The sequence below is a fragment of the Ranitomeya imitator genome, chromosome 1 (assembly GCF_032444005.1).
Source record: "Ranitomeya imitator isolate aRanImi1 chromosome 1, aRanImi1.pri, whole genome shotgun sequence".
NCBI classification, from domain to species: Eukaryota; Metazoa; Chordata; class Amphibia; order Anura; family Dendrobatidae; genus Ranitomeya; species Ranitomeya imitator.
In genome coordinates, this window is record NC_091282.1 from 556,819,351 (window position 1) to 556,963,529 (window position 144,179).

The following is a 144,179-nucleotide window of genomic DNA, read 5'->3' on the forward strand; positions in this document are numbered from 1 at the left end:
TAGCGAAACGTTGAGCCTTTTCCTGGGACAAGGTCAAATTGTCCACTACATGAGTCCAAATCCGCTGCAACCTGTCCACCACAGTATCCACACCAGGACAGTCCGAAGACTCAACCTGCCCTGAAGAGAAACGAGGATGGAACCCAGAATTGCAGAAAAACGGTGAAACCAAGGTAGCCGAGCTGGCCCGATTATTAAGAGCGAACTCAGCCAACGGCAAAAAGGACACCCAATCATCCTGATCAGCAGAAACAAAACATCTCAGATATGTTTCCAAGGTCTGATTGGTTCGTTCAGTCTGGCCATTTGTCTGAGGATGGAAAGCCGAGGAAAAAGACAAATCAATGCCCATCCTAGCACAAAAGGCTCGCCAAAACCTCGAAACAAACTGGGAACCTCTGTCAGAAACGATGTTCTCTGGAATGCCATGTAAACAAACCACATGCTGGAAGAACAATGGCACCAAATCAGAGGAGGAAGGCAATTTAGACAAGGGTACCAAATGGATCATCTTAGAGAAGCGATCACAAACTACCCAAATGACCGACATTTTTTGAGAGACGGGGAGATCCGAAATAAAATCCATAGAGATATGTGTCCAAGGCCTCTTCGGGATCGGCAAGGGCAAAAGCAACCCACTGGCACGAGAACAGCAGGGCTTAGCCCGAGCACAAATCCCACAGGACTGCACAAAAGAATGCACATCCCGCGACAGAGACGGCCACCAAAAGGATCTAGCCACCAAATCTCTGGTACCAAAGATTCCAGGATGACCAGCCAACACCGAACAATGAACCTCAGAGATAACTTTATTCGTCCACCTATCAGGGACAAACAGTTTCTCTGCTGGGCAACGATCAGGTTTATTAGCCTGAAATTTTTGCAGCACCCGCCGCAAATCAGGGGAGATGGCAGACACAATTACTCCCTCTTTGAGAATACCCGCCGGCTCAGACAAACCCGGAGAGTCGGGCACAAAACTCCTAGACAGGGCATCCGCCTTCACATTTTTAGAGCCCGGAAGATACGAAACCACAAAGTCAAAACTGGAGAAAAACAGCGACCAACGAGCCTGTCTAGGATTCAACCGTTTGGCAGACTCGAGATAAGTCAAGTTCTTGTGATCAGTCAAGACCACCACGCGATGCTTAGCTCCTTCAAGCCAATGACGCCTGTTATGAAAGGCAATTCAGTATCACAATGGACATGGAGGTCAGAGCACATACAGTGATCTGACAATAACCCAAAATAATAGAACGAGCTCTGAGACATGGGAACTCTGCAGACCGCAATCCCTGATCCTCTCAAACACAACTAGAGGCAGCCGTGGATTGCGCCTAACGCTACCTATGCAACTCGGCACAGCCTGAGAAACTAACTAGCCTGAAGATAGAAAAAATAAGCCTACCTTGCCTCAGAGAAATACCCCAAAGGAAAAGGCAGCCCCCCACATATAATGACTGTGAGTAAGATGAAAAGACAAATGTAGGAATGAAATAGATTCAGCAAAGTGAGGCCCGATATTCTAGACAGAACGAGGATAGGAAAGATAACTTTACGGTCTACACAAAACCCTAAAGAAAACCACGCAAAGGGGCAAAAAGACCCTCCGTACCGAACCAACGGCACGGAGGTACACCCTTTGCATCCCAGAGCTTCCAGCAAAACAAATAGACAAGCTGGACAGAAAAAATAGCAACAAATAGCAAAGAAGCACTTAGCTATGCAGAGCAGCAGGCCACAGGAATGATCCAGAGAAACACAAGTCCAACACTGGAACATTGACAGGAAGCATGAATCAAAGCATTAGATGGGGTTAAGTAGAGAAGCACCTAACGACCTCACCAGATCACCTGAGGGAGGAAACTCAGAAGCAGCAGTACCAGTTTCCTCCACAAACGGAAGCTCCCAGAGAGAATCAGCCGAAGTACCACTTGTGACCACAGGAGGGAGCTCTGCCACAGAATTCACAACAGTACCCCCCCCTTGAGGAGGGGTCACCGAACCCTCACCAGAGCCCCCAGGCCGACCAGGATGAGCCACATGAAAGGCACGAACAAGATCGGGAGCATGGACATCAGAGGCAAAAACCCAGGAATTATCCTCCTGAGCATAACCCTTCCATTTAACCAGATACTGGAGTTTCCGTCTTGAAACACGAGAATCCAAAATCTTCTTCACAATATACTCCAATTCCCCCTCCACCAAAATCGGGGCAGGAGGGTCAACAGATGGAACCATAGGTGCCACGTATCTCCGCAACAATGACCTATGGAAGACGTTATGTATGAAAAAAGAATCTGGGAGGGTCAGACGAAAAGACACAGGATTAATAACCTCAGAAATCCTATACGGACCAATGAAACGAGGTTTAAACTTCGGAGAGGAAACCTTCATAGGAATATGACGAGAAGATAACCAAACCAGATCCCCAACACGAAGTCGGGGACCCACACGGCGTCTGCGATTAGCGAAACGTTGAGCCTTCTCCTGGGACAAGGTCAAATTGTCCACTACATGAGTCCAAATCTGCTGCAACCTGTCCACCACAGTATCCACACCAGGACAGTCCGAAGACTCAACCTGTCCTGAAGAGAAACGAGGATGGAACCCAGAATTGCAGAAAAACGGCGAAACCAAGGTAGCCGAGCTGGCCCGATTATTAAGGGCGAACTCAGCCAAAGGCAAAAAGGACACCCAGTCATCCTGATCGGCAGAAACATAGCATCTCAGATAGGTTTCCAAGGTCTGATTGGTTCGTTCGGTCTGGCCATTAGTCTGAGGATGAAAAGCCGAGGAAAAAGACAAGTCAATGCCCATCCTACCACAAAAGGCTCGCCAAAACCTCGAAACAAACTGGGAACCTCTGTCAGAAACGATATTCTCTGGAATGCCATGCAAACGAACCACATGCTGGAAGAACAATGGCACCAAATCAGAGGAGGAAGGCAACTTGGACAAGGGTACCAGATGGACCATCTTAGAAAAGCGATCACAGACCACCCAAATGACTGACATCTTTTGAGAGACGGGAAGATCTGAAATAAAATCCATAGAGATATGTGTCCAAGGTCTCTTCGGGACCGGCAAGGGCAAAAGCAACCCACTGGCACGATAACAGCAGGGCTTAGCCCGAGCACAAATCCCACAGGACTGCACAAAACAACGCACATCCCGCGACAGAGACGGCCACCAAAAGGATCTAGCCACTAACTCTCTGGTACCAAAGATTCCAGGATGACCAGCCAACACCGAACAATGAACCTCAGAGATCACTTTATTTGTCCACCTATCCGGGACAAATAGTTTCTCCGCTGGACAACGATCAGGTTTATTAGCCTGAAATTTTTGCAGCACCCGCCGCAAATCAGGGGAGACACAATTACTCCTTCCTTGAGGATACCCGCCGGCTCAGATAAACCCGGAGAGTCGGGCACAAAACTCGTAGACAGAGCATCCGCCTTCACATTTTTAGAGCCCGGAAGGTACGAAATCACAAAGTCAAAACGGGCGAAAAACAGCGACCAACGAGCCTGTCTAGGATTCAAACGCTTAGCAGACTCGAGATAAGTCAGGTTCTTATGATCAGTCAATACCACCACGCGATGCTTAGCTCCTTCAAGCCAATGACGCCACTCCTCGAATGCCCACTTCATGGCCAGCAACTCTCGTTTGCCCACATCATAATTCCGCTCAGCAGGCGAAAACTTCCTGGAAGAAAAAGCGCATGGTTTCATCACAGAACAATCAGAACCTCTCTGCGACAAAACAGCCCCTGCTCCAATCTCAGAAGCATCAACCTCGACCTGGAACGGAAGAGAAACATCAGGTTGACACAACACAGGGGCAGAAGAAAAACGACGCTTCAACTCTTGAAAAGCTTCCACAGCAGCAGAAGACCAATTGACCAAATCAGCACCCTTCTTGGTCAAATCGGTCAATGGTTTGGCAATACTAGAAAAATTGCAGATGAAGCGACGATAAAAATTAGCAAAGCCCAGGAATTTTTGCAGACTTTTCAGAGATGTCGGCTGAGTCCAATCATGGATGGCTTGGACCTTAACATGATCCATCTCGATAGTAGAAGGGGAAAAGATGAACCCCAAAAATGAAACCTTCTGCACACCAAAGAGACACTTTGATCCCTTCACAAACAAAGAGTTAGCACGCAGGACCTGAAAAAGCGTTCTGACCTGCTTCACATGAGACTCCCAATCATCCGAGAAGATCAAAATGTCATCCAAGTACACAATCAGGAATTTATCCAGGTACTCTCGGAAGATGTCATGCATAAAGGACTGAAACACTGATGGAGCATTGGCAAGTCCGAATGGCATCACTAGATACTCAAAATGACCCTCGGGCGTATTAAATGCAGTTTTCCATTCATCGCCTCACCTGATTCGCACCAGATTATACGCACCACGAAGATCAATCTTGGTGAACCAACTAGCCCCCTTAATCCGAGCAAACAAATCAGATAACAAAGGCAAGGGGTACTGAAATTTAACAGTGATCTTAGTAAGAAGGCGATAATCTATGCAAGGTCTCAGTGAACCATCCTTTTTGGCTACAAAAAAGAACCCTGCTCCTAATGGCGACGATGACGGGCGAATATGCCCCTTCTCCAGGGATTCCTTCACATAACTGCGCAGAGCGGTGTGCTCAGGCACGGATAAATTAAACAGTCGACCTTTTGGGAATTTACCACCAGGAATCAAATTGATAGCACAATCACAATCCCTATGCGGAGGTAGGGCATCGGACTTGGGCTCATCAAATACATCCCGGTAATCAGACAAGAACTCTGGAACCTCATAAGGGGTGGATGACGAAATTGACAAAAATGGAACATCACCATGTACCCCCTGACAACCCCAGCTGGACACCGACATGGATTTCCAATCCAATACTGGATTATGGGCTTGTAGCCATGGCAACCCCAACACGACCACATCATGCAGATTATGCAACACCAGAAAGCGAATATCCTCCTGATGTGCAGGAGCCATGCACATGGTCAGCTGGGTCCAGTATTGAGGCTTTTTCTTGGCCAAAGGCGTAGCATCAATACCTCTCAATGGAATAGGACACTGCAAGGGCTCCAAGAAAAACCCACAACGCTTAGCATATTCCAAGTCCATCAAATTCAGAGCAGCGCCTGAATCCACAAACGCCATGACAGAATATGATGACAAAGAGCAGATCAAGGTAACGGACAGAAGAAATTTTGACTGTACCGTACCAATGGTGGCAGACCTAGCGAACCGCTTAGTGCGCTTAGGACAATCAGAGATGGCATGAGTGGAATCACCACAGTAGAAACACAGCCCCTTCAAACGTCTGTGTTCTTGCCGTTCAACTGTGGTCAAAGTCCTATCGCACTGCATAGGCGCAGGTTTAAGCTCAGGTAATACCGCCAAATGGTGCACAGATTTACGCTCACGCAAGCGTCGACCGATCTGAATAGCCAAAGACATAGACTCATTCAAACCAGCAGGCACAGGAAATCCCACCATGACATCCTTAAGGGCTTCAGAGAGACCATTTCTGAACATAGCTGCCATCGCAGATTCATTCCATTGAGTGAGCACTGACCATTTTCTAAATTTCTGGCAATATACCTCTATCTCATCCTGACCCTGACAAAGAGCCAGCAAATTCTTTTCTGCCTGATCCAAAAAAAAGAAATAATAATCAAAACCTGTTGAACTGGATCACCAGAGGAACGAGGTTTCAAGGCCAGAAATAACTTACAATTATTTTTGAAACTCAGAAACTTAGTTCTATCTCCAAAAAACAAATCAGGAATAGGAATTCTTGGTTCTAACATAGATTTCTGATCAATAGTGTCTTGAATCTTTTGTACTCTTGCCGAGAGCTGATCCACAAATGAAGACAGACTTCTAATGTCCATCGCTACACCTGTGTACTGAACCACCCAAATGTCTAGGGGAAAAAAAAAAGACAAAACACAAAGCCAAGAAAAAAAAATGGTCTCAGAACTTCTTTTTTCCCTCTATTGAGAATCATTAGTACTTGAGGCTTCCTGTACTGTTATGAAAGGCAATTCAGTATCACAATGGACATGGAGGTCAGAGCACATACAGTGATCTGACAATAACCCAAAATAATAGAACGAGCTCTGAGACGTGGGAACTCTGCAGACCGCAATCCCTGATCCTCTCCAAACACAACTAGAGGCAGCCGTGGATTGCGCCTAACGCTACCTATGCAACTCGGCATAGCCTGAGAAACTAACTAGCCTGAAGATAGAAAAAATAAGCCTACCTTGCCTCAGAGAAATACCCCAAAGGAAAAGGCAGCCCCCCACATATAATGACTGTGAGTAAGATGAAAAGACAAACGTAGGAATGAAATAGATTCAGCAAAGTGAGGCCCGATATTCTAGACAGAACGAGGATAGGAAAGATAACTTTGCGGTCTACACAAAACCCTAAAGAAAACCACGCAAAGGGGCAAAAAGACCCTCCGTACCGAACTAACGGCACGGAGGTACACCCTTTGCGTCCCAGAGCTTCCAGCAAAACAAATAGACAAGCTGGACAGAAAAAATAGCAACAAATAGCAAAGAAGCACTTAGCTATGCAGAGCAGCAGGCCACAGGAATGATCCAGAGAAACACAAGTCCAACACTGGAACATTGACAGGAAGCATGAATCAAAGCATTAGGTGGGGTTAAGTAGAGAAGCACCTAACGACCTCACCAGATCACCTGAGGGAGGAAACTCAGAAGCAGCAGTACCAGTTTCCTCCACAAACGGAAGCTCCCAGAGAGAATCAGCCGAAGTACCACTTGTGACCACAGGAGGGAGCTCTGCCACAGAATTCACAACAGACGCCACTCCTCGAATGCCCACTCCATGGCCAGCAACTCTTGATTGCCAACATCATAATTTCGCTCAGCAGGCGAAAACTTCCTGGAAAAGAAGGCGCATGGCTTCATCACCGAGCAATCAGCACCTCTTTGCGACAAAACAGCCCCCGCTCCAATTTCAGAAGCATCAACCTCAACCTGGAACATAAGCGAAACATCTGGTTGACACAACACAGGGGCAGAAGAAAAACGACGCTTTAACTCTTGAAAAGCTTCCACAGCAGCAGAAGACCAATTGACCACATCAGCACCCTTCTTGGTCAAATCGGTCAATGGTTTAGCAATACTAGAAAAATTACAGATGAAGCGACGATAAAAATTAGCAAAGCCAAGGAACTTTTGCAGACTCTTCAGAGATGTCGGCTGAGTCCAATCATAAATGGCCTGGACCTTAACAGGGTCCATCTCGATGGTAGAAGGGGAAAAAATGAACCCCAAAAATGAAACCTTCTGAACACCAAAGAGACACTTTGATCCCTTCACAAACAAAGAATTAGCACGCAGGACCTGGAACACCATTCTGACCTGCTTCACATGAGACTCCCAATCATCCGAGAAGACCAAAATATCATCCAAGTATACAATCAGGAATTTATCCAGGTACTCTCGGAAGATGTCATGCATAAAGGACTGAAATACTGATGGAGCATTGGCAAGTCCGAATGGCATAACTAGGTACTCAAAATGGCCCTCGGGCGTATTAAATGCAGTTTTCCATTCATCGCCCCGTTTAATACGCACAAGATTATATGCACCACGAAGATCTATCTTGGTGAACCAACTAGCCCCCTTAATCCGAGCAAACAAATCAGATAGCAGCGGCAAGGGGTACTGAAATTTGATCGTGATTTTATTTAGAAGGCGGTAATCAATACAAGGTCTCAGCGAACCATCCTTCTTGGCCACAAAAAAAAACCCTGCTCCCAATGGCGATGACGACGGCTGAATATGACCCTTCTCCAAGGATTCTTTTACGTAACTCCGCATAGCGGCGTGCTCAGGTACAGATAAATTAAACAGTCGACCCTTAGGAAACTTACTACCAGGAATCAACTCGATAGCACAATCACAATCCCTATGCGGAGGTAGAGCATTGGACTTGGGCTCATCGAACACATCCCGGTAATCAGACAAGAACTCTGGGACCTCAGAAGGGGTGGATGATGAGATAGACAGAAATGGAACATCACCATGTACCCCCTGACAACCCCAGCTGGACACAGACATTGATTTCCAATCTAATACTGGGTTATGGACTTGTAGCCATGGCAACCCCAACACGACCACATCATGCAGATTTTGCAACACCAGAAAGCGAATATCCTCCTGGTGCGCAGGAGCCATGCACATGGTCAGCTGGGTCCAATACTGAGGCTTATTCTTGGCCAAAGGCGTAGCATCAATTCCTCTCAATGGAATAAGACACTGCAAGGGCTCCAAGAAAAACCCACAGCGCCTAGCAAACTCCAAGTCCATCAAATTCAGGGCAGCGCCTGAATCCACAAATGCCATGACAGAATAGGAAGACAAAGAGCAGATCAAAGTAATGGACAAAAGAAATTTCGACTGTACCGTACCAATGGTGGCAAACTTAGCGAACCGCTTAGTGCGCTTAGGACAATCGGAGATAGCATGAGTGGAATCACCACAGTAGAAACACCGCCCATTCTGACGTCTGTGTTCTTGCCTTTCAGCTCTGGTCAAAGTCCTATCGCACTGCATAGGCTCAGGTTTATGCTCAGATAATACCGCCAAATGGTGCACAGATTTACGCTCACGCAAGCGTCGAATGGCCAAAGACATAGACTCATTCAGACCAGCAGGCATAGGAAATCCCACCATGACATCCTTAAGGGCTTCAGAGAGACCCTTTCTGAAGATTGCTGCCAAAGCACATTCATTCCATTGAGTGAGCACAGACCACTTTCTAAACTTCTGACAATAAATCTCTATCTCATCCTGACCCTGACACAGAGCCAGCAAATTTTTCTCTGCCTGATCCACTGAATTAGGTTCATCGTACAGTAATCCGAGCACCAGAAAAAACGCATCAATATTACATAATGCAGGATCTCCTGGCGCAAGGGAAAATGCCCAGTCTTTAGGGTCGCCACGTAATAAAGAAATAATGATCTTAACTTGTTGAACTGGGTCACCAGAGGAGCGAGGTTTCAACGCCAGAAACAGTTTGCAATTATTTTTGAAACTCAGAAATTTAGCTCTATCTCCAGAAAACAAATCAGGAATAGGAATTCTTGGTTCTAACATAGAATTCTGAGCCACAAAGTCTTGAATATTTTGTACTCTTGCAGTGAGAAGATCCACACATGAAGACAGACCTTTAATGTCCATCACCACACCTGTGTCCTGAACCACCCAAATGTCTAGGGGGAAAAAAAGGCAAAACACAGTGCAAAAAAAAAAAAAATGGTCTCAGAACTTCTTTTTTCCCTCTATTGAGAAGCATAGTACTTTGGGCCTCAAGTACTGTTATGAATAGGTCATTCAGAACCACAATGGACCTTGAAGTTCAGAGCACACAAGTGACCTGACAAAAACCACAAAACATAGGACGAGCTCTGAGACGTGGGAACTCTGCTGACCGCAATCCCTAAACCTATCAAACCACACTAGAGGTAGCCGTGGATTGCGCCTAACGCTCCCTATGCAACTCACACAGCCTGAGAAACTAGCTAGACCTGAAGATAGAAAAATAAGCCTACCTTGCCTCAGAGAAATTCCCCAAAGGAAAAGGCAGCCCCCCACATATAATGACTGTGAGTTAAGATGAAAATACAAACACAGAGAGGAAATAGATTTAGCAAAGTGAGGCCCGACTTACTGAATAGACCGAGGATAGGAAAGATAGCTTTGCGGTCAACACAAAAACCTACAAACAACCACGCAGAGGGGCAAAAAGACCCTCCGCACCGACTAACGGTACGGAGGTGCTCCCTCTGCGTGTCAGAGCTTCCAGCAAGCAAGCAAAGCCAAAAAAGCAAGCTGGACAGAAAATATAGCAAAAAGTAACACAAGCAGAACTTAGCTTATGCTGAGCAGACAGGCCACAGGAACTATCCAGGAGGAAGCAAGACCAATACTAGAACATTGACTGGAGGCCAGGATCAAAGCACTAGGTGGACTTAAATAGAGCAGCACCTAACGACTTAACCTCATCACCTGAGGAAGGAAACTCAGAAGCCGCAGTACCACTCGTGACCACAGGAGGGAGCTTGATCACAGAATTCACAACAGACACCAAAATTATATTTTCACATGATCTGCTGCCCTCTGGTTTTTATTAGTGTTTGTCTGATATTTATATCACATACAGAAATATAATTGCAATCATATTATGAGTACCAATAGGTTATATTGACAGTTAGAATGAGTTAATGCAGCAAGTCAATATTTGCAGTGTTGACCCTTCGTCTTCAAGACCTCTGCAATTCTCCCTAGCATGCTCTCAATCAACTTCTGGACCAAATCCTGACTGATAGCAGTCCATTCTTGCATAATCAATGCTTGCATTTTGCCAGAATTTGTTGGTTTTTGTTTGTCCACCCGTCTCTTGATGATTGACCACAAGTTCTCAATGGGATTAAGATCTGGGGAGTTTCCATGCTATGGACCCAAAATCTCTATGTTTTGTTCCATAAGCCATTTAGTTATCACCTTTTCTTTATGGCAAGGTGCTCCATCATGCTGGAAAAGGCATTGTTGGGCGCCAAACTGCTCTTGGACGGTTGGGAGAAGTTGCTCTTGGAGGACATTCTGGTACCATTCTTTATTCATGGCTGTGTTTTTAGGCAAGACTGTGAATGAGCCGATTCCCTTGGCTGAGAAGCAACCCCACACATAAATGGTTTCAGGATGCTTTACAGTTGGCATGAGACAAGATTGGTGGGAGCGCTCACCTCTTCTTCTCCAAATAAGCTGTTTTCCAGATGTCCCAAACAATCGAAAAGGGGATTCATCAGAGAAAATGACTTTGCCCCAGTCCTCAGCAGTTCACTCCCTGTACCTTTTGCAGAATATCAGTCGGTCCCTGATGTTTTTTCTGGAGAGAAGTGGCTTCTTTGCTGCCCTCCTTGAAACCAGGCCTTGCTCAAAGAGTCTCCGCCTCACAGTGCGTGCAGGAGCACTCACATCAGCCTGCTGCCATTCCTGAGCAAGCTCGGCACTGCTGGTAGTCCGATCCTGCAGCTGAAACAGTTTTAAGATACGGTCCTGGCGCTTGCTGGTCTTTCTTGGGCGCCCTGGAGCCTTTTCGACAACAATGGAAGCTCTCTCTTTGAAGTTCTTGATGATGTGATAGATTGTTGACTGAGGTGCAATCTTTGTAGCTGCACTACTCTTCCCTGTTAGGCCATTTTTGTGCAGTGCAATGATGGCTGCACGTGTTTCTTTAGAGATAACCATGGTTAACTGAAGAGAAACAATGATACCAAGCACCAGCCTCCTTTTAAAGTGTCCAGTGATGTCATTCTTACTTAATCATGACTGATTGATCGCCAGCCCTGTCCTCATCAACACCCACACCTGTGTTCATGGATCAATCACTAAAACGATGTTAGCTGCTCCTTTTAAGGCAGGACTGCAATCATGTTGAAATGTGTTTTGGGGGTTAAAGTTCATTTTCTGGGCAAATATTGACTTTGCAAGTACAGTAATTGCTGTTAAGCTGATCACTCTGACATTCAGGAGTATATGCAAATTGCCATTAGAAAAAATGAAGCAGTAGACTTTGGAAAAATTAATATTTGTCTCATTCTCAAAATTTTTGTCCATGACTGTACATATAATCACTATATTTATTTAATTCTTATGCAGTATGTACTTATTAACCGGTGTATGTTAACATATACAAAAGTGTATGCACTCACACTATTCAATCATACTATTCCTTGAATTTTGTTGGTAGCAATAAAATCGCGTTGTATTGCAAGTATTAGCCTTTTTAAAGCCGTATCTGAACCTTAGTGTTAACAACATGGCAAATAAAATTGCCAAATTCTTCTGTAAATTATTGTGCAAAGACTGAACAACATACCATTACAAAATACCAATGGATTTTCATGGGCCCATCCAGTATGTGGGTTCCAAGGCTTATTGGGGTACATATGAATTTGCAGCAGGGCTGGCCTTGAATTCAATACAACACTTTTTCAGGAGTACCCCCTGGACATCTTATGAAAGGGGTATTGTGGTACATGGTAATTCTTGGCAGCCCATCCACTCACAGCATAGGCATAAACAGCTTAGGGGACCCACTGTTTCATATTGGCACTTTAAGAAGATTAATGCCTCCTGATGCACCAGTAAAAATAGGCTCTGTGACTTTAATAGTCCCTCCTTCGCACAAGATGGGTCTGCTTATGTGTCACACACCACATGGCCAGCTAGGGTTGTTAAATGTTACAATGACATTTCCCAGTAAATGCATTTGTAGTGGTGGAAATCAATGTTAAAGTTGAAAAGCGCTTCAAAAACACTGCGTCTGAACTAAGCCTAAGTGGGGGAGGAAATTGTTGGTCTGGGGTTAAATATTTGGCCTTACAGGCAAGTCATTAAAGGGAACCTGTCACCTGAATTTGGCGGGATCGGTTTTCGGTCATATTGGTGGAGTTTTCGGGTGTTTGATTCACCCTTTTCTTACCCGCTGGCTGCATGCTGGCCGCAATATTGGATTGAAGTTCATTATATATAGTTAAGTAAATAAGGCAGCACACTCAAGTTCATTATATGTCCTCCGTAGTACACGCCTGCTCATTTGAGCAGTGTTTCCATCATTTTCAGACGTTTTTAGACCTTAAAAGGACCCCTGGGGGGATTGCGGTAAAAATAATCTGGTCTCCCATAGACTTACATTGGGCTCGTTGTTCTGGCCGAGTACCCGAGTATTCCAATTTGCTCGACCCGAGCAACGAGCACCCGAGCATTTTAGTGCTCACCCATTACTAATATTTTTGAATCACAAATTATACACATAGTTATTACCTAACCATCCAATTATCCCTATTTTCCATGGTCTCCCCAAAACACATAATGGAGATTTTTCCCCCACTCCTCCATCCTATCATTTCTGGCATTGGATCATTAAACTAAATTTTCGCGTATGATGAATCCCGCTTCCTCAGGGGGCACCCCCTGAGGAAGCGGGATTCATCATACGCGAAATGCGCGTTGGGGTAGCTGACCGGGATCTGGACGGGACCTGCCACATCTATGGGTAAATGATTTCTATCTCATGTGTGTGTGTCCCCTTGGCACGCCTTTTTGTAGATAGGTGTATTGCGATATTACCGGCCCTTATGAGGCAGTGTATATTATTTAACTGAATCACTATACATTACCAACAGTTCAATGTATTTAATGGCAGTATACTGGTTACATATCCTATAATATGTATTGACATTTGGTATACCCAGTAGTGTCCTGGTCCTTGATCTCGGGTCTTTTTGGTGTACCTATGGATTTTTTCACACGTTTTTAATATATGGTAATGTTTGTAATTTTAATGAAGAATTTTCAATAAAAATTAATATATGAATGATTATTCTCTGGCCATTTTTGGACTCACAGTTCTCCTGAGTTATATGATTGTTAATTGAGTCGCCATTTAAATCATTTTTGATACCCATAACTGACGTTTGTTCTATATATATTACAACCCCCGTTGTCTGGGGTTTCCTTCCAGGAGATCCGCTCCTCACGCTGACTCCTTGTCAGTCCTGGCTTCACCAACACAGAAGCCTTCCCAGGCTCTGTAGGTACATCTCCTCTCCGTTTGCTCTTCAGGATGTCCTTCCTCGGCTGGGACCGTCCAACACATAGGCCACTCAGTGCCAAAGCCCCACCATGTGCTATTCAGGGAGATAGCACTCCCAACACACAGGCTTTTCCAGGACCTTGCATACGGACCATACAGATCCAAACACTCTCCACCATGTGACCAAACCCTGGTCACATTATGTAGCTGTTGCCACCCCCATAGATGGGAAGTGTATATGTGGTTAGCCAGTCCCACCCAGCAAAACCATATAATTTTGGGCTTACAGCGCAGAGAACCTCTGCGAAACATACCGGCCATTTACAATCATGCCAGTCTCTAGTACACCATCATAATTATGCCTCAAAGCGCATCCTGAACACATACACAGCACCCCCTGGCTGTAACATGGTTTACTGCATCACACATCTTAAACATTTTAAGGATGGAGGCAACATGATGCTCACTGTGTCCCTCTGCTAGTAAATCCAGAATTGAGCCCTTCTTTTCCTCACTCAAGACTTTTCTTTTCAACTCCTTTGGCATAGTTAGAAGTTATTTTTTCATTCCTATTACTTTTGGGATATTACTAGTACTTGTTTTGCCATCCAGCTTGTCCTATTGCAAGAGGATTGTGAACACCACAACAGTGTTTTTTATACTTTCCTTTGTTAAATAAGATGTGGCTCAGATGATCACCTAATCAGAAGCACATTAAGTAGAATGAGGTGTACTCTGGTTGGAATTCAAATGACACTGGAATGGAATGGCTGTCAGACATGTAGAGTAGCTGATTTTTTTTTAAACTGTGCAGTGTTCTTTTAATTTTTGCCAGAGCTGTAGTTTTAGAAATATCATATCCAATGGTTGTAGATGTGTAGCGAAAAGGGGCCTCACTTTGGGCAACTCAATCTCCCCGAGCCTGCTAAAAGATCCTTCTAAGTCTAACAATTGGTTATCTGTCAAAATTTTCCACAAGTGCGTTAATGCTGGATGCAATGCATGCACATTTGCACTGGATAAGACCAAATCCTTCCACATATCCCCCAATATTGATCATACAATACATCTTTTATAAGTTGCATCAAATGTCTTTCAAGTGAGGTGCTCTATATTGGTTGCACGATTCGCAATTTGATAAACGCGTAGCAGAACACGTGTCTAACATAAATTAAAAAAAATGGCTCCTATTCTGGAGCATCCAAACACTTAGCAAATGTTCACAAGGGGGACTTGACACATTTTGCGTTTTTCAGTTTAGATAAAGTTTCTTGCCCTGAGCGAGGTGGTAACCGGCAGAAACTCCTCACTATTAGGCCGGCATGCAGAGAGAGCAGCCCCCTCTCTTAGCTGTTTGGATTCCCTGATCGCTGTATGGAATCGGTGGACGCATTGGTGGGGCGCCTGAGGGACGTCGCCAGGTTCGGAAGGGGAGGGTGGCTGGAAGAGCAGCTTGCGGCGCTGCTCGGATCCACAGGAGCACAGGAGGCCAGCAGCAGGCGCACGAAGCCCCCGCAGAGACTCTCACTTGAGGTGAGCATGTGTGGCAGGCGCAGGCCTAGGAGCCCCTCCGGGGATTCTGCGGAGGCCAGGTGCAGCGGTGCGGCGTCCCCCCGCTGTGCCTCCTCCGGCAGGAATCCTCCTCGCCGGCCGGCTGGCACAGGTCCTAGAAGCGGTGTGCAGCAAGAAGGAGCCGCACCGGAGGAGAGGCCTGCAGCACCACGGCAGGCCGCATCGAGGACCCGGAGCACAGCTGGAAGGATACCGGACCCCAGCGAGGGCCAGCAGGAGCACAAACGCGGACACCAGCAGCGTGGGTGGCAGCGCGGCAGACACGAGCAGCAGGGCCGCAGGAGTGGGCCCTGTCAACAGGAGCGCGGGCAGAAGGATCCCGGTGGGCTCATCTTTACAGGAGACGTCCGGGCGGCAGGAGGCAGAAGAGATGCAGCGGACGGGAGTTGCGGTGGGCAGTGGGGCCCCACTGCCCCGCAGGCATGGAGGACGTGAGCCAGACGCGGAGCCACGGCATACGGAACAAGCAAGGTCCAGATCCAGGATGAGGTCAGTCGGGCGAGGTTCGGAGACGCTCCGGTCCCCCCTGACGTGAAGGCCAGGGGCGTGGGCCACGAGCAGCGCAGTGGTGCTGAAGACTCGTTTTCTGACAACGAGCCAGAGGTCGATGGGGAGCGTCGGGATTCGGGACTTATGGCTGGCAGGGACACAGCACCTGCGCAGCTTGTTAAGTACCAATCCATGTCTAGATTGTTGCCCAGGGGGGTTTTAACAACGGAGTGTAGGGGTAATCAGGCGCCGAGTGGGAGGGCGGCGGATTTTGGTGGCAGCGGTGGGGCGTTCGAGCCTGGGCTGCGAGATGTATTGGTGAGCATGTCACAACTGTTGAGCAGCGCGTGAGGTGGTGGCTCCGCCGGTCAGGGCATGGCTTCCGGGGGCGGGGGTTACTGCGCAGGTGATACCCGAACCAGGTAGATCGGTAGTGATTGAGTAGTCGCCGTCGGTGTCCGGTGTGTCCGTATCCGTGCAAACGGAAAAGGATAAAGGGGACACGGTGAGGTTGGATGATAGGGCTAAGGGCGAGGTGTACGTCTGTTTTGAGGGGCCCATTTGAAGAAGGAGATTAAGGAAAAGATTTGACGCGATGACTATGTGGAGATTTTTTCACTACTCCCGTTAGAGAAGTTTAATCTCGATAAGGGGAAACAGGATGACAGCAAGAAGGAGGACGAGGAAAAGAGGAGGTGGTGGCTTATACCGCAGATGTTTGCTAATTGGTTGCAAGCGTTTGCAATCCTAGCGAGCGTAATAGGTGAGAAGTCTCCGGAGAATTGTTCTATCTTGATGCGATTGGGGAAGCTCACCGGCGGGGGGTGGGGTTCTTGGAGTTGATGCGGATTCAGCGGTGAAGGAATTTGAAGGAAATTCCGGACAGTTAAACGGGTTTGTTGTTCTGGCATTTTGGTTACAGGCTCTGGACGGGGTTTTTACCCTGGGGGCTGGTGGTGGTTAATTTTCCCGAAATGGGAATTTTGGTGCCCTCAAGCTGGTGGTACGGCTGAGGGTAAGTTGAGGTGTTTAAGTTCTGTTTTTGGTTTTGCCAAAATATTTTAACTCAGAATTTTCCCGGTGGGCTCCAAGGACCCTCCCCTCGAATTTTTTGCATACATTATGCTAATGCTTAAAGAAAATGTTTGTTTTGTATTGTTAATAAACTGGCCGCTGTGGCCAAAATTATCCAAAGAAGCTATTGTGTTACGTTTTTATTTATAGTATGTTTTTTTGTTTACATGGGATGTGGGTGAAGGTTTTTATGGGTAAGAAGGAGTCATATTGGCCATACACGGTCAAGGGGTTACGTACAGCGTTTTATAGATGTCGTTTACATTAAATAAATTAACAATGACATACTGCTACAGAGGCAAGAGGGGACCCTGTCCTTATGGCCTGAAATTCTATGTATTTTCCATTATGTTATAATGTGCTGTTTGTGTTTACAATCTTTATGTTGATGATATTTTTTAAGAAATGCAGGTTACTAGGCCACATTAAAATCTGTTATATCACTGACACATTGTGGTACCACTGTGCACAATGGCCTTATACATTACTTTTTTGTCTATCGTTGCAGTGGAAGATGTTATGAGACGATGGCGCAGCATACGTGACCAATATAGGCGAGAAAAGCAGCAGTGGGCCAGGAGTGGGGCAGCGGCGCCTGCAAAAAAAGGAAATATATTTATTATGGCCAACTCTCCTTTTTAGATCCCAGTATGGATCTGAGACCGTAAGTAACATAAATCAAAATTACACATATGTTTTATAAAGGTAAAATTTTAATGTATCATTAATTATACTCATACTTTTCAAACAGAACACAGTCAAACCTCACTGAGAGGGAGACCGACTCAGACTCGGAGGCCCTGATAGATCCGGTTGGGGAAGGAGAAGAGGTGGCTGGCCCATCTTATCATCCTTCCAGTGACATCCCTCCTGCAACATCTTCAGTTGCACCACAAGATCCGGCAACAACTGGCCAAGAAGCTGCACCACCACCCGCAGCAGCACCACATCCAGGAAGTCAGGATGATCCAGGAAACAGTAGCAGACCAACTGTTTCACTGGAGACATCCCCACAGCCTGCTGCCATTTCCCATCGTGGCGGCAGAAGGAGAGAGCTGCAAGAAACTCACAGGAATGTGGACATTGGGGTCCTTAATTATTTGGCCAGGGCTGCACAGGATGATGGTGAGGAGGCCTATTCGAGGAGCCTGGCCCGGTACCTCCGTCCCATACCCCGTGAGGTGAGGCTACATGTGAGAGAGTGTTTTCAAATACTTATTGATGCATGTACCCCACCAAATGAACCCTATGAATTATTTGAGTTCATTGAGAGGCGGCAGCTGTCAGCACGTAATGTCCTGCGCCTTCCATCATCTCAACAGGTGCATGCTCAACAAGTATTTGAAGCACCCCCTCCACGTGTGCCTACACCTCTACCCGTTCCCACCCAAAACCCACCAAGGGCAGCACATTACCATATGCCATCATACCATCAACCTTCCCAATATGGCCAGTTGTCCAGACCCAGTGCTAGAGGCTGGTCCCAACCTGGGTTTGGACGACATGGCCATCTTGGGGGGTGGGGGGGGAGTTATGATGCAAGGCCTTATTTTCAACCTCATGAGGGCCATACTCAAAACCCTTATTATTGCCAATACACAACTGGCCAATATGAGCAAGGGTATCCTTTTGAGCAGGGACAGACATCATACACACAGGATGATGGACAATTGGCACAACAAAGGCCACCTGACCAGGACCCTGAGCTTCCGCCATCACCTCCACCAACTTACAGAAATCTGTAATGAGAATTGTTTTATGATAATTATTTTTTATTTTAGCTTCTAAACATGTTTTTCTTTGACTCTGCTGTGATAGCACTTTGTTATATTTTTCTAACAAAATGGGTTTTGTCCTGGTTTCTGAAAAAAAAACCCATAAGATATTAATACGGTGTTTAAAAACCAAAAAAGGCTTTTGCTATAATAAAAAAATATACCGTAGTCAAAAGTCAATTTCAGTTTGTTGGACAAATCATTACAACATCATACTCAGTTACTTGATAGATAAACATCTGTTACATAAGTCAATGAAACACACATAGTTAAGTAATTTAAGTAATGTATGCATTTTTTCAAAAAATATAAATATATATGAAAAAATTATAGCAAAGAAACAACATTATCTTGCCAGGGAGTAGCTGCCTGAGAAGAAACAAAATAATTTGTAAAAATATCCCTAACTTTTATGCCAGAAAGGAGATGCCGCGAAGGAAAGACATATTGTGGGCCTACCCACATTAGCCAACATGCCTTCAGCACTGTCGGCTAAGGAGCACTCATGAATTCTTGTGAAGTTGTGTAGAACAACACAAGCTTTTATGACTTCATCTACATTTGACTCACTCAGGTGAATGGCAGACTGGGGAACACGCCATTTGGATGCCATAATGCCAAAGGCGCACTCCACCAGTCGCCGTGCCCGTGAAAGTCTGACATTATTATTATTATTTATTTATATAGTACCATTAATTCCATGGTGCTGTACATGAGAAAGGGGTTATATACAGGGTTATAAATATAATTTACAGTAAACAGGTTTACAGTGACAGGCTGGTACAGAGGGGAGAGGACCCTGTCCTTGCGGACTTACATTCTATGGAATAGTGGGGAAGAGACAGAAGGTAGGGGTGAGGCGGCGGCTCTGGCGGTGGTGAGGCGGCGGTTCTGGCAGCGGTGAGGGGTGGCTCAGGCGGTGGCTCTGGCGGCGGTGAGGCGGCGGCTCTGGCGGTGGTGAGACGGCAGCTCTGACGGCGGTGAGGCAGTGGCTCTGGTGGCGGTGAGGCGGCGGCTCTGGTGGTAGTGGAGCGGTGGCTCTGGTGGTAGTGGAGCGGTGGCTCTGGCGGCGGTGAGGTGGCGGCTCTGGCGGCGGTGAGGCAGTGGCTCTAGCGGCGGTGAGGAGGTGGCTTGGTTATTGTAGGCTGTATGCTTTCCTGAAGAGATGGGTTTTCAGGTTCCGTCTGAAGGATCCGAGGGTGGTGGATAATCGGACGTGATGAGGCATAGAATTCCAGAGGATGGGGGATATTCGGGAGAAATCTTGGAGGCGGTTGTGTGAGGAACGAATAAGTGTGGAGGAGAGTAGGAGGTCTTGGGAGGATCGAAGAATACGTGAGAGAAGATATTGGGAGATTAGTTCAGAGATATAGTGAGGGGACAGGTTGTGAATGGCTTTGTAGATAAGTGTTAGTAGTTTGAACTGGATTCGTTGGGGAATTAGGAGCCAGTGGAGAGATTTGCAGAGGGGAGAAGCAGGGGAGTAGCGAGGAGAGAGGTGGATTAGCCGGGCAGCAGAGTTGAGGACAGACTGGAGTGGTGCAAGAGAGTTAGCTGGGAGGCCATAGAGCAGGGTGTTGCAGTAATCGAGGCGGGAGATGATGAGAGCATGCACAAGAGTTTTGGTAGATTGTGGGCTGAGGAGGGAACGGATTCTGGCAATATTTTTGAGTTGGAGGTGACAGGAGGTGGCAAAAGCTTGGACGTGAGGTTTGAAGGACAGGGCATAGTCGAGAGTTACCCCGAGGCAACGGATTTCAGGTGCGGGATAGAGCGTGATGCCGTTAACCATAATAGATAGATCAGGTAGGGGGGATACGTGAGGTGGGGGAAAGATGATGAATTGAGTTTAAGGAAGCGAGAGGTGAAGAAGGAAGATATGGCTGACAGACACTTCAGGATTCTGGACAGCAGGGAGGTGACATCTGGGCCAGAGAGGTAGATCTGAGTGTCTTCTGCATACAGGTGGTACTGGAAGCCATGGGACTTTATGAGTTGTCCTAGGCCAAGGGTATAGATGGAAAAATGTAGGGGCCCTAGGACAGAGCCTTGAGAGAATACAACAGAGAGAGGGCGGGATGAGGAGGTAGTGTGGGAGTGGGAAACGCTAAATGTGCGGTTGGATAGGTATGAGGCAATCGAGGACAGGGCAAGGTCTTTGATGCCAAGGGAAGTGAGAATCTGTAGCAGTAGGCAGTGATCGACTGTGTCGAAAGCAGAGGACAGGTCAAGAAGGAGGAGGATGGGGAACTCTCTGTTAGCTTTGGCTGTGACTAAGTCATTGATAATTTTTGTCATGGCAGTTTCGGTGGAGTGGTGGGGGCGGAAGCCAGATTGGAGGTTGTCAAGAAGAGAGTTAGATGAGAGGTGGGAGGAAAGTTGAGCATGGACATGCTGCTCAAGGAGTTTTGAAGCAAACAGGAGCAGTGATATGGGGCGATAGCTGGGCATAGCAGTTGGGTTAAGGTTAGTTTTTTTGAGGATGCTTGTGATGGTGGCATGTTTGAAGGCAGAGGGGAAGGTACCGGAAGAGAGCGATAGGTTGAAGAGATGGGTTAGAGCTGGAATGAGCGTGTTAGTGAGGTTGGGGAGCAGGTGGGAAGAGATGGGGTCAAGTGCACAGGTGGTGAGGTGTGATTTGGAAAAGAGGCGAGTAAGCTCTCCTTCAGTGATGTTGGAGAGGGAGGTTATTAGGGAAGGGCAGAGGTCTGGTATATGGAGTGGTTGGGGTGATGGACAAGTAAAGGTTTGCCTTGTTTGGTCGATCTTGTTTTTGAAGTAGGTGGCAAAGTCCTCGGAAGAGATGAAGGGAGTTGGAGGTGGCAGTGATGGGTGGAGGAGAGAGTTAAATGTGCTGAACAGTTGTTTTGGGTTGTAGGATAGTGAAGATACAAGGTTAGTGAAATAGGTCTGCTTAGCAGAGGTGAGGTCTGATTTGAAGTCAAGTGCAGCTTGTTTGAAAGCAGTGAAGTCGTCTGGCAGGCGTGTTTTCTTCCAACGCCGCTCCGTGACCCTGGATGCTTGTCGAAGTTTTTTTGTGAGATTGTTATGCCAGGGTTGCCTATTGGTTCGTCGCACTCTGCCATGCATGAGAGGGGCGACTGAGTCTATTGCTGATGTGAGGGTGGAGTTATTGAAAGTGGTGGCGCTGTCCATGTTGTGGAGTGAAGATATGGAGGACAGGGGTAGGAGAGAGTCTGATAGTCTGTGAATGTCTAGGTTTGCGAGGATTCTGCGAGGATGTGGTAATGACTGGACCTGGGCGGCAGGTGAGGAGGACAAGGATGAGAAGGTGAGTAGATGGTGGTCAGATAGGGGGAAGGGAGAGGTTGTGAGATTAGATAAGGAACAGAGGCGGGTAAAGATGAGGTCTAGTGTATGTCCATCTGTGTCGGTAGCTGTGGAGGACCACTGGGTGAGTCCAAAGGATGAAGTAAGGGCCAGTAGTTTGGAGGCTGCTGGCTGGTGGGTATCAGTAGGGATATTAAAGTCGCCCATGATGATGGTGGGGATGTCGGCAGAGAGAAAGTGAAGGAGCCAGGTGGAGAATTGGTCGATGTAGGCAGTGGCTGAGCCAGGTGGTCGGTATATGACAGCCATTTGGAGATTGGAGGGAGTGTAAATACGGACAGAGTGAACCTCGAAAGAAGGGAGGATAAGGTAGGGTGGGGGTTGGATAGGGTTGAAGGAGCAGTTTTTAGAAAGAAGGATACCCACTCCTCCACCATGTCTGTTGCCAGAGCGAGGAGTGTGGGTAAATTGGAGGCCATAGTAACTCAGTGCTGCAGACGAGGCCGTGTCAGGGGGCATCAGCCAGGTCTCAGTGAGGGCCAGGAAGGAAAGGTTGCGGGAAGTGAAGAGATCATGGACCATGTGGAGCTTGTTGCAGACAGAGCAGGCATTCCAAAGTGCCCCAGAGAGAGGAAGCAGGGTGGTGGGGGTCAGTGGCACAGGTTTTAAGTGTGAGGGGTTGCAAAAGTTTCTCATAGTGTGAGAAGGATAGGGTGAGGGTTAGTAATGCATGAGGTGGGGGGGGGCAGGATTGGGGGATGTGTCACCAGCAGAGAGAATAAGCAGAGGAAGGGAAACAGGTGGGTGAAGGAAAGTGATAATTAGTGGAGCAAAAATGGTGGGGGAAATGTGAGCATTGTTAAAGAGCAGGGGAGTTAAAGAAAGGCAAGTAAATTTAGAAGATAGTGATTTGTCTTACCATCTGGCTGATTTCTGGACTATTTCTGGTATATTTCTGATGACACTTAAAAGATGCCACTTCAAATGATGTCACATCTGACCGAGGCCATATCTGACCGGCACCATGCAACTTATACCATTTATAGAGTCCATGAAATGAAGCAAGGTGAGAGAGGAAGGGGAAGGAGTTCACAGCAGGGAGCAATTCACAGGTTGCAGTTAATAGTTCATTTGATTAGTATCAAGGTTGATGAAGGATACGATAAGATGGGAGGATAGAGCTAGGTGTGAGGAAAATGTGCATATCAATATGCATTCAGCAAGCTTGAAGTATGATACATGGAATTAAAGTCAGGGAAAAAGTGGATCGCCCCCAGAGTAGGGCAATAGGGTACTCGGATCTGGGCCCTTCGGTTCTCAGCGGGATGTCACGGTGGCTAGACCCAGTCCACGGCCCTTTGAGGGGTGTCCAATAAAAGGACAACAGTTTATAGAATAAGGTTCGTGACGCCACCTGTGGTATTCGGTCAGGGTGACCAACGCAGCTTAGGGGTCCGCCGGGGTGATGTTATGGCAGCTAGATGGTATACCTTCCCACAGGTGCAGTGTGTCCCCAGGGCTTCCCAGAGTGTAGTTGGTAGATGATGGATAATGTAAGGAGCAGTGAATAATGAGGACACCAGGTTGCAGTCTCTTTACTTTACTGAAGGCTTCAACATCCACAGTCCAAGGCACCGGACCACAGGGTGGGCAGAGTCCGGCTGGCCTGAAGGCACATCCAGAGTCCCCTTATCCAGGTGGAATTCAGTAGCCTTCCTACTAGCGCCTGTGTGTTGTAGTACCTCCCTGCTGAGCAACTCGGTAAGGTCCTCACAACTGTTGTAGATGTTCTAGATGTTATTTCTTCCTCTCTGTCCCCCAGATGATGTGGATAGGACAACCCGTATGACTGATGGTTTGAGGCTTGTTTATAGGGACCCTAGAGACGCCCCGACCCCCACAATTTGCCACCATGTTTTCCTAGGTATTTAAGTCGGGCAGCCAACTTGGAATTGACTGTCCTGCCGGTCTCTGAAGTAAAGCGTAGAGTCTATTACTCCCTCGGCTTTCCGGCCACCGGCTACGCGCCTCAGAAGGAGGCAGCCTCTCTCAGGGCAGAATTCCTTCTGGTGTTCTCCTTGTGCTATGACTTCGTGTCTCACTTTCTACAATACAATTCCTTTCTTGTCCTTCCTTAGGATGCTGCCGCATGGGATTGGAGGCGCAGCTCCGTGTCTTTCTGTCTCGTCGTAGGCCTCCGACAGGATCCCACCCCTGTCTGGGGCCATCTGTCTGCAGCTTTGTGGTGTTCCTCCTTTCCCACTGTCTGCCTGACAGGTGTTGCCTGGGCAAAGCCCAGTTAGCTTCTCCCTAACTTTCTATCCAACTCACCAGTTTTACCCTAATGTGAGGTGTGGCCTAGTAGATAGAACCTTTGCTCCCCCTGGTGGACTGGAGTGTGAAGTGTGGTGTATGGTTTGTGATACCTGGCAGGGTGAACTCCTTTAGTGCCATCAGACGTAATATCACTCCCCCTTGTGAAAGAACAACATTACTGCAATGACCAGGACTCTGGGGCGCTGCAAAAGCAGCAACATACCAGCAGTGAGAAGAGGGATAGACGTACATGGGATTCAGAGGGTGCAGTGGCTAGTTCAGATTAGGAGACAGTTCGCACATACCAGCAGTTAGAAGAGGGTAGAAGTACATGGGATTCAGAGGGTGCAGTGGCTAGTTCAGATTAGGAGACAGTTCGCACATACCTGTGAATGAAAGGAGATGGATCAGGGCGTGACAGCATGAAGGAGAATATAACATGGGTTATCTTTCTGGTATATTTCTGATGACACTTAAAAGATGTCACTTCAAATGATGTCACATCTGACCGAGGCCATATCTGACCGGCACCATGCAACTTATACCATTAAAGACACGCCGCCAGTGGTCAAGGTTGCGCCGAGGATAAGGCCTCATGACATGCCTGGTCAATTGGAAGGCCTCATCTGCCACAAGTACATATAGGACTGCTTCAGCATTGGAGCCTGAGAGTTGTCGTGGTGGTGGGAGGTCTAACAGGTTTTTACATAGCCGCCGACCCATAATGGACGCATTGAAGACTCTAGAGTCTCCAGTTCACCCATAGGCCCCAATATCTACAATTATATACCTGTAGTTACTGTCAACTACAGATAACAGAACTACTGAGAAAAACTGCTTATAATTATAGAATTTGGTTCCCCCAGTTTGGCGGCTTACGCACCCTAATATGTTTCCCATTCAGTGCTCCAATACAGTGCGGAAATTGACAACAGTCAGAAAAGCCATGGGCTATTTCCAGCCAATCCTCCATTTGGAGCTCCGGCATCACAAGTTCATGTAGTTTGTCCCATATTTGAACACATGTATTACGCACAATGCCTGAAATAGTGGACCACCCTATGAGAAATTCAAGATGTAGTCCCGCATAAGATAATCCAGTTGACAGGGATCTGAAAGCAAAATAAAATTTTAAAAATTAGCTATGTTACAATGCTTTGCAAAACCCCTAGTAAACCAAAGTAATATGAGGATCAAAAAAGGCAGGAGACCAGTGTACCTTCCTAAATTTACACTGGATACTAACATTTAACATTTAATACATATTTGTATATGATTTATACAAAATGTATTAATATAATTTAAATAAGATGCTATGAAAATCAAAATAGTACAAAAAACATCATCAACATACAGTATGTGAGGATGGTGAATACATACCGTAAGGTAAGGAGAAGACGCTCCTCTGCGGATATGCATTTCCGTATCCTGGTATCCTGATAAGTAATTCCTGGACATACTGTCTCCAAAAAGATATCAAAAGTGGGTATTGTCATGAGACAGTACTGAAAGAATTTGTCCGGATGTGTTCGCAGAGATGAATATAGCCGGTGAAAATGCCCTTTAATGAGGCATTGCCGCAAAAGTGGATGCATCCACATTCATCTTCTCCTCCTTTGCGGATCAACTATCACGGGGTATGGCTGGCCAAAGTGGCGTGACAAGACCCAATTAAATAACACCTACTGAGCTGGTGTGAATTGCAGGAGGTCACCCATGTTGCCCAAGTACCACCAAAACACCTACACAAGCACAGCAAAAAAATGGCCATATGGGAGTGTTTCACCTGTTGTAGAGGCCTTACATAGGGTTTATGCTGATGATTTAAATTATTTTCAGGCCTCAAAACCGTTAAATGTCCATTTTGTAAGGTTGCATGAAACAAATGCAGTATGGATGCCATACGGATTACATACGGAGGTTAACATGCGTAAAATACGCAGACACACCATGCCAGATAACATACGGAACACCGTTTTGGGATTATTTCTGCGTATTACGCCTGTAAAATACGGACCGTATTTCCCTACGCTGAGTGTGACGCCTGCCTTAGAGAAACTTTTTGGATACTGAAATTAGACACAAAATACCCCAAAGAAATGAACTTTGGAAATGATTTATTTTACATTTATTAATTGAATTTGAAATTTTCATTTATTTTTCATTTCTCTATGACTATTTTTATATGTAATTTTGGTTGTTCATTTTCCCTTTTCTCTTCCCCCTCTCCCACTTTTTCCTGTGTCTTTCATTGTATATTTAATTTGACTTGTCAGTGTATTTCACACATTGTGCGTTTCTAATTTCATTATCTCATGTCCTTCTGATTGGATAGCATTTGCTATATATACATACCTATTAGGTTCACATGATATACCTGTGACCAAGGGTGCAATACCGCTCCAGAAACGCGTCAGCTGTATTTAATCCACTTCCCTGTTTTTATGTAGCTTCACATGCCTGAATAAAGAGTATTTTCACTTACCTTATTGGAGTGCCAGAGAGATCCCTTTTCCTTCTTCTATCATCTACGGCTTTGTTCACCAGGAGGGCCGGCACCAACCTGGTTTTATCATTTTCTGCCTTGGTCTACAGCATTCAATGCTGCAGTGACGCTCCCTGACCCCCTCCCCTGCAACTCTCAGTTTTCATCATCAATTACATCTGTGTGGCAAGGGGTTCTTCTGTCCTCTGTACCATCACCGCTACCACCATCTCTGGTCATTGTGGGTGGAAATTTGGAATTTCAAATAGCTGAGATCGTCGATTCTTGCTTTATTCGTCGATTGCTGCAGTATCTGGTACACTGGAAAGTATACGGTCCTGAAGAGAGGTTGTAGGTACCAACATCTGACATCCATGTGGCCAGGTTGATCTGGTCTTTTCATGTGGTACTCCCGCATCAACCCGGTTCTGAGGTTCCGGAGGTTCCTTATAGAAGGGTGAAAACTGTCATGGGTTTACCGCGACAGAAGAGCCAGATGTCCGCAGCGTCTGATTTTCTCCTACTCCTGCACTGTTTAGAAGCGATTCACCTTCAATTTAAATGGTCCAGGTTTCTTTTAGCAGTGCAGGGGTTAATCTGCTCAGTTGAGATCTCTTGGAAGCTTTCCTACATAGGCTATGTGCACATGTCAGGATTTCTGGAAGAAATTTTCCTGACAAAAACCTGACATTTGTGCCAGAAATCCGCATGCGTTTTTTTCGCGTTTTTTGCACGTTTTTGATGCGTTTTTTGCGTGTTTGTGATGTGTTTTTGATGCGTTTTTTCTTGCGTTTTTTCCAAATGCATAGAATAGCGGGAAAAACGTGAAAAAACCGCAAAATTAATGAGCATGCTGCTTTTTTACCACAATGCGTTTTTTTTTGCGAAAAAAAACGCATCATGTGCACAAAATTTGCAGAATGCATTCTAAATGATAGGATGCATATGTGTGCAGTTTCTAATGCGGTTTTATCGCGTTTTTATCGCGAGAAAAACCAAAAAACACGCAAAAAAAACTGAACATGTGCACATACCCTAAAGCTCCCAGCTGTTCACAGTTAGACACTCTTATCTCCTATATAATCTGGGCCCTAGCTAGCACTCATTGCCAGAGCATACTTATGCTACATGGTTAGGAGATGGTGATTTATGGTTGTTGTTTAATAAGGCATTTGATGGATTTATTTGAGACTGTTGCTAGGTTTTGGGTGTGTACTAATCCCCCTCCTCCTATTTTGGTTTTACTCCATTCTCCACTCCCTGGTGTGTACCTATGTTGTTTGTTTGAGTATATTTGTATGATTGGTATTTTCCTTTATTCCTGTTTGTCTTAACTTGTTTGTCTGGTTGGTGTTTTATGGTACAGTACTTCTCCCCTTCTTCCCTGGGTGGGGGAAGTGTACAGACTAAGAACAGATTCAGGACCTAAGGCAAGATACGTAGCTCTGGTGACTTCACCATTAGAACAAGTCCGGGGAACAGGACAACTGAGAGAGAGAGGGATGGAGTGCTTCATCAGATTAGATGACCTCCACAATTGCCCAACCACTTTTCAATTGAATTGGTTTGGGATTAGTTGGACTGCATGAAGGAGAAGGAACCAAGTGCCCAGCATCTTTGGGAACACCTTCAACACCTGTTGGAAATCCATTCCAAGTGACACCTGATAAAGCTGCTTGAAAGGGCACTGTTTCAAGTTGTCATTTGAATGAAAGGCCTCTATTATAAGGTGTAGTGCAGCAGTGTTCATCAGATTAGATGACCTCCACAATTGCCCAACCACTTTTCAATTGAATTGGTTTGGGATTAGTTGGACTGCATGAAGGAGAAGGAACCAAGTGCCCAGCATCTTTGGGAACACCTTCAACACCTGTTGGAAATCCATTCCAAGTGACACCTGATAAAGCTGCTTGAAAGGGCACTGTTTCAAGTTGTCATTTGAATGAAAGGCCTCTATTATAAGGTGTAGTGCAGCAGTGTTCACACTGTGCGGCAATGAGGCAGTGACCCAGTAATGTTCAAAGCAAAATGTTTTTAATGTATAAAAACTTACAAATAAAAAGCAAACGGTATCTTCTGGATTGCAGCCAGGGCATCAAAAACAGTCCATATCCAAGACTGGTTGCCGTGAGCAACTGCACCATTGTGTCAAACTGAGGGTGGCCAGGTGTTTGCTTTCCTTGGCTCTGTGTTGACTGCACACTTAATCCGGATGTTGCAGAGCCACCTGCTCTGCAGTTTGCAAACAACACTGACACACTGAAACCTTTGCTGCAGGGATTTTAAATGGAATATGTGGGCATGAGCCAATTGTAAGACCTGGCTGGAGGGAGTGATCTGCCCCACTACCATCCTGTAGTTCACTCAAAAAATTAAAGCCCTTAATGTGTTTTCCTACAAATCTGACTCACTGCTTGGACCAAAATCCATTCTTTCTTTTATTTTGCCTTGTGATTCACAGGCATCCTGCTGTGAAGACAAAGCAATCCAGCGGGTTTAATAGGACTGCGTCCGCATCCTGGGGGACACATATCGACCCTCGCATATGATCCCCCTTACTGCCTTACAAAGGCTTAACATAGTCTGGTTTGTTTTGCATATTTTTCTTTGTTCCTTGTTTCCATATTTGTTTTCTTGGTTTGCTGCCTTCAGTCTCAATCTACAATATGCACATTCCAATAAAAATAAAGAAGACCATTGCATAAACAGGTGTGCTTACAAAAACAGACACCCTATTTATAGACAGGGTTTTTTTTGTTTGTTTTTATAACTGCTGCCTGTCCTGTTCTTTCAAGGGAAAAACATCTAATTGATGCTGCTGCCAAAAGTAACAACTTGAAATATTACAGTTTAAATGACACATTTTTCAAATCGCTGTTCACCACCCTCTTGCTCTGCTCTTAAAAACGCTTGTCAATTAAATGATTACTAACATTACAATCTGATTATATTTTAGAAGTTACTTCTTTCAGCAATCTAGATTATGCATGTGTGAGACACAAGTTTAGGCATAACCCTTCTTTGGTCCAGTGACTCACACTCTTGAAAAAATATAGAACCGATTGTATAATATGAGCTGCCCTTGATAACAATGATTGCATAACAAACTTCCACAACCTTGAAAATGTTTTTTTTGAGCAAGTGCTAGCCTGAACAAATGTTACTGTGCTTAATCAGCACAGTGATTATGATTTGTTTATCTTTTTCTCATTGCAAAAGTGATGTTTGCCAAATGGCAGTTCTAGGATAATTTCTAATGCAATGGCTTACTGCAGCTAATGATTTATTTCTATTGCCACAGGGATTAAAGATAATGTAATTGTATTGCATCAAGCAGGATATAGTAGTATAGAAGGAAGGTTTGATAAGGTAACATCACTTAAGTTTGTCTCTTCCTTATAATATCTGCTCAAGGTGCCGGGAGAGTGGCGACAGTGGCGTAGGAAGGGGGGTGCGGGGGGGCGGTCCGCCCCGGGCGGCACAATGCGGGGGGCGGCCGGCGCTGCAGGAGAAGAAAAAAAAAAAAAAAAGACGCCCCTTTAAATCTTCGGGCGGCGTCGTCCGCCGCCACGACCAGGGCAAGCTCCCCCCACCCCCGGACCCCGCCCCCCGCTCTATACTCACCTCTCCTGGTTCCTGCGGCGCCGGCAGCTGCAGCGTCCTCTGACTCTGCGACGTCTCAGAGCAGAGGGCGCGATGACGTCACTACTGTGCGCGCTGCTCTGCCTCTCTGTCCTGAGCGTCGCAGAGCCGGAGAGACGCTGACTGGCTGCACCGGACCTACGCTAGGAACGGGAGAGGTGAGGATTTTACTTTTTTTTTTTTTTCTTTATGTCTGACTGTCTGGGGCTGGGGCAATGCTGGACACACTGGGGCAATACTGGAGACCATGGGGCAGATTGCTGGACACACTGGGGCAGTACTGGAGACCATGGGGCAGATTGCTGGACACACTGGGGCAATACATGAGACCATGGGGCAGATTGCTGGACACACTGGGGCAATACATGAGACCATGGGGCAGATTGCTGGACACACTGGGGCAATACAGGAGACTATGGGGCAGATTGCTGGACACACTGGGGCAATACTGGAGACCATGGGGCAGATTGCTGGACACACTGGGGCAATACAGGAGACCATGTGGCAGAATGCTGGACACACTGGGGCAATACAGGAGACCATGGGGCAGATTGCTGGACACACTGGGGCAATACAGGAGACCATGGGGCAGATTGCTGGACACACTGGGGCAATACTGGAGACCATGGGGCAGAATGCTGGACACACTGGGGCAATACAGGAGACCATGTGGGAGAATGCTGGACACACTGGGGCAATACAGGAGACCATGGGGCAGATTGCTGGACACACTGGGGCAATACAGGAGACCATGTGGCAGAATGCTGGACACACTGGGGCAATACAGGAGACCATGGGGCAGATTGCTGGACACACTGGGGCAATACAGGAGACCATGGGGCAGATTGCTGGACACACTGGGGCAATACTGGAGACCATGGGGCAGAATGCTGGACACACTGGGGCAATACAGGAGACCATGTGGCAGAATGCTGGACACACTGGGGCAATACAGGAGACCATGGGGCAGATTGCTGGACACACTGGGGCAATACTGGAGACCATGGGGCAGAATGCTGGACACACTGGGGAAATACTGGAGACCATGGGGCAGAATGCTGGACACACTGGGGCAATACAGGAGACTATGGGGCAGATTGCTGGACACACTGAATACTGGAGACCATGGGGCAGATTTCAGGACACATTGAGGCAATGCTGGAGACCCTGGGCAGACTTCTGGACATACTGGGGCAATACTGGAGACCATGGGGCAGATTGCTGGACACACCGGGGCAATACTGGAGACCATGGGGCAGAATGCTGGACACACTGGGGCAATACAGGAGACCATGGGGCAGATTGCTGGATACACCGGGGCAATACTGGAGACCATGGGGCAGAATGCTGGACACACTGGGGCAATACAGGAGACCATGGGGCAGATTGCTGGACACACTGGGGCAATACTGGAGACCCTGGGGCAGATTTCTGGACACATTGAGGCAATGCTGGAGACCCTGGGGCAGACTTCTGGACACACTGGGGCAATGCTGGACACTGGGGCAGATTGCTGGACACACTGGGGGTAATATGCTGGACACACTGGGGCAATGCTGGACACTGGGGGTAATATGCTGGACACACTGGGGAAAGGCTGGACACGGGGCAGATTGCTGGACACACTGGGGGCAGTGCTGGACATACTGGGGCAGATTGCTGGACACACTGGGGGTAATATGCTGGACACACTGGGGCAGATTGCTGGACAACATGGGGGTAATATGCTGGACACACTGGGGCAGATTGCTGGACAACATGGGGGTAATATGCTGGACACACTGGGGGCAGGACTTGAGGCATGGGCAGAATGTAGATACGGGGCATGATTGGAGACACGGGGCAGGATTGGATCATGGGGCAGGACGGATACGATGGAGGCTGGTGGGGCAGGATGTGGAGATCATATGGGGTAGAATGGATACTCATGAGGGCAGGATGCGAGAACATATGGCTGGAGCCAGGAATGAGAAACGGGGCCAGGGTGGGGAATATTATTACCATAGGGGCTAATTAAGGGATATTATTACTGCAGTGATGTATTTATTTTATTTTTTGAGTATACTGTTTTAAATGGGGGGGCGGTCCTGTTACTGTGCAGAGTGACACTATATCACCTTTTTTTCTTCATGTGATGTAATGTAGAAGTTGTGAAAAATTAAGTAATGTGTTCTGCAAGCGGAACTCGAGATAACTGTGTTATTTCCTGCAGAAACGAGTCCTGGCTGGAAGGAATGATGGCGGTCTGTGCTGGATGAAAGATGAAGGACTTCACCTAGAGACGTCACTGGTGAGTCAGTGTTACCTATACACTGACACTATACACTGTATACTATATAGAGGTCCTGTGTATAATGTCACCAGTGATCTCTGTATTACCTCTACACAGACACTGCATACTAAGTACAGATCTCCTGTGAATACTGGCACTTATGGTGATAGTATTGTGGTTTTTTTTTTATTACTGATCAGTATTGTAGTATTCAGTCACTATGTGGTGGTAATATGTGGTCTGGAAATGGTGTTGTGGTATTTGTCCCTTGTATGTAGTATTATTCGGTCACTATGTGGCCTGGTCATGGTGTGGTGGTATTAAGTCACAGGTGTGGCATGTGGGGGTGACACCATTAGGCCCAGTTTAAGTTCTACAAAACAGGAAAACCGTTTTTGGTAACCTTTGTGTGTATTGAGCCGGGGGGGGCGCCAAACTCGGGAACAGCCCCGGGCGGCAAAAGCTCTAGCTACGCCTCTGAGTGGCGACTCACAGCCACACCACCTCCACAGTTAGTATAAGTGCTATGGCGTGCCTCACAACTTTTGAAGAACAGAAAAAAGTCAGACCATGCTGCAAAGTTTGGCCACAACCATGGCCACACTTCAATCCACGCCCATTTACCACTTTTTCCTACCCTGGCAGGAGGAGTTGTCATAGGGGCACTGGCAGTGATGGAAATTCAGCAGACACCTAAGACTGAAGGGAGCAGACCAAAATCCAGGACTGTATGCTATATCCGGGACAGTTGGCACTAGAGATGATCAGATGGATTCATGGGTCTCTAGTAGAGATGAGTGAATACGTTCAAAAAACCATCACCAAACATAAATTCGGCACAAATATGGCACATTCCGATTTGTGATCAGAAACACAAACTTGGTGAAAATCGGTAACATGGAAAACATTTGTGTTGCGTTGAGCACTTTGCCTAGGATAGTGGTGGTGTATGATGAGTGTGGGCACGTCTTTAATGAGGGTAGGGGGGACAGCTCAGAGGGATGGCATACTTGTAAAAAAAATTCTATCTTCATGTATGCATATTGTGGCTAGTCAATGAGGGCGCAGGAAACATCCACAATGTCCAGACACAACAGCTTTTGTCATTGGCTGCTGAAATCACATATCCCTCTCAATATAAAGAATGGACATCTTGTTTTAGTGCCATTTCGTCAGTATAACAGTGCAGAGAGGCTGCTCCTGATGCTGGTCCTGTGTGCTGAAAGATTTTAGCTAGTTAGCTAGGCAGTTGTTTCTAAGTCAGATAGTTTAGACAGCTAGTTTAATGTGTGGCTGTGAAACTGACCTTCCAGAAGACTTTTTTTTCTTGTGTCATTAGTGAGGTTCAGAGACAAACACAGCAGAGCACATTTCATATAAGTGTGTAGTGCACTGCTTCTATTGTGCTCCATGCACGAGTAGACCCTTCAAAATCTTATGTTTTCAGTTGCTATACGTGATACAGCACGCCATATCCCATCTTGTCATATACTGGCTGTGTAATTGTTCAGTGTGTAGAGCTGTTGCAAAATGACAGTGCGTAGATATGCCACTTCCAGGCTAAGGTGCTGCAGTTGCTCCGTCGTAGTGATAAGATCCATAAACAATAAAAGAAAAGGTTTTGGTCAGAGCTAATCTCACAACTCCATTGTCGGGTGTCCCAGGACCAGGGGCTCCTTCCCTGTCCCTAACACTATGGGCGCCCTAACTCGCCCTGTTCCCCGGAATACTTCTGATGGTGAAGATGCAGGGGTCACGTACCTTGCCTTAGCTCCTAAATCCACCGTTAGTCTGTACCCTTTTCCCACCCAGGGAAGAGGGGAGTAGTAGTGAACAGTTATACATCAACCAGACAAGGTAATACGTAGAATGTAAGTCTGCAAAGACAGGGTCCTCTCCCCTCTGTACCAGTCTGTCATTGTAAATTTGTTTACTGTAAATGATATCTATAACTCTGTACGTAACCCCTTTTCTCATGTACAGCACCACAGAATTAATGGTGCTATATAAATAAATAATAATAATATGAAAATGAGTTACGGAGAATACCAAACATAAAAATATACACACATGCACAACAGGTATGCAGCGGGGAGTGGAGGATGAGGTTAAGCCAATGTAGGAGGAGAGCGCGGCTAACGGTCCCTCTTTCATGTCTGGGTTGGAACTATCGGGGCTTTCACCATTATTCTGGGGGGTAGAGTTTTCTGACTGGAGCAGTTCGGGACCCCTGACTGATGGGGGCGGGTCCGACTTAAATAGCAGTGTGTGCGGGAAGATTGGACACTTGGCGGGGAACGAGCTGGTAAGCAGAGACACGGTTGACTCCCTCTCAATGGACCCACGCCAGCTAGCTGTGCCTTCACACTCTGCTAGCAAAACTGCTAAGACGTGCTGCCCACAGCCCGGAGAGATATCTGCACCATGTAGTGACCAGTATATATACAAGAAAAACAGCCGCACTCAAGTCTTGATTATAATGTGGAGAATTTTTTGTTTTTATTCAAGTGTACAGGCACCACCAAATAATATTTAAAGCAAATTGGCAAGTAATAGCGGACAACGAGGTTGACGTTTCGACCAGACACGGTCTTTCTCAAAACCTCACTGCAAAGACAAATGCAATATATGAGTGTGCTGTACAAATATGTAGTGACCAGTGCAGAGTGCATACCTTTGCACCGCTCACCACCACGGAGTCACCGCTTAGTTATATCCCTGCGGTGCCCGTTGAGAACCGGACCAGGCCTGTTGCTGTGTCCGCTCGACTGTGTGCTTCTACTGCGGCCTTGTCTACTGAACTTTTTGCTTCATCCGCTGTGCCACGGACCTCCATCTCTACTCCACTGCATGCCCAGACTGGGAGACCACAAGCCAAAGGACCAAGAGGATTCATCACCGCAAGAAGACAGTGCATCGCCTTTCTGCGGGACTGGATAGAAGACATCTCGCGCCACCTATGGCGCCACCGAGGGATTTTCCAGCCACCTTCCTCCAGTGCACAGAGACTGATAAGTTAACCTTTTGTTACCTGCTGTATTTGTCTTTCCCCCATTCGCAAATTCATATCCTTTCCCCCTGCTTATTCCAACACTGTTTTATATAAAGAACCTGTTAAACCTTGCTCTGTCTCTTGTGTGTCACTGCATCCTACGCACATGCTGGAATCTAACATTTGGCGTAGTCGGCAGGATGCAGTCCAATAGCATGCATGCGGCAGACCAAGCAGTTAGGAGTGGTCCAAGGTCCAGCCTTTCCCTGGGGGATATGCTGAGTAATTTGCCCAAATTTACGGGGAGCAACATTATGCTGTGGAACTGGACTGAATGCCTTAGAGGCATGATGAGAATGCACCCCATGACCCCTGCGCTGGAGGCTGAGGTGGCTATTATGGCACTGGAAAGAGAAGCCAGGGATTCAGTGATGTTACGGACCCCCCGAGACTGAGATAACTTTAATAAGGTGTTGCAGATCTTGGAGGAAACTCACAGAGACCCCATTGAGGTAGGGGAACTAAGAGCATGTCTTTTTAGTAGAATGCAGAGAGAGGGGAAGACTGTAACCCAAGATATGAATCCATTGCAAGAGCTACACTCTGCAATTATTAGAAAACATGGCATGGGAGTAGGACCCACAGACATAATGTTATGGGACCTCCTAGTAACAGGTTTGAGAGACGTGCTGACAAAATAAACCTTGCGAGAACGTGTACGTGTAAACTCCCAAATGACTTTCCCTGAAGTAGGGAGTGAGGAGGGGAAGGGGTGACAATCCTGGTGGGGAAGGGCCAGAGCGTGGGGGTGTTTGTAAACGCCATTGCTGAACCCCAATGGGTGAAAGAAATGAGGAGAGAAATTGTCAGTGTGAAAGTAGAACTGGCTGATATGATAAAGAAAACAGAGGCTATAAGTAATTCTTCAGAGATTAGGGATGGCCCAGAGCCCCGCCGTGACTCCAGAATCTTTCGCCAGCCGAGGCGCATCACCTGTTACAACTGCGGAGAGAGCGGACACCTGCAGAGGAAGAGGGACACCTCGCCGCCCATTAAACCAGAGGGCTCCGAGCCGGGGGACGCTGCCCGGAGCCAGAACAGGTGAGGTAGAGAAGTGGAAGTCCTGCAAGTTTAGTGTCAACATGCTCCCTGATATGGGCATAAATGGACGGACATGCAGTGCGCTGCCTGGTGGACATGGGCTCGCAGATGACAACGATGCCAGAAGCTTACTTACGGCAACATTTTGCCAGAGCAAAATGGCCAGAATGGCGCCCGGTGATAAAGTTAATGGTGGCCAATCAATTGCCCATCTCATTCGTAGGGATGGTATGGATGCAAGTGTCTATCAGTGGGAAAGACCTGGGACGGAAAGGCATGGTACTGACACAGGGAGAAGTGAGTAATGGACCCGCTGTCACCTTGGGGATGAATGTGTTGAAGGAGTTTGGAAGCCTTTTCATCAGGGAGCCCTCTAACAAGACACTAAAGCAATGGGGCCCACATACACCACAGAAAATAATTTTTCAAGAACTAGCACGAGTGACATAAATACAGGTGTCTAGCTGTGAGGGAGGAGTGTAAGGAAAGGTAATTGTCGCAGCCTCCACCAGGTCAAACAGTACTGTCCCTGCTTGTTCGTGCCTGTGTCCCCCTGGAGGGGGCTGAGGTCACACCACGCCAGAGGTCCAGCTGTGCCGACTCCCGTAACCACCGCGTCCCCATGTGTACGGGTGTTGTGAATTCTGTTATCGAACTCCCTCCTGTGGTCATGAATGGTACTTCGGCGAGTTCTGTCCATGGACTCCCTCTGGTGGCTGTGAGTGGAGCTGCTGCTTCTGAGGTTCCTTCCACAGGTGACGTAGTTTATTCTTTGGCTGGCTGTTCTATTTAACTCCACTCAGATCGTTACTCCATGCCAGCTGTCAATGTTCTTGTACTGGTTCAGTTCGCTCTTGGATCTTTCTGGTGACCTGTCTACTCCAGCAGAAGCTAAGTTCCTGCTAGTTATTTATTTGTTCATTGTTTCCTTGTCCAGCTGGCTATCATGATCTTGCCCTGCTAGCTGGAAGCTCTGGGATGCAGAGTGGCACCTCCGCACCGTGAGTCGGTGTGGAGGTCTTTTTGCACACTCTGCGTGGTCTTTTTATAGGGTTTTGTGCTGACCGCAAAGATACCTTTCCTATCCTCAGTCTGTTTAGTAAGTCTGGCCTCCCTTTGCTAAAACCTGTTTCATTTATATGTTTGTGACTTTCATCTTATCTCACAGTCAATATATGTGAGGGCTGCCTTTTCCTTTGGGGAATTTCTCTGAGGCAAGGTAGGCTTTATTTTCTATCTTTAGGGCTAGTTAGCTCTTAGGCTGTGAAGAGGCGTCTAGGTCATGTTAGGTACGCTCCACGGCTATTTCTAGTTGTGTGATAGGATTAGGGGTTGCGGTCGGCAGAGCTCCCACTTCCCAGAGCTTGTCCTGTGTGAGTTTAACCATCAGGTTGTTCCAGGTGCTCCTAACCACCAGGTCATAACATACGGGCCACTGCAACCACCACTACCACCACTGTTACTCCGGCATGTACCATCATTAAGACCACCACATGCACCGTCACAACTACTGCCACTGTTGTGGCTACAGAGTTAACACCCGTGGTGGCCTGTGCTTTGGTTACTACCGAACGGAACACTCTGGGTACTCAGAACCCCATCTGGAGTGAGGGAGCCACTTATGTAGCACCTGGTAGCCGCCAGTATTCAGCCGGGGTACCTCCATCCGTGCTACCTCCAGAACTACAATAAACTTCGAAACCCTGAAGAAAGAATGTAAATAGTTCTTAAAACATTTTCCTTGCTGCTTTTTCAAGTTGAACCCGTCTAGGGTTATGCCTTAAAGGGGTCCTCAGTTATAGGAGGATTCCAAGTTTGGCACCTGTTTTTGCACAAGTTGTTTTATACCAAAGAACAGCAAAATCATGAACTGTGCATGATCACAAACTGCCTGTACATAGTTTGCACATTCTTAAATGTGCTTCCTACTGGTTTTACAAAGGAGGCTCATACAGAGACTGCCTTCATTGGAGACTGCTACTAATCTTGTAAGATTTGCTTGTTTTACAGACCTGAAGAAAAACCCATTGGTGCGGCAGAATTCCGGGTCAGGATTACATGTCTTGTAGCCCACCCAAGACCAACGTTCGGGGGTTCGTCAAGGGTCCCTCGCATCATGTCACCTTTGTTGCTAAAACTGACTTGAATATTGATGATGTGATTGTTTGCACTACCTCAGAAGAGACTTGACTTTGCCCTTAAAGGGAAGATTTATTTGTTGCACTTTACCAAAAGAGTGCTAATATTTGAAAGTGTTGAGTAGTTAGATAGTAATAAAGTTTACATAGTTGATAGAATGTAGTCAAAAAGTTAAAAATGGTAAAATGTTTGATAATGCACTGTTGAATAAATTAAAGGGAGCTTGTCATGGAACATCAGCTAGGCGGAGCTGGTACATAAGGAGAATAGCTGAACAGGTGTGAGAATCTGTAGCTCCTAGTTGAAAGAAAGAACTGAGAATTTATTTGAATTAGATGTTTGATGTACTTGTGAATAAATTGAAGAAAAATGCAGTGAGCCCGTGGGGGTAGATAAATAGTCCTGCATGTGTACAAAAATAAAGAAAATGTTGATTTGCACTTTGAGGTTTAATGATAGTATACTCTTAGAGAGTACCTGCACTTAGTAGATAGTATACCTGTATGGGTAATTGTGTTTTATAGATAGATAGTAATTGCTTTCGACTTGCCTTAAAAGTCGCGCGCACAATGTAAATATGTTATTGTTTGCAACATTCAAGTGTCCTCACCATAAAGGGAAGCACAGTCAAATTAACTTGTTTTATAGCATTTCAAAAATGTGCATGTCTTTTGCTAATGTATTGTTGTTTTCTATTCCCAGTCCGGGAATACTGGATTTAATGGGGAAGGAAGGGTGGGGGGAGGTGGGGGGGGTGCAGCGCCCCAAAGTCCTGGTCGTTGCAGTAATGTCATTCTTCCACCACGGGGAGTGATGTTACGTCTGAAGGCAATAAAGGAGGTCACCGTACCAGGTATCACGAACCACACAACCCACTTCACACTCCAGTCCACCAGGGGGAGCTATGCTCCTATCTATTAGGGCACTCCTCACAATTAGGTAAAATTGGTGGCTTGAATAGGAAGTTAGGCAAAAGCTGACTGGGGATTGACCGAGTCGGAAGTGGACTGGGCTTCACCCAGGCAGCACCTGTCAGGCAGACAGGGGAAAGGAGGAACATCAAACCGTTGCAGACAGAGAGGTCCCTGACAAGGGTAGGATCCTGTCAGAGGCCTAGATAGAAGGCCACGGAGCTGCGCCTGCCCCATGTGCGGCAGCATCCTGACAAAGGACACGAAGGGAAATGCGTTGCTGAGAGTGAGAAACGAAGTCATAGCACAAGGAGAGGAATCCAGAGGGAGTTCTGCACGGCAATAGGCTGCCTCCCTCTGAGGCACAGAAGCCGGTAGCCAGAACACCGAGGGAGTAAGGATCTCTATGCTTTACTTCAGAGACTGGCAGGACAGTTAATTCCACGTTGGCTGCCCGACCTTATACCCAGGAAGCACAGTGGTAACTTGTGGGGGCTGGGGCGTCATAGGGTCCTTGTAAAAAGCCTCAGGCCATCAGTCATACGGGTTTGTCCTATCCATACCATTTGGGGGACAGAGAGAAAGAGACATAAAATCTAGAACACCAACATCAGTTGTGAGGACCTCATTGAGAAGCTCAGCAGGGAGGAACTACAACACTCAGGCGTTAGAGGAAGGCTACTGATTTCCACCTGGATAAGGGGACTCTGGATTTGCCTTCAGACCGGCTGGACTCTGCCTACCCTGTGATCTGGTGCTCTGGACTGTGGACGCTGAAGCCTTCAGTAAAGGTAAAGAGAGTGCAACCTTGTGTCCTCGTTCTTCACTGCGCCTCACACCATCCACCATCTACACTCTGAGAAGCCCTGGGGACATATTTCACCTGTGGGAAGGTATACCATCTAGCTGCCATAACATCACCCCAGTGGACTCCTAAGCAGTGTCAGTCACCCTGATCGAATAGCACAGGTGGCATCATGAACATTATCCCTTTAAAGACCTTTCCCCCATTTACAACGGACGTCCCCTAGGGCCACAGACCAGGTCAGCCACCGTGACATCCCTGACGAGAACGAAGGGCTCGGCTCCGAGTACCCCATTGCCCTACACGGTGGGGAGATCCAACTAGACTACAGGGGTCTTAACGCCATCACCGTTAAGAATAAGTACCCACTACCCCTGTTATCTAAGCTCTTTGATAGGCTACGGGGAGCAAGGGCATTTACTAAATTAAATCTGCGGGGTGCTTACAACCTGATTCGCATCCGTGAGGGGGACGAATGGAAGACGGCTTTAAACACCAGAGATGGGCACTATGAATATCTGGTGAGGCCCTTGGGGTTCTGTAATGCCCCAGCCATTTTCCAAGACTTTGTAAACGACATCTTCTGGGAGATGCTCACCACCTCGTCGTAGTTTATCTGGATGATATTCTCATCTACTCTCCAGATATTGACTCCCATCGGAGAGATGTTAGCAGAGTCTTCGACCTCCTACGGACAAACTCCCTTTACACCAAGTTGGAGAAGTGTGTGCTTGAGCAGAAGTCCTTGCCTTTCCTTGGCTATATCATCTCTGCCCAGGGATTGGCTATGGATCCTGCCAAGCTACAGGCTGTGATGGACAGGCAGGAACCCCATTCTCTCAAAGCAGTGCAGCGCTTTATGGGGTTCATTAATTACTATCGCCAGTTCATTCCCCACTTCTGAACTTTGGTAGCTCCCTTGGTTGCCCTCACCAAGAAGGGAGCAAATCCCAAGTTGTGGTCAGAGGAGGTCTCCAAGGCCTTTCTCTCGATTAAGTCATACTTCACTAGCGCTCCCATCCTACATCGCCCCGATGTAGATAAGCCATTTATTATGGAGGTGGATTCCTCATCCGTTAGTGCTGGAGCAGTCCTCTTCCAAAAGGATGCTCAAGGTTGGAAGCATCCTTGCTTCTTCTTCTCCAAGACCTTTTCACCAGCGGAGCGGAATTATTCCATCGGGACAGGGAGTTGCGAGCTATGAAGTTGGCTTTCTCAGAGTGGAGACACCTCCTGGAAGGGGCTCGCTTTCATTTCCAGGTGTTTTCTCAGACCACAAGAACTTGGTGTATTTACAGACAGCCCAGCGGCTAAATTCACGCCAGGCTAGATAGTCCCTGTTCTTCTCCCGATTCCATTTCACCCTCCATTTTCTTTCCGGGGGGAAGAATGTTCGTGCTGACGCTCTCTCTCGCTCTGTAATGTCATCAGAGGAGGAGGAGGAGGAGCCTCGGCTTATTGTCCCTTCAGAGAGCCTGGGAACTGTGGCTCTCGTTTTGCTACAGTCTGTGCCCCCAGGCAAGACTTTCGTTCCATCTAATTTGCGACCGGAGGTTCTCTCTTGGGCTCACTCGTCCAGGCTGGGTGGACATTTTGGGACCAAGAGGATATCTGAGCTCTTGGCGAGGACGTGCTGGTGGCCGCATATGGTGGTGACGTCGAGACTATATTCGGGTGTGTGTCTCCTGCGCCAAGAATCGGTCTCCTCTGCAACGGCCTGCTGGGCAACTTTACCCCCTACCGGTGGCAGACAGGCCCTGGGAGATGGTCGGGATGGATTTCGTGGTACCCAAGTCTCGTAGCTGTACAGTTATCTGTGTAGTTACCGATCATTTTTCTAAGATGGTGCACTTGGTTTCGCTTCCATGGTTACCTTCTGCATGGGATTTAGCGGTGTTGTTTCTCAAACATGTTTTCCATTTACATGGCATGCCTGACAAAATTGTCAGTGACCGGGGTCCTCAGTTTGCGTCTCGGTTCTAGAGAGAACTCTGTCTTTTACTCAGCATTGAGCTGAATCTCTCTTCTGCATACCATCCCGAGACGAATGGTTTGGTAGAGAGGGCCAACCAGACTCTGGTCACATACTTACGACATTTTGTCTCCGCCAGGCAGGATGACTGTGCATCTTTGCTACCTTGGGTGGAATCTGCTTTGAACAACGCCGTAGCCGACTCTACCGGGCAGACTCAATTTCTCCTTAATAGCGGCCAACATCCGCGTGTTTCTGTGCCCATGCCCATGTCATCCACCGTTTCTAGGGTGGCAGACTGTGCGGTGGAGGCACATAACATTTGGGACCGCACACAGGATGCCATCCAGGCATCCAAGGAGAGAATGAGGGTTTCTGCTGATGCACACCGGCGCTTTGACCAACCTTTGCTCCTGGCGACTTAGTGTGGCTTTCGGCCCGTAACATCAGGCTGCAGTCCACTAAGTTTGTGCCTCGCTACATAGGCCCTTTCAAGGTTCTGGAACAGGTCAACCCTGTGGTCTATCGTTTGGCTATTCCTCCGTGCCTTGGTATCACCGACACCTTTCACTATTCCCTTTTAAAGCCCGTCTATTTGTCCCGGTTTTTCGAGTCATCTGCTGGGACATCGGGTTCATCCACGGATGAGTTTGAGGTGAATGCTATCATTGGGTGCAAGGTGGTACGTGGCAAGAAATATTATCTGGTGGACTGGAAGGGTCAGGGCCCAGAGCACAGAACCTGGGAACCTGTGGAGCACATTCGGGCTCCGCTGCTCATTGCAGCCTTTGAGATTAACGAAGCCCAAGGAGGGGAGCCATGTTAGGAGTCGAGTTTCTGCCGCAGCACAGGGGGAATCTCAAGCCATGTCTACTGCAGTCTCCCATTCTGCTTCAGCCGCAGTGTAGCCTGCTCAGCGGTCCCAGCGTCTCGCTCAGCCTGATACTGTGCAAAGGGTTACTGCTGATTTTCCAGGTTCTGCTTTTGTAGCCAGCACTGGTCAGTGGTGTGCAGGCTTTTCTGGGACTAATTCCTTCTTTGCACACACTGAGCATGCCCATGGGAGGACCTCTCATTGGAGGTCGGGGGTCACAAGCTCAGGCCCTGTAGCAGCTCCTATTGGACCACTTGGAAGGTCCTTGTCTGCTACAGCTATAAAAGGTTTGCATGGCCGCACGGCCATACGCTAGTATCAAACCAAAGTCTATGAGCTCAGCGCCAGTGTGGTCATGTCTGGATGTGGTTATGGTTTGGCTGAAATAAGCCCTTAGAATACCGACACCTCTGGTGAGGAGTTTGTATGTATGTATTCAGGGCCTTGGCTGAAATAAGCCATTAGATTAATACAGTTTTGCTCTGTTTGGGAGCTGTGTGCCTCTGTGAGGTTAACAGGGCATAGCATCTTGTTTCTAGCGAATCTGTTGAGTTAATAGAGTTCGCTTATACCACCATATAGTGCTGCCATTTGCCAGCAGAAGGTTCCTCTCCTGCACGGTGGACCCTGGGTTGCGAACGCACCTATTAAAACATATATATACTCGGTGTGTTCCGGCAACCCTAACAATCATTACTTTAAGAAATGAAGGTCAGTCAGTCCAAAAAATTGGGAAAACTTTGAAAGTGTCCCCAAGTGCAGTGGCAAAAACCATCAAGCTCTACAAATAAACTGGCTCACATGAGGACCGCCCCAGGAAAGGAAAACCAAGAGTCACCTCTGCTTCTGAGAATAAGTTTATCCGAGTCACCAGCCTCAGAAATCGCAGGTTAACAGCAGCTCACATTAGAGACCAGGTTAATGCCACACAGAGTTCTAGCAGCAGACACATCTCTACAACAACTGTTAAGAGGAGACTCTGTGCAGCAGGCCTTCATGGTAAAATAGCTGCCAGAAAACCACTGCTAAGGACAGGCAACAAGCAGAAGAGACTTGTTTGGGCCTGAAGAACACAAGGAATGGACATTAGACCAGTGGAAATCTGTGCTTTGATCTGATGAGTCCAAATTTGAGATCTTTGGTTCCAACCACCGTGTCTTTGTGCGACGCAGAAAAGGTGAACGGATGGACTCTACATGCATGGTTCCCACCGTGAAGCATGGGGGACTAGGTGTGATGGTGTGGGGGTGCTTTGCTGGTGACACTGTTGGGGATTTATTCAAAATTGAAGGCATATTGAACCAGCATGGCTACCACAGCATCTTGCAGCGGCATGCTATTCCATCCGGTTTGCGTTTAGTTGGACCATAATTTAGTTTTCAACAGGACAATGACCCCAAACACACCTCCAGGCTGTGTAAGGGCTATTTGACCAAGAAGGAGAGTGATGGAGTGCTACACCTGATGACCTGGCCTCCACAGTCACCAGACCTGAAGCCAATCGATATGGTTTGCAGTGAGCTGGACAGCAGAGTGAATGCAAAAGGGCCTACAAGTGCTAAGCATCTCTGGGAACTTCTTCAAGATTGTTGAAAGACCATTCCCGGTGACTAGCTCTTGAATCTCATCAAGAGAATGCCAAGAGTGTGCAAAGCAGTCATCAAAGCAAAAGGTGGCTACTTTGAAGACCCTAGAATATAAGACATAATTTCAGTTGTTTCACACTTTTTTGTTAAGTATATAATTTCACATCTGTTAATTCATAGTTTTGATGCCTTCAGTGTGAATGTACAATTTTCATAGTCATGAAAATACAGAAAAATCTTTAAAGGGAAACTGTCACCCCCAAAATTGATGGTGAGGTAAGCTCACCATCACCAGGGGCTTATCTACAGCATTCTGTAATGCTGTAGATAAGCTGCCGATGTAACCTGAAAGAGGAGAAAAAGAGGTTAGATTATACTCACCCAGGGGCGGTCCCGCTGTGGTCTGGTCAAATGGGTGTCTCAGGTCCGCTCCGGCACCTCCCATCTTCATTCCATGATGTCCTCTTCTGGTCTTCACGCTGCGGCTCCGGCGCAGGCGTACTTTGTCTGCGCTGTTGAGGGCAGAGCAAAGTACTGCAGTGCGCAGGCGCCGGGCCTCTCTTTCCTTTTCGGCGCCTGCGCACTGCAGTACTTTCCTCTGCCCTCAACAGGGCAGACAAAGTACGCCTGCGCCGTAGCCGCGGTGTGAAGACCAGAAGAGGACATCATAGAATGAAGATGGGAGGCGCCGGAGCGGACTTGAGACACTCATTTGACCAGACCGCAGCAGGGCCGCCCCTGGGTGAGTATAATCTAACCTCTTTTTCTCCTCTTTCAGGTAACATCGGTGGCTTATCTACAGCATTACAGAATGCTGTAGATAAGCCCCTGATGACGGTGAGCTTACCTCACCATTGATTTTGGGGGTGACAGGTTCCCTTTAAATGAGAAGGTGAGTCCAAATTTTTGGTCTGTACTGTACGTCTATGGGAGACCCGAGTATTTTTACCGCGATCCCCCCAGGGGTCTTTTTAAGGTCTAAAAACGTCTGAAATGATGGAAACAATGCTCAAATTACACAGGGACACCATGGGGATCACCCCTGGAAGCATTCTTGACTCCTAGTTTCACAGCTGTAAACTTTTTTTTCCGAGATTCATGCCATTTTTTCCAGTGCAACAAAAAACACACTAAATCGAAATCAAAACGGATTTAGCTTGGAAATATGTCAAGGTACATCCTTTGCAGGTTAAGGACTTGCCTGTAAGGCAAAATATTTAACCCCAGACCGTAAATTTCCTCTCCCACTTAGGCCGGCCTCACACTCAGCGTTGAAAAATACGGTCCGTATTTTACAGCCGTAATACGCCTCAAAATTAGAAATACGGTGATCCGTAAGAACTCCGTAGGCAAGGTGTGGTCGCGTATTTTGCGTATGTAATGTTGCGTATGTAATCCGTATGCCCACCGTAATGCGTATTTTTCACGCAACCTGACAAAATGGACATTTAACGGTTTTGGAGGCTGAAATTGATTTAAATTACCCTCATCAACCCTATTTAAGGCCTCTACAACAGGTGGCTCACTCCCATATGGTCATTTTGTGGTTTGTCAACTGTTGTAGTGTTGTGGTAACATTTGTACCATGTCTGACCACCTGCAGTTCACCCAAACGCAGCGGGTTTTGTTTAACTGGCTATTGTCTCGTCGGTTTGGGCACCCATACCCTGTGATTGTGGATCCGGGAAGGAGGAGCAGAAGAATGTGGGTGCATCCTCTTCTGACTAAACGCCTCACTAAAGGCCATTTTCATCGGCTATATACAGCTCTGCGGGAACATCCTGAAAAGTTTTATCTCTACTGTCGCATGACAATCCAAACATTTGACAGATGGTTGGAGATATTACGCCCAGGAATAACATTTCAGGACACAAGGCTGCGCGAAGCTATCTCCGCTGAGGAGCGTCTTCTCCTCACTTTACGGTATGTATTCTACATCCTCACATACTGTATGTTGATGATCTTTTTTGTTTTCGTTTTTTTGGTTTTAATATGTTTTTTGCCGGAATATGTGTACATTATGTCCCAAGCAGATGTGACAAAGTGACGTAACTGTTATAGTTAAGCCCCTTAAGGACATTTTTCCCTTTCCAGCGTTAATCTAGTATCAGACAAATGCAAATATGATTGTGCTTATTCATGTTTTGTGTTCACTCTTGAAACATACCTTATGTTTTTTTTTTTTTTCACTTACAGATTCCTGTCCACTGGTTTGTCCTTTGCGGGTCTCCACCTTGAATTTTTGATTGGCCGCTCCACCATTTCTGGCATTGTGCGGTTAACCTGTCGCCAAATATGGGATAGACTTAAGGACCTTGTGATGCCTGAGCCAAAACAGTCTGATTGGCTCAAAATAGCCCGTGGGTTCCAGGTCAATTGTGACTTCCCAAACTGCATTGGAGCGGTGGATGGGAAACATATTAGGGTACATAAGCCGCCGAACTCTGGCTCCCAATTCTACAACTATAAGCAGTTTTTCTCTGTAGTTCTGTTAGCTGTAGTTAGTTAGACAGTTAGACAGTAACTACAGGTTTATAATTGTAGACATTGGGGCCTATGGCCGAACTGGAGACTCTAGGGTCTTCAATTCGTCTATAATGGGTCGGCGGCTACGTGACAACCAGTTAGACCTCCCACCACCACAACAACTCCCAGGCTCCACTGCAGAAGCACTGCCTTTTTTTTTGGCTGGAGATGAGGCCTTTCAACTCACCAGACACGTCATGAGGCCTTATCCCCGGCGCAACCTGGACCACCGTCGGAGGATATTTAATTTGCGCCTTTCTAGGGTGCGCAGACTGGTGGAGTGCGCCTTTGGTATTCTGGTGGCCAAATGGCGTGTCCTACAGACTGCCATACAGCTCAGTGAGGCTACAGTAAATGAAGTAATCAAAGCATCAGTAATTTTGCACAACTATACCCGCATACATGATTGCTTCTCAGATGGTAATGATGAACACATGTTGCTTAGTGTAATTAGGCCAACACCACATGGCCCTCCTCCGCGCCGTCCCCTTTCTGGCATAAAAGTTAGGGATGTATTGACCAATTTTTTTGTTACTCCTTAGGGTTCTACTCCCTGGCAAGATTATGCTGTTTCTCAGTTGTGATTTCATTATTTTAAAGATATGTTTGGGAAATATACTATTTTCATCCACTGAAACAGTGTTTTGTGTGTTTTGTTTCCTTACTGACCATATGTTTATGTTTTCTGAATATGTGTGTGATGCAAAAATGATTAATCCACAAACATCAATTGGCTTTGGTGATAACTTTTTACTAACATAGCAACCCTTTTTTTATCTTTAAACCATATTTTAGGCATATGGTTTGTATAACCCTTTTCTATGGGTTGCTTTCTAACAAGGATCGACGACAAAGTGGAAATGGTGGCCAAACACAAAATTAACATGGTAGCCAGCTACCAAAATAAAAACAAAAAAAAAAACAGCAAAAATACAAAACAATTACAGAGTTTTGTAAGTTGGTGGGGGAGATGTTGACAGCTCTGGGTCCTGGTCAGGGGGCCTTTGTTGGGCCAATGGGAGTTCATCCTGTGAGGATGCAGTGGCTTGTGGCCCAGAATACTGGCCTTGTCCATATTGTCCAGATGTGTGGTAACCATAAGCCAATTGGCTCTGTGCATCATGCTGACGTACAGATTGCCTTGCATCATACCCCAACCCAAAATGGCCATGTTGTCCAAACCCAGGTTGGGACCAGCCAACATCACTGGGTCTGGAAAAGTGGCCATATTGGGATTGGGGGTTGTAGCCTGCCATTTGGTAGTCTGATGACCTTTGTAGATTTTGGGGTGGAAGGGGTTGAAGTGGAGGCATACGTGGAGTAGGTGCTGCAAATCCTGATTGATTGTGCTCCTGTTGAGGGAATTGAAGGCTGGTTGGTTTGGCCAAGCTGCCTTCGCTCCAGATATTCAAAAACCTCATAGGGGTTATTTGGAGGGGTGCTTAAATCAATCAGGATTTGCATACACCCTCTCACACGTAGCCTCATCTCACGGGGAAGGGGTCTAAGGTAACGGGCAAGGCTGCGGGCAAAGGCCTCCTCGCCATCATTCGTGGCTGCCCTGGCCAAATAATTGAGGACCCCAGCATCAACATCACTTCTTCTGGCTTCCAGCTCTCTCCTTCGGCAGAATCTCCATAAAGGCCCAGCTGCCTGTGGGGATGACACCAGTGGGCCTGTAGGGCTGCTGCTCGGCCATGTTCCTCAAGCCTTTCCGCATCATGTGCTTCTGAGGGTGGTGGTGCTGCATCTTCCTCACTTGCTGCTGCCTGCAGTGATGATGATGCTGATGGGTCCTCAAGGATGGATGCTGATGAAGCCAAAGATGGTCCTGCAACCTCTTCCTCCACACTTACAGGATCTATGAGAGCCTCAGATTCTGATCCGGTTTCCCTCTCTGTGAGGTTAGACTGTGTTCTGTTAATAAAACAATAAAAGGTAATTATTTTGTGGATATTGTTTAATTACACATCTGTGAGCAATATTACCACAAAAAAACACAACCTCAGATCAGCACAACATCTCCTTCTCTACTCCCCTATTATCTCATATTCACACAAGAATATACAAGATTTGTCTTGTGGATCCCCACAAATGTACCAAACACTATCACAACACATCATAATGTGGCATACCATTTCAAGCTAGACCAAAACCATGAAAACCCACCTCTTCAAACAATCAGATAACATGCAGTAACAACCCATCCCACAAAACACTGCATGAACATCTCTAAACTCGCATACTACATTCTCACCCATCCCTTGTTGAAGCTTGGGATGCTTTGCGGCTTTCCTCTCTCCTCCAGGACCCATTTGGAATTTATGCTTGTTTACATTATTGTTTGCACTATATTGACACATCCTTACATGGAATTTGCAATGTAATAACCCTAATCCACAAAACAGACTAAGATTTAGTTTAATTACAAATTTGTTGAGTGGTTTTTACTTACTGCCTAAGATCCATACTGACATCCAAAAAGGAAATACGGTCATAATATATGTATTTGCGCTTCTTCAGTGGGGCTGCTGACCCACTTGTAGCCCGCTGCTGTCTTTCCCGCCGGTATTGGTCCCGGATGCTGCGCCATCGTGTCATAACATCATCCACTGCAATTACATGGTCAGAAATATTGTTCAATATCATTCTGAACATAGCTTATACCAGTTGTCAGTCATATTTTGTATTTTTGTGTAAAAATTTGTTATAGCACCATAATTTCCATGGTGATGCAGATGATAAAGGGGTTACATGCAGAGGTCTACAAAGTTAATAACTTGACAGTAACATACTGGTAGAGAGGGGAGAGAACCCGGTTCTTGCAAACATACATTAGGTAAGATAGGATAGGATTGGAAAGGAAAATGCCTTGTGCAATAATGAGCCTAATGTGCGAAATTATGTCAAAATAAGACAAGGGACAACACCCCTCTGGACGGGGTATGAGGCCAAGTAAATATTTAGCAGGGCAAGATCAAGATTAACTATGTCCAGAAACACTTTGGCATGTTACTCAGCTTTAGAAAATGCCAAAAATGGCCATAAATGACATATAAAGATAAAAATGGTTGCTCAAGTAATCATGTAGGGAAAGCATCTTGTAAAGTTCAATCTTGTGAATACATGAGTGTACTTACATAGACTTGTCTGCTCCGCACGTGGCCGTTGGGCATAATTGGGGAATAGGAGCCCACAGATGGCCCTCCAAGCTGCCTCTTTCCTGGCCCGATTGGAGTAGTTGGGATCCCGCTGGTCCCATATTTCTGGCCTTTCTTGGACCAGGATGAGGAGCATATCCACGTTAATGATGGATGCCATGCTGCTTGGAACTCTGTGGAGGCGAGCACCAGACTTCCGGGATGTCTGTGTGGCTTTTTGAGCTAATTAGCATGTCTGAGATTCATGATTGGGGGCTTGTCTCAATTCCTTGCAAAAAACGAAAAGATGATCCAGCTTCCAAATAAAATATAAAAGTTTTATCCAACATATTAAAATAAGGAGACAACTCCTGGGACGGCATCATACACATAGTAAGGCGAGCGACGCGTTTCGACCAAGCGGTCTTTATCGCAGCTGATCTGCTAAATGACATATCCGGTATATATACAATATAGCACCAATCAAATGCTAGAAAAATGTCATGTGATACATAGATTAAAAAAAAAAAAAAAAAAAAATTCACAAATGTACCCAATAAATTCAAAACAATAATGTGCAGAAGGATATATACAATAGATAATGAACAATAAACAATGCACAATGAATAAGAATAAAGACATAAAGAAAATGAAAAAATACAGAGGGAGGGACATTGCTAGTAATGAAACATTAGTTCATTTCGTTTGTTCAAACCACCTGGAAACCTTGTACCTAGATTAAAGTTCCAGAACGCTTCTCTGGTAAGTAACGCTCTGTGAATATCCCCACCGCGCGGAGGTTTTTTAATTTTCTCAATACCTATTACCGTATATACTCGAGTATAAGCCGAGATTTTCAGCCCAAATTTTAGGGCTGAAAGTGCCCCCCTCGGCTTATACTCGAGTCACGGTAGCGGTGGGGTCGGCAGGTGAGGGGGTGAGGGCGCTGAGGCATACTTACCTAGTCCCAGCGATCCTCGCGCTGTCCCTGCCGTCCCACGGGCTTCGGCGCTGCAGCTTCTTCCTCTCTTCAGCGGTCACGTGGGACCGCTCATTACAGAAATGAATAAGCGGCTCCACCTCCCATAGGGGCGGAGCCGCTTATTCATTTCTCTAATCAGCGGTGCCGGTGACCGCTGATAGAGAAAGAAGCTGCAGCGCCGAAGACAGGAGGGGACAGCGCGAGGATCGCCAGGACTAGGTAAGTATAGCATATTCACCTGTCCTCGTTCCAGCCGCCGAGCGTCGCTCCATCTTCCCGGCCGGCGCCTCCATCTTCCCGGCGTCTGCGCTCTCTGACTGATCAGGCAGAGGGCGCGATGACGCATATAGTGTGCGCGGCGCCCTCTGCCTGATCAGTCAGAGCAGAGACGCCGGGAAGATGGAGGCGCCGGAACGAGACGCCGGGAGCTGCAATCAAGGGAGGTGAGTATGTGTTTTTTTTTTTTTATTGCAGCAGTATCAGCGGCAGCACAGATTAATGTGGAGCATCTATGGGGCACAATGAACGGTGCAGAGCACCGTATAAGGCACAGCTAGGGGGCACAATGAACGGTGCAGAGCACCGTATAAGGCACAGCTAGGGGGCACAATGAACGGTGCAGAGCACCGTATAAGGCACAGCTAGGGGGCACAATGAACGGTGCAGAGCACCGTATAAGGCACAGCTAGGGGGCACAATGAACGGTGCAGAGCACCGTATAAGGCACAGCTAGGGGGCACAATGAACGGTGCAGAGCACCGTATAAGGCACAGCTAGGGGGCACAATGAACGGTGCAGAGCACCGTATATGGCACATCTATGGGGCACAGTGAACGGTGCAGAGCACCGTATATGGCACATCTATGGGGCACAGTGAACGGTGCAGAGCACCGTATAAGGCACAGCTAGGGGGCACAATGAACGGTGCAGAGCACCGTATAAGGCACAGCTAGGGGGCACAATGAACGGTGCAGAGCACTGTATAAGGCACAGCTAGGGGGCACAATGAACGGTGCAGAGCACCGTATATGGCACAGCTAGGGGCCACAATGAACGGTGCAGAGCACCGTATATGGCACAGCAATGGGGCACAGTGAACGGTGCAGAGCACTGTATATGGCACAGCTATGGGGCACAGTGAATGGTGCAGAGCACTGTATATGGCACAGCTAGGGGGCACAGTGAACGGTGCAGAGCACTATATGGGGCACAGCTATGGGGAAATATGAATGGTGTAGAGCACTATATGGCACAGCTATGGGGAAATAATGATCTATTTTTATTTTTGAAATTCACCGGTAGTTGCTGCATTTCCACCCTAGGCTTATACTCGAGTCAATAAGTTTTCCCAGTTTTTTGTGGCAAAATTAGGGGGGTCGGCTTATACTCGGGTCGGCTTATACTCGAGTATATACGGTACTTTTAAAGAAGCTGTATTGCGGGAATGAAAATCAATAAAATGTCTCGCCACCGAGGAAATGGTGCGACTATTATTTGTAGTGCATTTGATGTCATACAAGTGTTCCGATATGCGTTTTTTTAATTTCCGAGTAGTACACCCGATATATGATTTGTCACAAACCGTACATTCAATTTTGTAGACTACAAATCATGTATTACAGTTTATAAATGTTTGAATTTTGTATTGATTTTTATTTCCTCCGGTACCAAAAAATTTAACGGTGGTAAGATGCCTGCACGTAGTGCAATTAGTTACATTACATTTGTAACAACCTATACAATGCAACCAAGTATTAGTTGAATGTTCAGAAGAAAAGTGATTAGGAGATATTATGTTGCCTAAGGTAGGCGCTTTTCTGGCTACTATAGTGCATCCCTTAGACAGAATCTGAGCAAGAGTGGGATCTTCAAGTAAAATGGGCAAAGCTTTATTAATAATAGTTTTGATTTTATTAAACTGTGGACTAAATTGTAGACACACATATGGTTTATTGCCTATATTAGTTCTATTTATAATTTTCTTTTTTTTATTTTTATTATTATCGCTTGTTCCACTGTCTATCTCTGAGGGGATAAGACTTGATTGCTCTTTCTGATTTACTATATGTGCTGCTCTGTCTAGCATCCAATGCGGATATCCACGTTTTAAAAATTTGTTTCGTGATTGGATTAGATCTTTAAATAAATCATTATTATTGTTACAGTTTCGCTTCAATCTCGTGAATTCACCTACAGGAATTGCCTTAATTGTGTGCCTGGGATGACTACTTTTAGCGTGAAGTAAACCATTACCTGCCATTGGTTTTACAAAAGTTCGTGTGGAAATAAGTTCATTAGGGACACCTGTCAACTCCAGATCTAAAAAGGAAATCTTGGACACAGCCTGAACATATGTGAATTTTAAATTAAAATTGTTGTCGTTAATATAATTTACAAAGTCCTGTATGGCAGATACATCGCCACGCCAAATAAACAGCGTATCATCAATGTATCTGCCATACCAATGAATACATGCAGAAAACGGATTGGAAACTGCAAAGAGGTGTGAATACTCCCAATAAGACATGACCAGATTTGCTAGGGAAGGTGAAAATTTTGCCCCCATGGCCACACCTGTGCATTGCAAAAAATATTCAGAATCAAAAGAAAAGAAATTATGCGTCAAAAGAAAATAAGTTACCTGTAAAATAAAATTAATCAGATCACTTGAATATGAACTATACTTGTTCAGATGGAATTGTAATGCTTGTATTGCAACATTGTGCAGGATACAAGTATATAAAGAAACGACATCGCAACTTAGCCAAGTATATTCCAATTTCCATTTCTTTTTTGTTATGATACCCAGTATATCTTTGGTATCCTTAATATATCCTGGGGTCCTGGATACCAATGGCTGTAGTAAAGAATCAAGCCACTGGCCAAGAAATTCATTTAGAGATCCTACGCTAGAGACTATGGGTCTCATAGGTGGAAAAGCAGCTTGTTTATGAATTTTAGGAAGCCCATATAAAATGGGCATCACTGGATGAGAAACTCGTAAAAAATCATCCTGTTTAATGGTCAGAACCCCCAAAGATATTCCCTCTTCAATAATTTTGTCAATTTCAGATTTAAATGAGGGGGTAGGATCAGAAGTCAATTTTTTGTAAATATTAGTGTCCGCTAAAGATTTTAAAATTTCATTTTTGTAGTCGGAGGAATTCATGATGACAATTATGCCTCCTTTATCACTAGTTTTTATAACTATGTCATTCATATCTTTTATCTCCTGAATAGCTCGTTTCTGGTTTATAGATAAATTGTGTTTGACTGAAACCCTTTGATTCTGCAGGGTTTTAAGATCTCGTTCCACTATTTCTTGAAATTTATTCATACATTCAGCCCGAGACTGCAAAGGATAAAAAAAGGGATTCTTTGTTACCAAATCTAGAGATTGATTGACCAATTTATTGGATTCAGTATCCTGATCCTGTAAATCCTGCAGAATCAAAAGGGACATTTGTTCATGAAAATCCAAAGAATGAAAAACATTTGTTGTCCCATAATTTTCCTCAGACAAATATTCTTGTTGTTCAGCTGAAAAAAAATGTTTTTTAATTGTAAGATTCCGAATGAATTTGCTGATGTCCAAGATTGTTGCAAAAAGATTAAAGTCTTGATCCGGCGCAAAATTTAAACCAAAAGACAATACTTCCAATTGGTCTTGTGTAAAAGATCTAGATGATAAATTTGTAACATTATTATTCATCTCATTGCACCCTTCCTGCGGCGGGTCTGCACACCATATAGACTTTCTGTGCTTCCTCCCACCGCGCCTTTTGCGTTTTTTGGCTTATTCACATGTCTAATGGGACTGGTATCTGTGAGCTCATTGAGGGAGGCATCCGATGTGCTGCAGCCATTATCGTCAGAATCCCCCTCTCTTGAGCTAAAGCTTACAAAATGCTTGTTCTGTTCTTTGCGGCGATTGGAAAACCGCAGAATGGATCTGGGTGTTTTAGAGGAGTCTATGCCTTCATTCCAGTTGAACACTTTATTGGTTGCATAGTCGTCCAAATCTCGTTGAAATTTGCGTTTTTTTCGTTGTATAATTTCATCCTCTAATATTGTGACGTCTTCCTGAATTTTCTTGTACGAGATGTTATTTTCTAGAATGATGTCCATACTCTGCAGATTTGCTTTAGATACATCAATTTCTTTTTGTATGTCATTAAGTTTTTTATCCTCATATTTCACAATTAAACGCATGAGATTAAGTGAACAGGTGCTTAATATTTCGTTCCACTCCTCAGAGAATGAAGTGCCCAAATCAGTAGTGGCTTTTTTCTTAATTCGCAAGCCTCTTGGCACCATACTTTTGGATATGTAATTCTGAAGTGTGGTTAAATCCCACCAAGTTTTGGTTTCTTGGATCATGAGTTTTTTCAGTACAGACCATGAGTTAGAAATTTCAGATGTAGCAACATTTCCTTCAAATGTACCAGAAAAAACTTTAGCTGCTTTTTGCATGCGGTTTGTAGTGGTGTCCGACATAGTGCAATGTCCCAAAAAAGTATAAGAATGTAATAAAAGCAGAGAAAGCACTTACTTGTGATGATATGTAGCCAGTCCCGAAAATAAGGAGTTAAATCTCGGGTGCACGGTAGTCAGCGAAATATGGACAAAAGGCAGGGAGCCAGCACACCGAGGAAATACAGGAAGCACGGATCTCCGTCCTGACGTGACGTGAAGAATATCCAAAAAACGAAAAGATGATCCAGCTTCCAAATAAAATATAAAAGTTTAATCCAACATATTAAAATAAGGAGACAACTCCTGGGACGGCATCATACACATAGTAAGGCGAGCGACGCGTTTCGACCAAGCGGTCTTTATCACAGCTGATCTGCTAAATGACATATCCGGTATATATACAATATAGCACCAATCAAATGCTATGATGGATTAAACTTTTATATTTTATTTGGAAGCTGGATCATCTTTTAGTTTTTTGGATATTCTTCACGTCACGTCAGGACGGAGATCCGTGCTTCCTGTATTTCCTCGGTGTGCTGGCTCCCTGCCTTTTGTCCTCAATTCCTTGCACCTGGCGATGTCTGGAGATGTCTGGCGTATTTCACGCAAGTCACACTGTTGGTCCGTGTGTAATCCGTATATTTCTCGCCCCCATAGACTTTCATTGGCGATTTTTTTTTGCGCAATACGGTGACAAACGCAGCATGCTGTGATTTTCTACGGCCGTAGAAGCCCGTATAATACGGATCCGTAAAATATGGCAGGTAGAAGCTGGGCCATAGAGATGCATTGTACCGTGTGCAATCCGTATTTTCTGCACCTCTCTTACGTCCGTAAAACTCGCTAGTGTGAGGCCGGCCTTAGGCTTAGTTCAGACGCAGCATTTTTTAAGCGTTTTTCAACTTCAACATTGCTTTCAACCACTACAAATGCATTCACTGGGAAATGTCATTGTAACATTTAACAACCCTAGTTGGCCATGTGGTGTGTGACACATAAGCAGACCCATCTTGTTTCATGTACGAAGGAGGGACTCTTAAAGGCACAGAGCTTATTTTTACTGGTGCATCAGGCGGCATTAATCTTCTTAAAGGGCCATTATGAAACAGTTGGTCTCCTAAGCTGTTGTAGCCTATGCTGTGATTGGATGGGCTGCCAAGAATTACGACACACCACAATACCAATACCACACCACTTTCATAGGATGTCCAGGAGGGCATCCTGAAAAAATGTTGAATTGAATGCAACGCCTGCCCTGCTACCAATTCATATGCCCCCCTTACGCCTTGGAACTCATATACTGTATGGGCCCATGGAAATCAACTTCACAATATGCATTTTGTACTCCCATACTCCTTTGTTTTACACATTGGCAGCAAGGCCAGCCCTCCTGCATAGTCATATGCACCCGATTAGACCTTGGAACCCACATACTGGATGGACCCATGAAAATCCACTTCACAATATGCATTTTGTGCTCCATTCTCCTGTTCTTTATACATTGTCAGGAAGGCGAGCCCTGCAGCATAGTCAGTCATATGCACCCCATTAGACCTTGGAACCCACATACTGGATGGGCCCATGAAAATCCACTTCACAATATGCATTTTGGGCTCCATACTCCTTTGTTTTATACATTGGCTGGAAGGCGAGCCCTGCTGCATTGTCATATGCACCCCATTAGGCCTTGAAACCCATAAACTGGATGGGCCCATGAAAATCCACTTCACAATATGCATTTCGTGCTCCATACTCCTTTGTTTTATACATTGGCAGGAAGGCGATGTGGGCTCTGCTGTATACTACTGTGTGGGCTGTGCTATATACTACTATGTGGGCTGTGCTATATACTACTATGTGGGCTGTGCTATATACTACTATGTGGGCTCTGTGGTATACTACTGTGTGGGCAATGCTGTATACTACTGTGTGGGCTCTGCTATATACTACTATGTGGGCTGTGCTGTATACTACTGTGTGGGCTGTGTTCTATACTACTATGTGGGCTGTGCTATATACTATTATATGGGCTGTGCTATATACTACTGTGTGGGCTGTGCTATATACTACTGTGTAGGCTGTGCTATATACTACTATGTAGGCTGTGCTATATACTACTGTGTGGGCTCTGCTCTATACTACTATGTGGGAAGTGCTATATACTACTGTGTGGGCTGTGCTATATACTACTACTATGTGAGCTGTGCTATATACTACTGTGTGGGCAGTGCTGTATACTACTGCGTGGGCTGTGCTATATACTACTACTATGTGAGCTGTGCTATATACTACTGTGTGGGCAGTGCTGTATACTACTGTGTGGGCAGTGCTGTATACTACTGTGTGGGTAGTGCTGTATACTACTGTGTGGGCTGTGCTGTATACTACTGTGTGGGCTGTGCTGTATACTGCCAAGTGGTCTGTGCTGTATACTACGTGGGCTGTGCTGTATACTGCTACGTGGGCTGTTCTGTATAATGCTATGTGAGCTGTGTTATCTGCTATGCGGGTTGTGCTATATACTATGGGGGTTATATTATATTCTATGGGGGAGGCCGTGTTATATACTATGTGGCTGTGTTATATACTATTGTGGGTGTATTATATTCTATGGGGGAGGCTGTGTTATATACTAAGGGGGGCTGCATTATATTCTATGGGGGTTACATTATATATTATGGGGAAGTGGGCTGTATTATATTCTATGGGGTGGTTGCATTATACTCTGGGGTGGCTGCAATATACTCTGGGGTGGCTGCCAAATATTCTGTAGGGTGGTGGCTGCATTATACTATATGTGGGCTGCATTATACTGTATTGAGGATTATGGGGAAATCGTTATACTATATGAAGAACTATGGGGTGCATTATACTATGGGAAGTGAATTGCACTACATGGATGACTATGGCGGTGCATTATACTATATGGAGCACTATGAGGAGTGTATTATGCTATATGGAGGACTGAGCAGTGTATTTTAATATATGGAGGACTATAGGGAGTGTATTATACTATATGGAGGACTGTGGTGCACATTATAATATATGGAGGACTATGGGGTATATTTTACTAAACAAGTAAAATGCTGCATATTCAGATTGTTTTTGCTGGAACAAAAATCATTGTTCTCAACAGCACATCACCTGTGTAAACTGTAGATGTGCTGCTGATAGCATGGTACTGTATGGTGATCTGTTAGGGATCTATTAGTGGTCGTTCTGTCCCATCATTATTCCTCAGCTGGTAGAAAGAGGCCGGGAAACAAGTGTTGAACAACTTCAGCATTGTCGATCAAACTAATTTAGCGGCCTGAGACCAGCGCATGGAAATACAACCGAAATGCTTTTGTGTGATGTGCAATATGTTAGCATTTGGGGCCCCATTTTAAACTTTGCCTAAAGTACACAAATGTTATGAAGTGTTTGCCAACAAGGATGTGGTTTCACCAATGTGGGGTACCTTTTTCTAAAAATAGACTAGTGCCATCACAGCCCCCCTTGACCAAACTTCACCGGCCTATAACAGTACAAAGCACGTTCACCCTGACCCTAGTAGCAGTTAAACAAGAGACATTGCAGGAGACAGAGTTAAGAAGTAGGCCCAATGGAATGCCATGCCCAATTCCCCAATGTGGGGTCCTTTTTGGACTGATTAAAATAGTGCCATCACAGCCTCCTTGCCCTAAATGCACCGTACAGACCACGTTCACCCTGGTGATTTACCGCCAGAAACAGGACAGATTGCAATAGACTGAGTTAGGAAGTAGGCCCAAACTAATGTCATGTACATTTCCCCAATGTAAAATCCTTTTTTAAAAAAATAAGAGTGGCATGACTGCCCCCTTGGCCAAAATGCACTGTACAGAGCACGTTGACCCTGGTGATCTAGTGGCAGGTACAGGACAGATTGCAGGAGACCGATTTAAGAAGTAGGCCCAAAGAAATGTCATGCCTAATACCCCAATGTGTTGTCCTTTTTGGACTTAAAAATATACTGCCATCACAGCCCACTTGCCCAAAATTCACTGGCCTATAACAGTACAGACCATGTTCACCCTGGTGATCTAGTGGCAGGTACAGGACACATTGCAGGAGACCGAGTTAAGAAGTAGGCCCAAAGTAATATCATGCCCAATTCCCCAATGTAAAATCCTGTTTTTTTTAAATAAAAGAGTGGAATGACGGCCCCCTTGGACTGATTAAATAGTGCCATTACAGCTTCTTTGGCCAAAATGCACTGTACAGAGCACGTTGACCCTGGTGATCTAGTGGCAGGTACAGGACAAATTGCAGGAGACCGAGTTAAGAAGTAGGCCCAAAGAAATGTCATGCCCAACTCCCCAATGTGTTGTCCTTAACCCCTTAATCCCATATGACGTACTATCCCATCAAGGTGCCCTGGGACTTAATTCCCAGTGACAGGATAGTACGTCATATGCGATCGGCCGCGCTTATGGGGGGAGCGCGGCCGATCGCGGCCGGGTGTCAGCTGCTTATCACAGCTGACATCCAGCACTATGTGCCAGGAGTGGTCACGGACCGCCCCCGGCACATTAACCCCCCGCACACCGCGATCAAACATGATTGCGGTGTGCCGGCGGTGCAGGGAAACATCGCGCAGGGAGGGGGCTCCCTGTGGGCTTCCCTGGGGCCCCCACAGCAACGCGATGTGATCGCATTGCTGCAAGGGTCTCCTTACCTCCCTCAGAGCACGCGCTTGGTAAGCCTGCAGCGCTGTAAGTCAGATCACTGATCTGACAGAGTGCTGTGCAAATTGTCAGATCAGTGATCTGTGAAGTCTCCCCTGGGGCAAAGTCAAAAAGTTAATAAAAAAATTTCCACATGTATTAAAAAAAAAAAAATTTAAATTCCTAAATAAAGAAAAAAAAAATATTATTCCCATAAATACATTTCTTTATCTATATTTAAAAAAACAAACAATAAAAGTACACATATTTAGTATCGCCGCGTCCGTAACGACCCAATCTATAAAACTGTCCCACAAGTTAACCCCATCAGTGAACACCGTATGAAAAAAAAAAAAAAAAACGAGGCAAAAAACAACGCTTTATTATCATACCGCCGAACAAAAAGTGGAATAACACGCGATCAAAAAGACGGATATAAATAACCATGGTACTGCTGAAAACATCATCTTGTCCCACAAAAAAACGAGCCACCATACAGCATCATCAGCCAAAAAATAAAAAAGTTATAGTCCTGAGAATAAAGCGATGCCAAAATAATTATTTTTTCTATAAAATAGTTTTTATCGTATAAACGCGCCAAAACATAAAAAAATGATATAAATGGGGTATCGCTGTAAATGAACTGACCCGAAGAATAAAACTGCTTTATCCATTTTACCAAATGCGGAATGGTATAAACGCCTCATTCAAAAGAAATTCATGAATAGCTGGTTTTTGGTCATTCTGCCTCACAAAAATCGGAATAAAAAGCGATCAAAAAATGTCACGTGTCAGAAAATGTTACCATTAAAAACGTCAACTCGTCCCGCAAAAAACAAGACCTCACATGACTCTGTAGACCAAAATATGGAAAAATTATAGGTCTCAAAATGTGGAGATGCAAAAACTTTTTTGCTATAAAAAGCGTCTTTTAGTGTGTGACAGCTGCCAATCATAAAAATCCGGTATAAAAAATGCTATAAAAGTAAATCAAACCCCCCTTCATCACCCCCTTAGTTAGGGAAAAATAATAAAATTAAAAAAAATGTATTTATTTTCATTTTCCCGTTAGGGATAGGGCTAGGGCTAGGGTTAGGGCTAGGGCTAGGGTTAGGGCTAGGGTTAGGGCTAGGGTTAGGGCTAGGGTTAGGGCTAGGGTTAGAGCTAGGGTTAAGGCTAGGGCTAGGGTTAGGGTTAGAGATAGGGCTAGGGTTAGGGCTAGGGTTAGTGCTAGGGTTAGGGCTAGGGTTAGGGTTAGGGCTAGGGCTAGGGTTAGGGCTAGGGTTAGGGCTAGGGTTAGAGCTAGGGTTAGGGTTAGGGCTAGGGATAGGGCTAGGGTTAGGGCTAGGGCTAGGGTTGGGGCTAGGGTTGGAGCTAAAGTCAAGGTTAGGGTTGGGGCTAAAGTTAGGGTTAGGGTTGGAGCTAAAGTTAGGGTTAGGGTTGGGGCTAAAGTTAGGGTTAGGGTTGGGGCTAAAGTTAGGGTTAGGGTTGGGGCTAAAGTTAGGGTTAGGGTTGGGGCTAAAGTTAGGATTAGGGTTTGGATTACATTTACGGTTTTGATTAGGGTTTGGATTAGAGTTAGGGGTGTGTCAGGGTTAGGGGTGTGGTTAGGGTTACTGTTGGGATTAGGGTTAGGGGTATGTTTGGATTAGGGTTTCAGTTAGAATTGGGGGTTTCCACTGTTTAGGCCTATCAGGGGTTCTCCAAACGCGGCATGGCGTCCGATCTCAATTCCAGCCAATTCTGCATTGAAAAAGTAAAACAGTGCTCCTTCCCTTCCGAGCTCTCCCGTGCGCCCAAACAGGGGTTTACCCCCACATATTGGGTACCAGCGTACTCGGGACAAATTGGACAACAACTTTTGGGGTCCAAGTTCTCTTTTTACCCTTGGGAAAAAAAATTGGCGCGGCTAAAAATCATTTTTGTGGGAAAAAAAGATTTTTTATTTTCACGGCTCTGCGTTATAAACTGTAGTGAAACACTTGGGGGTTCAAAGTTCTCACAATACATCTAGATAAGTTCCTTGGGAGGTCTAGTTTCCAATATGGGGTCACTTTGGGGGGGTTTCTACTGTTTGGGTACATCAGGGGCTCTGCAAATGCAACGTGATGCCTGCAGACCAATCCATCTAAGTCTGCATTCCAAATGGCGCTCCTTCCCTTCTGAGCTCTGCCATGCGCCCAAACAGTGGTTTCCCCCCACATATGGGGTATCAGCGTACTCAGGACAAATTGTACAACAACTTTTGGGGTCCAATTTATCCTGTTACCCTTGTGAAAATTCTAAACTGGGGGCTAAAAAATTATTTTTGTGAAAAAAAAAATAATTTTTATTTTCACGGCTCTGCGTTATAAACTGTAGTGAAACACTTGGGGGTTCAAAGCTCTCAAAACACATATGTATAAGTTCCTTAGGGGGTCTACTTTCCAAAATGGTGTCACTTGTGGGGGGTTTTAATGTTTAGGTACATCAGGGGCTCTCCAAACGCGACATGGTGTCCCATCTCAATTCCAGTCAATTTTGCATTAAAAAGTCAAATGGCGTTCCTTCCCTTCCGAGCTCTGCCATGCGCCCAAACAGTTGTTTACCCCCACATATCGGGTATCAGCATACTCAGGACAAATTGCACAACAACTTTTGCAGTCCAATTCCTTCTCTTACCCTTGGGAAAATAAAAAATTGGTGGCGAAAAATCATTTTTGTGAAAAAATATGATTTTTTATTTTTACGGCTCTGCTTTATAAACTTCTGTGAAGCACTTGTTGGGTCAAAGTGCTCACCACACAATCTAGATAAGTTCCTTAAACGGGTCTACTTTCCAAAATGGTGTCACTTGTGGGGGGTTTCAATGTTTAGGCACATCGGGGGCTCTCCAAACGCAACATTGCGTCCCATCTTAATTCCAGTCAATTTTGCATTAAAAAGTCAAATGGCGCTCCTTCCCTTCCGAGCTCTGCTATGCGCCCAAACAGTGGTTTACCCCCACATATGGGGTATCGTTGTACTCAGGACAAATTGCACAACAACTTTTGGGGTCTAATTTCTTCTCTTACCCTTGGGAAAATAAAACATTTTGGGCGAAAAAATCATTTTTGTGAAAAAATATGATTTTTTATTTTTACGGCTCTGCATTATAAACTTCTGTGAAGCACTTGGTGGGTCAAAGTGCTCACCACACATCCAGATAAGTTCCATAGGGGGTCTACTTTCCAAAATGGTGTCACTTGTGGGGAGTTTCAATATTTAGGCACATCAGGGGCTCTCCAAACGAAATTTCAGTCAATTTTGCATTGAAAAGTCAATTGGCACTCCTTCCCTTCCGAGCTCTGCCATGCGCCCAAACAGTGGTTTACCCCCACATACGGGGTATCAGTGTACTCAGGACAAATTGTACAACAACTTTTGGGGTCCATTTTCTCCTGTTACCCTTGGTAAAATCAAACAAATTGGAGCTGAAATAAATTGTTTATGAAAAAAAGTTAAATGTTTAAATAAAAATGAACATTCCAAAAATTCATGTAAAACACCTGAAGGGTTAATAAACTTCTTAAATGTGGTTTTGAGCACCTTGAGGGGTTCAGTTTTTAGAATGGTGTCACACTTGGTTATTTTCTATCATATAGACCCCTCAAAATGACTTCAAATGTCAAGAGGTCCCTAAAATATATTGGTGTTGTAAAAATGAGAAAATGCTGGTCAACTTTTAACCCTTATAACTCCCTAACAAAAAAAATGTTGGTTCCAAAATTGTGCTGATGTAAAGCAGACATGTGGGAAATGTTACTTATTAATTATTTTGTGTGACATATCTCTGTGATTTAAGGGCATAAAAATTCAAAGTTGGAAAATTGCAAAATTTTCAAAATTTTCGCCAAATTTCCGTTTTTTTCACAAATAAACGCACGTTATATCGAAAAAAATTACAACTATCATGAAGTACAATATATCATGAGAAAATAATGTCAGAATCGCCAAGATCCGTTGAAGCGTTCCAGAGTTAAAACCTCATAAAGGGACAGTGGTCAGAATTGTAAAAATTGGGACGGTCATTAACGTGCAAACCACCCTCGGGGCTTAAGGGGTTAAAAATATAGTGCTATCACAGCCCACTTGCCCAAAATTCACTGGCCTATAACAGTACAGATCTCATTCACCCTGGAGATCTACTGGCACGTTCAGGACACATTGCAGGAGACCGAGTTAAGAAGTAGGCCCAAAGTAATATCATGCGCAATTCCCCAATGTAAAATCCTTTTTTTAAAATAAAAGAGTGGCATGACAGCCCCCTTGGCCAAAATGCACCGTACAGAGGACATTGACCCTGGTGACCTAGTGGTAGGTAAAGGACAGATTTCAGGAGACCGAGTTAAGAAATAGGCCCAAAGGAATGCCATGCCCAATTCCCCAGTGTGGTGTCCTTTTCGTACAGATCAATATTATGCCATTATAGCCCCCTTGGCCAAAATGCACCGTACAGAGCACGTTGCCCTGGTGATATAGTGGCAAGTTCAGGACATATTGCAGGAGACCGAGTTAAGAAGTAGTCCCAAAGAAATGTCATGCCCAATTCCCCAATGTGTTGTCCTTTTTGGACTTAAAAATATAGTGCCATCACAGCCCACTTGCCCAAAATTCACTGGCCTATAACAGTACAGACCATGTTCACCCTGGTGATCTAGTGGCAGGTACAGGACACATTGCAGGAGACCGAGTTAAGAAGTAGGCCCAAAGTAATATCATGCCCAATTCCCCAATGTACGTGCACCCTGGTCATCTAGTGGCAGTTAGAGGACAGATTGCTGGAGATAGACTTAAGAAGTAGGCCCAATGTAATATTATGCCCAATTCCCCAATGTGAGGTCCTGTTTTTACATAATAAAATAGTACCTTTACAGCCCCCGTGCCCAAAAATCACCTGCCTATAACAGTACAGAACACTTTCACCCTGGTCATCTGGTGATTTTGGATGATTTTGGGGTCCTGTTTTTACAAATTAAAATAGTGCCTTCACAGTCCCGTGCCCAAAAATCACCCGCCTATAACAGTACTGAGCACGTGGACACTGGTCATCTAGTGGCAGTTAAAGGATATATTGCAGGAGACAGACGTAAGAAGTAGGCCCATTATAATGTAATGCCCAATTCCCCAATGTATGGTCCTGTTTTTACAAAATAAAATAGTACCTTCACAGCCCCCGTGCCCAAAAATCACCTGCCTATAACAGTACAGAGCACTTTCACCCTGGTCATCTGGTGATTTTGGATGATGAGGATGAGAATAAGGAGGAGCAGAACAGACCAAATGTGGAAACGTATATCCATGTGTGGTTGGGAAGAGGTGCATGAGAATACACCTCCCCAAAAGAGAGAATGTATTTGAGGTTATGTTTAGCTGGTTTCACTTGCTGGTGCACAGAAGTCTTTCCCAATCCAGGCCTTGTTCATTTTTATAAGAGTCAGCATGTCAGCATTTTCAGTTGACAGGCGGATGCGCTTATCTGTGATAATTCTACCAGCGGCACTAAAAACCTGCTCTGACAGAATGCTAGCAACAGGGCAGGCCAGGACCTCCAAGGCGTAGAGAGCCAGTTCATGCCATGTGTCCAGCTTGGATACCCAATAATTAAATGGCACAGAGGAATCACAGAGGACGTTTGTACGATCTGCAAGGTGCTCCCTCACCATTTTCCCAAACATTTCACTTTTTGTGACAGCACCCCTTTCCTCAGTGCCGCCACGATGGGAGGGTCTGAGAAAACTGTCCCAGAACTTGGCCATTGTTCCCCTGCCTGAGTTGGATTGTACTTCTGTCTCTCTTGCTTGGACTCCTTGGTTCTACAACAAACTGACGTCTGCTGCCAGGGTTCTCACATGGGAATTTTCTAAGTAATTCCACTACAAGGGCCCTCTGGTACTGCAAAATTTTAGTACACCTCTCTGCCACAGGCAGAAGAGACTGAAAGTTCTCCTTGTAGCGTGGGTCTAGAAGTGTCACCAACCAGTAATGAGTGTCACCTGTTATGAATAGGTAATTCAGAACCACAATGGACCTTGAAGTTCAGAGCACACAAGTGACCTGACAAAAACCACAAAACATAGGACGAGCTCTGAGACGTGGGAACTCTGCTGACCGCAATCCCTAAACCTATCAAACCACACTAGAGGTAGCCGTGGATTGCGCCTAACGCTCCCTATGCAACTCGGCACAGCCTGAGAAACTAGCTAGACCTGAAGAAAGAAAAATAAGCCTACCTTGCCTCAGAGAAATTCCCCAAAGGAAAAGGCAGCCCCCCACATATAATGACTGTGAGCAAGATGAAAACACAAACACAGAGATGAAATAGATTTAGCAAAGTGAGGCCCGACTTACTGAATAGACCGAGGATAGGAAAGATAGCTTTACGGTCAACACAAAAACCTACAAACAACCACGCAGAGGGGCAAAAAGACCCTCCGCACCGACTAACGGTACGGAGGTGCTCCCTCTGCGTCTCAGAGCTTCCAGCAAGCAAGCAAAACCAAAAAAGCAAGCTGGACAGAAAATATAGCAACAAAAGTAACACAAGCAGAACTTAGCTTATGCTGAGCAGACAGGCCACAGGAACGATCCAGGAGGAAACAAGACCAATACTAGAACATTGACTGGAGGCCAGGATCAAAGCACTAGGTGGAGTTAAATAGAGCAGCACCTAACGACTTAACCTCATCACCTGAGGAAGGAAACTCAGAAGCCGCAGTACCACTCGTGACCACAGGAGGGAGCTTGATCACAGAATTCACAACAGTCACCCAAAATTTTGATAATCCGAAGGTCATGTGAAATGCAGCGCAACATAAAGTCAGCCATGCGTGCCAGACTGCTAACAAGCAAGACTTCCGTGTCCTCACCAACAGGCCGACTGACCATGCTGTACTCCTCCTCCTCCTCCCTGATCTCAGGCAATCCCCGCTGAACAGAAGCCAATACAGATGTGTTTGTAGTACCGTCTATAGCACATGAAAGTAGCTCCTGTTCTTCCTCCTCCTCCTCCTCATTGCCTACCAATCCATGCTGAGAAGACATGAGTCTGGGCTGAGTCTAATCCCCCTGTATGTTTCCTTGCTCCATGTCCCCGTGCTCCGCCTGCAATGCATCCTCTTTGATTGTGAGCAGAGAGGTTTTTAGAATGCTGAGAAGTGGGATGGTGATGCTAATTATGGCATCATCGCCGCCCACCATCTTGGTGCAGTCCTCAAAGTTTTGGAGGATGTTGCATATGTCTGATATCCATGTCCACTCCTGAGGTCTTGTGTGTGGAATCTGACCTTAAATTCAACGGCCTTGTTGATGTTGGTAGTCAACAACAGCCCTCTTCTGCTCACAAATCCTTTCAAACATATCCGGTGTAGAGTACCAGCAAGTGGGGACATCACACAACAGTCGGTGAACTGGAAGCTGAAAATGCTGCTGAAGCACAGCAAGGGCGGCAGAAGCTGTAGCTGACTTTCTAAAATGGGCAGACAGACGGCATACTTTTACTAGCAGATCTGGCAGCTCCGGATAGCTTTTCAGAAAACGTTGAACCACGAGGTTAAGCACATGTGCCAAGCAAGGTACGTGTGTGAGCTCACCTTACCTCAGAGCCGCCACCAGGTTATGGCCATTGTCACACATGACCATGCCTGGCTGTAGGTTCAGCGGTGTCATCCAAACATCTGACTGCTCTTTCAGCGCTGTCCACAACTCTTCTGCATTGTGCGGTTTGTCACCTAGGCAGATTAGCTTCAGCACAGCCTGTTGCCGCTTGGCTGAGGCAGTGCTGTAGTGCTTCCAGCTTCTGACTGATGTGTTGATTTCAGAGACGGAGGATGAAGAGGAGGAAGAGGTGATGGTGCAGGAGCTGTAGGCTGTGGGGGCAACCCTGATTGTTGTAGGGCCAGCAATCCTCGGCATGGGGAGGATGTGTTCCATCCCAAGGTCCGACTGGGTCCCAGCTTCCACTATGTTAACCCTGTGTGCGGTCATTGAGATGTACCGTCCCTGCCCACAAGCACTTGTCTATGTGTCCGTGGTTAGGTGGACTTTCCCTGTAACAACATTGTTGAGGGCACAGGTAATGTTGTGGGATGCAGGCTGGTGTAATGCTGGTATGGCACACCAGGAGAAATAGTGGCGACTGGGGACAGAGTACCTTGGAATGGCCACCGCCATCAGGTGGTGGAATGCTTCCTTCTCAACAAGCCTAAAAGGCAGCATTTCTAGCGCAAGCAGAAGAGAAATATTAGAATTGAGGACTGTCGCCTATGGGGCGTAGGCGGTGTATTCCACTTGCGTTCCAAAGACTGGGTTATAGACAACGGAACGCTGTGCTGGGACAAGGACGTAGATGGGCTTGCTGATGTTCTGCTTGACTGTGGGTCACAACAGGTGCAGTGCTAGAGACATCTTGACATCCATGGTGTACTGGGGATTGGCTTCTACGCAAAACAGTGGAAGAAGCAGTGGTGTGACCAGCAGGCAGTGGTTCTGGAGCCTGGGGTTCGGTCCACAAAGTCAGGTGCTTTGCTTGCATGTGCCTGATCATGCTGGTAGTGGTCAAGCTGGTTGTTTTGCTACCCCTGCTGATGCAGGCATGCCAGGTGCTGCAAATGGCCTTTTTGGGGTTATCGGCAGAGTCTTTAAAAAATAACCAGACTCGGGAACATCTAACAGTTGAAATAGCAACTTCCCTAATGTTGGTGTTACTGGGAACAGATGCACGCCTTCTGTCTGTGGCCACCACACTGTTTCTTCGTGCCTGTTAGGGTGATATGCCTCCTTTCTCATTTGTGCTACTGTCCTTGTTATGCATGTCCTCCTGCCAGGTTGGGTCAGTCACTATGTCATCCACCACCTCGTCTTCCACATCAGCACCCTGCTCCTCCTCCTGACTTTCTGGCAATTGTGTCTCATGATCGTCCACCTCTTGTGACACTTTCCCACCATCGCCTTCGTGTGACCAGGACTGGTCAAAGCTTTGGGCAGCTCTACATGTGATCTCATCCTTCCCCACTTCAAGTTGACCGGCAGAGATTTCTGAATCTTGAAATGGAAAGCTGAACAGCTCTTCAGAGTGTTCAAGTGTGGAATCAGCTGTCTCAGGGCACTAGGCATGGTGGGAGGAAGGAGGATCAGGGTGAGAAATATCCTGGCCACACTCATTGCTACTCAGACTTGACCGTGTGGAAGACAAAATGTTGGTGGTGGTTGAGTGACTGGAAGCATTATCCGCTATCCAACCAACAACCGTTTCCCACTGCTCTGGCTTCAATAGTGGTGTGCTGCGGTTCCCTAGAAACTGGGACAGGAAGATCGAGGGAAAGCATGTGGGTCTTTGTTGCCGATTTTCACCTTGGCCACGGCCTCATCCTCTGGATGCACCATGAGCATCAAATCCACTTCCCCGTCCCTTGCCCCTTGCCTTAACCATTTTACATGGACTACTGCACTATTTCAAATGCTCAACACAAATGTCTTTATTAGTAGCGAAATAATATGTTATCAGTATGCCTGCAAATCTACGATTTTTCAAACCCAACCACCAGGCTTGCCTTAGCCTGACCTAACAGACTGTATTCAATTTTTTGGGGCCTTTTTTTAAGTTAATTTATGCAAAATAGTGCTGTATATAATTTGAGTATAAGACAGCCAAAAAATAAGTACACTGGCCTACAATGCCCAAACTTGGAGCAGAGATATATGAGGGCTCTCACAGAAATACCACACTGGCAAATATGTGGCCTGCTTATATTATTGTATGCTAAATAGTGCTGTATATAATTTCAGTAACACACAGCAAAAAAAGTGGTCCTCTGGCCTACAATGACCAAACTTGGAGTACACAGATATATGAGTATCTCAATTCGCAGACACGGTGTTTCGAGCTGTTGGCCCTCGTCAGTGCGAAGCATGAGAACTGATTTGGCTAGGTGAGAGGCTCTGGACTGGGGTCTAAGGGGTATCGTTTCTCCTTATGGAGAGTGACATACCAACTCTGGTGTAAGGATTTGGACTGTACATCTGTTCCTGTCTGCTGTTGCCCTCAGTTCGGTTACTTTTGCCCTTACCTAAGATGGAGTCACTGGCCTCACGGGGGCCATCTTGCTTCCTGTCAGACTTTCCTTGTTCCTGTCTGTGGTGTATATAAGGGAGCTCTGTATATTACTCATTGCTTGAGTATCTTGTTCCTGGACTTGTGATCAAGCTGGAAGAACTGCTATCATGCTGGTTTCTTCATTACCTTGGGATACCCCATCTGTCTCCGGATCTACATCTCTTCATCATAAGACTTGTTTCCCTGGATCTGCTCTGCACTCATCTCTGCTGCTGGACTGTTCCCTGCTAGGAGGCTGGCCTGGTCTCCAGGTCTCTGGATCTCACATACTTGGACTTCCACGGTCTGTACACGTGCTCACGGCTTATCCAGCTCTGTCTGCTACTAACTTGCTGTGTCATAGCTGTTTACCTGCATACCATCATAAATATTATTGAACTCTTAACCTGTTGTCTCTCGGCCTCTTTTCTGACCCATGATACTGATCTCCACTGCACTTAGCACTAAGTTTATAACAGAATACTCAAGCCCAAAAAAATGGAGATCTCTGGGTCAGATTCTATGGAGGTGCGAATGAAAAAACTTTGCTCTTTTGTCTCTGGACTTCATGGGGAGCTGCAGGCTATAAAAACAAAACTGGGGACATTAGAATCACAAACTAATCATAATGCGAATGTGGCCGATACGTCTATTCAGGCCTTAGCATCTCGACTTTCAAATGTGGAGATTACAGCTGCAAACATGGTATCTGCTCCAATCCCGGCTCCTGGTCCGGCTTTTCCTAAACTCCCACCATTCAGGTTTGGTGGTGAAAGAGAGAAATTTCGGGGGTTTTTGAATCAATGTCAGCTGTATTTCTCTGCACGTGCGGCCCAGTTTGCAACTGATCGGGATAAAGTGTTGACTATAATCATGTTGCTAACAAACAAAGCGTTAGCCTGGGCTAATCCTCTGATTGAGACTAATGATGTGTGCTTGAATTCCCTGAAAGACTTTACTGCAGCAATGTGTCAAATGTTTGATGACCCTAATCGGAGTATCACAGCTGAGACTGCATTACTGACACTACGTCAGGGGAAGCGTCCTGTTGTGGAATACGCAATGGAGTTTCGGAAATGGGTGCTGGATACTACTTGGTGCGATTCAGCGAAATATGCAGTGTTCAGGAGAGGTTTATCTGCTTCCATCAAAGATGAACTAGCTCGAGGTGAATCACCTACTAATTTGGCTGACTTTATACATCATTGTATTCGGATTGATATTCGTCGGTACGTGTCATCGTGTGAGGTATGTGCCAGGTCAAAAGTCCCTCGTTCTTCACCTACAGGACTGTTGCAACCTCTGCCTGTTCCATCTCGTCCCTGGGGGTCAATTTCAATGGATTTTATTGTGGAGTTGCCTTTGTCACAGGGAAAAACCACGATTCTTGTAGTAGTTGACCGGTTGACTAAAGCTGCTCATTTTATTCCCTGTGCTGGTGTCCCAACAGCTAAGCAAACAGCGGATCTTGTTGTGCAAAATGTTTTTCGTTTACACGGAGCTCCGGATGAAGTCATATCTGATCGTGGAGTTCAATTCACCTCACGGTTCTGGCAAAGCTTCTGTGCTGCTCTGGACATCAAAGTTAAATTATCATCTGCTTTTCATCCACAGTCTAACGGCCAAACAGAGCGAACCAATCAAACCTTGGAGCAGTATCTGCGTTGCTACGTGTGTCATCTACAAGACGATTGGGTGAGTCTACTGCCGTTGGCTGAGTTCACGTATAACAACTCTCAGAATGCTTCCACCAAATTATCTCCGTTCTTTGCTAACAAGGGATATCATCCCAGTATTCTCCCTCGACTCCCCATAGACATGTCTGTGCCTGCGGTTGCTGACCGCATTGCATCTTTACAGCAAAATTTGGACGTTTTAAAAAACACCTTAGTTTCAGCACAGGAAAGATTCAAGAAGGCAGCAGACAGATTCCGTAAGCCAGCACCAACGTACAAGGTAGGAGACATGGTCTGGCTCTCAACAAAAAACTTAAAACTCAGAATTCCAACTTCCAAGCTGGGGCAAAAATATGTTGGCCCATATAAGATCAGCGGTATTGTGAGTCCTGTAGCCTGTCGACTCAAGTTGCCTAACTCTTTAAAAATTCATCCTGTTTTCCATGTTTCCCTGCTTAAACCAGCAGTGCCTAATTCTCTTCCCGGACGCACCTCTGCTCCTCCTGATCCAGTCCTCATTGATGGGCAAGAAGAATTCGTCGTGGAGAAAATCTTGGATTCACGGATTCATAGGGGACGTCTTCAGTATCTGGTGAAATGGCAGGGATACTCTGTTGAAGAAAATTCCTGGGAACCTCTGGAGAACATCCATGCTCCCCATCTGATCAGACTGTTTCACAGCAGATACCCCAATAAGCCAGACTTAAGATCGTCCAGAGGACGTCTTTTAAGAAGGGAGTAATGTAAGGATTTGGACTGTACATCTGTTCCTGTCTGCTGTTGCCCTCAGTTCGGTTACTTTTGCCCTTACCTAAGATGGAGTCACTGGCCTCACGGGGGCCATCTTGCTTCCTGTCAGACTTTCCTTGTTCCTGTCTGTGGTGTATATAAGGGAGCTCTGTATATTACTCATTGCTTGAGTATCTTGTTCCTGGACTTGTGATCAAGCTGGAAGAACTGCTATCTTGCTGGTTTCTTCATTACCTTGGGATACCCCATCTGTCTCCGGATCTACATCTCTTCATCATAAGACTTGTTTCCCTGGATCTGCTCTGCACTCATCTCTGCTGCTGGACTGTTCCCTGCTAGGAGGCTGGCCTGGTCTCCAGGTCTCTGGATCTCACATACTTGGACTTCCACGGTCTGTACACGTGCTTACTGCTTATCCAGCTCTGTCTGCTACTAACTTGCTGTGTCATAGCTGTTTACCTGCATACCATCATAAATATTATTGAACTCTTAACCTGTTGTCTCTCGGCCTCTTTTCTGACCCATGATACTGATCTCCACTGCACTTAGCACTAAGTTTATAACATCTGGCTTGTCAAGGTAAGGAGGCTTATTTGCCGTGCAATGTTCCTCTGGGAAATATAATATGCAAATTGCCTCTTCTGAGAAAAAGAGGACTTAAACTCTATAGCGCCACCTGTTGGAAGTAGCGATCCTACAAGTCACAATCAACCCTTTAATGAGTCGTTCAATATGACTTAGGATAAAAGCCAAATCAGAATCTCAATTCGCAGACACGGTGTTTCGGGCTGTTGGCCCTCATCAGTGCGAAGCATGAGAACTGATTTGGCTAGGTGAGAGGCTCTGTAACACACAGCAAAAAAAGTGGTCCTCCGGCCTACAATGACCAAACTTGGAGCACAGAGATATATGAGGGCTTTTTCGGTGAATTTAAAACACCAAAAAAAAAGTTGCACAAGGGTAGCACACACAACTATACTACGTATGCCTGACAAACTATGATTTTTCAACAGCCCCCTCAGTCTGACAGAACAGACTGTATTTTTTTTGGGGGGAAGAGGAATTTTTTGAAAAAAAAAGGTATAAGGTAAATAAGCTGCAGCAGCAGCAGGCAGTTATGGAGCTTTGGGAAGGATGCAGAGGGAGCAATTGATGCATGTACAGTGCCTGCAGGCCTTGCACTGATGTGGATATGCTGTGCCGTGTTTACCTAGCGCTGCAATATCTAGACCCATGAATTAGCCCTAAAAAGGACTTTTGGTTTCTGAGGAGTTGTAGATGTAAGAGTTGCAGACCTACAGTAACTCTAAAAACCACAATTCTGACCCTATCTTGGCAGCAGCTCTCCCTACTCTCGCTGGAACAGACTGCGACGAGCAGGGCGGCGCCAGGTCTCTTAGGCTACTTTCACACTAGCGTTTTTTGCAATACGTCGCAATGCGTCATTTATGGCAAAAAACGCATCCTGCAAAGTTGTTTGCAGGATGCGTTTTTGACCCATAGATTAACATTAGCGACGCATTGCGACGCATTGCCACACGTCGCAACCGTCATGCGACGGTTGCGCCGTGTTGTGGCGGACCGCCGGGAGCAAAAAAACGTTAAATGTAACGTTTTTTGCTGCCGACGGACCGCTTTTTCCGACCGTGCATGCGCGGCCGGAATTCCGCCCCCATCTCCCCGCACCTCACAATGGGGCAGCGGATGCGCCGGAGAAATGCATCCGCTGCACCCGTTGTGCGGCGCATCAAACACTAGCGTCGGAATCTCGGCCCGACGCATTGCGACGGGGAGATTCTGACACTAGTGTGAAAGTAGCCTTATACTCGGCATGATGCTGTGTGGCAAAGCCAATCATTGCACGACCACAAAAAAGATTTATGTGATACTGGCAGCTACGTGGGGTATATGGCACTCATGATCTTTCGTGTCATCCTGTTGTAATTTTTACTGTGTGTTACACTTTATTAAATTTTCACAATAAAACACTCTTTTTAACCTAAGTACTCCCTTTTCCTCCTAATTTTTCTAGATAGCATATGGAGTTGGTTTCCTTTGCTGTAGTCCTTTTATGAGGTTTTATTTTGCATAATTTTATGCAAGGTATTTAGACAATGTGGGTATCTGGTATCTGTGTCTCATTAATTTTCAAGTCTGCTGGCACAGTATGAGAGGAATGAGATGGTCTAACCTGTTAGGCCGGCTTCACACTCAGCGTATGAAAATACGGTCCATATATTACGGCCGTAATACGCTGAAATGTCCCGAAAATAGTGGTCCGTAGCTCCTCCGTAGGCAGGGTGTGTCAGCGTTTTTTGCGCATGGCATCCTCCGTATGTAATCCGTATGGCATCCGTACTGCGTGGTTTTCTCGCAGGCTTGCAAAACCAACATACCGCTATAGAAATGATCCATGTGTCCCAAAAAGAAAAAAAAATATATATATACTGTATGTCAGTAGACACATATATGTATATATATTAATATTTTTTCCAGCGCTATACAGCTTGAAAGCCGGTAATTCAATTACCGGCTTTTTCTTTCTCCTTCCTAAAACCCGACATGATTTGAGACATGGTTTACATACAGTAAACCATGTCTTCTCTCCATTTTTTTTTTTTTTTTGCAGATTCCACACTACTAATGCCAGTAGAGTGTATCTGCAAAATTTGGCCGTTCTAGCTCTTAAAATAAAGGGTTAAATGGCGGAAAAAATTGGCGTGGGCTCCCGCGCAATTTTCTCCGCCAGAGTAGTAAAGCCAGTGACTGAGGGCAGATATTAATAGCCTGGAGAGGGTCCATGGTTATTGGCCCCCCCCGGCTAAAAATATCTGCCCCCAGCCACCCCAGAAAAGGCACATCTGGAAGATGCGCCTATTCTGGCACTTGGCCACTCTCTTCCCATTCCCGTGTAGCGGTGGGATATGGGGTAATGAAGGATTAATGCCACCTTGCTATTGTAAGGTGACATTAAGCCTAATTAATAATGGAGAGGCGTCAATTATGACACCTATCCATTATTAATCCAATTGTAGTAAAGGGTTAAATAAAACACAAACACATTATTTAAAATTATTTTAATGAAATAAAAACAATGGTTGTTGGAGTATTTTATTCTACGCCCAATCCAGTCACTGAAGACCCTCGTTCTGTGAAAGAAAAAACATAATAAACCAACAATATACTTACCCTCCGCAGATCTGTAACGTCCAACGATGTAAATCCTTCTGAAGGGGTTAAAACCTTTTGCAGCAAGGAGCTTTGCTAATGCAATGCTACTCCTCGCTGCAAAACCCCGGGGAATGAGTCTAAATATAGATCAATGAGCTATATTTAGCTTCATTTGCGGTGAGGCGCCCTCTGCTGGATGTTCATAGATCGTGGGAACTTTCCTTTCATATATCTCACTGACATATATATACCTATTCTATGTGTACACATTTATTCTACCTATTCTACTGTAAGCTGTCAGTGTGATTTTACTGTACACCGCACTGAATTACCGGCTTTTCTCTCTAACAGCGCTGCGTATTTCTCGCAAGTCACACTGCTTGTCCGTGTGTAATCCGTATTTTTCACGCTTCCATAGACTTTCATTGGCGTATTTCTTGCGCAGTACGGTGACAAACGCAGCATGCTGCGATTTTGTACGGCCGTAGAAAGCCGTATAATACTGATCAGTAAAATACGGCAGATAGGAGCAGGGGCATAGAGAATAATTGTGCCGTATTTTTTGCGAGTTTTACGGACGTAGTTTCTGCGCTCTTACGTCCGTAAAACTCGCAAGTGTGAAGCCGGCCTTAGAGGAAATGGAGAAATTATTTGTTATTTGGCCGGCACCTAACCTTTTATTTAGGTGGTAACGATTTTGGTAAAGCAGGCAGTTTAGATTTGTTGGCATTAATGAAAAAAGACTTCTCATTGTTGACATGTCATTTTCATTCCAGTTGTTTTGTGTTCTCGGAAATCACCCCCAGGTTGATCTGGTCTAAACCAAGCCTCATGTTTATGGATTGGATAAGGAAGAGAATTAATATAGCAATGTCAAAATTCATGCCTTTATTGGATGGTTTTTCTTATAGGCATCTCGATTTGGAGGGTTTTACTCCAGAACTATATAGAAGGGACTGTGTCCACTTATAGGCATGGATATGGTTAATTTAGATTATCAAACAATGATAGAGAATTGGCTCTTTGGTTTTTGGGAGGCTACATCTCGTCGAACTGTGGCATGTGGAAAATTGCCCAGCCTCTCTGGGTGGACTTACTCTTATGGTTATGATATGATGGTTGTTGTGTGATATAATGGTATGTTGTATAATGGCTGGTGTATTCTTTCCATCGGGTATGTGAGTCGCCCACCAAGGCAGGGTACTCGGTACCGGGTCCGGTCGACTATTAAAGGGGATGTCACAGTGGCTGCGACCTGGTCCGTGGCCCTGGGACTCACTGTAAAAGGGAATGGTCTTTAAAGGGAATTGTGAATAAGTCTGTCGTGACGCTACCTGTGGTGTTCGGTTAATAGGGGGACCGATGCTGCTTTAAAGGGGGTCCTCTGAGGGATGTTGTTGCAGCAATGATGGCGACGCTTCCCACAGGTGAAGAGGAGTCTCCAGGAGTCCTAGAGTGTATGTCGATGATGGTGTGTGCCGGTCAATGAGTAAAAGACACAAGTTGTAAAGTCTTTACCTGGTTTACTGTAGTTGGCACACCACAGTCCAGGGTACAGGCAACAGGTACATAAGGAGTCCAGGCAGCTCAGAAACAAGTGGAATCCTTTTGGCAAGTCAGGTTGGGAGTCTTCCACTGCATGCTTGCCTTAGTCCCTTGCTGTCTGTAATGTCCTAACAAGGTCCCGGTTCTTTCCCCTGTCCTGGGACAGGTACCTGTATGGTAGGCAGCTTGAGCCGTTCCTTCTGGGGCCTCTGCACGGTGACTCCAGGGTGCTGCTGTACCACAGGCTTAATTTGGGCAGTATACATATAGTTCTGTGCCCTCCGGTTCTGCTAGGTGTCCTACAGTTCCACTCTAGCCTCGGGCTCCTGGTACCCGGTCTCTGTGCTTTGGCTCCTGGGAGGCCCACTTGCAGCCTCCTTGAGCCCTGAAATCTCTCCTCTGCTCCTTTCCTCTCTGCTCTCCAGACTGTCTGATTCAGACTACCCTAGCTCCTCCTCCAAACCAGGATCTTTATTCAGGGAAGCCACCCTAAAACAGGGTTTTGAGCTCCCCCTCCTGGCTTGGATATAGAAGGTGTTGTGTGTATGATTTACTTGCCAAAGAGATCCCTCTTGTTTCCAAGCATAGCACCACCCTCCCCAAGAGAAAGGCAGAACTACTGTGGTACCCGAGCTCCTGGGGTGCCACATTTCCCCCGTTAAATAGAGTACTCCAGGACTGGGAAAGGAAACATAAACAACAAGTTAGATAAGAAATTTTTGTAAAACATTTGAATAGGTTAATAACTTTTCATCCCTTACCAGAGTCACGGTTCTTGAACGTTGCAATATAAATTTATAAGAGTACATCTGTTCTGATACCAGGGTGTTCTTGTTCATAAATATAACAGTATCGAAGCGAGGGACCGGTCATAAACCCCAGCATAGGCCCTTGGGCGGGCTACAAGGCATATCCAGACCCGGGGATCGGCCACGCCAGATGATTTTCTGCTTCAGGTCTGAGGGAGCAAGGCCCTACCCATGCCGGCAAAGTAGGTAGAACCAGAGTGCACCTTGAGGGTGCCAAACTATTTACAAAGACAGTTTTTGGGGAATCCACTTTGTCCATTACCCAATTGTCCTTTTTAAACTGGAAAGAAAACTTATGTACACAATTCAAACAGGTAACACCATTTATTGACATATCTAGTCCCTGTAACGGGCTGGGATTTGACCCTTGGTGCTACGTAGTTCCTGGTCCAGTATGTTTGCTATTGTGTACCCACTAGTGCCTATACTACTTGTAGGCCTGCATTGTACTAGTAAACTGGGTAATTGTCTGCGACTTCTTAGACTCACCATAGGTCTGACAGATTCACCGATAGGAGAGGGTGGACTCTCTGGTTCCACTGCTGGGGTGACGCTTGCTGCTTGAACCTGCTCGTGTAAAGTCTCTTCTGGTTCAGGATGGTTCTGAGTAACATTTTCCTCTGGTATTTCCTACTGGGGAAAAGTCAGGACAGGTATCACTATCGCCTGATGTATCTGAGTCCAAGACTGGGGTAAATCTCCAAGAACGGTGTGGATTCTCTTTTCTTCTTCCTCCATGGGTTGAGAAGTTCCTGGATTTTCTTCTTTGTTCCTCAGTTTGTCAGGGCATACTTTAAGGTGATCTCTGGATACCACAGTTGAAGTTTCTCCTCCATCTTTAATTATAAGGCATGCTTTTGTATTGTCGAAGTTTGATGGTAAGATAGTACAGAATATAGTTCTGCTTCCCACTGGTCGTCAAGTTTATTCATTCTTCTTTAGCACTTGTTCACCTGGTGACAAGGGAATTGCAGGAGCACGTTGGTTATAGTCCCTCTCTTGTTTATGTCTTGCATGGGACAAGCTTCTTTCTACACAATCTTGTACTTGGTGGTACTTCTGTTGTCGCTCAGTATCCCAATCTGCATCTGGTGAGGTTGCTTCTGGGGTTAAGACTCCCATGTCTAGATCAACAGGTAATTTGCTAGATCTCCCTCTAATCAGGTATGCTGGGGTGCAGTTGGTGGAATTCACTGGGATGTGATTTGTACAATCTACCAAGTCTGGCAACATCTCTGGCCATAAGCTTCTTTCAAGCAAAGGCAAGGTTTTCTGTAAGTCAATTACTATTTGGTTCATCATTTCACACATATCTTTGGTTTGTGGGTGGTACGGAGTGGTTCTGATCTTTTTACATCCGTACAGGTTGCAGAACTCCTGGAACACTTCCGCTTCAAAGGCTTGGCCTTGTTCAGTAAGTACCTTTTCAGGATACCCATGTGGTCGGCAAAAGTGTTGCTGGAAGGCTTTGGCTGCTGTCTTTGCTGTCTGGTCCTTGACAGGTACTACTACCAGGAATCTGGAGTAATGGTCCACAATGGTCAGAGCATAGACATAGCCTGACCGGCTTGGAGTTAGCTTCACATGATCTAGCGTGACCAATTCAAGTGGCTGTTTGGTGACTATGGGCAGTAGGGGAGCCCTCTGGCTGTCACGGTCCTTTCTTTGCAGGCTCCATGGGCCACACTCTCGGCACCACATTTCAATGGCTTTTCTCATGCCAATCCCGTAGAACCTTCCACAAAGTAGGATCTCTAACTTCTTTCATCCAAAGTGTCCTACTCCATCGTGGTATGCTTCCAGAACTATTGGCGCATCTTGTCTTGGGACCACTATCTGCCAGACCAACTCGTGGGTGCGTGGGTCGACATTTCTCTGGCACAGCTTACCGTCTTAGATAAACAGTTTGCCTTTCTCCTTCCATAGCTGTTGAGTCTCTTGTGGATCATCTGGACCAGGGTGTGAATCTGCTTGCATCAGCAGCTCTTTGACCAGATGGACCGTGGGGTCACTGTCCTGTGTCTCTGTCCATGGTGGGGCAGTGGGTTCAGTGTGGCTTCTTGCTTGTTACTGCGCCTGTTCCTCACATAATGAGAATACTGAGTCACTCCGGGGTGATGTAAAGCTGGCAACTCTACCTCTTCAAGTACCTCTGGATACTCTTCCACCTCTGGTAGGTTGAGCATCCTGGACAACTCATCGGCATTGGCATTTTTGTGCCCTGCATGGTACTTGATGGTGAATTCATAGTTGGACAACCGGGCCATCCATCGCTGCTCCAAGGCACCTAGTTTTGCCATCTCCAGGTGAGTCAGCAGATTGTTGTCCGTGTAAACTGTGAATCTTGCTGAGGCCAGGTAGTGCTTGAACCTCTCTGTTACCGCCCAGACGATGGCGAGGAACTCCAGCTTAAAGGAACTGTAATTTTCGGGGTTCTTTTCCGTGGGACGAAGCTTCCTGCTGGCGTAGGCAATTTCCCTTTCTTTGCCTTTCTGTATCTGGGACAGTACTGCTCCCAATCCCACATTGCTGTCCTCCGTGTACAGCACAAATGGTTGGTCATATTCTGGGTAGGCCAGTACCTCATCTCCCGTGAGAGCCAACTTCAACTGAGCGAAGGATCCCTCCAGCCTGTTGTTCCAGTCAAACGGGGTATTATTACCCTTGGTTTTCTTAGATTGGCCCAATAACAGGTCTTGCAGTGGTGCGGCTATCTTGGTGAAGTCTTTAATAAATCTTTTGTAGTAGCCTACCAACCCGAGGAACTGTCGGACTTCATGGATGTTACTGGGCTTCGGCCAGTCTCTGATCACGGTGACCTTGTCAGGGTCTGGTGCCACTCCTTCAGAGCTTATCACATGTCCCAGGTACTGCACTTTGGGTTTCAACAGGTGACATTTAGATGGTTTTACCTTCAAGCTAAAGTTGGACAGGGCTTCAAACACTTGCTTCAACACGCTTCAAGCCAGGTGCTTCAGGTTGTCCTCATAAGAACACGATTACATTGTCCAGGTACAACAAGACAGTTTCGAAGTTCTTGTGCCAGAGACAGCACTCCATCATCCTCTGGAATGTTCCTGAGGTGTTGCACAGTCCGAACGGCATGTAATTGAATTAAGAGATGCCCATTGGTGTTGTGAAGGCCGTCTTCTCCTTATCCGCCTCTGCTACTGGAACCTGCCAGTACCCACTGGTGAGATCCAAGGTGGAAAAGTAGTTAGCAGATTTTAAAGCAGCCAATGACTCTTCTATTCTGGGCAATGGGTATGCATCCTTATGTGTAATGCAGTTTATCTGCCTATAATCAACACACATTCTCATGGTGCCGTTTTTTTCCTGACAAGGACTAATGGAGGTGCCCAGGGGCTACAAATATCTCACATTACCCCAGCCTCCTTCATCTCTCACAACATATTTTTGGCACAGTGGTAATGAGCTGGAGGAACAGGCCGGTACCTCTCCTTAGTGGGTGGATGACTTCCCGTGGGGATATGATGTTGAACCTCTTTTACCTGCCCAAATTCTAGTGGGTGTTTTCTGAATACCCGCTCATACTGATGGACCACCCAGTAAGCCCCTTGTTTTTGGTGTGATGGGGTAGAGTCAGTGCACACGTGTAATTTCTGACACCAATCCTCCATTTGTCCTGCAGAGCCATTGTCCTCCGCCTGGATGGATGGAACCAAGGGTTATGTTGCCTGAATTACATTATTATCAACAGTAAACAGTTTGGCAAGTGTGGCATATCTGGTTAGATGGACCTCTTTGTCTCCACAGTTAAGGACACGTACTAGTACCCTCCCTTTGCGGACTTCAACCACCCCTCTAGCTGTCAGGATTGTGGGCCTACTATCTGAATAGACAGGTTCTACCAGGGCCTGGTAGTCTTTACCTCTGAGGCCTATTGCTGCCCGACACCACATTAACATTTCACTCCTGGAGGGTATTGCAATGGGGATTGAATCACTCACTGTGGCATGGCCAATTTTTCCACCAGATAGTTCTACCTGCTCTCTCTGTACCAGAGCTCTGATTTCTTTTTGCAGGACTCTCTGCTCACTAGAACCAGCAGTTTCGGCCACCTGTTGTAGCAAGACAATAACCTCGGCAAGATAATTTTCTATAACATTAGTACCGATAGTCATCATAGGGTTACATTCACGTCGATCAATATCAACAATCACCATTCCTTGGGCCTTTAATTCTAACCGCCCCACCTTAATGGTGACCTCCTTGTACCCCACCTGTGGCAAAGGCTGACCATTACTGGCTACTATTGTTAGATCAGTATCTGGGCCACAGGTAATGTTTGTGTCAGCCCAATAACGTTTATAGAGAATGTAAAGCATAGTTGTGAGAGCCGGTGTCCAATAAAGCGTTCATTGGGATGCCATCCATAACAATGGGGAGGACAGGTTGTCCTCCGATGTACTTGGCTCTCCAATTTTGGGGGTCTGGTCATCCTATTGTGGGGGGTTGGCCCTCTGCCCTAGGGGTCGCTCATTTCATCGTCTCTTCCTCTGGTCGGCGGGATCCTCTTCTGTCATTCCCAAGGGACGTCCTCCGGTCTGGAAGCCAGCTTGATCTTCTCCTTTGGGGATTCCTGCAGGGACTGCACGGTCCAGGCTAGTGCAGCTATGCTTTTTGTCAGTTCCTGGACCTGGAGGCGCAGTCCTGTGGAGGGATTATCATCCAGGATCTGTGCATCGGCCTCAACGCGGACCTGAGGATATGATGCCACCTCCTTGTGGTATGTGAGGGCTGGACGCCTAGGGGGCACTGCACGGCTGGGCTGAGGTTCGTGCAGCACCCAGATGGCCCTGTCTTTAAATTGTGCAAAAGTCCAGGTCAGGGTTTTGCAAGGCCACGATGCGTAGTTGGGTCCTGTGGGTGCTGGACAGGAGTCCCTCAATGAATTGCTCCGTTAAGAGTTTATCCCCATCCTGTAAGCTGTTAGGATCAACCTTTTTTTTATAGCCCGTCGTGCCTCTTGCAGATTAAGGGCATAGTCCCGTATGCTATCCTGTGCTCTGCTTGCACCCGAATAATTTTTATCTCTGCAGCGGTGCGGGTGCCAAAGGTGATTTTGAGTTTAGCAAAGATCTGCTGCACAGTCCTTTTTCCACATCTGGCCCGGATTTTACCTCTCATAGGGCCGCTCCAATCTGTTGACCAGTTAAGGCTACGTTCACATTTGCGCTGTTGGGCGCAGCGTCGTCGACGCATACGTCATGCACCCCTATCTTTAACATGGGGGGCGCATGGACATGCACTGGTATGCGTTGTATTGCGTTTTATGACGCATGCGTCAGTTTGACGCACCAGACAGGGTGCGCAGAACGCTACTTGTAGCGTTTTCCCTGCACCAAAATTCAGGAACATTACTAGTTTATGTCAACGCATGCATCAAAAAACGCAGAGTTGTGTATTGCGTTGTTGGTTGCGTCGACGACGCTGCACCCAACAACGCAAATGTGAACGTTACCTAAGATGTTAACTTTTTGCTGCTCTGTCAGGGGATAGACTTCAAAAAGGCTGCATAGCCTTTCTTTAAAGTCACTTAAGGTATGGGACTCTCCGGAATACTATGGAAGCCAGGCCGCTCCAGGTATATATGGCATGGACAGTGGCATGATGGGTGCCGTAGCTGCGGTGGGGTCCGGCCAGCTTGTTGGAGCTGCGGTCATTGCAGGACCTGGTAGCGGTATGGGGCCTGCGGCTGCGTCTACCGCAGGGCCTGGGTGTACTATGGGGCCTGAGGCTGCGACCGCTGCCAATCCCCCTCTCGGGTCAGACATAGCTTTATCCCCCTGCTAACCTGGTGGAAGCCGGCGTCTCTCCTTCAGAGTCTGTAGCGGTTCCTCCGCTGCGCAGTCTGCAGCGGTTCACGATCCTCTGTCCAGTGTCCTCACTTCTGGCCCTGCTGCACGGTGTCTTCACTTCCAGCGTTCCTCTGGCAGCGCGGCACCCATTTTCCTTCTTCTCGCTCTTTTCGGCCAGCTCCGCCTACGAAGGTACATCTCCTCCCCCTAACGCTCCACGCGGTGCAGCAATGGCGGTTTTCAAACAAACTGTCACAGTCTCTGACACACAGTACCTGGCGATGCCAGGGCACAAAATCCTGTTTGTTACACCAAAAAAGATGAGTCACCCACCAGGGCAGGCTACTTGGTATCGGGTCCGGTCGGCTATTAAAGGGGATGTCACGGTGGCTGCAACCTGGTCCGTGGACCTGGGACTCACTGTAAAAGGGGAACTGTCTTTAAAGGGGATTGTGAATATGTCTGTTGTGACGCCACCTGTGGTGTTCAGTCAATAGGGGGACCGACGCTGCTTTAAAGGGGTCCCCTGGGGGATGTTGCAGCAATGATGGCAATGCTTCCTACAGATGAAGCCGTGTCCCCCGGGGACCTAGAGTGTATGGCGATGATGATATTTGCCAGACAATGAGTAAAGTACACAAGTAAAGTCTTTATCTGGTTTACTGTAGTTGGCAGGCCACAGTCCAGGAAACCTTCAACTGGTACATTAGGAGTCCAGACAACCCGGAAACAAGTGGAATCCCCTTGGCAAATCAGGTTGGGAGCTATAGTCCCTTGCTGTCTGTAATGTCCTAACAGGGTCCTGGTTCTTTCCCCAGTCCTGGGACAGGTACCTGTATGGTAAGCAGCTGAGCCATTCGTTCTGGGGTCTCTGCATGGTGACTCCAGGCTCCAGGGTGCTGTTGTGCCACAGGCTTAATTTGGGCAGTATATGTATAGTTCTGTGCCCTCCGGTTCTGCTAGGTGTTCTACAGTTCCACTCTAGCCTCGGGCTCCCGGTACCCGGTCTCTGCACTTTGGCTCTTGGGAGGCCAACTTTCAGCCTCCTTGAGCCCTGAAATCTCTCCTCTGCTCCTTTCCTGTCTGCTCTCCAGACTGTCTGATCCAGACTACCCTAGCTCCTCCTCCAAACCAGGATCTTTATTCAGGGAAGCTGAGCTAAAACATGATTTTGAGCTCCCCCTTCTGGCCTGGATTCAGAAGGTGTTGTGTGTGTGATTTACCTGCCAAAGAGATCCCTCTTGTTTTCAGGCATAGCACTACCCTCCCCGAGAGGAAGGCAGCACTACTGTGGTACCCAAACTCCTGGGGTGCCACATACTGTATGTCTGAATGGGTTTTGTGTTATCATGTTTCATAAACGGCTTTACTTACACAGGACTGGACAATTTCATTGTCATTGTCCAGTTTTACAAAATAATGTCCCAAAAGCCGGAACTGCTTTAAAATAACAAAACAAGCATTGCTTACCTAGTGAAGCCTCCACTGATTGTGCGCTGCCTCTTCGCTGCTCTCTTTATGGACAGCTCTGCCGCTGTGGTGTGCCATCTACAACATGGCATGGGCTTTAACAGGTAAGTTCTAATTTTTTTGTTAGTTTAAAGGAGGCGCAGCCTTTAAGGTTTCTTTGAAACGGGGAAACTTCTTTTTTTATGATTCAAAGATTTATAAAAAAAAAAAAAAAAAAGAAAATGTAACATTTTGTCACTTCTTGCAGCTGTTAATCCCAAGGTTGTCCTTGCCTTTTCTAGGAGTTTCTTTACAAGGTTATTTCCTAAAATGTAATTTTCTTAAAAGCCTTGAAAAGATAATGGTCAAGATCTTATTTATAAATCAGTTCATCTGTCAAACCTTTCAGCAGGTCAGACAAAAGACATCATACCACAAGCCATGTGTCTCCGCTTCTGTCTGTGTTTCCTGCTCATTTCTTCTATTATACCCCATTTTTGCCAGGCATTGGAGGTGGCAGATGGTGGCATAAGGCTGTGTGGAAGAGAATTCATTCGGACCGTTGTCATGTCATGTGGAGGATCGAGGTGGAAAAGATATTCCCCTGAACCTGGGCAGGAAAGACTTAACCCTTACCGTAAGTACTTTTTTGTTGGCATGTTAAACAGTTGTTTGTCTTCAAAAATCATCATACCCCCCACCCAACTACAGAAACAAAAAGGCCTCCTGTTATCTTTACAGCCACTGCTGCTTTATTCCTTAAACACATAAAATAACATGATAAAAGTAGATGTGAAGAAAAAAATGGGGGAATAAACTGTATCAAACACTGCTTTCAGAGGGTCTTCCTGACTTCTCAAAAAAGTGTTCAAACAGCAGGAATAGTTCTAACATTAAAAAATTGTATATTCACCCAGTGTGATTCCCAACACATACTTTCTGGTTGTCGTGGCCAGGATAGAAAGCTATGAAGTCCTGACCACTGAGGCTTGTGATTTGCTACAGAGATCAGGTGACTGAACCAGTACTTCAATAAGTGTGCCTCACATGATGTCTTGTTCAGTCACCTGACATCTGCAGTCAATCACAGCCCTCAGCGGTCAGGTGAAGGGACTTTATCGTTTTCTGTCCTGGTTGTGACTGCTAGGGCGACTGTGTTGAAGTGATGGGAGCTACAGCAGGGGAGCATACATTCTTTTATTATTTTAAAACCCGCCCTACCTGATTTTTGGAAGTCGAACAACCCCTTTAAGTTTAATTCCTTACTTAAACTATTACTAGAGATGCCATCTTTGTTAGTAAAAAGATATATGTCAATGCATGTGAATATTATTTAAAATCAACCAATGAATACCTAGATAGACCTGACACTTATAAATATGTATCACTTTCATTGCTGTAGTTACGTCATTTAAAGGGCAATACTTAAATGCATGTAATTGGGAATAAAAGTAATTGGGTTTCAAAAAAAAGTCTACATTCACCGTTTATAGTCTCTGTGTTGGGCAACGTTCACACATTAAGTATTTGGTCAGTATTTTCCATCATTATTTGTAATACAAAACCAGGAGTGGGTGATAAATAGAGAAGTGGTGACGTGTTTCTATTAGGCTACGTTCACATTTGCGTTTTGCCGAGCTGCGTCGGGCGCAGCCGCAACGACGCATGCGTCATGCGCCCCTATATTTAACATGTGGGCGCATGGACATGCGTTGCATTGCGTTTTGTGACGCATGCGTCTTTTTTGGCGCACGCGTCTGGGCGCAGAGGACGCATGCGTCGCAAAACAATGCATTTTGCATGCGTTTTGGTTTGCGTTGTGAGTTGCGTCGCCGACGCAGCACCGCACAACGCAAATGTGAACGTACCCTAATTCTTCCCTCTGATTGTTCTTCTCCTGGTTTTGGCTTACATATAGTGATGGAAAATACTGACCAAATACTGCTAGTGTGAATATGGCCTTGTTGGCTGCAGAATGAGTGGACTGCAAATTAATCACTCAGACCGCTTTGACAGTCTGACAGGGAGTTTGTATCTCTTATTTGTCTTTCTCTGAGCTCCTCTTAGCTGGTTTAGACCACATGAAAGTTGAACATAGAGAGAAAAAAGCTTGTAAAAGCCAAACTGTACAAAATTTGTAATGAAACCAAATAGCAAATATAATTTTTATTCCCAAATACATAAATGTAATTAAAAAAATAACCCTTTTGAGACCAGCCAATTTTTCATGTTTTTCCTCCTTTCTTCCAAGAGCAATAACTTTTATTTTTCAGACTAGATAGACTCTTTTGGCCCAACCCTACATTTCTCCAACCTATTAGATATTTGTTCAAATATACAATACTCTTGTACGTGCGTCAGGGACCGTGGGAAGGTCACTTGGTAGTCCGGACCTACTATGGGTGAGCATACACTTTATCCCATTAATATGTGCTGTCATTGGATGCACTAGATTAGAGTACATCATGGGATAATAGTGCTCAAAAAGATGTAAGGCACTTGCTTGTGATTATTAACATTATATTACTCTTATTGACTCACCCTGGTCGTATAGTGGACTTGTGTCCTACCTCTAGTGCATCGGTTGTTTTTTTTCCTCTTCTTTTGCATGCCGGATTTTTATTCATTTTTTCTGTCATGTGTGATTTTGATAAAAACATTTTTTATATAATAACATAATAAAAGTTTATATTCTTTTTCGCTGGTTTTCAAATGTTCTATTTGGAGTAGTATACCTACTAAGTATACTTCTGACTTTTGGGAGAGCTAAGTCATTGAATAACGAACTCGGCTATTTATACAACTACATGCTTTTTGATTATCATTTTGCATACGAGCTCTATATATATAGTATCGGTGTACAGGTAATATGCAGTGATCACTAGTAACATTATATACAGGAGCTCTGTACATAGTGTTAGTGTACAGATAATACAGTGATTACCAGTGACATTATACACAGGACTTCTGTATATAGTATACAGTGTATAAATAAAAAAGATAAATAAAAAAGACTCAAGGCGCGGTACACATAAACAATTGTGTAAAGGAGGGAACCATCACCACCAATGTGCACCAATAGGAAATGTACTGGACAAATCGGAACAAAACCGGAAACACGAAGAAAAAAATGAAACAAGGTCCAATATAAAGTATATATAACAATGTTTATTAAAATATATGGTAGAATGGAACGGTGTAAAGAATACTATAAAAAGCACTAGACCAGGGACATATAAATGGCAATAAGAAAAAAATCATACATATAACGACAGTGGAGATTCAATATATATGTGCATACCTGTGTATGTATGCCATATGGATATAAGTAACGGACATACCAAATCTATAATATAAAGTGCATGTGCAACAAAGATAAAGTGGCGACAAAGACCTAATAGAGAAAAAAATACTGGCGCTAAGTGAGGCCAATGTGTAACATGATGAACATGGTAACCCGAGTAATATAGAGCAGTATGCGGGCAAAAAAATAATAAATGAAAACAAGGCCAGAGCCACCTGGTATTTACCTGCTATGTGAAATGAAAGTCCTTGGGATGTGCCGAGCCCCGACACGCGTTTCGGCGTCTGCCTTTGTCAGGGGGTGGCGCCATCCAAGGGAGATAAAGTATTTATAGAATGAGCAGCCAATGAGAACAGGAACGGGTGTGGAGCGACGCGCGCCGACATAGGAGGTCACCAGAGGGCGCATGGGCTTGTGGGTCGGTGCCCTCTGGTGACCTCCTATGTCGGCGCTCGTCGCTCCACACCCATTCCTGCTCTCATTGGCCACTCATTCTATAAATACTTTATCTCCCTTGGATGGCGCCACCCCCTGACGAAGGCAGACGCTGAAACATGCGTCGGGGCTTGGCACATCCCAGAGACTTTCGTTTCACATAGCAGGTAAATACCAGGTGGCTCTGGCCTTGTTTTCATTTATTATTTTTTTGCCCACATACTGCTCTATATTACATGGGTTACCATGTTCATCATGTTACACATTGGCCTCACTTAGCGCCAGTATTTTTTTCTCTATTAGGTCTTTGCCGCCACTTTATCTTTGTTGCACATGCACTTTATATTATAGATTTGGAATGTCTGTTACTTATTTCCAAATGGCATACATACACAGGTATGCACATATATATTGAACTAGCTGAAGAGCCCAGCGTTGCCTGGGCATAGTAAATATCTGTGGTTAGTTATAGCACCTCACTTCTCTTATTTTCCCATCATGCCTCTCATTTTCCCAATCACATCTTTCATTTTCCCCCTCACATCTCTCATTTTCTCCCTCACACCTCTCATTTTCTCCCTCACTCCTCTCATTCCCCCCTAACACTTGTCATTTCGACCTCACATCTGTCATTTCCCGATCACTCCACTATTTTCCCTCACTCCTCTCATTTTGCAATCACACCTCTCATTTTCACCTCAGTATATACATGTTTGTCATCTCCCTTATATATAGTATACACCTGTATGTCATCTCCTGTATATAGTATATACCTGTTTGTCATCTCCCCTGTATATAGTATATACCTGCTGTGTGTCATCTCCCCTGTATATAGTATATACCTGTATGTCATCTCCTTATATATATAGTATATACCTGTATGTCATCTCCTCCTGTATATAGTATATATCTGTGTGTCATCTCCTCCTGTATGTAGTATATACCTGTATGTCATCTTCTATATAGCATATACCTGTATGTCATCTCCTCCTGTATATAGTATATACCTGTAGGTCATCTGCTCCTGTATATAGTATATACATGTGTCATCTCCTCATGTATATAGTATATACCTGTAGGTCATCTGCTCCTGTTTATAGTATATACCTGTGTGTCATCTCCTCCTGTATATAGTATATACCTGTAGGTCATCTGCTCCTGTATATAGTATATACCTGTATGTCATCTCCCCTGTATATAGTATATACCTGTATGTCATCTCCTCCTGTATATAGTATATATCTGTGTGTCATCTCCTCCTGTATATATCTGTGTATCATCTCCTCCTGTATATAGTATATAGTATATACCTGTGTGCCATCTCTCCTGTATATAGTATATACCTGTGTGTCATCTCCTCCTGTATTAGACCGCATTCACACGTTATTTGGTCAGTATTTTTACCTCAGTATTTGTAAGCTAAATTGGCAGCCTGATAAATCCCCAGCCAACAGGAAGCCCTCCACCTGGCAGTATATATTAGCTCACACATACACATAATAGACAGGTCATGTGACTGACAGCTGCCGTATTTCCTATATGGTACATTTGTTGCTCTTGTAGTTTGTCTGCTTATTAATCAGATTTTTATTTTTGAAGGATAATACCAGACTTGTGTGTGTTTTAGGGCAAGTTTCGTTTGTCAAGTTGTGTGTGTTGAGTTGCGTGTGGAGACATGCATGTAGCGACTTTTGTGAGATGAGTTTTGTATGGCGACATGCGTGTAGCAACTTTTTGTGTGTCGAGTTGCATGTGACAGGTTAGTGTAGCAAGTTGTGTGCAGCAAGTTTTGCGCATGGCGAGTTTTGCGCGTGGTGAGTTTTATGTGTAGTACCTTTTGAGTATGTGCAAGTTTTGTGTGAGGCAACTTTTGCATGTGTTGCAACTTTTGTGCATGTGGCAATTTTTCCACGTGTGCAAGTTTTGCGTGTGGCGAGTTTTCCATGAGGTGAGTTTTGCACTTGTGGCGAGTTTTGCGTGAGCCTAGTTTTTGCATGTGGTGAGTTTTGCGCGTAGCGAGTTTTGAGCGGCAACTTTTGTTTTTCGACTTTTATGTGGCGAGGTTGGTGTATGTGTGGTGAAATGTGTGTTGAGGGTGATATGTGTTCAAGCACATTTTGTGTGTGTTCATATCCCCGTGTGTGGTGAGTATCCCATGTCGGGGCCCGACCTTAGCAACTGTACGGTATATACTCTTTGGCGCCATCGCTCTCATTCTTTAAGTCCCCCTTGTTCACATCTGGCAGCTGTCAATTTGCCTCCAACACTTTTCCTTTCACCTTTTTCCCCATTATGTAGATAGGGGCAAAATTGTTTGGTGAATTGGAACGCGCGGGGTTAAAATTTCACCTCACAACATAGCCTATGACGCTCTCGGGGTCCAGACGTGTGACTGTGCAAAATTTTGTGGCTGTAGCTGCGACGCCTCCAACACTTTTCCTTTCACTTTTTTCCCCATTATGTAGATAGGGGCAAAATTGTTTGGTGAATTGGAAAGCGCGGGGTTAAAATTTCGCCTCACAACATAGCCTATGACCCACTCGGGGTCCAGACGTGTGACTGTGCAAAATTTTGTGGCTGTAGCTGCGACGGTGCAGATGCCAATCCCGGACATACATACACACACACACATACACACACACACACATTCAGCTTTATATATTAGATCTCCACTGTGGTTATATGTATGATTTTTTCTTATTGCCATTTATATGTCCCTGGTGTAGTGCTTTTTATGGTATTCTTTCCACTGTTCCATTCTACCATATATTTTAATAAACATTGTTATATATACTTTATATTGGACCTTGTTTGTTTTTTTTTCTTCGTGGTTCCATAGTATACAGTGTATCAGCGCCAGACTGGGACTAAAATTCAGCCCTGGCATTTGAAGTCACACAGGCCCCCTGTCACATGGTGACTGTATAATATCTTTGTACACTTGTAGGTTACAAGAAGTGAGGGGAGTGTAACATGACTATATAACATATAATTACAGCTGTATCCAGCATTACAGCTCAGTCCCCATAGAATGTAATGCAGCCAGTCCCCATAGAATGTAATGCAGCCAGTCCCCATAGAATGTAATGCAGCACAGCCCCATAGAATGTAATGCAGCCCAGCCCCATAGAATGTAATGCAGCCAGCCCCCATAGAATGTAATGCAGCACAGCCCCCATAGAATGTAATGCAGCACAGCCCCCATAGAATGTAATGAAGCACAGCCCCCATAGAATGTAATGCAGCCAGCCCCCATAGAATGTAATGCAGCCCAGCCCCATAGAATGTAATGCAGCCCAGCCCCATAGAATGTAATGCAGCCAGCCCCCATAGAATGTAATGCAGCACAGCCCCATAGAATGTAATGCAGCCCAGCCCCATAGAATGTAATACAGCCAGCCCCCATAGAATCTAATGCAGCACAGCCCCCATAGAATGTAATGCAGCCAGCCCCCCATAGAATGTAATGCAGCACAGTCCCCATAGAATGTAATGCAGCCAGCCCCCATAGAATGTAATGCAGCACAGCCCCATAGAATGTAATGCAGCCCAGCCCCATAGAATGTAATGCAGCCAGCCCCCATAGAATGTAATGTAGCACAGCCCCCATAGAATGTAATGCAGCACAGCCCCCATAGAATGTAATGCAGCACAGCCCCCATACAATGTAATGCAGCACAGCCCCCATAGAATATAATGCAGCCAGTTCCCATAGGATGTAATGCAGTACAGCCCCCATAGAATGTAATGCAGCCAGTTCCCATAGGTTGTAATGCAGCACAGCCACCATACAATATAATGCAGCCCAGCCCCATATAATGTAATGCAGCCTCCCCCCAATAGCCCCACAATCCAGTTATCACTCATTGATATATAATAATAATAAAAAACCAAACACTCTACTCACCTTTCCTCTTGCCCCGCGCTGCTCCTGGCTCCGGTCTCAGCAGCTGCAGTCTACCCGCCCGGTCACACAGCAGGTGCGCGATGATATGACGTCATCGCGCACCCGCAGTGTCAGCGGCAGGCAGAGCGGGGAATGATGGGAGAGGGAGCAACAGCAGACGCTCTCTCCTCCATCATTGCATTCAACTGTACCGGCGTCTATGACGCCGGTATAGTTGAATGCGGGGATGGGAGTGTGCCGACAGCGGGGGGAGTGTGCCAAAAGCGGCACACTCGAGTGGCCCACTACTGCCACCGGCCCTTCTGGCATTTGCCAGAACTGCCCGATGGCCAGTCCGGCCCTGCAGTGTATGTATAGTGTCAGTGTATAGGTAACTCACTGGCTCACCGGTGACATCTCGAGTTGAAGTCCTTCATCTTCACTTTTCATCTTTATCCAGAGCACACCACAATCACTTCTTCCAGCCAGGACTCTTCTCTGCAAAAAAATAGCATAGTAGCACAGATATCTAGAACACATTCCCCAATTTTTCCCCAAGCTCTACACTACTGCAGATGAAGGAAAAAAGTGACCGTGTTGCCCTGCACAGTAACAGGACCTCTCCTCCCCCACACTGAAAACAATATCCTTAAAAAAATTATCCTTTAATTAGCCCCTACAGTAATATCCCACATCCCACGTGTCCTTCCCATTCTGGAAAGCACATGTCCTCCCATTCTGCCTCATGTATCTCTGTATTGCCCTCTTGTCTCTCCATATTGCCCCCAAAGTCATCCATAATAGTATAATGCATCCCATAGTCATATATATTACTATAATGCACCCCCACATTAGCAAAATGCACCCCATAGTAGTATAATGCACCCCCATAGTAGTATAATGCTCTTCATAATAGAAAAATACACCCCATAGTATAATGCACCCCATAGTAGTATAACACACTCCATAGTCATATATAGTATGATGCACACCCATAGCAGTATAATGCAGCCCTATAACAGTATCATGCAGCCCATAGTAGTATAATGCACTATTATTGCAGTATAATGCACCCCAATAGTAGTATAATGCACACTTATAGAAGTATAATGTACCCCCATAGTAGTATAATGTACCCCCATAGCAGTACCAATGCACCTCCATAGTAGTATGATGCAGCCCCATAGTAGTATAATGCATCCTTATAGGAGTATAATGCAGTCCCATATTAGTATAATCCATCCCTATAGAAGTGTAATGCACCTCCATAGTAGTATAATGCACCCCATAGAATAATGCGCCACCATAGTCATATATAGTATAATGCACCTCTATAGAAGTATAATGCACCCCCATAGTAGTATAATGTACCTCTATAGGAGTATAATGCACCCCCATTGTAATATAATGCACCCCTATAGGAGTATAATGCACCCCCATAGTAGTATAATGCACCCCAACAGGAGTATAATGCACCCCTTATTAGGATGATGCACCCATATAGTAGGATAATGCAACCCCATAGTGGGAAAATGCACCCACATAGGAGTATAATGCAGCCCCATAGTGCGGCTTAACAAAAAGAAGAAAAAAAAGTTTCTCCTTAGCTGACCGAGGTCCACGGTGTCCTCTGCTAGATAGATCTGAGACGCGGACCTTTGTTCCAGCCTATGACAGTGACATCATACGCCAGCGACGCGCGTGCTGACGTCAGCTGACGGCCTGTGATTGGCTGGCGGCTGTTAAGTGTTGTGTCTAAGGATGCATGATCAGTTACTGAAGTGGCAGGATGTCACCTCTGGGGCCTGGAGAGCAGAGGATAGCCCTGCTCAGATGCTTGTTTTGAGTAACAATTATAATGGGAGTCAATAGGAAATCTGAGCATTTTTCCTGCAGACCTTACAAGAAGGTCTGGGGGACAGCGAAAATGTTGAAATGGATGGAAAAGTGCTGAATGGAAGGAGAACAGCATGGGAAAGACTCCTGGAAGCATCTCTGACTCCCTGATTGCTGCTGAGAACAATGGTGTCATGCTTTTACTCCACTTTAAGGACTGACAATAAAACATTCAAAAGCGATGAGAAATTGGTGCTTAAAGAAAAAAATGTTAAGCAACACTCTTTCCTGTATAATGACTTTTATATGAGGCAAAATGTAAAAAATGATTTAAAAAAATAATAATTTAAGTAAACCAGAATTTTATCTTTTATTAAAAAATTGGAAATTTCAATGTAATTTATGAAGGAAGAAAGAACTGCCAAAAATTGATGGAAGAGGGACTCAGATACATCCTGCATTAGACATAAAGGAGGGCGTCATACACATTCTGTTCAAATTGTCATGTAGTGGTACACCTAGACTCATAAAGACTATACACTAAGTGCAAAGCCTGCTAAAAATTACAAGCAGGGTCATCCATACACCCTTGAAGGCACCAAATGTAGTGCCTCATTCAAATATTGTGAATAATTTCTAGTTGTGGTACCTCTACACTCATAAAAACTCACACAGTGCAAAGCCTTCCAAAATTTACAAGTTGACGGGCCTCACTGAAATATTGAACATTATAAACGCTTTATGTGATGCTGTCATCTGGTGGTGTGGAAACGTAGGGGCCTGGATCAGGCTTTGTTCATTTTTATCAGAGTGAGCTTGTCAGCATTTTCTGTTGACAGGCAAAAGCGCCTGTCTGTTATAACTTCCCGATGACAATAATAACCCACTCAGACAAGACGCTAGTGGCAGGGCAGCACATCACTTCCAAGGCACAGAGGGACAACTCATGACAGGTGTCCAGTTTTGAGATCCAATAGTTGAAGGTTGCAGAGGAATTAGTGAGTATTCTGGTTTTGTTGACCAGGTATTGCTTGACCTGCCTCTGCTGTACCTGGTGTGTTACCCTCGCCTCTCCTCCTTAGAGGGGCAAGGAAGCTTGCTCAGTGCCACCAGTGTTGTCTAATTTTCCACAATGGCCTTCTGGTATAGCACCTTTTTAGTAGTCCTCTCCAGCTCAGGAAGCAGAGATGCAAGCTTCCACTCAAAGCATGGGCTTAGCAGTGTGAATAACCAATAATCTTTTTTGGCCACGATGAATGTAACGCAAGGGTCACGAGAAAGGCAGCGGTACAGAAAGTCAGCCATATATGCCAAGTCCCCTATTGCCAACACTTCCCTTTCTCCACCATGATGACTACTCTCCATCTCCTCCTCCTCATTCTCCTCCTAAGCCCATCCATGAAGGAGAGACAGGACGAAGCTTGTGTTGCTACTAGCCTCTGTTGAGCTATCAACCGGCCCCTGTTCCTCTTCCTTAGCTTCTATCTCCTCATTGCTACCAAGTCGGTGCTGAGCAGATGAGATTAGGCTGAACTGATTAGTATCTTCCTGTCTCATATTTTTTCTCCATCTGCTCCTGGTCTGCATCCAGTGCTTCTGCTTTAATTGTGAGCAGTGACTGTTTAAGCAGGCACATAAGCAGGATCGCTGCACTGATTATGGCGTCATCATCCCTTACCATCTTTGTGGACTCCTCAAAGTCTTGGAGAACCACACAAATGTTAGACATCCATGCCAACTCTTCATGTTATATGCAGAGGCATGTTGGAGCTGGTTTTTGACAACTGGCCTCTGCACATGCTGGCAAGGATTTGTGAGCAGCAGTGTGGAGTTCTAGTGAGTGGTGATGTCACACACCAATCGATGAGCTGGCACTTGCATGCACTGTTGCAGCACTGCCAGAGTCGCAGTAGCTGTAGCTGACTTGCGGAAATGGGAGCTGATGCGGCGTACTTTGAATAGTATCTCTGGCAAATCTGGGTAAGTTTTCAGAAACCTCTGAACAAGTAGGGTTAGCACGTGGGCCAAGCATGGGACATATGTGAGCTTGCAAAGCTTCACAGCTGCCACCATGTTACGCCATTATCACACACTACTGTGCCTCAGTGTCTGGTCTGTTATTTCTTTCAATATCTCTGCTGCAGTGTGCGGTTTGTCCCCTAAACAAATTAGGTTAAACAGAGCCTGTTGCCACTTGCTAAGTGCTGCAGAGCTTCCGGCTTCCGGCTGATGTGGATGACGTGCTCTGAGATGGAAGATGAGGAGGAGCAGGATGGGGTGCAGGAATCGGTGTATGAGATGGAGGAAACCCTCATAGAAGTAGGGCCAGCAATCCTCGGCTTTTGTAGCCACGGTGGGACTTGGCCCCAGCCTCCACAATGTTCACCCAGTGTGCCATCAGGGAAATGTAGCATCCCTGGCCACAAGTGGTTGTCCATGTGTCAGTCAGTAAGTGTACAATCCCAGTAACTGTGTTGGTAGGAGCACGTATGATGTTCCTGGACATGTGCTGGTACACGGCTAAGATGCCACACCGGGAGAAATAGTTGTGACTGGGGACCGAGTACCTAAGTGACAGATGCTACCATAAGTCAGCGGAAATCATCCATGTCTAATCGGTAACATTTCCATGGCCATCAGCCTGGAAATATGTCTGTTTAGCATTCGGGCATGTGGGTGGGTGGCTGGGAACTTTCTTTTTCATTCCCATTCCCATTCATTTCATTCTTGACCCATCCTCTGTATCTAGCTATCGCCCTATATCACTTCTCCCTTATGCCTCCAAACTACTGGAACAACACGTTTACCTTGAACTGTCCTCCCATCTCTCTTCTTACTCCCTCTTTGACCGCTTACAATCTGGCTTCCGGTCACACCATTCCACTGAAACTGCCCTAACTAAGGTCACCAATGACCTCTTAACCGCCAAGAGCAAGCGACACTACTCTGTCCTCCTCCTCCTCGATCTGTCGGCTGCCTTTGACACAGTTGACCATTCCCTATTATTACAGACCCTCTCATCCCTTGGCATCACAGACTTGACCCTATCCTGGATCTCATCATACCTAACAGACCGGACATTCAGCGTCTCCCACTCACACACCACCTCCTCACCTCGCCCCCTATCTGTCGGAGTCCCACAAGGTTCAGTCCTTGGGTCCCTGCTCTTCTCCATTTACACCTATGGCCTGGGACAGCTCATAGAATCTCATGGCTTTCAGTATCACTTCTATGCTGATGACACACAGATCTCTGGACCAGATATCACCTCCATACTAACCAGAATCCCTCAATGTCTGTCCACTATTTCATCCTTCTTCTCCGCTAGATTTCTGAAACTTAACATGGACAAAACAGAATTCATCATCTTTCCCCCATCTCACGCGACCCCCCCCTAACGAACCTATCCATTACAGTGCATGGCTGCCCACTGCCCTGTCCCACACCTCGCTGCCTCGGGGTAATCCTTGATGCTGATCTCTCCTTCAAACCACATATCCAAGCCCTTTCCACTTCCTGCCAACTTCAACTCAAAAATATTTCACGAATCCGTTCATTCCTCAACCAAGAATCTGCAAAAACCTTAGTCCATGGCCTCATCATCTCTCGCCTTGACTACTGCAACCTCCTGCTCTGTGGCCTCCCCTCTAACACTCTCGCACCCCTCCAATCTATTCTAAACTCTGCTGCCCGACTAATCCACCTGTTCCCCCGCTATTCCCCGGCCTCTCCCCTCTGTCAATCCCTTCACTGGCTCCCCATTGCCCAGAGACTCCACTACAAAACCCTAACCATGACGTACAAAGCCATCCACAACCTGTCTCCTCCATACATCTGTGACCTCGTCTCCCAGTACTTACCTACACGCAACCTCCGATCCTGACAAGATCTCCTTCTCTTCTCCCCTCTTATCTCCTCTTCCCACAATTGTATACAAGATTTCTCTCACGTATCACCACTACTCTGGAACCCTCTACCACAACACATCAGACTCTCGCCTACCATCGAAACCTTCAAAAAGAACCTGAAGACTCACCTCTTCAGACAAGCCTACAACCTGCAGTAACCACCGATCGACCAAACCGCTGCATGACCAGCTCTATCCTCACCTACTGTATTCTCACCCATCCCTTGTAGATTGTGAGCCTTCGCGGGCAGGGTCCTCACTCCTCCTGTACCAGTTATGACTTGTATTGTTTAAGATTATTGTACTTGTTTTCACTATGTATACCCCTCCTCACATGTAAAGCGCCATGGAATAAATGGCGCTATAACAATAAAAAATAATAATAATTCCAAGGCCTGGGGTAGGGACAATTGAACACGGTGCTGGGACATGTTTTTGGAAGTGCTTTATGATGGTGCCTCAGAATGTACAAGGACAGGTGTCATGGAAAGGGGAATGAGAAGTAACTAGCACAGGGAAGAGGCAATAGTGTCACCCACTTGAACCAATCGTGGATCCAGGCATTTGGCCCACCGAGATGGGTGCTTCTATGACATGTGCTTCATCATGCTGGTGGTGGCTAGGTTCTTAGTGGTCATGCCCCTGCTTATCTTGGCATGGCACAGGTTGCAAATGGCCATTTTATTAGTCTCAGAACTCTCTTTAAAAAAATCCCAAACTGAGGAACACCTAACTCTTTGAAGGAGAAATGAACAAGTGTTGGTGCTCTGCTGAACAGTTACCCACCTTCTCCCTCTGCCTCTTCCTGTCTGTTTCAATGCTATCGATCCCTCCCCCTCAGTGCTGCTGGCCTTGCTCTGCATGCTAGTTTCCCAGGTTGAGTCAGTGACATGACCGGCTCCAGGTTTTCGTGAGCCCTAGACTAAAGAGTCTCAGTGAGCGGCAGACAAATATAAGTATAGTACAATGCAAGAAATTTCACTTACTTCTTCCATTACATGAGTGATATCTATTGTAAATTCTACAATAGCTCAGAAACTGGCGAATCCTTGGAGCGCACAGTGCGTGCCCTGGGGAGATTCAAAAGTTTTCATTTTAGATCGAACAATATAGTCCTCCATACCGTATAATGGACCTCATATATTGCTCAATACAGAATAATGGGCCCCATATAATGCTCCATACAGTATAATGGACTCCAATTCATTGCTCCATACAGAATAATGGGCCTCATATAATGCTCCATACAGAATAATGGGCCCCATATAATGCTTCAAACAGAATAATGGGCCCCATATAATACTGCAACAGAATAATGGGCCCATGTAATTCTCCATAGAAAATGGGCCCCATATAATGCTCGATACAGAATGAGCCTCATATAATGCTCCATACAGAACAGGCCCTTCATACTGCTCTATACATAAAAAATAAATAATCAAATGGCTACCTCTCCTCATTCCCCGATGGCCGCAGCTTCGGTCTCCTCAGCTCCATTGTCTTCAGTCTCTTCTAGCTCTCTGCACTGCTCAGCTCAGAGGGTGTGCTGTAGTGAGATCATCGTGCCCTATGCCCTGAGACATCAGAGTCAGAAAACGCAGAAGAGACAGGACCTCCAGCCAGTGGAGAAAGAGGAGAGGTGAGTATATAAAACAGTTTAAAACACGGGGGACCTTGTTTCCCAGACAGCAAGTGGGCCCCTCTGCTTGCTCAGGGCCCATAACTTGTCCAGGTGCCCTGGTTGGTGACTCCAGCCATGGTTAGTGACTTTGTCATCCACCACCTCATCTTTCACTGCTGCTTCCTGGTCCTTCTGACTTCGTGAGTTAACAACCTGACTTATCGGCAACTGTATCTTATCATCTTCTACCTACTTAGATAAAATTTGCCATTCCCCACAATCATCTTCTTGTGACCGTGGCTGCCCTAATTTTGTGCATCACTAAACAGCATCTCCTCTTGTCCCTCTTGGAACATGCAGGGTGAGAGACCTCAATCAAGAAATTTTGTTGTAAAGAGCTCCTAGGAGTGGCCTTGTGTAGGATCACTAGTCACTTGGGACTCAACATGGTAGGAGGAAGGAGGATCAGGGTGATAATTAAGTGATCAAGACTGTTAGACGGTGAGACTGGACATGTGGAAGACTAGGTGGTGCTGGTAAGCATGCCAGATTATCTACTGTCCAACTGACCACCTGTTCGCACTGGTGGGACTTCAGAAGTGGTGCCTCCCTGCAAAGTGAGTCAGGAAACTATGTGTCATGTATGGGCGTATTTCTTGTGTTCCAGGAACAAGCGTAGTCACACCTGCCCCCCGTTTTCTGAGTCTGCATGCACTATCATCAGCACTTCCACTTCCCTGTCCCTTAGAACACATCTTTCTCATTTCCTAATTGCTAGGTCTCTGGAAAACCAGTTTATTTTTCATTTTAAAAAATTATTACCTGCTGTAGGCAAAAAAAAAAATTAGTTTAACATACCACTGCAATGTAATACTAAGCACATTAACCCCTTCATGACCTTGGGATTTTTCGTTTTTCCGTGTTCGTTTTTCACTCCCCTCATTCCCAGAGCCATAACTTTTTTATTTTTCCGTCAATTTGGGCATGTGAGGGCTTATTTTTTGCGGGACGAGTTGTACTTTTGAACGATATCATTGGTTTTAGCATGTCATATACTAGAAAATGGTAAAAAAATTCCAAGTGTGGTGAAATTGCAAAAAAAGTGCAATCGCACACTTGTTTTTTGTTTGGCTTTTTTGCTAGGTTCACTAAATGCTAAAACTGACCTGACATTATGATTCTCCAGGTCATTACGAGTTCACAGACACCTAACATGACTAGGTTATTTATTATCTAAGTGGTGAAAAAAAATTCCAAACTTTGCTAAAAAAATAAATAAATAAATTGCGCCATTTTCCGATACTCGTAGCGTCTCCATTTTTCGTGATCTGGAGTCGATTGAGGGCTTATTTTTTGCGTGCCGAGATGACGTTTTTAATAATAGCATTTTGGTGCAGATACGTTCTTTTGATCGCCTGTTATTGCATTTTAATGCAATGTCATGGCGACCTAAAAAACGTAATTCTGGCGTTTCTAATTTTTTTCTCGCTACGCCGTTTAGCGATCAGGTTAATGCTTTTTTTTATTTGATAGATCGGGCGATTCTGAGCACGGTGATACCAAATATGTGTAGATTTGATTTTTTTTTTATTGATTTATTTTGATTGGGGCGAAAGGGGGGTGATTTAAACTTTTATATTTTTATTATTTTTTTCACATTTTTTTTAACTTTTTTTTTTACTTTTGCCATGCTTCAATAGCCTCCATGGGAGGCTAGAAGCAGGCACAACTCGATCACCTCTGCTACATAGCAGCGATCTGCTGCTGATCGCTGCTATGTAGCAGAAATGGAGGTGTGCTGTGAGCGCCGACCACAGGGTGGCGCTCACAGCCACCGGTGATCAGTAACCATAGAGGTCTCTAGGACCTCTATGGTTACCATCCTGACGCATCGCCGACCCCCGATCATGTGACGGGGGTCGGCGATGACGTCATTTCCGGCCGCCCGGCCGGAAGCGGTAGTTAAATGCCGCTGTCTGCGTTTGACAGCGGCATTTAACTAGTTAATAGGTGCGGGCAGATCGCCTATTATGGGCACATGTCAGCTGTTCAAAACAGCTGACATGTCCCGGCTTTGATGCGGGCTCACTGCGGAGCCCTGCATCAAAGCAGGGGATCTGACCTCGGACGTACTAGTCCGAGGTCAGAAAGGGGTTAAACTGAATGGATGACCAATTTAATCCAAAAATAATTGACTATTTTTTGGAGTTTTATACACCACTGTAATGTAACACTAAGCATGTTAAACTCTATGGATGTCTAATTCAATCCAGAAAAACATTTTGAACTTTTTGGGAAGTTTTATATACCACCGTAGTGTAGCACTATGCATATTAAACTGCATGGATGACAATATACAGTATTTTTGAGACTATAAGATGCACTTTTTTCCTCCCAAAATGTGGAGGAAAATGGGGTGTGTGTCTTATAGTCTGGATGTATGGGCCCTGGCTGTGGTGGGGAGGTGGAAGAGCGGTTTTGGTGGAGCATCGGGTAACAGGAGACTGGATCCGGCGGCTCCGGCTAAGTCCTGTGCCTGCTGCTAAACAGAATATGGATTTCATTCCACACCCATGGGTGTGGGGGGCAATGAATATTAATTTCTTTCTGGCATCCTGGTATGACTGGCCCCATCCTGTTTTTGGTATGATTGGTCCCATCCTTTTTCTTTTATAATTGGCCCCATCCAGTTTATGGTATGCATGGCCCCACCAGGAAAGATTAAAATAAATCATTACACTTACCTTCCTCTGCTCCCTCGCAGTCGGAGCGTCCTGCTCCGGTGCCAGCAGCTGCTTAATGCTTGTAAACAGCGCATGGCAGGGACGTCATGCGCAGCTCACAAGCACTGCTCATTGCATAGAGCGGTGAGTATCTATTTCTCTTCAGTAGCGTGCAGTGTCAGCCAGCGGCTTAGTGCTGCTGCCAGCAGTCACGTGTGCCGATACTTAAGAGAAATGAATATTCTGAAACTGTGCACACTGGCCTGGACAACCACACTCTTCCTCCAATCACAACTGTCTCTGAACTGTGAAATGGCATTAGCATGCTGAGCATGTTTCCTTTTATAACCTCTGATGAGGTAATGTGGCCAGCCAATCACAGTAATGCCACTAGCAAGATGGCTATGGCATTGCAGTGACTGGCAGGCAATCTCCGCATGTGTATTGGCTCTGTAACAGGCGCCAAACATGTGGGGCAGGGATTCAAGCTTCAAATCCAAGAGCCAGCCAAAGCTTATCGAGTGCCGAGAATATCCGAGCATCCAGATACTCAAGTGATATCCTTATTACCTACTCAATTTGTAATGTGTCAGTAAGGTTGAGGTATGAATATGAAAAGTTAACTTTAATTATGTTTAATTAGAACCGAGCAATGACTGATTTCATAGCTATTGCAGTGTGTAATAGAAGTATAACAAGGTGCATTAGCACACACAAGGAAGGGTACTGGCAACACAGCTGTAATGTAAGGGTTAAGGCTACATGTTAGACTACACATTAATAATGCCTCTAAAATTCTGATTATAGGTGATTTCATGGAATGGCTGAATAGAGATTACTTGGAGGACCCTGACCGTCTGAATTCAGTGTATGGAGAAAACCATAGAGCTCCAAATCCTCCATATTCCTCACTGCAGAAGAACGATCCAACTATGGAACAGTTGCAAGGAGCCCTATATGATCCTATAGCCAGTGAAGAACAGCAAAGTGTTAGCCTGCGAATGAAGAGAAGTACAGGGCCGGCATTATTCTGCTGTCAGAGAGGTTGCACCAAGACTGAACTCATGAAGTTTTGCTAATATGGCTTTTACGCATTATATTTTCTTGCTGAGCGCTATTAGAGCATAAAGCATTTTGCCATCTCTATAAAGACCTGCATGTATGATAGTATATGCTTAATAGTGCAGTCAAAGCCAATACTCTATCTATATCTAGTCACATAAGGTACAACATTTACAGTATATTCATACACAGTCAATTTGTTGGAGAAATCTGCGACTGCCTCATTCTTGTTATATGAGGCTTACAGAAATACACGTAGAAACGTCATTCACATGTACGGAAATAGTATTCATATATACCAATCGCTTTGCAAATCTTCCAAACATGTCCCCTTTTATTAATTTCCTTATTAATCAGTAAATATAGAGATATTAAATATATACCCACAACAAAAAAAGCTTCCCCCAATAAGGCAGAAAAAATCAAAAAAAGGAAGAAGTCAGAAAGGTTTTACAGAAATCTCAAACTCCCAGGTACTTATGTCCCTGAGAGATTTAATATGAATAATATGTAACAATTGGAGCTAATCAGTATCCAGGATTCTTTTTTTGACAGGCTTAAAATGAAGTGGGCTAACTGGTTTTAAAATTAAGCCCCCAAAAACATTAGACAGCTGTAGTACAAACAATAGTTGGCCGACAGCCACCTCCACTAATTCCTCAATACACAAGAGCTCCACTCGGCAGAATACGCCTGTATTCCCTATGAGAGAATCTGCCAGACTTCTTAGGCGGTGTCTTATCTCATCGAGAACAAATGGATCAGCCACTGGAAATACAACATGCCAAATCCACGTGTCCCCTGATAGATGATGGGAGACGACTACACCTATCAAACTATTGACCAGTCTCTCCGATATCGGCGGGTTTGGTCAGCTTAAGTTTTAAATGAATGGGGATGCTTGCACTTTTTGTTAGATTCGTTTTTATGAACGAGACCAAACTAAATAATAATAGGATCATGACCAAACCACTAATTCTTGCTGGCGTCCCCGGTCTTTTCCTAAGGTTTAATCATGAGGTTAGTTTAGATTGGCAGCACATACTTTCATCTGCATAAATCATAAGCCTTCAAAAAATTTCATGAATATTGCTTGCAAATCAGCTCATTGTGGGCATCGGAATGTATTTTTTTCCAAAGAAAATATATTTTTTGCTAATATGTATTTCTTGTACCTTTTTTCTCATCTTTTATTCCTCTATCGTTAAAAGTCTTGACATAAAACAGTATATGAAATAAATTCTGCAATGTACAAGAATGTATGATTTTTCATATGTAGATCAGGAAATCTGCACATCATGCGGAGTTATGTGAATTCAGAGGTAATGGCATATTTATGGTGCTGTACACATGAAAAGGGGTTACAAACACAATACAGATGTATATAACCAAAAAGAAATTACCTAGAAAAATGGCGCTTCGAAAATAACATACTACCTACAAATAAACTGAAGCATATGCCAAGTATAAATTAAAAAAACCATTTATTTAACGAATATTGACACACAACTATTTAAAAAGATTCAGTGGATGAATACACACATATGGACCTGAGAACACAGGAATTGCTATACCCATGCCATAAACATATTCAAAAAATGGATAAATATCCAGAGCAAAAATTTTTTTCTCTAGGGTTCCTCAGAAAGGGCTACCTTATATATGGAACAAAGCTTTCTTGAATGTTAATCAATGTTATATAATTTAATATATTTCACTTTGCAAACAGTGCTTTTGGACTCAGCCAAATTTGGTATTCAATATAACATTCATAAAGCATAGACACATAAATAAGGAAAAGTATTTTCCCATATAGCTCTATCTAGATGCCCATATAGCTTATGGCTCTATGTAAAAACCTTTGTGGCTCTTCACAGCAAAATTGTCTACATATAAGGCCAGTCTCACACGTCCAGATAATTCTGGTACCGGAAAAATCGGTACCGGAATTATTCGTGTCCGTGTGTCCGTGTGTGTGCTCCCATGGTACATCAGTGTGGCACACGTGCGGCATCTATGTGCTGCCCGTGTGCCGACTGGGTACCACACGCACCGTGCAGGAGACAGCGCTACAGTTAAGCGCTGTCCCCTGCATCTGGTGCTGAAGCCGCTATTCTTTTCTTCTCTCCAGCATCATTCGCTGGAGAGAAGATATGAAAAATCTTTTTTTTTGGGGGGTGTTTAAAATAAAGATCCCTGTCCCCAACCCCCTCCCACCCCCTGTGCGCCCCCCGCTGTTAATAAAATACTTACCCGGCTCCCTCGCTGGCGCTGCTTCCTGTCCTCGCCGCAGCTTCTCCTGTATGAGCGGTTACATGGTGCCGCCTATTACACTGATGAATATGCGGCTCCACCTCCCATAGGGGTCGAGCCGCATATTCATCACTGTAATGGGCGGCACCACGTGACCGCTCATACAGGAGAAGCTGCGGCGAAGACAGGAAGCAGCGCCAGCGAGGGAGCCGGGTAAGTATTTTATTAACAGGGGGGGGTGGCGCACAGGGAGTGGGAAGGGGTTTGGGAACAGGGATCCTTATTTTAAACACCCCCCCCCAAAAAAAGATTTTTCATATCTTCTCTCCAGCGAACGATGCTGGAGAGAAGAAATGAATAGCGGCTTCAGCACCACGCTGGGGGGACAGCGCTTACTGTAGCGCTGTCTCCTGCACGGCACACGGACTGCACACGGACAACATCCATGTGCGGTACGTGTTTTACACGGACCCATTGACTTTAATGGGTCCGTGTAATACGTGCGCTCCCACGAACACTGACATGTCTCCGTGTTTTCCAAACGGACACACTGATTTTAATGTGTCTACGTGAGTCAGTGTCTCCGGTACGTGAGGAAACTGTCACCTCATGTACCGGAGCCACTGACGTGTGAAACCGGCCTAAAATTGCTTGCTATCTCTATATCCAAAGACAATAAATAACATCAAAGTGCATAGTGCTAAATAATGTTCAATATTAGTGCAAAACATGCTTTAGAATACTTGCAGAGACAAAACCATATTTTAAGGTGCAAACACAAGCTACTAAATATGGCAGCAATCAAATAAGGATGACATAAAATAAGGTTAAGGGGCAGTGGTTAAAGTGCACGCATGCTACTGAGGGTTTGTAATAGTCAGCTAGACATGAAGGAGGGAGCAAATCAGCTAAATTCAAGGGGTTAGCAGGGAGCGTCCTGGCACGCTTCTTCTGATGGGGATATAGATTACTAACTTAACCTGATTTTATGTCATCCTTATTTGATTGCTGCCATATTTAGTAGCTTGTTTTTGCACCTTACAATATGGTTTTGTCTCTGCAAGTATTCTAAAGCATGTTTTGCACTAATATTGAACATTATTTAGCACTATGCACTTTAATGTTATTTATTGTCTTTGGATATAGAGATAGCAAGCAATCTTATATGTAGACAATTTTGCTGTGAGGAGCCACAAAGGTTTTTACATAGAGCCATAAGCTATATGGGCATCTAAATAGAGCTATATGGGAAAATTATTTTCCCTATTTATGTGTCTATGCTTTATGAATGTTATATTGAATACCAAATTTGGCTGACATAGGAGTCCAAAAGCACTGTTTGCAAAGTGAAATATATTGAATTATATAACATTGATTAACATTCAAGAAAGCTTTGTTCCATATATAAGGTAGCCCTTTCTGAGGAACCCTAGAGAAACATTTTTTTGCTATGGATGTTTATCCATTTTTAGAATATGTTTATGGCATGGGTATAGTAATTCCTGTGTTCTCAGGTGCATAAGTGTGTATTCATCCACTGAACCTTTTTAAATCGTTGTCAATATTTGTGAAATAAATTTTTCTTTGAATTTTTACTTGGCATATGCTTCAGTTTATTTGTAGGTAGTACAATACAGAGGTAAATTACAATGAGCAGGCTGACACTGCCAGACAGGTACAGAGGAAAGTGACCCTGCCCTTGCATGCTTACAGTCTACAGGATAATGGGGAAGGAGACAATAGGTTGGGGGTTGTGGCTACTCAGGTGGTGGTGAGGTGGAAGAATGGTCATTTTAGGCTGTAAAGGTACCTTCACATTGAGCAACTTTAGAACGATAACGATAGCGATCCGTGACGTTGCAGCGTCCTGGATAGCAATATCGTTGTGTTTGACATGCAGCAGCGATCAGGATCCTGCTGTGACATCGCTGGTCGGAGCTAGAAGGCCAGAACTTTATTTCGTCGCTGGATCACCCGCTGACATCGCTGAATCGGCGTGTGTGACGCCGATCCAGCGATGTCTTCACTTGTAACCAGGGTAAACATCAGGTTACTAAGCTCAGGGCCGCGCTTAGTAACCCGATATTTACCCTGGTTACCATTGTAAATGTAAAAAAAAACACTACATACTGTACTTACATTCCGATGTTTGTCGCGTCCCCCGGCGTCAGCTTCCCTGCACTGTGTCAGCGCCAGCCGGCCGTAAAGCAAAGCACAGCGGTGACGTCACCGCTCTGCTTTACGGTCGGCGCTTACACAGTGCAGGGAAGCTGACGCCGGGGGACGCGACAGACACCGGAATGTAAGTATGTAGTGTTTTTTTTTTTTTACATTTACAATGGTAACCAGGGTAAAAATCGGGTTACTAAGCGCGGCCCTGCGCTTAGTAACCCGATGTTTACCCTGGTTACCCGGGGACTTCAGCATCGTTGGTCGCTGGAGAGCTGTCTGTGTGACAGCTCTCCAGTGACCACACAACGACTAAACAGCGACGCTGCAGCGATCGGCATCGTTGTCTATATCGCTACAGTGTCGCTTAATGTGATGGTACCTTAAAGGGACACTGTCACCTGAATTTGGAGGGAACAATCTTCAGCCATGGAGGCGGGGTTTTGGGGTTTTTGATTCACCCTTTCCTTACCCGCTGGCTGCATGCTGGCTGCAATATTGGATTGAAGTTCCTTCTCTGTCCTCCGTAGTACATGCCTGCACAAGGCAATCTTACCTTGGGCAGGCGTGTACTATGGAGGACAGAGAATGAACTTCAATCCAATATTGCAGCCAGCATGCAGCCAGCGGGTAAGGAAAGGGTGAATCAAAAACCCCAAAACCCCGCCTCCATGGCTGAAGATTGTTCCCTCCAAATTCAGGTGACAGTGTCCCTTTAAGGTTTCTTGAAGAGATGGGTTTTCAAATTCAGTCTGAACCTTCTGAATGTGGTGGATAATCTCGTGTGTATGTATATGTATATGTATATGTATATGTGTGTGTGTATATATATATATATATATATATATATATATATATATATATTATACACTGCTCAAACAAAAATAAAGGGAACACTTAAACAACAGAATATAACTCCAAGTAAATCAAACTTCCGTGAAATCAAACTGTCCACTTAGGAAGCAACACTGTTTGACAATCAATTTTACATGCTGTTGTGCAAATAGAATAGACAGCAGATGGAATTTATTGGCAATTATCAAGACACAATAAAGGAGTGGTTTTGCAGGTGGGGACCACAGACCACATCTCAGTACTAGTGCTTTCTGGCTGATGTTTTGGTCACTTTTGAATGTTGGTTGTGCTCTCACACTCGTGATAGCATGAGACGGACTCTACATCCCACACAAGTGGCTCAAGTAGTGCAGCTCATCCAGGATGGCACATGAATGCGAGCTGTGGCAAGAAGGTTTTCTGTGTCTGTCAGTGTAGTGTCCAGAGGCTGGAGGCACTACCAGGAGACAGGTCTGTACACCAGGAGACGTGGAGGGGGCCGTAGGAGGCAACAACCCAGCAGCAGGACCACTACCTCAGCCTTTGTGCAAGGAGGAACAGGAGGAGCACTGCCAGAGCCCTGCAAAATGACCTCCAGCAGGGCACAAATGTGCATGTGTCCTGACAAACAGTTAGAAATTGACTCCATGAAGATGGTCTGAGTTCTGGTTTAGTCCAAGGGCCACATTGTCATAATGAACTAATCCGGATGCTGCAGTAAAAATGAAAGGAGTATTACCTTTGTGACATTTATAGAATATCAAAAGTATATACTATAGATGTCTGATAGGTACAAATTCTACTTAAATGACTCTTTCCTCCACCAATGAGCACTCTAAGGCAGGGGTCACACCATCGTAGATTCTGTCATGTGAGAGAATGGAATCGATTATGTTAATGACACCATGCTCAAACTCTGCTTCGAGTTTCATCAGAGTGTCTGCTTAGTGTGATCTGATTCTCTTGGATGACAACATAATAGCACAGGTGAGGAGAAGATGGAGAACAAGATGTCTTCATGTTCTCCAATGTGTGAGTCAGCGGATATTGGACTGCACTTGGATATCATCTGAGTGCAGTCTAATGTTTTCCATGCACTTATAGACTTGAATGGGAGAGTGGCATCCAATTTGCGCTGCAATTTTTCTTCCCATGCCAATTTGAATAACTCTGGTCTGAACGCTATCCTTTAAAAAATTGAATAGCACTCGCCCAATGTATATACTTTTATACCATAAGGCCCAGGCTTAGCTTTTGATGTTGCATATTTTTGCTGCATCAAAAACACAGCATCCTACAGTTCCTGCAAAGTGCATGGGATTTATAGAGCTCTCAGACCCACTGTGCTTTTTTAATGCAGCTTAAACTGACCTGTGGTGGGAGTTTCAAATCCACAGTATGTAAAATTCTATTTCAAGTACTCTGAGTTTTATGTGCAGATTTTCCCCTAATGAGGAAATCAGCAGGTAAAAACACCTGTAATCCACTCATAATCGTATCAATAAAGTTTTGTCAAAGATAAATACTAGGCAGTATGAAAAAAAAATTTCAGGTTTATTTAACCCCTTAACGACTGCCGATACGCCTTTTTTTTTTTAAACCATAATTTTTTTTATTGAAGTTTGCATATATGATACAGGAAAAGAAGAAACTTTAGTATTATCATATAGTATATTGCATCATAACAAGGGGGTAACAGCCCTTCATTTATGTTCCGATAACTGGCAATAAACTTAAGACGAGTCATATCAAAGGACGAGTGTAACAGCGACAAAAACACACACAAAATGGGGGACAAGGGTTAGGGGAGGGGGAAGGGAAGGGGGACCCGAGAAGAGGTTATAATGAATCCATACCCATTTGGGTAATTTTAATCAGAAGCCTGAGGACTACGGTTAGATAGTCGAGATACTGGAATAGCGAAAGGGGTGTGGCTGGGGTATTCCGCCCAGGGGAGCCAAGTAAGTTCAAATCTCTCTACTTTGTCAGTGAGTATAGCTGATAATTTTTCGTTTACCATGTACCATGATAGACGGGATTTAACTCCCGACAGGTCCAAGCCTGGTTTTTTCCAAGCCGAGGCTATAGTTTGTTTGGCTGCTAAGAATATAAACGTGATAAGGGCTCGGGAATATTTAGAAATATTGGGGATACGCTTGTTTAGTAGGGCTTCCCAGGGGTTTTTCCTAAGATTGATATTTGTTATTGAGAGAATCAAGTAGTATACCCTGGTCCAAAACCTTGGAGCCGTTGGGCATTGCCACCAGATATGAAGCATATCTCCTATAGAGTTACATCCCCGAAAACAGTTTGGAGAGTAGTTAGCGACTGCCTTCGCCACTCTAGCTGGGGTCAAGTACCATCTTGTAAGTACTTTGTAATTGGTCTCTAGCATGAGGGTGTTAAGCAAACCTCCAGTGGAGGAAGACCAAATCTGGGTCCATTCCGAGTCCGTCAGGGTTGAACCAATATCAGACTCCCTCCCAGCGAGAGGTACGGTGGTAGTAAAGGGTACTTAAACCACAGCACAGTGTATAGCGCCCCCATCCACAGTTGGATTTTCTCCGGGGGTCTTGGCTACTGGGGGTAGCTGAGACCCCAGTGAACATGATTCGGGTTGTTTTTTACAGGCCCCAGGGTTGCGATCACCGTTATGAACAGTATAACGGCAACCGCAAAAAAAAAGTCTGATTTGCCATTTAATTTCTCTCTCCTCTGATGTAATCGCATATCAGAGGAGAAATAGGGTCCCCCGAAACCCTCGGTACCTCCCAGTGTCCCTGGACCCTCATGCATCCCCCCACGGCCGTTGGCATCTTCTTCCGGGAAGAAAATGGAGTGCGCATGTGGAGCGCCCGCCAGGGCAGCGGGGTACTCGGTACCGGGTCTGGTCTTAAAGAGGATGTCACGGTGACTGCGACCCGGTCCACGGCCCTGGACGTCCAATTAAAGGGAAAGGTCTTTAAGGGAATATGTAATGTCTATGTTCGTGACACTACCTGTGGTGTTCGGTCAGTTGGGACCGATGCTGCTTAAAGGGGTCCTCTGGGGTGATAGTATGCAGCAAGATGGTGATGCTTCCCACAGGTGAAGCGGGGTCCCCAGGGCTTCCCAAGTGTAGGGGACCAATGGTGTGATGGATTGTGTGGCAAAGAATGAGGACACAGGTTTGCAGTCTTTACCTGGTTTACTGATGGTAGTAGTAGTCCTCAGCCCAGGGTACCAAGTGCAGGGTAGCTGTGGTCCGGCCGGCTTGGAGGCAATAGGAGATCCCTCTCCCAGATGAGGTTCGTAAGCCTTTTCTACTTGTGCTGTTTAGTTGGTTAGGTCCCTGCCGCTTGAAGCTCAGTGCAAGTCCCCTCTCTCCAGTCCTAAGACAGATGTCTGTACGATAGGCAGTTTGAGCCTGTTTATAGGGATTCTATCAGGCCCCGGGCTCTAAAGTAACTGCTTCACCTCAAACTTGATGCAGGCAATTGACATACAGTCCTATACCCTCAGGGTCTGCTAAGTGTCTTAGAGTCCCACTATAGGCTCGGGCTCCGGGTACCCGGTTGTGCTCTGGCTCCCAGGGTGTCCTTCTGCTGTTCCCCTGCTGAGCCTCTTCCTCCTTTGTGCTTCTTCCCTAAAAGCTCCTCCACGATTCAATTCTGCTTCTCTTTCCAGGGGTACCAGCTCCCTCATGGCTGCTCGGCCCCTACGTCTGCTCCAGACATCTTACTGCTCCTGGAAACCAACTGTCTCCCTCCACTGTCTCTCTCAGACTGTCTAACTCCTCCTCCAGACCAGGATACATAAAGTGTAAGGAAGCTCCCATGAATCCGGGTCCGGAGCTCCCCCTCCTGGCCTAGATTCAGATGTATTGAATGTAAGTGCCTTACCTGATAGAAAGAATCCCCCTTGCCTCCAAGCATGACATCACCCTCCCCGAAGAGAAGGCAACATCACTGCAGCAACTGGATACCTGGGTTGCTGTACATGCACAGTGCGCCCTCCGAGATCTGCCGGCCCGCACCTGGCAACAAAAGGAGATTTCTCCTATTGGTTCATTTTGATCACTGTGATAGACCCTATCACAGTGATCAAAATAAAAAAATAGTAAATAAACCCCCCACAGTTAGGGGAAAATAATGAAATAAAATATATATATTTCCATTTTTCCATTAGGGTTAGAGTTGGGCTAAAGTGAGTTGGGCTAAAGTTAGGGCTAGGGCTGTTGTTAAGGTTAGGGTTGGGATTAAGGTTAGGGGTGTGTTAGGATAAGGTTTGTGGTTAGGATTATGGTTAGGATTGGGATTAGGGTCAGGGGTGTGTTGGGTTAGGTTTGTGGTTTGGGTTATGGTTAGGGTGGGGATTAGGGATAGGGGTGTTTTGGAGTTAGGGTTATGATTAAGGTTGGGTTTAGGGTTAGGCGTGTGTTGGGGTTAGGGTTGTGTTTAGGGTTATGATTAGGGTTAGGGTTATGTTTAGGGTTGGGATTAGGTTTAGGGGTGTGTTGGGGTAAGGGTTGAGGTTAGGGTTGGGATTAGGGTTATGGGTGTGTTGGGGTTAGTGTTATGGTTAAGGTTAGGTGTAGGGTTAGAGGTGTGTTGGGGTTAGGGTTGTGTTTAGGGTTATGATTAGGGTTAGGGTTATGTTTAGGGTTGGGATTAGGTTTAGGGGTGTGTTGGGGTAAGGGTTGAGGTTAGGGTTGGGATTAGGGTTATGGGTGTGTTGGGGTTAGTGTTATGGTTAAGGTTAGGTGTAGGGTTAGGGGTGTGTTGGGGTTAGGGTTGTGTTTAGGGTTATGATTAGGGGATTAGGGTTATGTTTAGGGTTGGGATTAGGGTTAGGGATGTGTTGGGGTTAGGGTTGTGGTTAGGGTTATAGTTAGGCTTGGGATTAGGGTTAAGGGTGTGATGGGGTTAGGTTTGGATTTAGAATTGGGGGGTTTCCACTGTTTAGGTACATCAGGGGGTCTCCAAACTCGACATGGCGCCCCCATTGATTCCAGTCAATTTTGCGTTCAAATCGTCAAATGGTGCTCCCTCCCTTCTGAGCTCTGCCATGTGCCCAAACAGTGGCTTTTCCCCACATATGGTGTATCTGCGTACTCTAGAGAAATTGCACAACAAATTTTGTTGTCCATTTTCTCCTGATGCCCTTGTGAAAATAAAAAAAAATTGGTTCTAAAGTAAATGTTTTGTGAAAAAAGTAAAATGTTCATTTTTTCCTTCCACATTGCTTTAGTTTTCGTAAAGCACATGACGGGTTAATAAACTTCTTGAGTGTGGTTTTGCGCACCTTAAGGGTTGCAGTTTTTAGAATGGTGTCACTTTTGGGTATTTTCTGTTGTATTGACCCCCCAAACTCACTTCAAATGTGAGGTGGTCCCTAAAAAAATGGTTTTGTACATTTTGTTGGAAAAATGAGAAATCGCTGGTCAAGGTTTAACCCTTGTAACAAAAAAAAAAATTGTGTCCAAAATTGGGCTGATGTAAAGTTGACTTGTGGGAGATGTTATTTATGAAGTATTTTGTGTGACATATCTCTCTGATTTAAGGGCATAAAAATTAAAAGTTTGAAAATAGCAAAATTTTCAAAATGTTCACCATATTTCCATTTTTTCACAAATAAACACAAGTCATATCGAAGAAAATTACTATATGTCATGAAAAAATATTCTCAGAATCAGCGGGATCCGTTACAACGTTCCAGAGTTATAACCACGTAAAGTGACAGTGGTCAGAAATGTAAAAATTAGCTTGGTCATTAAATAGCAAATTGGCTCTGTCACTAAGGGGTTAAAGCTTGAGATACCAAGAAGAGACAAAACCCACAGCATCAAAAACAATAAAAAGGCATTTAAAAAAATACAAGAAATGTAATGTATCTAGTAGGCGCAGAAATACTACAGAAAATCACCAACTCTCATTGTGGGAATGTTGCCTCATGGTACATTCTCACAGAGTTTATTGACTAGGATTTAGAAATTGATTCTACTCCTAATTCAACATCAAAAACTTTGTCAAATATTATTCCAATACATTTCTGACTGAATTGAATGAGTAGAACTCCTTTACTGCACACAGTGCTGCTGAGGACAGTTTCTACAGGTAGGGTTAATTTATTGATATTTCTTTTACCTCTAATACTACAGGTACTGAAACCCTGAAACCTGTGGACCTTTGATCACCTGAAGCCCCTCAGCTGTATGGTATTGTAGAATCTAGAATAGATATCACTAATGTTATGTAAGAAGTGAAATCTTTGGCATTGAACTATACCTATATTTCTCTGCCTTATCTGTGCCTCATGAATCGTAGAATGTGTTAAAGGGGTTCACTGAGACTCTTTCACCCGGGGCTGCCCACATATAGTTTCAGCATAGGCAAATTACCCGTATATACTCGAGTATAAGCCGACCCGAGTATAAGCCGACCCCCCTAATTTTGCCACAAAAAACTGGGAAAACTTATTGACTCGAGTATAAGCCTAGGGTAGAAAATGCAGCATTTACCGGTGAATTTCAAAAATAAAAATAGATGCTCCATACCGTTCATTATTGCCCCATAGATGCTCCATATACAACTGTGCTATATAGAATGCTCTGCACCGTTGATTATGGCCCCATAGATGCTCCTTATAAAGCTGTGCCATATATGCTCTGCACCTTTGATTATGGCCCCATAGATGCTCCTTATAATGCTGTGCCATATATGCTCTGCACCTTTGATTATGGCCCCATAGGTGCTCCTTATAATGCTGTGCCCCATATATGCTCTGCACCTTTATGGCCCCATAGGTGCTCCTTATAATGCTGTGCCCCTTATATGCTCTGCACCTTTATGGCCCCATAGGTGCTCCTTATAATGCTGTGCCCCATATATGCTCTGCACCTTTATGGCCCCAAAGGTGCTCCTTATAATGCTGTGCCCCTTATATGCTCTGCACCTTTATGGCCCCATAGGTGCTCCTTATAATGCTGTGCCCCATATATGCTCTGCACCTTTATGGCCCCATAGGTGCTCCTTATAATGCTGTGCCCCATATATGCTCTGCACCTTTATGGCCCCATAGGTGCTCCTTATAATGCTGTGCCCCCATATATGCTCTGCACCTTTATGGCCCCATAGGTGCTCCTTATAATGCTGTGCCCCATATATGCTCTGCACCTTTATGCAGGGCCGGCTCCAGGTTTTTGAGGGCCCCGGGCGAATGAGTCTCAGTGGGCCCCCCCTTTAACACATACCCCGATTCATGATCGCATATAAACACAGCCATGTAGTATATAACACTGCCCACGTAGTATATAGCAGCCCATGCAGTATATAGCAGCCCACGTAGCATATAGCAGCCCATGTAGTATATAGCACAGCCCACGTAGTATATAGCAGCGCAGCCCACATAGTATATAGCAGCCCACGTAGTATATAGCAGCGCAGCCCACGTAGTATATAGCAGCGCAGCCCACGTAGTATGTAGCAGTGCCAGGCACTGGTAGGACTAGGAGCTCCTCCTGAATCTGCCTCATAACTTCAGCAGCACTGCAGCCATCCAGGGGCGGAGATCAGAGCAGAGAACGTGCTCTCTCCGCCCACAAACAATGTCACACTGGCTGCCTTCTCTTAACCCCTATGTGTGCCTGCCTGGCTGCACTGACTGAGTGAGAAGATGCTTGTGTCAGAGCTGGCACATAGGGGTTAAGAGAACGCAGCCAGCAGTGACTTTGTGGGCGGAGAGAGCATGTTCTCCTGCTCTGCTCTCCCAGCTGTATCTATGACAGCGTGAGTGGGCCCCCCTCTCTCCCCAGGGCCCCGGCATTTGCCCGGTGCGCCGGGTGCTGACGCCGGCCCTGCCTTTATGGCCCCATAGGTGCTCCTTATAATGCTGTGCCCCATATATGCTCTGCACCTTTATGGCCCCATAGGTGCTCCTTATAATGCTGTGCCCCATATATGCTCTGCACCTTTATGGCCCCATAGGTGCTCCTTATAATGCTGTTCCCCATATATGCTCTGCACCTTTATGGCCCCATAGGTGCTCCTTATAATGCTGTGCCCCATATATGCTCTGCACCTTTATGGCCCCATAGGTGCTCCTTATAATGCTGTGCCCCATATATGCTCTGCACCTTTATGGCCCCATAGGTGCTCCTTATAATGCTGTGCCCCATATATGCTCTGCACCTTTATGGCCCCATAGGTGCTCCTTATAATGCTGTGCCCCATATATGCTTTGCACCTTTATGGCCCCATAGGTGCTCCTTATAATGCTGTGCCCCATATATGCTCTGCACCTTTATGCAGGGCCGGCTCCAGGTTTTTGAGGGCCCCGGGCGAATGAGTCTCAGTGGGCCCCCCTTTAACACATACCCCGATTCATGATCGCATATAAACACAGCCATGTAGTATATAACACTGCCCACGTAGTACATAGCAGCCCATGCAGTATATAGCAGCCCACGTAGCATATAGCAGCCCATGTAGTATATAGCACAGCCCACGTAGTATATAGCAGCGCAGCCCACATAGTATATAGCAGCCCACGTAGTATATAGCAGCGCAGCCCACGTAGTATATAGCAGCGCAGCCCACGTAGTATGTAGCAGTGCCAGGCACTGGTAGGACTAGGAGCTCCTCCTGAATCTGCCTCATAACTTCAGCAGCACTGCAGCCATCCAGGGGCGGAGATCAGAGCAGAGAACGTGCTCTCTCCGCCCACAAACAATGTCACACTGGCTGCCTTCTCTTAACCCCTATGTGTGCCTGCCTGGCTGCACTGACTGAGTGAGAAGATGCTTGTGTCAGAGCTGGCACATAGGGGTTAAGAGAACGCAGCCAGCAGTGACTTTGTGGGCGGAGAGAGCATGTTCTCCTGCTCTGCTCTCCCAGCTGTATCTATGACAGCGTGAGTGGGCCCCCCTCTCTCCCCAGGGCCCTGGCATTTGCCCGGTGCGCCGAGTGCTGACGCTGGCCCTGCCTTTATGGCCCCATAGGTGCTCCTTATAATGCTGTGCCCCATATATGCTCTGCACCTTTATGGCCCCATAGGTGCTCCTTATAATGCTGTGCCCCATATATGCTCTGCACCTTTATGGCCCCATAGGTGCTCCTTATAATGCTGTTCCCCATATATGCTCTGCACCTTTATGGCCCCATAGGTGCTCCTTATAATGCTGTGCCCCATATATGCTCTGCACCTTTATGGCCCCATAGGTGCTCCTTATAATGCTGTGCCCCATATATGCTCTGCACCTTTATGGCCCCATAGGTGCTCCTTATAATGCTGTGCCCCATATATGCTCTGCACCTTTATGGCCCCATAGGTGCTCCTTATAATGCTGTGCCCCATATATGCTCTGCACCTTTATGGCCCCATAGGTGCTCCTTATAATGCTGTGCCCCATATATGCTCTGCACCTTTATGGCCCCATAGGTGCTCCTTATAATGCTGTGCCCCATATATGCTCTGCACCTTTATGGCCCCATAGGTGCTCCTTATAATGCTGTGCCCCATATATGCTCTGCACCTTTATGGCCCCATAGGTGCTCCTTAGAATGCTGTGCCCCATATATGCTCTGCACCTTTATGGCCCCATAGGTGCTCCTTATAATGCTGTGCCCCTTATATGCTCTGCACCTTTATGGCCCCATAGGTGCTCCTTATAATGCTGTGCCCCATATATGCTCTGCACCTTTATGGCCCCATAGGTGCTCCTTATAATGCTGTGCCCCATATATGCTCTGCACCTTTATGGCCCCATAGGTGCTCCTTATAATGCTGTGCCCCTTATATGCTCTGCACCTTTATGGCCCCATAGGTGCTCCTTAGAATGCTGCTGGTGCTGCCATAAAAAAAAAAAAAAATCACATACTCACCTCTCTTCTCAGGACGCCGGCGCTTTCAATAATTACCTGCTCCTCTGCGGCTCCGTCTCCAGCACTGACGCTCAGCAGAGGGCGCGCACTGACTACGTCACTGCGCCCTCTAACCTGAGCGTCACTGCTAGAGGACGCTGCAGACGGAGCCGGAGCGAGGAGCAGGTAATTATAGCGCTGCGCTCCCCTTACCTGCTGCGGCGCGGTCCCTGCAGTCCCTGGCTTCTCCGGCGCTGCAGATTCTTCCTGTAATTGAGCGGTCACATGGCACCGATCATTTACAGCAATGAATATGCGGCTCCTCCCCTATGGGGGTGGAACTGCCTATTCATTTCTGTAATGAGCGGTGCCATGTGACTGCTCAGTACAGGAAGAATCTGCAGCGCCGAAGAAGCCAGGGACTGCAGGGACCGCGCTGGGAGCAGGTAAGTATGATTACACAGCCCCCGCTCCCCCTCCCCTGCTGACACCCGGGTATATGACTCGAGTATAAGCCGAGAGGGGGACTTTCAGCCAAAAAAAATGGGCTGAAAATCTCGGCTTATACTCGAGTATATACGGTAGCTAGGAGAACATCTCATATACAGTGGGGCAAAAAAGTATTTAGTCAGTCAGCAATAGTGCAAGTTCCACCACTTAAAAAGATGAGAGGCGTCTGTAATTTACATCATAGGTAGACCTCAACTATGGGAGACAAACTGAGAAAAAAAAATCCAGAAAATCACATTGTCTGTTTTTTTAACATTTTATTTGCATATTATGGTGGAAAATAAGTATTTGGTCAGAAACAAAATTTCATCTCAATACTTTGTAATATATCCTTTGTTGGCAATGACAGAGGTCAAACGTTTTCTGTAAGTCTTCACAAGGTTGCCACACACTGTTGTTGCTATGTTGGCCCATTCCTCCATGCAGATCTCCTCTAGAGCAGTGATGTTTTTGGCTTTTCGCTTGGCAACACGGACTTTCAACTCCCTCCAAAGGTTTTCTATAGGGTTGAGATCTGGAGACTGGCTAGGCCACTCCAGGACCTTGAAATGCTTCTTACGAAGCCACTCCTTCATTGCCCTGGCGGTGTGCTTTGGATCATTGTCATGTTGAAAGACCCAGCCACGTTTCATCTTCAATGCCCTTGCTGATGGAAGGAGGTTTGCACTCAAAATCTCACGATACATGGCCCCATTCATTCTTTCATGTACCCGGATCAGTCGTCCTGGCCCCTTTGCAGAGAAACAGCCCCAAAGCATGATGTTTCCACCACCATGCTTTACAGTAGGTATGGTGTTTGATGGATGCAACTCAGTATTCTTTTTCCTCCAAACACGACAAGTTGTGTTTCTACCAAACAGTTACAGTTTGGTTTCATCAGACCATAGCACATTCTCCCAAAACTCCTCTGGATCATCCAAATGCTCTCTAGCAAACTTCAGACGGGCCCGGACATGTACTGGCTTAAGCAGTGGGACACGTCTGGCACTGCAGGATCTGAGTCCATGGTGGCGTAGTGTGTTACTTATGGCAGGCCTTGTTACATTGGTCCCAGCTCTCTGCAGTTCATTCACTAGGTCCCCCCACGTGGTTCTGGGATTTTTGCTCACCGGTCATGTGATCATTCTGACCCCACGGGGTGGGATTTTGCGTGGAGCCCCAGATCGAAGGAGATTATCAGTGGTCTTGTATGTCTTCCATTTTCTAATTATTGCTCCCACTGTTGATTTCTTCACTCCAAGCTGGTTGGCTATTGCAGATTCAGTCTTCCCAGCCTGGTGCAGGGCTACAATTTTGTTTCTGGTGTCCTTTGACAGCTCTTTGGTCTTCACCATAGTGGAGTTTGGAGTCAGACTGTTTGAGGGTGTGCACAGGTGTCTTTTTATACTGATAACAAGTTTAAACAGGTGCCATTGCTACAGGTAATGAGTGGAGGAAAGAGGAGACTCTTAAATAAGAAGTTACAGGTCTGTGAGAGCCAGAAATCTTGATTGTTTGTTTCTGACCAAATACTTATTTTCCACCATAATATGCAAATAAAATGTTAAAAAAACAGACAATGTGATTTTCTGGATTTTTTTTTCTCAGTTTGTCTCCCATAGTTGAGGTCTACCTATGATGTAAATTACAGACGCCCCTCATCTTTTTAAGTGGTGGAACTTGCACTATTGCTGACTGACTAAATACTTTTTTGCCCCACTGTATGTATAAAAAACTAAAACGTAACCTTTAATAAACAACGTTTAAAATATCAAATGGATAATAACAAAACATGTGATAAAGTGAAAAAAATAGTGCTCATGTAACCAGTGCTCCATAAAAAAATGGTTTTATCTCACCAAATTATCGTTTCCTTTGCGGGAGCATCCATGTGTATTCTGAGGGGGAGGGGGAGACAGTCTCTATACTACCCCAGTCGTGCCCCTGTGTTGCTCCCGCCCTGACAAGGGCAGTTCCCAAGTCAGTCTAGTACATTGAACCCACCATGACCATGTAACCTTCCCTACGCGTTTCTTCTCCCATAAGGGAGAATCATCAGGGGAACAGAATATAAAGTTTGTGGGATGTTTCTTTAAAGAGGGGGGTCCCTGTGTCGGAAGGTAACCCCCATGTCCGATGCTCCTAGTTATGGGCACAGACCTCTGGTAGGGTGAGATGCGGGACAAAAGACTACCACTTAAATAGTTTCCAAAGTAAGCACAGCGTCCTACCTCATTTCCGCCTATACACGTGCTCTGTGTAACCGCTGTTATTCTCAGCGGTGATGGCGGTATGTTGTTATTATGCTTCCCCTAGATACCTGTGTTGTTTCCGGTATCGGAAGTGCACTCCATTGCGCATGCGACCCCCAGCGTGGTGCATATATCCTGTGTCGCCGGTAAATGATAATACTTCCGGCTCGCATTAACCGAGTGCGCATGCGGTACCCCATGGACTGACACAAGTGCTATCAAAAGGCGATATTATCACTGCTGGTTCAGAGTCCAAATCCCCGTAAAACCGGATATGATGTTGCCTGGTTTCTAAGCAACATATACTACCCATTGCTGCAGTTCCGCTGGTGCCTCACTAACATTCAGGCGCTGGACATGACATTGCTGGTTTCTAAGCAACGTGTGTACACTGTAGCCATAGATATGCTTCACTACTAACTCAATAAAGAGAAAAAGGTATGCTGGATTATCCTACAAACAACCGCTATCCTGGCATATATATCTCTCGGCAGTATATGCATATAGATGTATAAATACATGCGCAATTATGCGAATAGTATATACATCACGTATGTGTAGCATTTTTATGTCTGCTGTATAAGTGAGTGTACCCGTACAACAAAGACATCATACCAGGTCAATAGTTGCATAAGTTTCCAAATTAGAGCTATAAATCATCACTCAGTTGTGCGCTCACCTATCACTATCAATGTATATAGCTTAGGTGTTCCGGGGATAATAGGATAGAGTTTGTTCTCCTTTTCTCCTTTTTTATTACTAGAGGACACTGTGACTAAGTGGAAGAAAGTCCCTATTTGCAATTATCCATATCAAAAGCGTTATTCTCTGTTTAAAACCATATGTAATAGGCCAGAGAGATAGATATCGCAAATACAGCAATGGCTGTGATTTGCTCCAAAGTCATAATAGATAAAGTGTATACTGTTTTTTTGGCTGGAATATATCTCAGAAGACAAGAACTTATAGATCCAATATATAGTTACACAACAACACAAATAATCCTAAATCAAAAGGGGAAGACAAGTGTGAGTGATATATACATGAATAAATAAATGAATGAATAAACGGAACACGAACGGAGGAGAAAGGGGTAAAATTAGTGTGTTTGGACTATGAATTCATAAGAAACACTTATAACTCAACTGCTCATTCAAACCATGGGGATGACAGGTATCCAGGCGGAATATCCATCTTGATTCTCTCTGGAGCAAAATCCTGTCCTGAGTTATATTGCCGTAACTTTCAGCATAGGCAGATTGCACTGTAAGAATTCTGTGCTATTGCCCGGGACGCAGAGCTCTGGGAGGCTCATGTTCAGATTGCCCTTATTATAATATTTTGTGTGCCATCATCGAAATCACTAATCCCCAGGCAGGGAGCCTTCCTGATGCTCCGCTGCTGTCAATAGAGAATGGCAACGAAGCTACATGAGAGTTTCCATCACCTTCTCTGTGACGTGAACAAGCCGGAGTGATGACGTCATCGCACCAGCATGTATGGGTGGGTCACAAGAGAAGGCGGAGTCACAGGTATGGAGAGGTATTCATTTTTTTCTTTTTTAACGTAGTGAATAGAATGGGGGTGGGAATAAGCGAAAGGTATAATGAATTCATTGGGGGGCTGTTATGGACCTGGTGGTTAGGAGCACCCGGCATGACCTGATAGTTAAACTCACACAGGACAAGCTCTGGAATGTGGGAGCTCTGCTGACCGCAACCCCTAATCCTATCACAACAACTACAAATAGCCGTGGAGCGTTCCTGACACTCCCTAGACGCCTCTTCACAGCCTAAGAGCTAGCTAGCCCTAGAGATAGAAAATAAAGCCTACCTTGCCCCAGAGAAATTCCCCAAAGGAAAAGGCAGCCCCCACATATATTGACTGTGAGTAAAGATGAAAGTCACAAACGCAGAAATGAAACAGGTTTCAGCAAAGGGAGGCCAGACTTACTAAACAGACAGAGGATAGGAAAGGAATCTTTGCGGTCAGCACAAAAAACTACAAAAGACCACGCAGAGTGTGCCAAAAGACCTCCGCACCGACTCACGGTGCGGAGGTGCCACTCTGCATCCCAGAGCTTCCAGCTAGCAAGACAAAATCATGATAACCAGCTGGACAAGGAAACAATGAACAAATAATAACCAGCAGGAACTTAGCTTCTGCTGGAGTCGACAGGTCACCAGAAAGATCCAAGAGCGAACTGAACCAATGCAGGAACATTGACAGCTGGCATGGAGTAACGATCTGAGTGGAGTTAAATAGAGCAGCCAACCAAAGGATAAACCACGTCACCTGTGTAAGGAACCTCAGAAGCAGCAGCTCCACTCACAGCCACCAGAGGGAGTCCATGGACAGAACTCGCCGAAGTACCATTCACGACCACAGGTGGGAGTTCGACAACAGAATTCACAACAGTACCCCCCCACCTTGAGGAGGGGTCACCGAACCCTCACCAGAGCCCCCAGGCCGATCAGGATGAGCCAAATGAAAGGCACAAACTAGATCGGCAGCATGAACATCAGAGGCAAAAACCCAGGAATTATCTTCCTGACCATAACCCTTCCACTTGACCAGGTACTGGAGTTTCCATCTCGAAAGACGAGAATCCAAAATCTTCTCCACCACATACTCCAACTCCCCCTCGACCAACACCGGGGCAGGAGGATCAACGGAGGGAACCATAGGCACCACGTATCTCCGCAACAACGACCTATGGAACACATTATGGATGGCAAATGAAGCTGGAAGGTCCAAACGAAATGACACAGGATTAAGAACTTCAGAAATCTTATATGGCCCAATGAAACGAGGCTTAAACTTAGGACAGGAAACCTTCATAGGAACATGACGAGATGACAACCAAACCAAATCCCCAACACGAAGTCGAGGACCAACACAGCGCTGGCGAAACGTTGAGCCTTCTCCTGGGACAATGTCAAATTGTCCACCACATGAGTCCAAATCTGCTGCAACCTGTCCACCACCACATCCACACCAGGACAGTCCGAAGGCTCAACCTCCCCTGAAGAGAAACGAGGATGGAAACCAAAATTACAGAAAAAAGGAGAAACCAAAGTAGCCGAGCTGGCCCGATTATTAAGGGCGAACTCAGCCAAAGGCAAGAAGGACACCCAATCATCCTGATCAGCAGAAACAAAGCATCTCAGATATGTTTCCAAAGTCTGATTAGTTCGTTCGGTTTGGCCATTAGTCTGAGGATGGAAAGCCGAGGAAAAAGACAAATCAATGCCCATCTTAGCACAAAAGGACCGCCAAAACCTCGAAACAAACTGGGAACCTCTGTCCGAGACGATGTTCTCCGGAATGCCATGCAAACGAACCACATGCTGGAAAAACAATGGCACCAAATCAGAGGAGGAAGGCAATTTAGACAAGGGTACCAAATGGACCATCTTAGAGAAGCGATCACAAACCACCCTAATGATCGACATCCTTTGAGAAACAGGGAGATCAGAAATAAAATCCATGGAAATATGCGTCCAGGGCCTCTTCGGGACCGGCAAGGGCAAAAGCAACCCACTGGCACGAGAACAGCAGGGCTTAGCCCGAGCACAAGTCCCACAGGACTGCACAAAAGAACGCACATCCCGTGACAAAGAAGGCCACCAAAAGGATCTAGCCACCAAATCTCTGGTACCAAAGATTCCAGGATGACCAGCCAACACCGAATAATGAACCTCAGAGATAACTCTACTAGTCCATCTATCAGGGACAAACAGTTTCTCCGTTGGACAACGGTCAGGTCTATCAGCCTGAAACTTCTGCAGCACGCGCCGCAAATCAGGGGAGATGGCAGACAAAATTACCCCCTCTTTAAGAATACCCGCCGGCTCCGGAACACCCGGAGAGTCAGGCACGAAACTCCTTGACAGGGCATCAGCCTTCACATTCTTAGATCCCGGAAGGTATGAAGCCACAAAATCAAAACGGGAGAAAAAGAGCGCCCATCGAGCCTGTCTAGGATTCAACCGTTTGGCAGACTCGAGATAAGTCAAATTCTTGTGATCCGTCAAGACCACCACGCGATGTTTAGCTCCTTCAAGCCAATGTCGCCACTCCTCGAATGCCCACTTCATGGCCAACAACTCTCGATTGCCAACATCATAATTGCGCTCAGCAGGCGAGAATTTTCTAGAAAAGAAGGCACATGGTTTCATCACCGAGCCATCAGAACTTCTTTGCGACAAAACAGCCCCTGCTCCAATCTCAGAAGCATCAACCTCGACCTGAAACGGGAGCGAAACATCTAGCTGGCACAGCAGAGGGGCAGAAGAAAAACGACGCTTCAACTCCTGAAAAGCCTCTACAGCCGCAGAGGACCAATTGACCACATCAGCACCTTTCTTGGTCAAATCAGTCAACGGTTTAGCAATACTAGAAAAATTAGCGATGAAGCGACGGTAAAAATTAGCAAAGCATAGGAACTTCTGCAGGCTCTTCACAGATGTCGGCTGAGTCCAATCATAAATGGCCTGAACTTTAACAGGGTCCATCTCGATAGTAGAAGGGGAAAAAATGAAACCCAAAAATGAAACCTTCTGAACTCCAAAGAGACACTTTGACCCCTTCACAAACAAGGAATTCGCACGAAGGACCTGGAACACCATTCTGACCTGCTTCACATGAGACTCCCAATCATCCGAAAAGACCAAAATGTCATCCAAATATACAATCATGAATCTATCCAGGTACTCTCGGAAGATGTCATGCATAAAGGACTGAAACACAGATGGAGCATTAGAAAGCCCGAATGGCATAACCAGGTACTCAAAATGGCCCTCGGGCGTATTAAATGCTGTTTTCCATTCATCGCCCTGTTTAATTCGCACAAGATTATACGCCCCTCGAAGATCTATCTTGGTGAACCAACTAGCCCCCTTAATCCGAGCAAACAAATCAGACAGCAGCGGCAAAGGATACTGAAATTTGACTGTGATCTTATTAAGAAGGCAGTAATCAATACCAGGTCTTAAAGAGCCATCCTTCTTGGCCACAAAAAAGAACCCTGCTCCCAATGGTGACGACGACGTGCGAATATGACCCTTCTCCAAGGATTCCTTTATATAACTCCGCATAGCAGCGTGCTCTGGCACAGATAAATTAAACAGTCGGCCCTTAGGAAACTTACTACCAGGAATCAAATTAATAGCACAATCACAATCCCTATGAGGAGGTAGGGCACCGGATTTGGGCTCTTCAAATACATCCCGGTAATCTGACAAAAACTCAGAGACTTCAGAAGGAGTGGAAGGCGAAATTGACAACAATGGAACATCACAATGTACCCCCTGACAACCCCAGCCGGACACAGACATAGATTTCCAATCCAACACTGGATTATGGATGTTAGGAGTCGAGTTTCCTCTGCTGCACAGGGGGAATCTCGATCCGTGTCTGCTGCGGTCTCTCATTCTGCTTCGGCCGCAGTGGGCTCTGCTCAGCAGAGGCGTCGCTCCCAGCGTCTCGCTGGGACTGATTCTGTGCAAAGGGTTACTGCTGCGTTTTCCGGCTCTCCTCTTGTACCCTGCACTGATCTGCGGCGAGCGGGCTTCCCTGGGACTAAGTCCTTATTTGCACACACTGAGCATGCCCAGGGCAAGATCTCCCGTTGGAGATCGAGGGTCACATGCTCAGGTACTGCAGCACATCCCATTGGTCCTTTTGGCAGATCCTGAAAGGGCAAAACTTCTGTAGCTGTTTCCTGTGCTGCAACTATATAAACTGCGCATGACCGCACGGCCATGCGCTAGTATTGTCTTGATAATATGTGTGTGTGTTGTGAGTGAAAGTCGCTCTTTAAAATACCCTCCCTATTGGATGACTGTTCGTGGAAGGTGTATGTTTGCTATCTAGCTCCCGACTTATCCAACAGCACGTTACACACATAACAGCGTCTAGTTGCTTTGACCGCCTGTACGGCGCCGTGCGCTTCCTCTGCGCTTTCCTTACCCAAGCCTGGGTGGTTAGTGGCGTCCGTCAGTGCGGCACTGCATGCACTCTCGTGCCTTTATATACTATTTTTATAGTTCCCTTACACACCCAGTTGCGGTGGGTCTAATCGGACTTCAATCCTGTGTTGGGGTTGTGTTCGCTGACTTCTTGCTCGTGTTCTATGTGCGGTACCGCGGTCCTGTGACTCAACAGGATCGCTTCCTTCACGCAGGGTGAAGTTAACCCGTGCGTGTATACTTATAGTACCGCCATATAGTCCGTCTTACTAGCAGCTGGGTTTTTACCTGCACGGTGGACCTCGGACTGCGAACGCACCTAGTTTCATATCTTCTATACTTGGTGCGTTCCGCCAGTCCCTAACATAATACTAGCGCCAAGGTCTGGCTAGTAATGACGGACGATCAGCGTTTACAGCAGTACATCCAGCAGCTGGAGGGAAGGTTGGCGGCTCTAGAGCGTTCAACCTCAGCTGTGGATGTTACTGCTGTCGCTGTTCAGGCTGCAAGTGTGGCTGCAGCTACCTTGTCCACCGCCGCCCCTGTACCGACGCTATCTCGCCTCCCGCTACCAGAGAAATTTTCTGGTGACAGTAAGTCCTGTAGGGGTTTCGTGAGTCAGTGCTCAATACATCTCGAGCTTCTGGCCTCTCGTTTCCCTACAGAGCGGGCTAAGGTGGGCTTTATCATATCCTTATTGTCGGACAGGGCGTTGCAGTGGGCTACGCCGCTGTGGGAGCGTGGCGATCATGTGGTGCAGAGTGCTCCGTTATTCCTGAGCACTCTGAAACAGGTCTTTTTAGGACCTCGTGTCACCCATGATACGGCGCTCCAACTGTTGGCATTGACTCAGGGCTCGTCCATGGTCAGCCTTTTTGCCGTCCACTTCCGCACTCTAGCATCTGAGCTGGAGTGGTCGGATAAAGCCCTTATCCCTATATTTTGGAGGGGGCTGGCTGACCACGTTAAGGACGCCCTGGCCACTAGGGAGATTCCCGCCACACTGGAAGAATTAATAACAGTATCTACTCGTATTGACCTCCGTTTTCACGAGCGGAGGTTAGAGCGAGCCCAGTGTAGGCAGAGGTTTCGGCTGGCTCCCACCTTCGCCAAACCTTTGGAATCTCCAGTCCAGGCTCCTGAACCCCATGAACCTAAGGTAGTGTCACGAGCGGGATCTAAGTCCCGGACCGCTCGTGCACCCCAGGTTTGCCATGTATGCCAACAGTCAGGACATCTTGCCACCAGATGTCATCAGCGGTCGAGGAAACGTCAGCGTCTAGTGGTAGTAGGTGGAGGTGCACTAGACACTGCGATGTTTGCCTCCAAATTGTCCTTTAAGGGGACAATTACTTTCGGCTCATCCTCCCACTCGGTAGAGCTCTGCGTGGATTCTGGGGCGGAGGGCAATTTTATGTCTTCTGCTTTCGCCCAACGTCACGCAATACCCCTGGTTATGCTACCTCAACCAGTAACGGTACAAGTGGTGAATGGGTCGACACTCCCCGCACAGATAACACATCAGACCATCCCTTTTACTCTGTCCATGTCACCATCCAATCAGGAGATTATATCTCTGCTCATCATTCCTGAGGGGATTGATGAGGTCCTGTTGGGGATACCTTGGTTACGGTACCACTCTCCTCACATCGAGTGGTCCTCAGGCAGAATTCTGGGATGGGGTGAATCATGTGGGGGTAGGTGTCACCGAGAGTGCGTTCAGGTTGCTACTACTGAGGTACCCGCAGATCTATCCTCTCTCCCCAAGCAATATTGGTCTTACGCAGACGTGTTCTCCAAAAAGGCGGCGGAGACCCTTCCGCCCCATCGGCCCTATGACTGTCCTATCGATCTCTTGCCTGGTGCGGAGCCTCCCTGGGGTCGAGTTTATCCATTATCTCTCCCGGAGACGGAGGCCATGTCTCAGTACATTCAAGAGAATCTGGCAAGAGGGTTTATCAGGAAGTCAGTGTCACCTGCTGGGGCAGGGTTCTTCTTCGTGCAGAAGAAGAATGGGGAACTACGTCCATGCATAGACTACAGGGGTCTTAACGCTATCACCGTTAAGAACAAGTATCCTTTGCCCTTGATATCCGAGCTCTTCGATAGGCTTCAGGGAGCTAGAGTGTTTACTAAATTAGATCTGCGGGGTGCTTATAACCTGATTCGCATCCATGAGGGGGACGAATGGAAAACGGCGTTTAACACCAGAGATGGGCACTATGAGTATCTGGTGATGCCCTTCGGGCTCTGTAATGCCCCAGCCATTTTCCAAGACTTTGTCAACGACATCTTCCGGGATATGCTTTCCACCACAGTTGTAGTCTATCTGGATGATATTCTCATCTTTTCTCCAGATATAGACTCCCACCGGAGAGATGTTGGCAGAGTCTTCGACCTCCTACGGGCAAACTCTCTTTATGCTAAGTTGGAGAAGTGTATGTTTGGGCAGGAGTCTTTACCGTTCCTGGGCTATATCATCTCCGCCCAGGGATTGGCTATGGATCCTGCCAAACTACAGGCTGTGATGGACTGGCAAGAGCCCCATTCTCTTAAAGCGGTGCAGCGCTTTATGGGGTTCATTAACTATTTCTGCCAGTTCATTCCCCACTTCTCAACTCTGGTAGCTCCCTTGGTAGCCCTCACCAAGAAGGGTGCGAATCCCAAATTGTGGTCGGAAGAGGTCTCCAAGGCCTTCACTTCTATTAAGTCCCACTTTGCTAGCACTCCCATCTTACATCGTCCCGATGTGGATAAGCCATTCCTAATGGAGGTGGATGCCTCATCCGCTGGTGCTGGAGCAGTCCTCTATCAAAAGGATGCTCAAGGTCGGAAGCATCCATGCTTCTTCTTCTCTAAGACCTTCACGCCAGCGGAGAGAAACTACTCCATTGGGGATAGGGAGTTGCTAGCAATGAAATTGGCCTTTTCAGAGTGGAGACACCTTCTGGAAGGTGCGTGGTTTCCCTTCCAAGTTTACACGGACCACAAAAATTTGGTCTACTTGCAAACAGCCCAGCGGCTAAATTCTCGCCAAGCCAGATGGTCCTTGTTCTTTTCCCGGTTCCACTTTTCCCTTCATTTTCTCGCCGGGGAGAAGAATATTCGTGCTGACGCTCTCTCTCGCTCCCTTATGTCAACTGAAGAGGAGGAAGAGGAGCCTCGGCTTATTGTCCCTTCTGAGAGCCTGAGAACCGTAGCGCCGGTTTCGCTGGAGTCTGTGCCTCCGGGCAAGACTTTTGTGCCCATTAATTTGCGACCGGAGGTTCTCTCTTGGGCTCATTCGTCCAGGGTGGGTGGACACTTTGGGACAAAGAGGACATCTGAGCTACTGGCGAGGACGTACTGGTGGCCGCATATGGTCCGGGATGTCAGGGATTATATTCTGGCGTGTGTCTCCTGCACCAAAAATAAATCTCCGCGGCAAAGGCCAGCTGGGTTGCTCTATCCCTTGCCGGTGGCAGATAGGCCCTGGGAGATGGTCGAGATGGACTTTGTCGTGGGTTTACCCAAATCTCACGGCTGTACCATCATTTGGGTCATCACCGATCATTTCTCAAAAATGGTGCATTTGGTGCCGCTACCACGGTTACCTTCTGCATGGACCTTGGCAGCGTTGTTCATTAAACACATCTTCCGCCTACATGGTATGCCTGACAAAATTGTCAGTGACCGGGGTCCCCAGTTTGCGTCTCGGTTCTGGAGAGAGCTTTGTCGTCTTCTCAGTATTGAGTTGAATCTCTCTTCCGCTTATCATCCCGAGACGAATGGGTTGGTAGAGAGGGCCAACCAGACCTTGGTCACATACCTGCGACATTTTGTTTCAGCAAGGCAGGATGACTGGGCATCCTTGCTATCGTGGCAGACTTTGCGCTGAACAACGCCGTAGCCGACTCCACTGGACAAACCCCATTCCTCCTCAACTATGGTCAGCATCCACGGGTACCTGTGCCTATGCCCGTGTCTTCCGCAGACTCCAGGGTGGCAGACTGGGCTGTGGAGGCACGGGATATTTGGGACCGCACTCAGGATGTCATTCGGGCCTCTAAGGAGAGAATGAGGTCCTCCGCCGATGCTCATCGGTGCCCCGTTCCGACCTTTGCTCCTGGCGACTTGGTGTGGCTCTCCGCCCGTAACATCAGGCTGCAAGTTGAGTCCACTAAGTTTGCTCCTCGCTACTTGGGTCCCTTCAAGGTCCTCGAACAGGTTAATCCTGTGGTCTACCGTCTGGCCCTTCCTCCACGCCTTGGTATCACCGACACCTTTCATGTGTCCCTCCTTAAGCCCGTATACATGTCCCGGTTTTCTGAGTCATCTGCCGAGACATCGGGTTCGTCTACGGACGATTTCGAGGTGAACGCTATCTTGGGGTGCAAGGTGGTACGTGGCAAAAAATTTATTTGGTGGACTGGAAGGGTTACGGCCCTGAGGATAGGTTCTGGAAGCCTGCTGAGCACATTCGGGCTCCGCAGCTTATTGCTGCCTTCGAACATAGCGAGGCCCAAGGAGGGGGGGGGGCCCTAGGGGGGGGGGGGGTAATGTTAGGAGTCGAGTTTCCTCTGCTGCACAGGGGGAATCTCGATCTGTGTCTGCTGCGGTCTCCCATTCTGCTTCGGCCGCAGTGGGCTCTGCTCAGCAGAGGCGTCGCTCCCAGCGTCTCGCTGGGACTGATTCTGTGCAAAGGGTTACTGCTGCCTTTTCCGGCTCTCCTGTTGTACCCTGCACTGATCTGCGGCGAGCGGGCTTCCCTGGGACTAAGTCCTTATTTGCACACACTGAGCATGCCCAGGGCAAGATCTTCCGTTGGAGATCGAGGGTCACATGCTCAGGTACTGCAGCACATCCCATTGGTCCTTTTGGCAGGTCCTGAAAGGGCAAAACTTCTGTAGCTGTTTCCTGTGCTGCAACTATATAAACTGCGCATGACCGCACGGCCATGCGCTAGTATTGTCTTGATAATATGTGTGTGTGTTGTGAGTGAAAGTCGCTCTTTAAAATACCCTCCCTATTGGATGACTGTTCGCGGAAGGTGTATGTTTGCTATCTAGCTCCTGACTTATCCAACAGCACGTTACACACATAACAGCGTCTAGTTGCTTTGACCGCCTGTACGGCGCCGTGCGCTTCCTCTGCACTTTCCTTACCCAAGCCTGGGTGGTTAGTGGCGTCCGTCAGTGCGGCACTGCATGCACTCTCGTGCCTTTATATACTATTTTTATAGTTTCCTTACACACCCAGTTGCGGTGGGTCTAATCGGACTTCAATCCTGTGTTGGGGTTGTGTTCGCTGACTTCTTGCTCGCGTTCTATGTGCGGTACCGCGGTCCTGTGACTCAACAGGATCGCTTCCTTCACGCAGGGTGAAGTTAACCCGTGCGTGTATACTTATAGTACCGCCATATAGTCCGTCTTACTAGCAGCAGGGTTTTTACCTGCACGGTGGACCTCGGACTGCAAACGCACCTAGTTTCATATCTTCTATACTTGGTGCGTTCCGCCAGTCCCTAACAATGGACCTGTAGCCATGGCAACCCCAAAACGACCACATCATGCAGATTATGCAACACCAAAAAGCGAATATCCTCCTGATGTGCAAGAGCCATGCACATGGTCAATTGAGTCCAGTACTGAGGCTTATTCTTGGCCAAAGGCGTAGCATCAATTCCTCTCAATGGAATAGGATACTGCAAGGGCTCCAAGAAAAAACCACAGCGCCTGGCAAACTCCAAGTCCATCAAATTCAGGGCAGTGCCTGAATCCACAAATGCCATAACAGAATAGGACAGAGAGCAAATCAGAGTAACGGACAAAAGAAATTTAGACTGTACCGTACCAATGGTGGCAGACGTAACGAACCGCTTAGTGCGCTTAGGACAATCGGAGATAGCATGAGTGGATTCACCACAGTAAAAACACAGCCCATTCCGATGTCTGTGTTCTTGCCGTTCAGCTCTGGTCAAAGTCCTATCACACTGCATAGGCTCAGGCCTATGCTCAGAGAATACCGCCAAATGGCGCACAGCTTTGCGCTCACGCAAGCGCCGATCGATCTGAATGGCCAAGGACATAGACTCATTCAGACCAGCAGGCGTGGGAAATCCCGCCATGACATCCTTAAGGGCTTCAGAAAGACCCTTTCTGAAAATTGCCGCCAGGGCACATTCATTCCACTGAGCAAGCACAGACCACTTTCTAAACTTCTGACAGTACACCTCCGCTTCATCCTGACCCTGACACAAAGCCAGCAAGATTTTCTCTGCCTGATCCACTGAATTTGGTTCATCATAAAGCAATCCAAGCGCCAGAAAAAACGCATCAACATCACGCAATGCAGGATCTCCTGGCGCAAGGGAAAATGCCCAGTCTTGAGGGTCACCACGCAACAAAGAAATAATGATTTTTACTTGTTGAACGGGGTCACCAGAGGAGCGGGGTTTCAAAGCTAGAAACAGTTTACAATTATTTTTGAAATTCAGGAACTTAGATCTATCCCCAGAAAATAAATCAGGAATAGGAATTCTAGGCTCTAACATCGGATTCTGAACTACAAAATCCTGAATGTTTTGTACCCTTGCAGTGAGATGATCCACACAAGAGGACAGACCTTGAATGTCCATATCTACACCTGTGTCCTGAACCACCCAAAGGTTTAGGGGAAAAGAAAGACAAAACACAGTGCAAAGAAAAAAAAATGGTCTCAGAACTTCTCTTATCCCTCTATTGAGATGCATTAATACTTTGGGCCAGCTGTACTGTTATGGACCTGGTGGTTAGGAGCACCCGGCACGGCCTTATAGTTAAACTCACACAGGACAAGCTCTGGAATGTGGGAGCTCTGCTGACCGCAACCCCTAATCCTATCACAACAACTAGAAATAGCCGTGGAGCGTTCCTGACACTCCCTAGACGCCTCTTCACAGCCTAAGAGCTAGCTAGCCCTAGAGATAGAAAATAAAGTCTACCTTGCCTCAGAGAAATTCCCCAAAGGAAAAGGCAGCCCCCCACATATATTGACTGTGAGTAAAGATGAAAGTCACAAACGCAGAAATGAAACAGGTTTTAGCAAAGGGAGGCCAGACTTACTAAACAGACAGAGGATAGGAAAGGAATCTTTGCAGTCAGCACAAAAAACTACAAAAGACCACGCAGAGTGTGCCAAAAGACCTCCGCACCGACTCACGGTACGGAGGTGCCACTCTGCATCCCAGAGCTTCCAGCTAGCAAGACAAAATCATGATAACCAGCTGGACAAGGAAACAATGAACAAATAATAACCAGCAGGAACTTAGCTTTTGCTGGAGTCGACAGGTCACCAGAAAGATCCAAGAGCGAACTGAACCAATGCAGGAACATTGACAGCTGGCAGGGAGTAACGATCTGAGTGGAGTTAAATAGAGCAGCCAACCAAAGGATAAACCACGTCACCTGTGTAAGGAACCTCAGAAGCAGCAGCTCCACTCACAGCCACCAGAGGGAGTCCATGGACAGAACTCGCCGAAGTACCATTCACGACCACAGGAGGGAGTTCGACAACAGAATTCACAACAGGGGGCTTATGGGAGAGATAAAAAAAAACAGTTTGGGGTCCTCCCCATTTTTTACATCCAGCCAAGATTTAGATGATCTGGGGGCTGGTATTCTCAGCCTGGTAAGGGGCCATGGATATAGCTCCCCCAGCCTAAAAAATATCAGTCCACAGCCGCCCAGACAAGACACATCTATTAGATGCACCAATTCTGGCACTTTTCTCAACTCTTCCCAAGTGGGGTTCATGTTTGAGGGGTTGATGTCACCTTTGTATTGTCCGGTGACATCAACCCCACGGCTCAGTAAAGGAGACTTGTCTATAAGACACCTATCCATTACTTACTCAATACAGCTGTCCTCTTTAAAAAAATGACCTGCAATTATCAGGTTTTCAGCCTATCGGAATTTTAAAACTGCAGTGGGGCTACTAGTTTGGTTGGGGCCTACTAACAGTGTCTGCCGCTCCAAGGTGTTCTCCTGGTTGCCTTTCCTGAGCTTCTATCTTCAGGCTCTTGTTAAATAGTTGTTAAATGGAACAACTGCATTTGGCCTACTAGTTGGGTTGGGGCCTACTAACAGTGTCTGCCGCTCCTTGCTGTTCTCCTGGTTTCCTGTCCTGAAATTCCATTTTCAGGCTCTCGTTAAGTAGTTGTTAATGTTAGACTGCATTTGGCCTACTAGTTGGGTTGGGGACTACTATCGGTGTCTGCCGCTCCTTGATGTTCTCCTCCACTGAACAAACCAGTGCCGCATGTTTACTTCTGTTACTAATTTTGAACTGCATTTAGCCTACTTACTGATTTGGGCCTACTCACTGTGTCAGCCTCTCATTACAGTTGTACTCCACTGAACAAAGCAATGCCCCCTGGTTAGCCCTGTTACCAATTTTGAACTGCATTTAGCCCACTTTATTCTTTGGGCCTATATCTGTGTTTCCTCCTCATCCTGCCCATTGCCCAGCCAGTGATAGATGAGTCTGCTGGTACATTGACCCATAACGTAACATTCCCCGTGCACGCTACACAGCAAGATTGTGACCCTGCTGAAATTCAGGTTCCCCTTCCCGCATACCATACCACATTACACGGGGACAAAGAGGAAGGTGCAGATGAAAGTGCAGGTTCCTTCATCAGGTAGGGGGAGGAATACTCATTGGCGACATCACTGGCACAGGGCCCCTCATATTACGCAAAAGTGTCGCTGCCGGTGGGAGGCGCCCCCACCGTGCAAACACACTGCCGTACTTTGAGGGGCCCTGTGCCAGTGCCAATGCCAACGAGTGGGCCCCCCCCCTGCTTGCTCAGGATCACAGCACTTGCAAAGTTGAAATACTTACCTCTCCCTGCTCCACTGCCGTGACGTGGTCCAGATTTCCTGTGCCCACTAAATACTTGAACCAGCCCTACCCCCCACAACTTTAGCCAAATGACCCCCAATTTCCAATGCCTTACTATTATTATAAGGTAAATTAAGATTGACAAGCTTCAGTAACAAGAATGTATGTTTTTGCCATTAAAATGGGCACTGTAGGTGTTTTCCTGGCCTCCACTCACTGCCGACTATGCTCCCCCATTGACTTGCATTGGGTTTCGTGTTTCGGTCGATCCCCGACTTTTCGCGATAATCGGCCGATTCCACTCGACTCGACTGTTGAGATTGTCGGGTTTTGCGAAACCCGACTCGCCCCTAAAAAACTAAAAGTCGCTCAACCCTACTACTCAGGTCTCTTCATCAGGCAAAGACTAAAATAAATTCTGAAGAATCACATATTTATGCACAACATAGCACAGAAAAAAAGAAGAAAAAAAATGAAAAACCATGGATAAGGCTGGTATCACATTTGCGTTTTTTTTTTTGCTTTTTATTGCAAAAAGGTTTTTTCCTATACTTAACATTAAAAACGCATGCTTTTTTTGCATGCGTTTTGCCGCATTTTGACGATGCATGCGTCGTTTCTATGCATGCGTTTTGTTGCAGAAATGCAACATGTAGTAATTTCTAGCAGCGTTTTTTTGCCACAAAAAAACGCATGCGTTTTTTCGCGGCAAAAAAACATGTTGATGTTTATGTAAACGCATGCGTTTTTAAGCACATGCGTTTGCATGCGTTTTAATAGAAATAAACAAGAAAACACACTGATAAGCCAACCCCCAACCCTAACCCTAACCCAAACCCTAACCCTAAGGGATCCTATCCCTAACCCTAACCATAACCCTAACCCTAAGGGATCCTAACCCTAACCCTAACCCTAAAGGATCCTAACCCTAACCCTAACCCAAACGCTAAGGGATCCTAACCCTAACCCTAACCCAAAGCCAAACGCTAAGGGATCCTAACCCTAACTCTAAGGGATCCTAACCCTAACCCTAACCCAAACCCTAAGGGATCCTAACCCTAACCCTAACCCTTAGGGTTAGGTTTAGGGTTGGGGTTAGGGTTAGGGTTATGATCCCTTAGGGTTAGGGTTAGGGTTAGGATCCCTTAGTGTTTGAGTTAGGGTTAGGATTAGGGTTAGGCTTAGGATCCCTTAGCGTTTGGGTTTGGGTTAGGGTTAGGATCCCTTAGCGTTTGGGTTTGGGTTAGGGTTAGGTTTAGGATCCCTTAGGGATAGGGTTAGGGTTATGGTTAGGGTTAGGGTTAGGATCCCTTAGAATTAGGGTTAGGATCCCTAGTAATCCTAGGGATCCTAACCCTAACTCTAAGGGATCCTGTTGTGAATTCTGTTGTCGGGCTCCCTCCTGTGGTCATGAATGGTACTTCGGCTGGTTCTGTCCATGGACTTCCTCTGGTGGGTGTTTCTGAGTTTCCTTCCTCAGGTGACGAGGTTAATTCGTTAGCTGGCTGCTCTATTTAACTCCACTTAGATCTTTGCTCCATGCCACCTGTCAATGTTCCAGTATTTGGTCTAGTTCACTCCTGGATCGTTCTTGTGACCTGTCTTCCCAACAGAAGCTAAGTTCCAGCTTATATTTCTTTGGTTTGCTATTTTTCTGTCCAGCTTGCTATTTTCATTGTTGTCTTGCTTGCTGGAAACTCTGGGACGCAGAGGGAGCGCCTCCGCACCGTGTGTCGGTGCGGAGGGTCTTTTTGCGCCCTCTGCGTGGTCTTTTTGTAGGTTTTTGTGCTGACCGCAAAGTAACCTTTCCTATCCTCGGTCTGTTCAGTAAATCGGGCCTCACTTTGCTAAATCTATTTCATCTCTGTGTTTGTATTTTCATCTTTACTCACAGTCATTATATGTGGGGGGCTGCCTTTTCCTTTGGGGAATTTCTCTGAGGCAAGGTAGGCTTTATTTTTCTATCTTCAGGGCTAGCTAGTTCCTTAGGCTGTGCCGAGTTGCATAGGGAGCGTTAGGCGCAATCCACGGCTATTTCTTGTGTATTTGATAGGATTAGGGATTGCGGTCAGCAGAGTTCCCACGTCCCAGAGCTCGTCCTTTATTATCAGTGACTATCAGGTCATTCCGTGTGCTCTTAACCACCAGTTCCATTATTGTCCTGACCACCAGGTCATAACAGTACAGGTGGCCCAAAGTACTAATGCCTCTCAATAGAGGGATAAGAGAAGTTCTGAGACCATTTTTTTTTCTTTGCAGTGTGTGTTGTCTCTCTTTTCCCCTTTACCTCTGGGTGGTTCAGGACACAGGTGTAAACATGGACATTCAAGGTCTGTCCTCTTGGATGGATAATCTCACTACAAGGGTAAAAAACATTCAAGATTTTGTGGTTCAGAATCCGATGTCAGAGCCTAGGATTCCAATTCCTGATTTGTTTTTTGGTGATAGATCTAAGTTCTTGAATTTCAAAAATAATTGTAAATTGTTTCTTGCCTTGAAACCTCGCTCCTCAGGTGACCCTGTTCAACAAGTAAAGATCATTATTTCTTTGTTACGTGGTGACCCTCAAGACTGGGCATTTTCCCTTGCGCCAGGAGATCCGGCATTGTGTGATGTTGATGCGTTTTTCCTGGCGCTTGGATTGCTTTATGACGAACCTAATTCAGTGGATCAGGCAAAGAAAATCTTGCTGGCTCTGTGTCAGGGTCAGGATGAAGCGGAGATATATTGTCAGAAGTTTAGAAAGTGGTCTGTGCTCACTCAGTGGAATGAATGTGCCCTGGCAGCAATCTTCAGAAAGGGTCTCTCTGAAGCCCTTAAAGATGTCATGGTGGGATTTCCCATGCCTGCTGGTCTGAATGAGTCTATGTCCTTGGCCATTCAGATCGATCGACGCTTGCGTGAGCGTAAAGCTGTGCACCATTTGGCGGTACTATCTGAGCATGGGCCTGAGCCTATGCAATGTGATAGGACTTTGACCAGAGCTGAACGGCAAGAACACAGACGTCGGAATGGGCTGTGTTTTTACTGTGGTGATTCCACTCATGCTATCTCCGATTGTCCTAAGCGCACTAAGCGGTTCGCTAGGTCTGCCACCATTGGTACGGTACAGTCTAAATTTCTATTGTCCGTTACTCTGATTTGCTCTTTGTCATCCTATTCTGTTATGGCATTTGTGGATTCAGGCGCTGCCCTGAATTTGATGGACTTGGAGTATGCTAGGCGCTGTGGTTTTTTCTTGGAGCCCTTGCAGTATCCTATTCCATTGAGAGGAATTGATGCTACGCCTTTGGCCAAGAATAAGCCTCAGTACTGGACTCAATTGACCATGTGCATGGCTCCTGCACATCAGGAGGATATCCGCTTTCTGGTGTTGCATAATCTGCATGATGTGGTTGTTTTGGGGTTGCCATGGCTACAGGTTCATAATCCAGTATTGGACTGGAAATCTATGTCTGTGTCCAGCTGGGGTTGCCAGGGGGTACATGGTGATGTTCCATTTTTGTCTATTTCGTCTTCCACTCCTTCTGAAGTTCCAGAGTTTTTGTCGGATTATCGGGATGTATTTGATGAGCCCAAAGCCAGTGCCCTACCTCCTCATAGGGATTGCGATTGTGCAATTAATTTGATTCCTGGTAGTAAGTTTCCTAAGGGCCGATTGTTCAATTTATCTGTGCCAGAACACGCCGCTATGTGGAGTTATATAAAGGAATCCTTGGAGAAAGGCCATATTCGCCCGTCGTCATCACCGTTAGGAGCAGGGTTCTTTTTTGTGGCCAAGAAGGATGGTTCTTTGAGACCTTGTATTGATTACCGCCTTCTTAATAAAATTACAGTCAAATTTCTGTATCCTTTGCCATTGCTGTCTGATTTGTTTGCTCGTATTAAGGGGCTAGTTGGTTCACCAAGATAGATCTTCGAGGGGCGTATAATCTTGTGCGTATTAAACAAGGCGATGAATGGAAAACAGCATTTAATACGCCCTAGGGCCATTTTGAGTACCTGGTTATGCCATTCGGGCATTCCAATGCTCCATCATTAGTTCAGTCCTTTATGCATTACATCTTCCGAGAGTACCTGGATAAATTCCTGATTGTGTATTTGGATGATATTTTGGTCTTTTCGGATGATTGGGAGTCTCATGTGAAGCAGGTCAGAATGGTGTTCCAGGTCCTGCGTGCGAATTCCTTGTTTGTGAAGGGGTCAAAGTGTCTCTTTGGAGTTCAGAAGGTTTCATTTTTGGGGTTCATTTTTTCCCCTTCTACTATCGAGATGGACCCTGTTAAAGTCCAGGCCATTTACGATTGGACTCAGCCGACATCTGTGAAGAGCCAGCAAAAGTTCCTGGGCTTTGCTAATTTTTATCGGCGCTTCATCGCTAATTTTTCTACTGTTGCTAAACCGTTGACTGATTTGACCAAGAAGGGTGCTGATGTGGTCAATTGGTCTTCTGCAGCTGTAGAGGCTTTTCAGGAGTTGAAGCATCGCTTTTCTTCTGCCCCTGTGTTGTGCCAGCCAGATGTTTCGCTCCCGTTTCAGGTTGAGGTTGATGCTTCTGAGATTGGAGCAGGGGCTGTTTTGTCGCAAAGAAGTTCTGATGGCTCAGTGATGAAGCCATGTGCTTTCTTTTCTAGAAAGTTTTCGCCTGCTGAGCGTAATTATGATGTTGGTAATCGTGAGTTGTTGGCCATGAAGTGGGCGTTCGAGGAGTGGCGTCATTGGCTTGAAGGAGCCAAGCATCGCGTGGTGGTCTTGACAGATCACAAGAATTTGACTTATCTTGAGTCTGCCAAACGGTTGAATCCGAGACAGGCTCGATGGTCGTTATTTTTCTCCCGTTTTGATTTTGTGGTTTCGTACCTTCCGGGCTCTAAGAATGTGAAGGCTGATGCCCTGTCAAGGAGTTTTGTGCCTGACTCTCCTGAGCCGGCGGGTATTCTCAAAGAGGGGGTAATTTTGTCTGCCATCTCCCCTGATTTGCGGCGGGTGCTGCAAAAATTTCAGGCTGATAGACCTGACCGTTGCCCAGCGGAGAAACTGTTTGTCCCTGATAGATGGACTAGTAGAGTCATCTCTGAGATTCATTGTTCAGTGTTGGCTGGGCATCCTGGAATCTTTGGTACCAGAGATTTAGTGGCTAGATCCTTTTGGTGGCCGTCTTTGTCACGGGATGTGCGTTCTTTTGTGCAGTCCTGTGGGACTTGTGCTCGGGCTAAGCCTGCTGTTCTCGTGCCAGTGGGTTGCTTTTGCCCTTGCCGGTCCCGAAGAGGCCCTGGACGCATATTTCTATGGATTTTATTTCGGATCTCCCCGTCTCTCAAAAGATGTCGGTCATTTGGGTGGTTTGTGATCGCTTTTCTAAGATGGTCCATTTGGTACCTTTGTCTAAATTGCCTTCCTCCTCTGATTTGGTGCCATTATTTTTCCAGCATGTGGTTCGTTTACATGGTATCCCGGAAAACATCGTTTCTGACAGAGGTTCCCAGTTTGTTTCGAGGTTTTGGCGATCCTTTTGTGCAAGGATGGGCATTGATTTGTCTTTTTCCTCGGCTTTCCATCCTCAGACAAATGGCCAAACCGAACGAACTAATCAAACTTTGGAAACATATCTGAAATGCTTTGTTTCTGCTGATCAGGATGATTGGGTGTCCTTTTTGCCGTTGGCTGAGTTCGCCCTTAATAATCGGGCCAGCTCGGCTACTTTGGTTTCGCCGTTTTTCTGCAATTCTGGTTTCCATCCTCGTTTCTCTTCAGGGCAGGTTGAGTCTTCGGACTGTCCTGGTGTAGATACTGTGGTGGATAGGTTGCAGCAGATTTGGACTCATGTGGTGGACAATTTGACATTGTCCCAGGAGAAGGCTCAACGTTTCGCTAACCGCCGGCGCTGTGTGGGTCCCCGACTTCGTGTTGGGGATTTGGTTTGGTTGTCGTCTCGTTATGTTCCTATGAAGGTTTCCTCTCCTAAGTTTAAGCCTCGTTTCATTGGTCCGTATAAGATTTCTGAGGTTATCAATCCTGTGTCATTTCGTTTGGCCCTTCCTGCTTCTTTTGCCATCCATAATGTGTTCCATAGGTCGTTGTTGCGGAGATACGTGGCGCCTGTGGTTCCATCCGTTGATCCTCCTGCCCCGATGTTGGTTGAGGGGGAGTTGGAGTATGTGGTGGAGAAGATTTTGGATTCTCGTATTTCGAGACGGAAACTCCAGTACCTGGTCAAGTGGAAGGGTTATGGTCAGGAAGATAATTCCTGGGTTTTTGCCTCTGATGTTCATGCTGCCGATCTGGTTCGTGCCTTTCATTTGGCTCATCCTGGTCAGCCTGGGGGCTCTGGTGAGGGTTCGGTGACCCCTCCTCAAGGGGGGAGTACTGTTGTGAATTCTGTTGTCGGGCTCCCTCCTGTGGTCATGAATGGTACTTCGGCTGGTTCTGTCCATGGACTTCCTCTGGTGGGTGTTTCTGAGTTTCCTTCCTCAGGTGAGAGGGTTAATACGTTAGCTGGCTGCTCTATTTAACTCTCCACTTAGATATTTGCTCCATGCCACCTGTCAATTTTCCAGTATTTGGTCTAGTTCACTCCTGGATCGTTCTTGTGACCTGTCTTCCCAACAGAAGCTAAGTTCC

The 144,179-nt window shown here is 46.0% G+C and overlaps 1 protein-coding gene across 3 annotated transcripts; it reads left to right on the plus strand.

Annotated features, from left to right (window-relative positions):
- The first annotated feature begins 32,530 nt into the window (after positions 1–32,530).
- Positions 32,531–106,139, plus strand: INSL3 (insulin like 3). 3 transcript variants are annotated; one of them, XM_069767766.1, is made up of 3 exons: positions 32,531–32,604; positions 86,619–86,751; positions 104,634–106,139. In XM_069767766.1, the coding sequence occupies exons 1-3, from the start codon at positions 32,569–32,571 to the stop codon at positions 104,903–104,905; spliced, it is 441 nt and encodes a 146-aa protein (XP_069623867.1). In that variant the 5' UTR covers positions 32,531–32,568; the 3' UTR covers positions 104,906–106,139. The 3 variants fall into 3 exon arrangements, 2 of the variants coding, with proteins under 2 accessions (XP_069623867.1, XP_069623865.1); XR_011321610.1 differs by lacking the exons at positions 32,531–32,604; positions 104,634–106,139 and adding an exon at positions 73,574–73,709 and having other exon boundaries at positions 86,619–86,750; XM_069767764.1 differs by lacking the exon at positions 32,531–32,604 and having other exon boundaries at positions 86,466–86,751.
- The last annotated feature ends 38,040 nt before the right edge of the window (positions 106,140–144,179 follow it).

Bases quoted from the DNA above. Each gene is read 5' to 3' on its own strand.
- INSL3 (XM_069767764.1), top strand. From the start codon at position 86,556: ATGTGTCTCCGCTTCTGTCTGTGTTTCCTGCTCATTTCTTCTATTATA. The intron at 86,752-104,633 runs GTAAGTACTTTT...TTCTGATTATAG, and splicing joins GGAAAGACTTAACCCTTACC to GTGATTTCATGGAATGGCTG.